This window comes from Olea europaea, chromosome 12 (genome assembly GCF_002742605.1).
Source record: "Olea europaea var. sylvestris chromosome 12, O_europaea_v1, whole genome shotgun sequence".
Classification (NCBI taxonomy): domain Eukaryota; kingdom Viridiplantae; phylum Streptophyta; class Magnoliopsida; order Lamiales; family Oleaceae; genus Olea; species Olea europaea.
This window is the reverse complement of record NC_036248.1, coordinates 4,067,534-4,176,517: the sequence shown is the minus strand read 5'-3', so window position 1 is coordinate 4,176,517 and position 108,984 is coordinate 4,067,534. Positions and strand designations below refer to the sequence as shown.

At 33.8% G+C, this 108,984-nt stretch overlaps 9 protein-coding genes, 1 long non-coding RNA gene and 1 pseudogene across 11 annotated transcripts; 4 read left to right on the top strand and 7 right to left on the bottom strand.

The window, feature by feature from the left end:
- The first annotated feature begins 13,689 nt into the window (after window positions 1-13,689).
- LOC111405266 ((-)-isopiperitenol/(-)-carveol dehydrogenase, mitochondrial-like) lies at window positions 13,690-14,749 on the top strand. The gene has a single exon (XM_023034071.1). The coding sequence runs from the start codon at window positions 13,789-13,791 to the stop codon at window positions 14,620-14,622; it is 834 nt and encodes a 277-aa protein (XP_022889839.1). The 5' UTR covers window positions 13,690-13,788; the 3' UTR covers window positions 14,623-14,749.
- Window positions 14,750-15,966: 1,217 nt separating this feature from the next.
- On the top strand, window positions 15,967-17,052 carry LOC111405265 ((-)-isopiperitenol/(-)-carveol dehydrogenase, mitochondrial-like). The gene has a single exon (XM_023034070.1). The coding sequence runs from the start codon at window positions 16,057-16,059 to the stop codon at window positions 16,876-16,878; it is 822 nt and encodes a 273-aa protein (XP_022889838.1). The 5' UTR covers window positions 15,967-16,056; the 3' UTR covers window positions 16,879-17,052.
- Window positions 17,053-34,277: 17,225 nt separating this feature from the next.
- Window positions 34,278-35,276, top strand: LOC111406929 ((-)-isopiperitenol/(-)-carveol dehydrogenase, mitochondrial-like). The gene has a single exon (XM_023036286.1). The coding sequence runs from the start codon at window positions 34,327-34,329 to the stop codon at window positions 35,128-35,130; it is 804 nt and encodes a 267-aa protein (XP_022892054.1). The 5' UTR covers window positions 34,278-34,326; the 3' UTR covers window positions 35,131-35,276.
- A 2,739-nt stretch (window positions 35,277-38,015) lies between these two features.
- LOC111406928 (inactive protein RESTRICTED TEV MOVEMENT 2-like) lies at window positions 38,016-39,295 on the bottom strand. Its single transcript, XM_023036285.1, has 2 exons — window positions 39,001-39,295; window positions 38,016-38,740 (listed from the first exon to the last, which is right to left on the bottom strand). The coding sequence occupies exons 1-2, from the start codon at window positions 39,134-39,136 to the stop codon at window positions 38,190-38,192; spliced, it is 687 nt and encodes a 228-aa protein (XP_022892053.1). The 5' UTR covers window positions 39,137-39,295; the 3' UTR covers window positions 38,016-38,189.
- Window positions 39,296-40,804: 1,509 nt separating this feature from the next.
- LOC111406927 lies at window positions 40,805-42,157 on the bottom strand. Its single transcript, XM_023036283.1, has 2 exons — window positions 41,995-42,157; window positions 40,805-41,347 (listed from the first exon to the last, which is right to left on the bottom strand). The coding sequence occupies exons 1-2, from the start codon at window positions 42,113-42,115 to the stop codon at window positions 40,869-40,871; spliced, it is 600 nt and encodes a 199-aa protein (XP_022892051.1). The 5' UTR covers window positions 42,116-42,157; the 3' UTR covers window positions 40,805-40,868.
- Window positions 42,158-63,230: 21,073 nt separating this feature from the next.
- LOC111406453 lies at window positions 63,231-65,592 on the top strand (annotated as a pseudogene).
- A 7,214-nt stretch (window positions 65,593-72,806) lies between these two features.
- LOC111405264 (muscle M-line assembly protein unc-89-like) lies at window positions 72,807-75,917 on the bottom strand. 2 transcript variants are annotated; one of them, XM_023034068.1, is made up of 6 exons: window positions 75,805-75,917; window positions 75,583-75,697; window positions 74,511-74,862; window positions 73,419-73,899; window positions 73,206-73,264; window positions 72,807-73,078 (listed from the first exon to the last, which is right to left on the bottom strand). In XM_023034068.1, exons 1-6 carry the CDS (start codon window positions 75,845-75,847, stop codon window positions 73,040-73,042), a joined length of 1,089 nt encoding a protein of 362 aa, XP_022889836.1. In that variant the 5' UTR covers window positions 75,848-75,917; the 3' UTR covers window positions 72,807-73,039. The 2 variants fall into 2 exon arrangements, with proteins under 2 accessions (XP_022889836.1, XP_022889837.1); XM_023034069.1 differs by having other exon boundaries at window positions 73,206-73,258.
- Window positions 75,918-79,631: 3,714 nt separating this feature from the next.
- On the bottom strand, window positions 79,632-82,685 carry LOC111405263 (F-box/kelch-repeat protein At1g74510-like). The gene is made up of 2 exons (XM_023034067.1): window positions 82,497-82,685; window positions 79,632-81,251 (listed from the first exon to the last, which is right to left on the bottom strand). The coding sequence occupies exon 2, from the start codon at window positions 81,169-81,171 to the stop codon at window positions 79,864-79,866; it is 1,308 nt and encodes a 435-aa protein (XP_022889835.1). The 5' UTR covers window positions 81,172-81,251; window positions 82,497-82,685; the 3' UTR covers window positions 79,632-79,863.
- A 4,354-nt stretch (window positions 82,686-87,039) lies between these two features.
- Window positions 87,040-92,653, bottom strand: LOC111405262. Its single transcript, XR_002704759.1, has 3 exons — window positions 92,465-92,653; window positions 88,148-88,235; window positions 87,040-87,633 (listed from the first exon to the last, which is right to left on the bottom strand). It is a non-coding gene; the product is annotated as an uncharacterized LOC111405262 (long non-coding RNA).
- A 4,983-nt stretch (window positions 92,654-97,636) lies between these two features.
- LOC111405261 (transcription factor TCP14-like) lies at window positions 97,637-99,366 on the bottom strand. The gene has a single exon (XM_023034066.1). It carries the CDS (start codon window positions 98,968-98,970, stop codon window positions 97,840-97,842), a length of 1,131 nt encoding a protein of 376 aa, XP_022889834.1. The 5' UTR covers window positions 98,971-99,366; the 3' UTR covers window positions 97,637-97,839.
- Window positions 99,367-100,074: 708 nt separating this feature from the next.
- LOC111405260 (NAP1-related protein 2-like) lies at window positions 100,075-106,340 on the bottom strand. The gene is made up of 10 exons (XM_023034065.1): window positions 106,089-106,340; window positions 102,903-103,025; window positions 102,761-102,811; window positions 102,546-102,617; window positions 102,290-102,401; window positions 102,146-102,206; window positions 101,145-101,205; window positions 101,001-101,057; window positions 100,835-100,879; window positions 100,075-100,427 (listed from the first exon to the last, which is right to left on the bottom strand). The coding sequence occupies exons 1-10, from the start codon at window positions 106,206-106,208 to the stop codon at window positions 100,362-100,364; spliced, it is 768 nt and encodes a 255-aa protein (XP_022889833.1). The 5' UTR covers window positions 106,209-106,340; the 3' UTR covers window positions 100,075-100,361.
- Window positions 106,341-108,984: the final 2,644 nt, after the last annotated feature.

Below are 108,984 nucleotides of genomic sequence, written 5' to 3'. Positions count from 1 at the left end.
CCACAGGATCTCAGTATTGTGATTCTTTTTCAAATCACATCGAGGAATCACAGAAACTCCCTCGCATTCCACAGTCCAGAGTCGAATCAACACCACAGACCACAATGTCGACACAAAATCAAAACTAGGGTTTCGCGATCTCCGGTCGAACTCCTGGAAATTAATTTTCCAGTGTTCAACCTTCAATCGAAGACTCACGACCGAAAGCCTATAGCTCTAATACCACTATTATAAACTGAATCCAAGGAAACATAGATGAAATCATAGAATCGCAAATTACATCATAAAACCCTAAATCACAACATCAAGGCTTAGATCTTTCAATCGAAGGCTCAGACCACACCCATTAACCATCACAGAGGCACCAAGACTCAAAACGAACCCTCACAACCCAAACACACCAAGGTCACTACACTGGACTCAAGAAATCAAACTGCCTACCTTCGATTGATCACTCACACAAAGGAGAATCACACAAGAACACGATTATCACAAAGATAATCAACCAGGAACCTCACAAAGAAGAGAAGGAAGGGTCACACAGACAAAGGAACTCGAAGGTTCCCAACGGCAGAGAGAAAAGGAAAAACAGAAAGTGACGATCCAAGAGCCAAACAGGGAGTAAGGAAGATATTTATAGTAAATATCATCAACCGTTGATCAGCGGGTCAATCCAACGGTCCAAGAGCGACTAATGGTGTGTGGGCTGGATATTGGGCTCGGTTAAGTGGGCCTTCTAGGTATATATTTAATGGACCAAGTAATAAATTCAATTTGGGCCTTTTCATCATTGCCTAACAGTTGGACTGGATCAAATGGCATCACAGCCCAACAGATAATTATAACTGAGTACCACATAAATTCCTACAGCTTCCAGAGTTCTCGGTTAAATGTGTTTTCTGTTTTCTCCACAAAAAAGTAAAATACCTACGCTTTGCAACTTATTATGCACAAACTGGTGCAATTACTAAAATAAAAGCTGTAAAGTAGAAATCCAGGAATTGAAGTCATTGTATAATTAGATTTTATCATAAATTATCTTATAAATAGAGAGTTGTCCTTAAACTTTATCATTATTATCAAAAAGAGAGAAAGACGGGCTAGAGAAAATATGAGTGCGATTTTCTCTTGTAAACTTTTTTTCATAGTGAATTATTGTAGCGGTGCAAGAGGACGACATCTCATATTGAGGCAAATATCTATAAATCTTGCTTATTATTGAGTGTCTATTTTTATTTTTTCGAATTGATTACTCTTAGTGAAATAAAATTGGGGATTATAATTCTCAACATCGATAAACGAATTTAGTTTTTATTTTTTTGGACTTCCAAGTGAAAGAAAACTCTCACGTCACTCTCTCATGCTCTAGTCAGTGATCGCTTTCCTAGAGTCAATGATCACTTTTATAGTCATTGTCCTCTTTAAAGGATCCATGTTTGTGTCCAAAGCCAGTACTAGGTAATATGTAACAAAATTAGACCAATAGAATGTTTAACTTTTCCTTTTGGCAAATTCAGTGATTAATTATAATTAAAAAAAAAAATCTTCAATCGAATGTTTAGGAATCTAATAAATTCAAAAAATTCATAATTTCGTTAATTATTAGTATTATTACTACTCCTTCCTTCCTTCCTCTTTTTATTTTTTTGCATTTCTAATATTGTTCTCAAATTTATTCATGATAAAAAAAAATATCATTCAAGTAGTATCATATAGTATCTACACATTAATTATTAACCCTTTTTTTTTTTATATTAACTCGTAATTGTATAGTAGACATACATCCTCGTCAAGCCCTTGAGATTTTAATTTTGAAAATATATAATGTCAAATCATGACTTATAAGATTAAGAGCTTCCTTCTCCAATAAAAAAAGGAATCAAGCCATCGTATATGCATGTTAGAAGAATAATGCCTAGTGTACATGGCACTACTCACGGGCGTTTTATAGGGCCCCTCACTGTGAAGGGGCCCCACATGTATTATAAAATTTTTTTACGTGGACTCCACGCATGTGTGTAGCCTGGCAAGGACCTGTGAAATAGGTCCTGTAATTCTAGCATTTTTCATGTTAGAAAAACCTCTTGCATGTTTAGAATTTCTTATGTTGCATTGTTAATATATGATAGAACATTGTAACAAAACAATTAGTGAAAAGTTCGATCAATGAAATACTAGATGATAAGTGCGATGATGTAGACCTAAAAGTTTGATTGTCGAAAAGTTTGATCAACGGAAAAAGGTACACACACACATATTATGCTTAGAGAGAAACTATGACCAATTTTATGCACTTTTTATTTCAGACCTACATATGGATACAAGGTACATCTATTTGGTTGTTAATAACAATAAGTCTACTTATTTTTTTAGCTCTACAACTTTTAGTACCATATCTTCCAAAATCGAGTTGTGTACTGTCTGATTTGCAACCTCTATTACATCTGCCTTTATGGTATTTACTTATCTAGTACGTTTCGGATATAGTACCCCCACTTCTTTTTTGACTATATGAAATTCACACTTTGATACCTAAGATTCCGTAATGAGTAGATACTTTTGTAGGAGCATAATCTATCTTCTGGTTAAATTCATTACGAGATGTTTTTCAATACTTAACGCATTTAGTTTCAAATTTCTTTTTTAACTCAAAAAAAATACTTTTCTAAGAAAAATTACATTTTTTACTACTTTATATAAATAAACAATTCATATTTCGACATATTATTGCCCACAATTTAGTCTCTGTTTTGCCTTAATTTTTTTTCTCCAAACTCATTTTCAATTACATGTTTCATGTGAGCAAAAGCTATTATCACATTTTCAATAACACAATTCCTTAAATTTTTATCTAAGTCGAAGGGCTTAATCAAGTATTGACAAGGTAATTAATTATATAAACAAAAGACAAACAATTATCAACTAAAAATAAAAAAAATTCAAAAATAAAATCAATTGTTCAAACTAAAATACATTGTTTGTCCTAACAAGGAAATTAACCAAAAATTATATTTGCGAACCTCAAATAAGAGTATCAATACTTGATTTTTAGGGTAAAAATGGAAGAACTTGAACTTAATTCTTGCATCAAAGTCGAAATATCCTCCTGTTTGGTTTGTAACCAAATTTGATTGGATTTTTCTTTTAGGAAAATATTGTTTCCCTTATTCTACACGCTTATGTTGAAAAAAAATATTATTTTCTTTATTTCATGCGTTATTATTGGAAAAATACTTTTTCCTTTATTTCACGTGATTTTTGATATTGTTTCCATCTTTGTGGTATTTCTAAAGTTTGACATGCAACCCATAAATCCTAAACTCTTTTAACAAGTTTTGCATTACTGAAATATAGGATAATTGTGTAGGTATAGTTATTGTATTTGTTATCTCTATATTAGTCAATTGAAAAAAAAACTCCGTTCTTTTGTCGATACATTCTTTGCCTTTTATCTTGTTGTTTATTTGCGATCGTATACAATCTACTTCATATCGTGCCATATATATTATCTCGATTCGTTTTATTTCCCAACAAGTGGTATCAGAGCTATTAATTGTAATTTGTTCGAGATTTTTGCTATTAATGTTAGTCATGAAGTATGAAATTTCACTTTTGAGTTACAATTAAAAATTCTTGTTGTGTCAAGTGAAGAAGCGAGCTGTACTCGTGCGGATGGATTTGAAAGATGCGTTGTTGGGATTTGAAAAAATGTCCACGATTTGGATGATAGAGAAGAAACAACAGAAGAATCGGAAGGCACTTTTATATATCCACCTTTATTTTAGGATGTTTTGAAAGAGAAAAAAAATATGCGTTATGATTGAAATTGGAGCAATTGTGCATGACTAAAAGCTTGACAAGCAAATAGTACCTAAAGTAAATGTTGTAGTCTCGTCGCATGGCAGAAGGCGGATCTTTGGAAAATCATTTGGTTGCGTTCAAGGAGATCGTCATCGATTTAGAAACTTTAGAGGTAAAGTATAATGAAGAAGATTTATCCTTAATCCTTTTGTGTTCGTTGCTCACTTTGTTTAGAGACACGGTTTTATCTAATCATGATACTCTAACCATTGAAGATGCATTTGATGTCTTGTTTCAAAAGAGAAGATGAAGCATTCTGGTTGGATTTGAGACCAGTAATAAAGAATGCCTTGTTGTTCATGATGATCCAAAAAGGAATAAGTCAGGTAAAACTTCAATAATTGAGTTCGTTATTATCCAAGAAGAAATGACACATTAAAAGGGATTGCGATAAACTGCGAAATAAAAGTAATTTGATTGCAATTCATGGAAAGCAATCAAATACTTAAGACGAGACCAATATAGCTGAGAATTATTTGAGTGATGGAGATGTTTTGACGATTTTTGACATGGAATCCAAACTGAAGAGAATTAGATTTCAGATATATCTTATGCATTCTATTTTTGTCGAAATCGAGATTTGTTTGAAAGATATGAAATGGTAACGCAAGGCGTCATTATCATGGGTAACAACAAACCTTGTTCGGTAGCTCGTATTAGTAGAGTCAGATTGAAGTTATTGGATGGAACATGTGGAACGCTTGATCACTTTTGAAATATTCTAAACTTAAAGAAGAATATCATTAAGTTGACCATTCTTGATTAAAAAAGGTACACGTTCTTCTGAGGACGTGGAGTCTTCAGGGTTCGGAATGGTGTCTCGATTATACATCTTGCAATGTCGGACAAAACTTGTGAAGAAAAGTTAGCATAAATTTAGTACCATGGTGAAAATTCAGTTTGGTACTATACCTTTGAGATTTGGTTTGAGATCCATATTGAAAATACTACCCAGTCGAGTTTGAAGGATATGGGTAATTTCGCTTTGCCATCATTACTTGCTTTTTCACATATTTTGCATTACTAAAATATAGAATAATTTTGTAAGCATAGTTATTATATTTGTTTTTTCCATATTAGTCAATTGAATAAAATACTTCATTCCTCCGTCATTTAATTCTTTACCTTTTATCTTATTATTTGTTTGCGATCATATATTTCATATAGTGTCATAGTGTCATATATATTACATCGATCCATTTTATTTCCCAACACCTTTCTCGTTTGCGCCTTACAACCATAGTGCTGGCATACCACCCAATTGTATGGGGTTGTAAGTGTAATTTCTTACGTGTTTCTTCCACTTCTTATCCTCTTTTGATTTTTTTTCCCTTTTTTCCTTTTAATTCCCTTCTTGTCTTTCCTTGCTTTCATCCTTATCTTTAGCCCTTCTCTTGCCATATTCTTGTTCTTAAATTAACATGACATTTTTCATCCAAGCTAGTGATTGCTCAAAACATGCAATCAAATCAAAAATCAATAGAGACTCAAGCTTCCAAACCAGTAGTTAGACACAAAATAAGTGTAAAAATCTATATTTATCGATCTTTACTTTTGCTATAAAACAAGTCGATTTGCAATAACCCAGCAAATAGAACTTACATCACATGTTATGAATATTAAAAACAAAAAAATGTGAACAAGATGAAAAAAATCATACAAGAACACAAGATTTACATGTAAATCCAAATCTGAGAATACCACAAGTAGAGACGGAGAATTTATTATAATCTATAGTAAGGATTACAAGGGATTTCTCTAGACCAAACTAATAAGTCGGACAATTAGTTAATCTTAATATGTATTGTACATCACATATTTATAATAAAAAAATCCCTAACACACTAGGAAATATAGTACAAAGAAGAGTTTAACACAAGATTAAGTCCTATTACAATAGTTAAAACCAATAACAAATATTCGAGTTGAAATTGGAGAGAAAAACTGCAAAAATTGAAAAATCTTCTCTTTGTTGTCTTTTACTTCTTTAAAACTTTTCCATTACAAACAACCAACTCCAAATATATTTTCAAAATAGAATTCAAACCACAACCCAACTCTAACGATTTCCATATTAGAAAAATCTCGTAATGATGTAGCACAAATTGTTGAATGGATTGAAGAAGAATTTGATCGAAATGGGAAAAAGGTAATAGTGCAGAGAGTGCATCTGAACTTCAATTTGATCCCATAATACCATTCTAGAAAATGAACGACGGGACGAGTAGAACTATAGCACTATGACATATGATGTATTTTCCCCATTTGAGTTCATTTCGAACTCGAAAACTGCTTTTAAAGTTTTAGAACCATTTTTGTCATTTAATTTATTTTGAATTCTTTTTAATTTTATTTTGTTTAAACTAGGTTTTCATTAATTTTAGTTATCTTAAACTAGGTTGCCATGTAAACCCTTATAACTAAGAAGTTATTTAAATGTTTTGTTCATCTTTTCTTTAATAAAATATGTGCGTTTATTTTTTATTTTAATTTAGTGGATTATAAATTTCGTATTATTAAGGTTTCGTTTGAATTCATTGTTTCGTACTGCGTCACGTAAACACGAAATAATCATTTTTCCTTCTATCGGTGGTGTCTTAGCCCGTGCTTGGTTTTGCTAAAATTCAAATTTATATATATTTTGATAAAAGTTGATAAAAATTTTAGATACAATGAAATGTAAAGTTGAAATTATTTATTAATTTTGAATTAAATTTTTGGCTAAACCAAACACAGATTTAAATGACTTTGTGTTAGTTGCAAATCGCATGCTCTAAGAATAATGAATATAGCCCAAAAATTTTCAAAATCCGTAGTAGATTAATTATGGAAAAAGAGTTTTGCTATTTTACCAGGTAGGGGTTCACACCGACCCTCACAGTAGGTGGGTCCCACTTCAATGAAAAATTAGCCAAAAACCCACCCACCCACCATGATGTGAATACTCGATAGGGGTTCCTGTAACTCAAGCTTGGCTCATGGAAAAAGACACCTGAGGTGGTTTAATTGGATGAATCTGTCAATTCAAGGAAATGCACAAGCAACATGGATGCTGCATTGCATATTAATCATTCTAGATTAGGAGCTGAAATGATTATGTCCACTGCCTATTGTGTTGGGCACATTCTGTTGAGTGGGTCCAGCCTACTGCAGCCCATTAAAATCCACTTAAGCCTAATCTACCAGATTATCTTTAATTAGGTTAAAAAAAAAAACGTGGCTGAGAGGAATTGTTGCTAAAGTCAACAACGGTGGCTATATATAAATACATCTCTCTCTCTCTCGGCTAAATTGTGAGACAAATTTAAAGGTCAACAATCGCACCTAGAATTGTAAGAAATTGTGGTTGTTGAGTAGAAATAGAGAGAGAAAGAACCGACTGAAAGAGACGTCAAATTGGTGATGGCTGGGGAATAAATTATTGCTGTCAGAAAGAATTTCTTTATTGAGGTGTGGAATCACACAAATTATTTTTCTTCTCTACACATAACAAATTGGGGATTTCTCTAAGGGTATATTTTGGGTACTTCATAGGATTTGTATTCAAAATCGGTTCTCACAAATTTAATCAAATTGTTGATTTGTGGGGAGATTATTTATTGTCTTAGAGATTAATTATAGTGGTATTTCAATTTGTGGAGAATTCAAATTTTGAGGCATAAACTTGAATATTGTAATCTATATATTTTTATTATAGTGGATTTTTGCTGGAGTTGCCCTGTGATTTTTTCCTCTACACTGAAGGGTTTTTTCCCCGTAAATATTTGGTGTTGCATTTTTCTTATTTTTGCTTGGATTATTTATTTACATAGTTAACTGCTTGGATTGGTAAAAATTTATTCTTGCAATAATTGAAATTGCCTAACAAAGTGGTATCAGAATTCAGGTTGTATGGGTGTAGTTTTATTGCGGACTAAATGGAGAATACTTCGAGCACTATGATTAAATTGTCGGCTTTAAATTATTCTATTTGGAAGCCTATGATGGAGGATATCCTTTATTGTAAGGATTTACAAGAACTTATTGAAGGTAATGGTACTAAGCCAAACAATATGGGTGACAGTGATTGGAAGAAGATGAACAGAAAAACCATTAGATATATTAGATAGTGGGTTGACCTTATTGTATTCCTTCATATATCTCAAGAGAAAAATGCTCATAGCCTTTGGGAAAAATTGGAAAGTCTTTATAAGAAGAAGACTGCTCAAAATAAAGCTTTTACTATTAGAAAACTTGTGAATTTGAAACTAAAGGAGGGAAAATCAGTTGTTGAGCATTTGAGTGAATTCTAAGACTTGATAAATCAGTTGACCACCATGAAAATAGTGCTAGTGATGAGATGCAAGCACTATTACTTTTGAGTTTATTGTCTAATAGTTGGGAGACTTTGATGATATCACTTAGTAACTCTGCTCCGAATGATATGCTTGAACTTACTCTAGTTAAAGACAGTTTATTTAATGAAGAAATACGAAGGAAAGACTTGGGTAGGAATGATGCACAGACTCTTGTTATAGAGAATAGAGGTAGTAGTAAAAGTAGAGGTTCCAAGGGACGTTGTAACTTCAGAAGTCAGACAAAGATAAGAGGAAATGTAATATGTTTTTATTGTGACAAAAAGGATCATATAAATAAACATTGCATGGCTTGGAAAAATAAATTGAAAGAGGACCAAAATCAAAAGAAGACTGACCAGAATACAGCAGATAGCGCTTCAGAAGAAGAAGTAGTGGTAGCAATATTTTTTTTACTGAAGATGAGCAGTGCTGTCATATTGCATATTCATTTGTTGAATGGGTGATTGACTCAGCGGCTTCTTACCATGTTACTCCAAGATGGGAGTTTTCCACTTCATACAGATCAAGTAACTTTGGCATGGTGAAGATGTGTAATAACAATTTTGCCAGTATTGCGGGAGTCGGTGATATCTGTCTTTAGACAAATATTGGATGCAGCTTGAAATTGAAGAATGTGAGATATATTCCTGACATGCACCTGAATTTGCTATCTACACATGTCTTTGATGAAGAAGGGTATGATAGTTATTTTAAAAGTGGAAGATGGAAACTAACAAAATGATCGATGATATTTGTTAGAGGAAATGTTTGTTGCACACTTTACAAGACATAAGTAAAGGTGTGTAGTGGAGCAGTGAATGTAGTTGCAAGTGATTTATCACTAAACTTGTCGTATAAAAGGTTGGCTCACATGAGCGAGAAAAGATTTCAGATTTTGGCAAGGAAATCCCTCATACCTTTTATCAAAAGCACATCATTAAACTCTTGTGATTATTGTTTATTTGGTAAACAACTTATAGTTTCCTTTCAGAAATTCTCTAGTAGAAAATCTAATATTTTAGACTTGATTTATTCTAATATTTGTGGTCTCATTGAAGTGGAGTCTTTAGGTGGTAATAAGTATTTTCTTACTTTTATTGATGATGCTTTACAAAAGTTGTGGGGTGTTCTTTTTGAGATCAAAAGACCAGGTTTTTCAGTACTTCAAGGAGTTTCATGCCATGATGGAACGAGAAAGTAGAAATTTTTTTAAGTTTCTCCAAATTGACAATGGAGGGAAATATACGTCTAAAGTATTTACAGATTACTGCTCAGAACATGACATTAGACATAAAAAGACAATTCTTGGTACCCCACAGCACAACGGTGTTGCAGAGAGAATAAACTGTTCCATTGTAGAAAAGGTCAGAAGTATGTTAAGGATGATTGGATTACCCAAGTCATTCTGGGGTGAAGTAGTTCGAACAGCGTGCTACCTAATCAATCGGTCTCCATCAGCTCCTTTGAATTTTGAGATTCCAGAAAAATTGTGGACGGGAAAAGATGTTCCTTATTTTCACTTGAAGGTTTTTGGGTGCAAAGTATTTGCACATGTGGCTAAGGAACAACGGTTGAGGTTAGATGATAAAGCTAGTCTTTGCATTTTTGTTGGCTACGGAGATGCACAATTTGGATATAGATTATTGGATCCAGAAAAGAAAAAAATATTCAGAAGCAGAGATGTGATTTTTCATGGAAATAAGAAGTTGGCAGATGTTAAGAAATTTGGGAATCAAAGACGTGTTATTGAGGGTGTCACCAACCTTACACCTGTCTCCTTGCTTTCAGACAGTGCCACTCAGGGGGGAGAGACACGCGTCGACAATCATACTGATGAGCCAGCAAAGGTTGATGAAGATGATTTAGAGGATGTTGATTGGGGGAAGCAGCCTATTACATCAGAACCTCGGATAAGAAGATTTACCAAGGAACATCGTCCATCAACCAGGTATCCAATATTAGATTATGTGTTGGTAACTGATGAGGGGAAGCCAGAATGTTTTCAGGAGGTAGAATTTCATAAGGACAAATAAAGTTGGGTAAAGGCTATGCGGGAAGAGATGAATTCTTTGCAGAATAATAACACTTATGAGCTAGCTAGCAAAGCTTTCTAAAGGTAAAAAGACATTGAAAAATAAATGGGTGTTCAAGCTGAAGAAAGATGGTGAAAAGCTAGTGAAGTATAAAACTCGATTGGTGGTAAAAGCCTTCAATCGGAAGAAAGGGATTGACTTTGACGAGATATTCTCTCTTGTTGTCAAAATGACTTCTATTCGAGTAGTTTTGGTTTAGTAGCTAGCTTGAATCTTGAGTTTGAGCAGTTAAATGTCAAGACCGTCTTTCTCCATGGTGATTTGGAGGAAGAAATCTACATGGTTCAACCAGAGGGATTTGAAGTAAGAGGAAAAGAACATATGGTTTACAGATTGAAAAAGAGTTTGTATGGGTTGAAACAAGCTCCAAATCAGTGGTATAAAAAAATTGATTCATTTATGGTGGGTCATAGCTATATCAGGACAGGTGCAGATCATTGTGTTTAGGTTAGAGAATTCCATGATGGTAACTTCATCATCCTTTTGTTATATGTAGATGACATGTTGATAGTGAGACCAGATGTTCAATTGATTCGTAGTTTGAAAGTAGATTTGTTCAAGTCGTTTGACAAGAAGGATCTTGGATCAGCAAGACAATTTTTGGAGATGCATATTTATCGTGATAGGAAAGCCAGAAAGTTATGATTATCATAGAAGAAATATGTAGAGAGAGTTCTAGAAATGTTTAACATGAATAATGCTAAACCTGTTGGGACACCACTTGGTAGTAGGGATGTCAAAAAAGCTCGGTGGCTCGGGCGGCCCGTTGCTCGGCTCGGGAAAAGCCCCAGCCGGCCTGGCTCGTGGCTCGGACCAACCAAGCCAAAGCTCAGGCCGGCCCGTGGATTGACGGGCCGACCCGTTTAATTTAAAACAAAAAATAAAAAAAATAAAAAAATAAGCTGCCGGCAGCTTTATAGCTGCCTGTTGGCAGCAGTTAACCTGCTGCCAGTTCGGCAGCAGTCTAGCTGCCAACAGGCAGCTTTATAATTAAAGCTGCCTGTTGGGCAGCAATTAGGAGGAAAAAAAAAAGATAGATATCAAAACACGAGCCGGCTCGGCTCAGTAATGCCCGAGCCAAAAGCTCGGGTCGAGCTTTATTTTTTTTGAGTCGAGCCGGCTCGGGCCCAAAAAAGCCCGTATTGAAAAAGCTCGAGCCGAGCACGAGCCGGAAGTTTCGGCTCCCCCGCCGGCTCGGCTCGGCTCGTTTACACCCTTACTTGGTAGTCACTTCAAACTGAATAAGGTGACTTGTCATTCTAAGGAGAAAGATAAAGAAAGAATGGCAAATATTCCTTACTCCTTTGCTGTTGGGAGTTTGATCTATGCCATGATTTATACACAGTCAGTTATTGCTCATGCAGTTGGGGTAGTCAGGAGGTTTCTTATTAATCCCAGTGAAGATCATTGGGAGGTAGTGAAATAGATTTTTAGATACTTGAGAGATAATCCTAAGATGTGCTTAACTTTTGGAGGGTCAAAACCAATTTTGAAAGGCTTTACAGATGCAGCTATGGCTGGTGATCTTGATGGTAGAAAATCAACTTTTGGATATTTGATTACTTTTGCAAGGGAAGTTGTCTCATGCAGTCAAAATTACAAAAGTGTATTGCCTTATCAACAACTGAGGCTGAGTATATTGTAGCAACCGAAGCAGCGAAAGAAATGCTTTGGATGAAACAGTTTCTCCAAGATTTGGGTTTGAAGCAAGATGAGTATGTACTTAATTACGCCAGACGAAACACATTGATGTGAGATATCATTGGCTATGACAAGTACTAGCAGAACAATTGACGTTGTTAGAGAATATTCATACAGAGAAAAATCTGACCGATATGATGACAAAGGTTGTGATCAGAGAAAAGCTTGAACTTTGTGCTAGACTAGTCGACATGGATTTTAACTAATTTGTTAGAAAATAATCTTCTTTCCTCAGTGGGCTGAAGGGGGAGATTGTTGGGTGGGTCCAGTCCACTGCAGCCCATTAAAACCCACTTAAGCCCAATCGACTAGATTATCTTTAATTAGGTAAAAAAACTTGGTTGAGAAGAATTGTTGCTAAAGTAAAAAACGGTGGCTATATATAAATACATCTCTCTCTCTCTTGTGAGGCAAATTTAAAGGTCAACAACAACGGCTAGAATTGTGAGAAATTGTGGCTATTAAGTAGAAATAGAGAGAGAAAGAATCGGCTGAAAGAGAAGTAAAATTGGTGGCGGCTGGGGAATTATTGAGGTGCGGAATCACACATGTTATTTTACTTCTCTACACATAACGAATTGGGGATTTCTCTAAGGGTATATTTTTGGTACTTCATAGGATTTGTATTCAAAGTGGATTCTCAGAAGTTTAATCAAATTGTTGATTTATGGGGAGATTATTTATTTTCTTAGAAATTAATTATAGTGGTATTTCAATTTGTGGAGAATTCAAGTTTTGGGGAATAAACTTGAATGTTGTAATCTATATATTTTTATTATAGATTTTGATCGGAGTTGTCCCATGATTTTTTCCTCTACATTGGAGGGTTTTTTCCACGTAAAAATTTGGTGTTTTGTTTTCTTATTTTTGCTTGGATTATATATTTGTATAGTTAATCATTTTAGTTAATTGCTTAGATTAGTAAATTTATTCTTGTAATAATTATAATTGCCCAATATATATATATATATATATATATATATATATATATACATTTTTCATATTTAGTTCATCTTTGCAAGTCTCTACCGATTGGTTAAAACTTAGAATTCCAATCTAATTTGGTAAAATGAAATTAGACAAAGAATAGAATGCTCTCAGAACTGCAGCCAACAAAGATCGACTACTCTTCCTTCGATTTCATAGTCATATATAAAACTCTCTAAATTTCCTAAATTGCACCATCCAAAGTAGTGGCTTAGTTTTTGTGCACGATGCTTGCGAGGTATAGCCCAGTGGTGCAAAATACAGGAGTAAGATTATCTCACGCCTTGCTAGTAGTTGCAGTGTGGAGGTTCGATTCCTGAGACATGGAATTGAATCCCTTGTAGGCGCAGTGTACATGCAACTCTTGTTCCTTGACCTATTTGGGCACATTTCGTGATTTATCACCCTCAGAAAACTCTAGGGATGGGATAATGGGGCTCTCAAAGTTGGGGTTCAACCTTCGTTTTTTTTTTTTTTTTTTAATAAATATTTGTTGTGCACGATTTTGTTTTTGGGTAAACGTCCCAATTTGTAGTACATTAATGAATAGACAGGGGGTCCCAGTAAACATCAGTTTTGGATTATATTGGAAAAAGCTGATCCCGATAGACAACTTTAAGCAAGTTAGGTGGGTTGGGTGGTCAAAATGTTGTGGATATTTTGGGGCCAAAAGATTCCCAGTAGATAGAAGCCTATCACCCCCCGACAAAAAAAATAATTTGGCTTAGAAAATATCTCCATTTAAAGGTTTGCTTTATGACTTGCATATCAGTATATCATCCAACCCAAAAAAATCTGTACCCTACAAAATGGCAAATCCTGAATCCGTTTTGTTGACGAAAAAACTAGAAGGCAAGGTTGCCATTGTCACTGGTGGTGCTAGTGGCATTGGGGAGGCGACTGCGCATCTTTTTGCCGATCATGGTGCACGGGTAGTTGTGATTGCTGATGTCCAAGATGAGAAAGGTCAAACGGTGGCTGAATCCATTGGCGCACATAGGTGCAACTACGTGCGTTGTGATGTTAGCGATGAAGAACAAGCAAAGGCCATGGTCAATTGGACAGTTCAAAAATATGGCCAACTCGATATTATGTTTAGCAATGCAGGAATAGTAAGTAAATCCAAACAAACTATTCTCGATCTCGATTTCTCACAATTTGATCGATTGATCCAGGTCAACTTACGTGGTATGGCAGCTTGTGTAAAGCACGCAGCGCGTGTGATGGTGGAGAAGCATATCCGGGGAACCATTGTGTGTACTGCCAGTGTGGCCGCCACGAGAGGGGCTGTTCACCGGACCGACTATGCCATGTCAAAGCATGGAGTTTTAGGACTAGTCCGATCAGCCAGTCGACAACTAGGAGAGTATGGAATTAGAGTAAACAGTGTGTCACCATCTGCTGTAGTAACTCCATTGACATGTGAAGCCAACCAGATCACTACGAAAGATGTTGAGAAAATATATGAAAATTCTTTTGTGCCATTGACAAGTTTGAAAGGAATTGTATTAACAGTTAGACATATAGCAGAAGCTGTACTGTTTCTCGTCTCAGACGACTCAGCTTTCGTGACTGGACATGACTTGGTGGTGGATGGTGGGCTCAATGGCCTTCCCGATCCAAAACGAGATTCAAGAAATTAGAATATATATTATAATATCTAAATTAGAGAGGATTGATTATTGGGGAGGGGTAAAATGTTTTACTAATTTGTATGGAAATGAATTTATGTTACTTCCAATAAAAAATATCTTCTTGATGGGTTCCTTATCAGCTTTGCACTATTTGTCCATTTCCTTTTGATGGCTTCTATATCGAGTAGGACGCTGGCATTCGTTTTGTTCTATATATATTGAATAAAGAATCTCTATTCTAGAATCATGTTTGAGATATTCAATGAGTACGCGTATCAAATTCAAATAATAGAGATATAGGACCTAGAAAAGATTAATTTTAAAGTAATTACTTGGAGAGTAGAACCTGTTTCTAGAATATTTTATCAATATATATATATATATATATATTATTAGAACCCAGACGACATGAAATGGAGACCTCTTCAACATCAACCAATTTTGCGTGGACAGCATCGTAAATTTGTAGAGGATAAATCTCACATCCAATAAAAATAAAAATATAAATCAATACATAATGTTTTGTGCTATCTCTCTTAATAAAATTGACATTGTACGATGGAATTCTAAATCTTAATGGGTCATGATAAAATAAATAAATAAATAGATGCAAAAACAAGATGAGTTGAACATAATTAACTTTATTTATATCTCTACATAATACCAGTATTTTTTATTATTTCATTATCAGTCTAACCAACCATATATTATAAAAAATTCTTTCAATTTGATTGCTTAATTTCGGTCACCTTTGTACAGCAGTGATTGCCATGGAAATCCATATTTGACCTCCGGAGTGCATTCAGATTAAAATTTAGATTTTAATTATAGTCAAAGTCAACAATTTATTCCAATAATATATTGTATGGATTCCACAATTTTTTCAATCAAATATTTTATCAACTTATATCAAAATTTACTAAAAATCTGATTTTAATTCCCATCGAACAAGGTCATAATAGAAAGATCTGAAAAAAAAATTGTTAAGCTTAAAAGATCATTAATTTTCTTTAGTTTCAACTTTCACACACAAAATAGAGTTGCTAAGCTTAGCCAACGCTCGAATAAATCCTAAAAATATTAATTTCAGTTCTGAAATTAACAAAATGATCCCAAAAATCAATAATTAATTTTCATTCTTCTTTCTTTTCCATACTCATCTAAAACTTTAATATTAATTTTTTCTTAATGTATCAAAATTTACTACAACTTCATTAAGCCATTAGTCAAATCACAGCATATTAGTATATTCAAAACCACGTCCCCAACGTTGGATGTTGAAAACCGCCTCAGCCGCTCTAATGGACTGAAATTAAGTAGAAACTAAAGCCTATATATACATAATAATCAGCAATAGAATTCTTAGCAGCCCATGTTTATCATCTAGACCTCAGGAAAGTGAAAACCATACGCCACTTATTTTTTCGATTTTGTGATTAAGAAATGGCACACTCTGAATCTGCTTTGCCCTTGAGAAAGCTACAAGGAAAAGTTGCCATTGTCACCGGTGGTGCAAGTGGTATTGGGGAGGCCACTGCACGTCTTTTCGCCGATCACGGTGTGCGGGCGGTCGTGATTGCCGATGTGCAAGACAATAAAGGTCAAATTGTGGCTGAATCCATCGGTGGGGAGCGGTGTAGCTACGTGCACTGCGACAGTAGCGATGAAAAACAAGTGAAGGCCATGGTTGACTTTACAGTGGAAAAATATGATCAACTCGATATCATGTTTAGTAACGCTGGAGTACCAAGTAAATCCGAACAAACAATACTCGATTTAAATTTTTCACAATTCGATACCTTGTTCGGTGTCAATGTACACGGTATGGCAGCATGTGTGAAGCATGCCGCTCGTGCTATGGTGGAGAAAGGTGTCAAGGGAACCATTGTGTGCACTGCTAGTGCGGCTGCCACCAATTGCAGGGGAGGAACGAATATGACCGACTATGTCATGTCAAAGCACGCTATTTTGGGTCTGGTCCGAGCAGCTAGCCAGCAGCTTGGTGTACATGGAATTAGAGTTAACTGCGTTTCGCCATCTGCAATCGCAACCCCAATGGCGGCACAAGCGGGGTTGACGAGCGAGGGAGTTCGAACGGCGTTCGGGCCTTTCACACCCTTGAAAGGAACTACACTAACGGTTAACCATATAGCAGATGCCGTATTGTTCCTTGCATCAAACAATTCGGCATTTGTTACTGGGCATGACTTGGTCGTGGATGGTGGATTGATCAGCCTTCCCCATTTAATGACTACAGAAAACTGAGAAAGACGATTTTAATTTTTGTTATCTAGCAAATTTAAGTCTCAGACGCTATCGAATGAAATACCAATAAACTATGTTGTACTTTGTAATATTCTCTCTCTTAATAAATCGGGAGAATTTGCACCAAAGGTCCAAAATTTTTCAAAACATGAAAATAGGTCTTAAATCTTTAAATCATAGTAGAACATCTCAAATATTTCAAAAATATGCGGTAATAGACCTTTAGATGGTAAAAAAACGTTAATGGAGTAAAAGTCAAACATTTGACTATTTTTTTTAGGGCAAAATGATAAATTTACATTTTTCTCATAAAAATATAAAGCGGCATTAGATTCATACAATAATTTTTTATATCTGTACCATATTTTAATTACAAGACAGGTTTTCAATATTTGCTCGCTTTTGTATTCATATCCTCAACTTATTCCTCGTTGCATTTATCATTTTTAACCTTCAATTAATTAATATAGTTTATCTCTAATCACCATTTTCATCAAAATATTATAATAACATGCATTGAAAAGATTGGCAAAAATTTTGTTTAAGTTTTGTACTTAGTTATTTATTTCAATAATTTGAAAATAAGAGAAATAATTTTGTTTTAGCCTTATAACAAGTATTTTGGATGAAAATCATCTCTATAGACAAGATGTGACAGCTAATAGAGAGTTGATGATATATATTTTTTAAATGTTGAGAACATAAGTGTAAAGACAAAAAAGTTTAGAGATGTTCATTATAATTAAAATGTGGTGAAGTTAACAAAGATTGTGCTATAAATATATTTACCCAAATAGAAAAGAAGCCAAAAATAAAAATGAGATTCTTTCAACTTCTTCGGCATAAAATTTCCCCAAACCCCCCTCCATGCGACAATCTCAATTGTGAAGAATCCTAAAGAGATTTACTGGAGGGTAAGCCTACCAAAGGCCCACGCCTCACTTCGTTATGCCACTATAGATTTTTTTTTTTTTTTTTTTTTTTTTTTTTTTGGGTGAGGTATCATAAATCAGGTATTGAGTATGTATCAAATCAATTTTTTGGCATTAAGTTTAAAAATGCAAAAATCAAGTATTTATTAATTAATTAAAAATATTTTATCAAATAAATATATTAAAGTCACAATTTTACAATTCATGGTCACAAACACATACTTACAGGTCACAACTTCATATTATCAAATTAATTAATCATAGCTTATTTCAGATCACAAATCGAAAACATTATAGTTCACAACTTCATATTAACAATTTAATTGGTCATAGATTACTTTGACGATCACAAATTGAAAATATTATGGGTCACAATTTATTTATTAGTCACAAATCACAAATTTTATAAATTACGATTCAAATTTTTAGGTCACATTATTTATTCATCACAAGTCCAATTTATTGGTTACAATCTCAAATAATTTGTCAACTATTATTTATTGGTCACAAATCAACTAATTTATTGATAACAATCAATTAAATGATCACAAATCCCACCCCATGCCATCCCACCCACAATCACCACAACATTGCTATGACTACCACCGCCACCACCTCACTGCCAACACCACCTTAACAATCTGTAACAAATAGAAATAGAAAAAGAACCTAAAGAGTTGACACTGTCACTATCATCACCACCACCTGACAATCTGGAACCCACAAAAAGAAACAAAACACAAAAAGCTATCACCACCTCACAATTACACCGCCGCCACCATACAATTTGAAACTCACAAAAGAAACGAAAACAAAAACCAAAAAGTCGGCACTGCGACATCGCCACCACCACCTCACAATCTAAAACAGAAACAAAAAATAAGAATACCGCTTAAGCATCACACGAACACCACAAAAATAAAAAATCGCATGAGCACCCTCCAAAGCTCCGAGGAAGCAGATCGAAGGAAGAAACCAACCTAAAACCCCAAAACCATCACTGTTGTACACTACCTCCACCAACTGCACCACCACCATTAGCATCATCACTACAAAACCACCGCATACACTACCAAACACATTACTGTAGACCACCACACCAACATTGATTCATACCTTTCTGTTTCAGACACATAGATCTGTGACCACCATGAAGCAGCGGTGCTCGTTGTTGCTTATAACAGACTCTTTGTCATTGTTTTCTTAAAAGATCCGTGGTGGTGATGTTTGCTTCAGAGTGATAATAATATTAATGGTTCATATTGTAGGTTGACCACTATCTTTGGCCTTAGGGGCTTTTCCAGTCATAATCATTCCTCGAGCATTTATTATAACCAACATAAGAACACGTGAATCCTCTCTTAATAAGGGCCTCAATCTCCCGCTATAAGGCCTTATAATTCTCCGTGGTATGTCTGTGATCCTGACGAAAGTCTTAATATTTTCTCTTATCTAGGGTGTCAGGAGGGTTCTTCATCCTTGAAGGACACTTCAATTCCTCTATATCCTTGATTTCTATTAAGACGTCGATCTTGGGAGTGTTCAACCGAGAGAATGATGTTGGCAATACTCCTGTTTCTTGTTGAGGACTCGAATCATGCTGCCTTTATGCGCAACCCTTTCATAAGTCAGGCCGATTTTCCTCGGATTCAATATTTTCTCCATATTAATGTATTTTTCACCTCGTGAGTTCAATCACTTACTTTGGTATAGTTTTTGATAAGGACATTTTGAATGCATGACATCTTATGACATATGTGAGGACAGAGACAGCTACTGTAATATGTAGGTCAGGTATTTGGAGCCTTTCTTTATTGAACCTCATCATAAAATCACGTAAGGTTTCATTTTGCCTTTGGTGAAGCTGCATCATTGAAGCTACTATTTTTCTGATTCTTTTACTACTTAGTGTTCTGAAGTAGTCCCGCCTTAAACCCTTATTGAATGATCCTGGCAAGTTCACTAGACTCTATGATCATCGATCTCGAGGTTGAGGTCACATGGGGTATACTTGAGGTCCCGGCTCCACAACATATGGAATAAAACATGGAGCCCGAGCCTGAGCAACGACCATAAACCCTCCTTGGGATGTTGGTGTAGGTGATGGATGCAAATTCCTCTGACTTAATAGTTGAGTTAGCGTGACAACCTGTTGATGGAGCTCTTCAAAAGCTCTAGCCGTAACAACTGCTCATTGGGGTGCTAGCATTTCTAATGATTCTTCTTGAGGAACATGGGGATCTTCAGGAGGAAGAGGGTTTAGGACGGATGGGCTTGTTGGACAAAGACCTTAACATGTATTAACAATGGATTTTGGTAGTGCTTCCCGCAAATGGCGTCAATAATGCTAACTTGTTGACTTCCAAGCTAGACGATTGAAACAAAAAAAAAAGATCTTTTGGTACCTGAAACAAAGATGTCAAGGTGTGTCCTCGTTGTCCTTTCGATACTTAAGTTAGAGAGAGAATTTATGCATGAGGCAATAAACTAAAAATCATGTAAAAGTGTAATTGAATAATGAATTAAAGCTCTATATTTATAGTGTAGGTAGTGCGTTTCTAGTAGGACTAAATTAGTTGAATATCCTTATCTCAAATAGTCTTACTTGAGAGGGGTTTTGAACTTGTACTATAATTGCAGGGCCAATCTAATTTCAATGATAATATTGTTGATATAGAGTCCTAGTCATAAGAGTCTTGGGTTAAGATGTTTGGATAGGGCTAGGATCCCAAGGACTTAGCAATCCTTTTAGATTAAGTGGAATGGCCTTGAGTTTAGTCGAGGGAAGGCTCTAGGGCATCATTCCTTCGAGTAGTTCATATAACCCAAGGATATATCCCGAGGATGGTTCCCACAAAAATGTTATAATCATGTAAAACAAAAGCTCGAGCATACGTCGAACTTGATGACTATGACAAACCCCGAGCACAGTGACAATGGAATTGGAATCGTAGACAGGTCCTTGTGGATCCTCGAGATTAAAGGTCGGGACCAACGAAATTGACCATATCAACAATCAACAAAAAATAATTTTAGTTTACAATTCTTTAGGGCCCTGTTTGATTGGTGAAATTTTCCATGGAATTAGGGAATTAAATTTCATTATCCACATTTTTGCATATTCGATTAGCCAAATCTTCCCTGGAACTGGTTTTCTTGGTACACCCCATTTTCCACCTTTTTGAGGAAAATGTTTTCCCATGAATTTTGTGGTTTTTGGTTTTCATGGAAAGCAAAGCCAAGTAAACACCAAAAGATCCAAAATTTCAATATTTTCTAGGTGAAAAATTAAATCAATCAAACACATTTAATTGAAAATGCCTAATAAAATAAATTTTAGGCAATTCAATTCACTAAAATTCGTTTTTTTTCCACCCAAATTTCATTCTTGCAATCAAATGAACTCTAAGGCCATGTTTGATTGTGTTATATTTTTCATGGAAAATGGAATATATTTTCCATCTTTTATGTGTTTGATGGCACAAATTTGGCATGAAATTCCTTTTTCATCTTTTATTTTTTCATAATTGACGTCTTTTATTTTGCAATTGAAACAAAATTTAAGAATTATTATAATAAATTTCATCCTTTTAATTAACAATTTTTATGTAAAACAAAGCCAAACGAACACCAAAAGATAGATGATTTTCTTGAATTTTTTTTTTTAATTTTTTTGACAATAGAAATAAATTTCATCCTCAATATCAATAAATTTTATCCTTTTAATTAACAATTTTCTTGCGAAACAAAGTCAAACGAATATTAAAAAATATTTTTATTTCAACATTTTTCACTTGAAAAATTGTACCAATCAAATACAATTGTTTCGTGTGGGTAGTCGCTAACAATTAAAAAGGGATCAGACGATTGTATAAGGAACAAATCTCTTGAGACAAAGTCCCAAAAAGAGGTGTTTTATTGGCGATGACTTTACAATTGGAACTAAACAGAATGCCTCCAAGGGGCGCAAGCACACGAGTATTGAATAGAAATGTTTAAGTCTAAACTAAGAAATTGAAATTACATATTCTCTATTTGAGAGTGTTTGATTCAGGGTCTTTTTCTTTATGTCTTCTCTTCCTTTTATATTCCCTTGATGATTTTTTCGTGATCAACCATTTAGAAACTGCTTGATTAGTTTATAACTACCCATTTCCTTTATGGTGGCTATTATGTCGTGGAACTGCCGTCTCTAACTGCTGTCACCACTCTTTGTCTTTCAACCGTCTTCAACTGAACTCCTTGAATCGTGAAACGTGATAAGGTTACTTGATAACTGCTTCAATAACTGCACTTCTGGATAACCATAACATCTTATGTTTGCTAAGATCTTGGGCGATACGAAGATTTGGGCGAGAACAGGGTCATAGCTCTAGGCGACTATAAGGCACTTATTCGCTCAGATCTTGGGCGTCTTGCAAGCTTAGGCAATGGTGTTACCGTGTTCGTGGGCCTCCACTGCATTCATTAGTAACCCTATTTGGGCCTTTATCCTGAATTTTCCAGTTGTGCTTCATTTTTTGGGTTATTTGATTTGGGGATTCTCTAATTGGGCTTCATTCCTTGAGCTATTCGATTTGGGGATTCTCTAATTGGGCTTCATTCCTTAAGCTATTCGATTTGGGCTGCACTTTTAGTGTGTCAACAATTACCCCTCAATATGGCAGAATTAATACCAATTATTAATCTTTACCATATTTACTTTGTGTTTCCCAACAACATTTGAAATTCCTAAGAATTTCAATCATTATTTCCTTCCATAGCCTGAAAAAGTGCAACGCTACAAACCTTATAAACCCCAAAGACACGCCATTTCGTTGTACCACTAACTCACGTATCATTATTTCGCGCTTCTTTCTAGCCATACCACTGTTCATCTTCTTGCTTCTCTGCTACGTTTCTCAAGCAAACCTTAACAAAACTGTATTTCGTTCCCAATGGCTACTCCACAAACCCAATCTGACGACTCTTTTAGCTTCAATGATTTCCAGAAAATCCTCACTCGGCCATATGTAAATCCGAACTTTCTTGCACCAGCCAATGCCGAACTTAATGAGTTCTATCTGGATCCTTCATTCACCAACGCCGAAGCCGTCGAACAAGTGGCGGTGGACCAACTTTTTCCTTGTACTGAAGGCCCTCCATTCTTGAACTCTTTGCCGCTGAGGCCTATTCGCGAAAAAGGTATTCGCACTTGGCCTAAATCTGATGTTGTTTTCCGTAGATGGCATGCTCGCCTTGTGGGCCATGGTCCTACCAAGGCAATTTTTGATCGTGTTAGGATTTCTGATTTATTAGAAATCTCTCTTCAACCCCCAATTTTTGACCCAGCACTTTTTCTTATTACTTTAAGTTTTTGGTCTTCTGAATATAATACTTTTGTTTTCCCTCTTGGTCCCATGTCAATCACTTTAAGGGATGTTGGGACCCTGATAAATCTTTCACCTTTGGGCGACACCATTTTCCCTGGTATTTTGATTTCTGGTGTTGCCCCAAAATTTGACAAAAAACTCACCGAGTCCTATTCAAGCTTGCAAAGTTGCCATAATCACTCAAGCGTTGAGCCTTTCTACACTCAGCGTGTGTCCTTTCTTCAGATATGGCTTTGTAAATATATTCTATGTGTGCCCAGTTTGAAGCCTTCTATGAGCTATTTACCCATAGCGCACGAATTGACGCGTGGTAGGCCTTTGAATTTGTGTTCCTTCTTTTTGGCCGCCCTCTATAGAGGCATGACTTCTCTTCAATTTCAATTGAAGAATGGTGCATCTCCCACTGGCAGTGGGCCTATTTGGTTCGCTCAACTATGGTTGAGAGCCTATTTTCCATCACTTGGTGCTCTATCCATGTCCCTTCATTCTGCTAGCTGCTATGGGCCAGCCATTGACCCATTGAGCCCTGTAAATATGTCCAAAAGGGACATTTTTTTCATTATTTTATACTTTAAATTCAATTCCTTCTTTCTTTCCTTTTCTTGCTCATTTAACTCCAGATTATGTGCAACCTCCATCCACCCTGGACAGTGCGAGCGCCTCTCTGCTCGTTTAGGTTCAGTTTTTGACTGGGAGAGAGTCGTTCCATGATATTTTAACTGAAACCAATGCCAAAGCTGGGGTTGAAATATATGCTCTCCAATTTTTTGCTCGCTAATTTGGTTTTGGCCAAACTTAGCCTGTTCCCCCCTATTATTCAAAAAATTTGATAGACCGCTTTCACACCATTAATAAGGTAGAGGCACAAGCTATAGATGCTCGTAATATTCTTTTGACGAGTAACTTTTCATTAGCTCCCTTCAATCCTAGTCGTACCGTTCACCCCCTTTTTGAACAACTCTGGCCATCAGTGAAGCGCAGATTATTTGCAATTGATGCCAATCGTGCTTTCCATTCACTAGATCAGTCGAACATTCCTTCCACTTCTCCTATTTTGGTCACCCCTGTGTCCATTAGGAATCCTTCCTCCCCCGCTCGTGCTAAACAATTTGTTCGTCCCTCTACTTCTCCACCTGCCAAACCTACTGCAGCTAAGAGCGCCCCAAGCCGCAAACGGCCAGTTTCAGCATCTCTCATTTTAGAGGATGATGATGATGATACTCCTCTCATCGTCAGGAGAAAGGTAATTGAATTGAATTCTGTTTACTCACAAGCATACCTTTCTATGTGCTAATGATTTTCTTGAATTTCTCAGAAAAATTCGGCCTCTCCTTTGAAGGCTTTGGTGTTGGCAGTTCCTGCTCCATCATCCTCTGCTGGAGCTGCTTCATCCAAACCAGCTGATGAAGGGACTACATTTAAAGAGAGACCTTCAGTCCCGGAACCTTCATCACAATCAATGGACGAGCCATCTTCTTCCTAGGGCGCCGACCCTCCAACCGTCGAACCAGAAGGTAATACATTTTTGATGTTTTACCTTTGCTTGTGCGTTTAGTTTTTGATTTGTTGCTTCTTTAATCATGCAGAGGCTTCCATGGGTCTGCCCGTTGTGGTAGAGTCTTCTCACCCAGACAAGGGGAAGTCTTTCCTGGTGGTGGGGCCACAGGTGGTGGAGCCAACTGGTGATATGCCACCCCCCAAGATTGCTGATGAGGTAACATTTTGCTTCACTTTTATTTTCACTTTCTTTATTGTAGTGAAAACCTTCAATGTTGACATTTTTCTTTGCAGGATGCTGATGAGATTGTGCGTTTCATCCAGGACTTGTTCACTTCCTGGGGGCAAGTCAAGATGTCTCGCCCTGCTTCAACCGGTCGTCCTTCTGCTTTTTCAGAGGAAGACATGATGTTCCTCAAGCAGTCGATATTTGAGTATGTATCTTTTATGGATATGGACATCGATCAGGCTAGTGCTACCAAATATAAGGATAAACTTGAGCATTTGAGTGTGAAGTTGGCGCAAGCACTGACACTTCTGTCGCTCAACATTTCTGCTGATTTTAAAGCAACGTTGAAAGTTGTCCACTCTGACATCCTCTCTTTGCTGGCCAAAAATATTGAACTGAAGGGCAAAAGTACTCAATATCTTCGCGCTGTCTCTGAAAGAGAGTCTTTGCGTCGGGAGATCAACAAAGCTGAGGATGAACTGAAGGAAATCTCTTTCGAAGTTATGATTGAAGACTCTTTGATAGCCAGTTTGACTGCATAGATGAAGGAGCTTCAAGCAAGGATGGATGACTGCAAGGCGAGAATGACTGCTAAAAAGCGTAATGCTTCCCAAGGAATTGAGCGAACCAAGTCTTCGGTTGAGCAGCACAAGAAGCTGGAGGTTGATGATAATTATGTAGCTGAATTGAATGTCACTTCTTCTCAGCAGAGCGAGGATTGGGGGAAACTTAGGGAAAGAATTCGTTCGGTTTGGGGCGAATTGTAATTAAGACATCTAATGTCTTAACTTTTCTTTTTGTAATTTCGTATTAACTTTCCGCTTGTAACCTCATACTGATAGCCATTGCCAATTTTGAATGTAACAGCAGCCATTGTCATTAATGAACAACTAATTTGTCTTCTTGTGTATTTATTGACGTTTGTCTTTAATCGTCAACCCTCCAAGCATTTAACTGCTTTATGATAAGATTCATGTATATTCTCTTTTGGTATTTCTATCTCTTTTCCCAAGACTTTGGGCCCTTTGACTCCAATTACTAGGCACGAATGTGGTTGTTCATATTCTGTCTCTTCACCTTCACGCCCCTATAAATGCATGTATATTTCGCACTTTTCATTTTCATTTCCATTCTTTTCTTCAAAAACAAATTTGCTGCCCTCGTTTGGCATTTCAACGATCGATCCAAAATTTTCGTCTTCCATAGAAATGGATCATTTGATCCACCCATTTTGCCACCTGTTTTGATGTCACCTTTGATATGGGAGATATAGGAAATATTCTTTAGCCAGCAAAGTTCTTCCCATCGTCTCCATGTTCTTTACAAGGAGTTCAATAATGGAAGACAATTTTTGAGGATGCCTGTCAAGCCACCTTGCTTGCTGAGAATGCTTCTCAGTCTCCTTGCCCGTTATTGCAGCGATACATTTAGGTAGGCGAGATAAGGGTGCTTCTCTTCCCTTCTACTTGCTGAGAGTACTTCTCGGTCTCTCTGCTTATCTTTGCAGTAGTGCGATCAGGATGGCGATCAAGGCCAGTTCACCCTCTTACTCGACGATCGACCGGGAGATTAGTTCGCTCTTGCAATTTTGTAATGAACGTTTGATAATAAAGGAATTTATTTGAACGTATTTCGCTCTGGCACTTTTTTATCTACGATCGTTCAACGCGATTTGATTACGCTTTTATTTGTTCACTTTCCCATAAGGAAGGAACATATTTTTTTAAATATTTGCCATTAATGAGTCTCATGTGCTTGGTGCCATCTAAATCTTCCAAATGATATGCTCCATTAGGTAACACATTATTTACTTTATATGGTCCTTCCCAATTGGGCCACCACTTGCCCTACTTTGGATCCTTGCTATCCAAAGGGAGTATTGTTTTTCAAATCAATTCACCCAAGCTGAATGATTTGGCTATAACTTTTTTATTATAAAACTTAGCCATCCTTCCTTTTTGAACTTGCAATCTATCTAGGATGTCTAATTCGTCCAACTCCAATAAGTTTTGAACTAGTGATTCGGTATACTCATCATCACTTAACTTATGTTGTAAATACACCCTGATCGATTGCACGTTGATTTTCATAGGTAAAACGGTCTCCTGTCCATAAGTAAGTTGGAAATGAGTAATTTTTGTACTTGACCGAGGTGATGTCCTATAAGCCCATAAGGCCTTGTTTAGACATTCGTGCCAATTTCTGGCATTTTCATCTATCATTTTCCTTATGATATTTTTTAGAATCTTATTAGAAGATTCTGCTTGTCCGCTGGATTGAGCGTAATATAGTGTAGAGTTTACTAATTTAACTCCAAACTCGCTCAAGAATTTATTCACTTGATCTCCATTTAAAAAAGTTTTGTGATCTACCATCAAAGTTTGTGGGATTCCAAATCTATAAATAATACAATCACGGATAAATTTTATGACATTCTTTTGGGTGATCTCCTTTAAAGGTATTGCTTCTATCCACTTAGTGAAATAATCAGTTACAACTATAACAAAGTTATGTTGTTTGGATGATGGGGGATAAATCTTCCCTATCAGGTCTATTGTCCAACCCTTAAACGGTCAAGGTTTGATAATAGGTGCCATCTCTCGTGCTGACGCCCTTTGTATTGGACCATACTTTTGGCATGCTAGACAACTCTTTGCACACTGAACGCATGACTCTCCCATCTTTGGTCAAAAATATCCATTCCTAATGATTAACCATCTCATCCTTTGGCCAGCTTGATGGGCTCCACATATCCCTTCGTGCACTTCAGCCATGATCGTCCTGGCTTCTTGCAAACTTACACATTTTAGCAATATACCATCGGAGCGTTTCTTAAACAACTCTTCATCTATCAGTGTATAGTTTAGCAAACGCAACTTCATTTTTTTACTATTTCCTTTATTAGGTTCTTTAAGGAACCTTTTAATCTCTGTCCTCCAATCTATTGTATCTCCATCTTGTATGCAACGAATTTCAATCGTTCTCGTCCTTCTTTGGACTACAGGCAATATTGTTCTATACTCATAAGTAGACTTCCAATTTAAAACCTTCGAGTACCCTGAGGCCATCTTTGCCAACTCATTTGTCATGTCATTGTATATCCTATTAACGCATTGAAGCTCTACTTGGTCGAATTCTTCCAACAACTCTTGGGCAATTTCGTATAGACTTATAATGGAATCACTTTGGCACTTAAAATTACCAATCAATTGGTGAATGACCAATTGAGAATCGCCTCTAACGATCACATTCTTTACTTCCATGTCTATTATTAATTCTAGGCCCACGATTAAGGCTTCATATTCGACTTGATTGTTGGTGCACATCATATCCAAAGTGAATGCGAACTTGTAGCAAATCCTTGAAGGGTTTATCAATGCTACTCCTACTCCTGCAACTTTAGAGGTTTTTGACCCATCAAAATACAAAATCCAAGGTCTTAATTCGAATGAATTGATTTCTAATTCAATTTCTTCAGGCATGTCAAGGCATGGATGATCGGCCAGAAAATTAGCCAAAGCTTGATTTTTTATTGCCTTTTGGGGTATGTATTGTATTTCGAATTCTGATAATGCTAACGTCCAAAGGCCTACCCTTTGGTGTAAAATAGGGCGAGAGAACATATACTTAACCAAATTTACTTTGAAAATCAAATAAACGGTTACGGGCCATAAATAAGCCCTTAATTTTGTACATGTGAAATACAATACAAGACATAATTTTTCAATGGCAGAGTAATTACATTCACATTTTATTAACCGTCTACTCAAGTAGTAAATCGCCATTTTTTCACCAAATTGGTCTTCTTGCGTGACCATTCCAGCAATTGATTTTTTTCAGCCGATATATACACTTTCATTGGCCGTCTTTGGATTGGTGACACCAACACTGGTGGACTTGATAAATATGTCTTTAGGCTTTCGAAAGCCTTTCGATGTTCTTCCTTCCAGACGAATTCGTCTTGATTTTTCAATTTTAAAAGTGGCGGAAAAGCTTTAGTTCGCCCTCTTGATCGAGCATTTGGCTGATGAATATTGGGCGATCTTCTCCTTCATTGCCAATATTCACTTTAATCAGAGGGTCTTATGTTTGAGCGTATCCAGGCTTGGCGATCCTCATCACTTCATCGTCCAATTCCCTTGTAGGCACTTCTTCTTCTAAACAATCCACTTTGTTGACTTCTCGGCCAATAATTTGTTCCAACTCGAACACTGCCAATTTGTCTCTCAATGCTTTCAAGGCTGCTTCTTCTTTTGTCTTATCCTTGCATTCTTTATTGAAAGCCATTAATTTGGCTTTGAAGGCCTGAATATCGGTCATTTGCCTTTGTTGCTTATAACGCATTTAAAACTCCTTGATTACTCTTTTGCCAATTACTGGCTCCTCTAGGGCCACTATGTTTGGCCTCATCTGACTGAACATTTCAGTGAGTGCATCCACCGAAAACGGCTCTTCACTCTGCGCGACAATTTGAGTTTCTTCTCCATCTTGGACTACTCTGATAGGTCCATAATTTCCTTCATACATGAACCTTTCTACTGAGTTTGCTTCTGCGACAAAAGGTCTATGATCGGCCTGCACCACTTTTGCTTCGCTTTTGTTATTCCAAAAAACCAAGCATTGATGGAGCGATGAGGATATACAGCGACTTTCGTGTATCCAATCCCTTCCTAATAAAACATTGTAACTAGTAGGACCATCTATTACAAAGAACACTGTGGTCCTAGTAGTTATCCCTATAGTTATGTCCAATGGCATAACCCCTTTAGCTGAAGTTGCTCCTCCATTGAAACTCGTAAGGACGACTTCTGTTGGGATCATATCGCTTTCTGTCTTTGCAAATTTCCTCATCATCTTAGATGGAATGGTGTTTATAGCTGCTCCATTGTCGACAAGCACTTTTACCACATGTATGCCGTTAACTAGAGTTTTAACGTACAATGGCCTCAAGTGTTTAGTTAACTTCATGGCTGGCTGCTTAAAAATAACCTTTTCGGCAGCATCTATTTTCACTTCCTTCTTGTCCTCTGTTGAGCTATCCTTTTGTGATAAGTCAACGTACAACATATCGTACTGAGCTTCCGTTTCCTGCATTTTCTTTTTACTGTTTTCTAATACTTCTTCTTCAGTTACCCAACCTGTAGGAGGAGACATTATTCTTGGAGGTGATCCATACTTTTCAGAGCGAGGAACTCTCCTTTTCCTTTTGGGCGTCCCGTACAGCACATAATAATCGAAAGAACGCCCAGACGGTTCCCCCAACAAGTCCACTTCACGAACCCCCTCTCGATGTAGTTGCTTCAACGGAGTGTTGTACGATACTCCTCTTTTTCTTCTTTCTGCTTCCAAATCAATTTCCTCTTCGATATCCGTCATACCATCATCTCCTTCATCATCGTAGGCCCCTCTAGAAGTTTGGCCTTCTTCATATTCTAGCACGCATGCTTCTTCTTCTTTATCCTCCCTTTCTTCTTCTTCTTTCTCTTTATTCTTGAACTTATTGGTTAGCAAATAATTATTAGCCATGACAGGAGGTAACGTACCGAACTGAATAGTAAGGGACTGATCTGGATCTTTTCCATCTCTTCTGTCTCACTCAAACTTCGACCTCCCAGAAGAAGTCTCTGGCAATTCTTTTATCAATTCACCTGTACCAGTCTCTTCACTGTCTTTGAGAATATTTTGATTGGCCACCTCGAGTAGCTTAGGCGCCTTAGGATGTGGCATTCCCTGTTGTTGCCTCATCATTCGTCCATAGTTCCGTTGAAAATGTCTTTGTTGGGTTCTAGTCATCTCGTTGAAGAGTATCGCCCATCCTGCATTATACTGGAACGAATGCCATACATTTGGTAGGCGAGGCTGCGGCCTGAATGTTCTCCCATTATTCACTGGCCTGAACTACCTTTCAAAAGGCGGTCCCTTATAGAACGATGTCCCTCGCCCTCTACCAGGCTGAGTGTTTGGGAAAAAACTAGAAAGATGGTAATGCTGCCATATCTCTGGTTTCTGTGTATTCCCACTCACTTCTCTTTTACATCTTGTACACAGCACATCTTCACCCTCTTTGGGCTCCTTCCCTTTGATACGTTCAAAGGCACTAGGATGTGGTCTAGGGTCTTCTTCTCCATCATCTATAATCAAGTTGAATTTTGGCAACTTGTTTTTGAAACCAGTCGTCACCATGTTCACCCCAAGTGGCTGCAGAAAAGGGTTTTCATCCACTGCTATCTTCCTCTTATTCTCGAACGTAATTCGTCCAAATTCAATGGTATCCTGTAACACATGGCGAACCAAACAGTTATTACTCAAATGTGACCATGCATTATGTCACTTACAATATTTTTTACCCTTAACTTGTTCAGGGTTTGGTAATTTATATTTATCGCTCAACTTTATCTGCTTATCCTTATATAGTTTATCAAATATAAGATCAGCTTTCGTTACATCGAACGAGAACGTTCTAGCCTTTTTGTTTTCATTTTTTATAGGCTCATCTTTGCCCGACGGTCTAGGCTTAGCCATTATAGGACAAGTATACGTGTCCCCTTTGATTAATTCGGCCAAACACATTTCGGTTTGATCGTAATACTCGTCATTAATGGTATGAACATCAAAATTTGGGTCTCTATAATAAGTCCCCTTGTTAGAATTTTTCATTTGCTCTTCTTCTTTTATTAATCGTTCATACCTAATCACATTCGCGCTCAATTGGAAAAGATAAGAAAATTCCTTGTCTTGAAACTTTTTTTTCAAATCAAAGCTTAGACAACCTTGAGCAATTTTGACAAACTCCTTTTCGGGCAAAAGTACAAAACATTTACTTCTTGCTGTCTTGAACCTTTGAAGGAAACATTCTGCCCATTCGTTTGGCATTTGACGTAGAATCGCCAAATCGGCCAAAGTAATTTCGGACCCAGTCTTATAAAACTGAATGTGGAACAATTGCTCTAATTGTTGCCATGTTTGAACAGAGTTCGCTGGCAAATTGATGAACCATGAGAAAGCTACTCCTGTTAATGAACTAGGGAACAGCCTCATTTTATGGTAATCAGTTACGTCACCACTTTGCAGTGTGAATCGCCTTATGTGTTCTAGAGTAGACACCTCTCCTAAACCGGTAAATAGTGAAAATTCTGGCACTTTATAACATCTAGGCCATGGATATGCTTGGTCTACCCAATCAGGGTATGACTTTGTATAAGTCGGTCTAATGACAGGACGTACCCCAAAAGCCATCTGATCCTGTACTATTTCCATAATTTGATTCCTCAACATGACGTTGGGGTCATTTGGAATTCCTACGGTTGGCTGACCGGTTGATTTTCTTGAAGCCTGATATTTGGTCTTTGGTTGGCAACAAAGTTGCCATGATTTGGGCCATTGTTACCATTAGCCTGAATATTTACCCCATCATTAATACGTGGGGCATTCTGTCTATTATTTAGGATATTATCTCTTACGTTTAAGTTCCCCCCAAGTTAGATGTACCATTGCCACCATTCTGATTTGGCATTACACCATCCCCTGGTTTGAAGTAGAGGGACCAAAATGTGATTTTACATCTTGATTTGGACTTAGGACTGAGGGATTATGTCCCACAATTGTCCTAGTTTGGAAGTGATTTGCAAGAGGCGCGACTGGCTGACAAATTTGGTCTACTAACTTATTCATTATTTCATTTAAAGTATTCAGTTGTTTGGCCATGTTATCATAGTGTGCATTCTCATTCTGAGTAAGTCTTTCCATATTATGAATATTTCGTAGATTTACCTGTTCAACGATATCCTGTGTGAGTTCTCCAAGTAATGCACGCATAGTTCGAGGACTCAAGTCTGTCATTAGTTCGTAACGACTATGACTGCTCTGATTCTGTCCATCTGTTCGTGCAGTGCTATGTTGCTCCTCATATCGCTCGATCACGGACTGGACTCCTCCCTAACTTGCTTCCTTATCAGATTTATGAGGCATATTATTTCACCTTTTGTATCTCCAACACCAAACACCAAGGTCCCACTGGGCGTGCCAAATTGTTTCGCGCGAGTAGTCGCTAATAATTAAAAAAGAATCAGACGATTGTGTAAGGAACAAACCTCTTGAGACAAAATCCCAAAAAGGGGTATTTTATTGGTGATGATTTTACAATTGGAACTAAACAGAATTCCTCCAAGGGGCAAGTACACGAGTACTGAAAAGAAATGTTTAAGTCTAAACTAAGAAATTGAAATTACATATCTTTGTTTGAGAGTGTTTGATTCGGGGTCTTTTTCTCTATGTCTTCTCTTCCTTTTATATTCCCTTGATGATTTCTTCGTGATCAATCGCTTAGAAACTGCTTGATTATTTTATAACTACCCACTTCTTTTATGGTGGTTATCGTGTCGTGGAATTGCCGTCTCTAACTGTTGCCACTACTCTTTGTCGTTCAACCGTCTTCAACTGAACTCCTTGAATCATGGAACGTGATAATGTTACTTGATAACTGCTTCAATAACTGCACTTCTGGATAATCATAACATCTTATGTTTGCTAAGATCATGGGCGATTCGAAGGTTTGGGCGAGAACAGGGTCATAGCTCTGGGCGACTGTAAGACACTTCATTCGCTCAGATCTTGGGCGTCTTGCAAATTTGGGCGATAGTGTTACCGTGTTCGTGGGCCTCCACTGCATTCATTAGTAACTCTATTTGGGCCTTTATCCTGAATTTCCCAGTTGAGCTTCATTCTTTGGGTTATTAGATTTGGGGATTCCCTAATTGGGCTTCATTCCTTGGGGATTCCCTAATTGAGCTTCATTCCTTGGACTGTTTGATTTGGGCTGCACTTTTAGTGTGTCAACAACAATAATTTACAATTCCTAGAAAACTAATTTTTAGACAATTCAATTCTCTGGAATTTGTTTTCTTTCCACCCAAATTCTATCTTTGCAATCAAACGGATCCGAAGAGATTTTCAATGTTCTTGTCAACCCCTTTTGATTCAACAAAAAACAATTTTAGCTACAATGTTCAAGCCGCGATTCAAATTGAATATGCATAATAATTACCAATTAAAATATATGAATATAGTAGGGCGGATGTATTAATTAGAATTAAGACCAACGTTCTCATATCATTCGCATTGACTATGAGTTTATGATAATATCGGACGACCGATATTGTAGATAACTATTTCTTGAAATTGTTTGAGTTGAATCAAGGCCTATGACTTATTAAACCTTGGACTTTTAGCCTGTGACTTTTTTCGAATTCTACGTTTACATTGTTAAGTTTGATGATAGAATCCGTCGCTCGCCAAAATTGAAATCCAGCCGTAACACACTATATAAATAGTAAGTAATGAATTCTGAACATATCATAGAACCACCGAAAAAGTGAATCCCTAGATTATCAACTTAATTTTCGATTTCTGTTACTACAACATGGCACATTCTGAATCTGCTTCGCCAATGAAAAAGTTGCATGGCAAAGTAGCCATCGTCACGGGTGGTGCAAGTGGCATTGGAGAGGCCACTGCGCGTCTTTTTGCCGAACATGGTGCACGGGCAGTTGTGATTGCTGATATACACGATGAGAAAGGACGAACTGTGGCTGAATCCATTGGTTCACAACGGTGCAGTTATGTGCACTGTGATGTTAGTGATGAAGAACAAGTGAAGTCCATGGTTGATTGGACGGTGCAAAAATATGGCCAACTCGATATCATGTTTAGCAATGCAGGAGCAATTGGAAAATCTGATTATGCAATACTTGACCTTGACTTGTCACAATTGGATCACTTGATTCAGGTTAATGCACGTGGCAATGCCGCATGCGTGAAGCATGCAGCACGTGCGATGGTGGAACAAAAGGTCCGAGGTAGCATCGTGTGCACCGCTAGTGTGGTGGTCAGTAATTGGAAAGGAGGGGATATGACCGACTATACCATGTCGAAGTATGCTGTGATTGGTCTGGTCCGATCAGCTAGCCAGCAACTTGGTGTCCACGGCATAAGGGTGAACAGTGTGTCACCTTCTGCTATAGCAACCCGACTATCGAGCTCGACGGGCTTGACTAGCGATTTACTTGAAAAATTATTTGTTCCATTTACTAGCTTGAAGGGGATTATGCTGACAGTTGAGCATATAGCAGATGCTGTGCTATTCCTCGCCTCCGAGGACTCAGCATTTATCACCGGACATGACTTGGTGGTGGATGGTGGTTTGATCAGTCTTCCCCACCTATAAGCAACGCTTATAAGTAAGAATAACAATTAAAATGTTTCCTTTATCAGTTGATAATAAGATTGCCAGTTGGCATCATTAGCTTATAGAAATACCAATAATACCGTGTACTGTTTTGTTTTAAATTAAATACAAAGATATTGTTTGCATTTCCTATGTGGAACAAAATTGTACCTTAGGTGTACATCTTTACCGTGCTATAAAGAAAGATACAACATCCATTGTTTTGGTAGATTCTGAATTCGAACTCTGCAGTCCAGCTAAAAAATGCATGGAAGGGTGTATTTAGAGTTTAGGAAAACAACATAATAATTTTTATAAATTTCCAATACCCAAAATAATAATCATTTTAAGTAAAATTAATGAAAATTAAATAATAAAAAAATAATAAAATATTGCAGACGTGATTTTTATTTCAATTAAGGATATTTTACTTGTTCAACTATTTATTTTTAACAAAGGGTGACTTTTGTAATTATTATTTAAAATGAAAATTTATAAATCCAGTTTTGTTCAATTTAATTACTCTAACATATATGGTGTATATTGTAAATTTCTCTTTAAAATTTTTATAGAAAGTGTGTGTTTGGTTCTCCGTTCGAAGTGTTAAACCCACTCGTTCATTTGTATTTTTATTTTTATATATAGAGTTTGTTAAGACTCTATAAAATAATGACGAATTCTCTAAATATAGAAAATAAGATCTTTATTAAAGATCGCTCCGACCAACCAAATTCTATAATCGATTTTACGTCGACAACATCATTATTTTGTAGTTGAACTATCTAACCAACCATATTATAAAGAATGAGTTGACTTTGATTGCTTAATTTCGCTCGTCTTCGTACAGCAGTAAAATGCCATGGGAAAACGCTCGAGATGGGCTTATTTGTTATATATCTTTGACTGAATCAAAAATTATTATTAGGAATATGTTAGTCAAAGCTTAACGACGAGTGATAAAGTGCCGAATAAATTAAAATTTTATTATACTTAATGACAATTAGGATAACTTTTAAAGTTCATTGTTAACTAAACTTTTACAATTGAATAACAATTTAGAAATATTTTTGGAAAAAAATAAATTAGTGAAAAATGCCATATTTACCCAGTTATATGAGTTGTAGGATCACTAGTCATACCAATCTCAGAATGAGACCAGACTAACTTGTCAAAAATAAAACGTTGTATTTGTTCGACATCAGCTCTAATAAAGTTTTCCTTTTTTGACAAATTTTTCTTTATACACTAATGACATATTTCATAAAACAAATTCAATATAGAAATCAACAAAATTATGAAAAGAAAAGAAATTAAAATTGTATTTAACATATAGTACAGTGTTGGACTACGATGCTTAAACCTTGCTTGAGGTACAGGGGTTTTGTGAATAGGTACTTACAACATGGGTGAGGGAGTGGCATTTTTTTATACAAGCGGGTCAGGGGTTTTGTGCATAGGTACTTTCAACATGGGTGAGGTGGTGACATTTTTTTATACAAGCAGGTCCCACATGGGACCCACCAACTGTGAGTGCCAGTAGGAACAGACCCCTGTACACTCGGTAAAATCCATAATGCTTTGTTGATTTTTATCTTAGTATTACTACCTACATTGTGATATTTTCCACAACCACCTTGATAGGCTTACAGGGACCTGTTTCACGAGTCCTTGCTAGGCCTCAAACATATGTGGCGTTCAAGTAATGTTTTTTAATACATGTGGGCCCTTACACAATAAGTAACCCTATAAAAGCCTTATGAATAATGCCCTGTACATTGGGTATTACTTTTCCGCAATACTTCTCTTGAATTTGTCAATAAATGCAACTGTACGTCATGTTGCTGTATAACGGGTATAAATTTTCTTAAAATTTGTTCCAAGTGGCTACCAGACATAGGCATTATTTATTGAATAGATCAATTTTTACTATTTCTAAGTTGTCGAAAAATCAACTTTCTTGTCTTATTTGGATCAATTTGTAAATTCTTATATCAATTTGGCATTCGACGGCAAAATTGACGGCCTACCTTTTCCTGAAATTACGTTTCAAGGATGTCTCAATCAATTTATTTTTAAATTTTTAACATTTTTCAAACAAACAAGCTAGCTAATCAAATTATAATTTAATAACGAGTTGAGTTACTTGATTCAGAAAATAGCAATATTTTGTGGTCATGTCAAATGTTACCCAGCATTATATCACCGTTACATATAATTTTCCAATTAGTAACAAACTTTAAGCTAACGTAAAATTTGTGTAATTAGTTTGACCTAAAAAAGGTATCGAATAATCTGCTTATAATTTCGCCAAAAAATTCTTTAACAGAAACTACCCTTTAATCCTATCATTTATTATATAATTCAAGTCCAAAAAGAATTATATTCTCAATAATTTGAAGTTGAAACATTGGATAAACCGATATAAGCAATAACGCGGAGGGCCCTATGTGCAGGGATGAACGAATTTAATTACATGTCCATCGCAACACCACTTGCATCAAGCATAGGCATGTCTAGTGATGGCAATGGGTCGAGCCGACTCTTTAACCCACGAGCTCAGCTTGTTGCTCAGGGACGAGCTCGGCTCGGCCCACGAGCTTAGCTTAAAAGGAATTTTATAGCCGTTGAACAAACACACACTCACATATATATAATTAAGAAAAAGGATTTACTGCACACACAAATTTACTTCAATTATTATCGACGTCGTACTAATAATATAAGATTATTTTGGATAAAAATATATAGAGAGAGGATAAGCAGAGTTCTATTCTTCGAATAAACAGGCGAAGTGCACTTGATTTGGCAGCTAGGCTTCTCGCGATGGACTTCTTCAGGCTTCTATTCAGGGATCATTTGTCTTAAATTCCAGATTGCTTTTCAGATATTCTAATCGAAGCAAGCTTTATTTGTACTTCCGTTTATTACCTGTTTGCTAAATCTATTCTTGTCGCATAATGTACATAAATATTATTTCTTCCATACATGTGACAGAATTTAATATAGGCTGTGAAGTACAATTTAGATATTATAGCAATAATAAGCGATGTAAACGCTAATTATTCAAAGCTCATTCTTTGTCCATTTGACTGCAATTTCTGAGAGAATAAGATACCCAGACTAAATGCTAAAACAGCTGTTAATATAGTCTTTTTGTTCTTCATTAGCCTCTTTTTTACTTCTTCCAATAGTTTGCCTTCGTATTTCTGTGTTTCCATTTTTGTGTCATGAAATTCTTCTTCTTCGAGTACTCGTTTATTCTCAGAGTTGTAGCTACTGCCCTCGTCATTGTCTTTAGACTGATCGTTGTGTTCATGTAAATCTTCAGTATCCCAACTTGACTCGAAGTTCTGACTATCATCTTCGTCATCATTGGATGAACTCGAGATACCGTGGCCTTCCTTTGATTCTCTTGTTTTCAGTGGAATTATTACATATAGGATTTCGTCTTCGAACTTTGCACTGGTTTCTTCAATAATTGAATTCTCTGGCACCTTATAAGATTGCTCGAAACGAATGTATTTATTTTCTCTCTCTTTCCTTTCTCCACTAATTTTCACGTGGTATGATTTATGATCAGCTTGAACCCTCACCTGTTCCTTGTTGAACCCTTAATAATACAGGAAAGGAACATCGACCATTAGCCTTGTTTTTGATGAAATTCACATACAGAATGTAGTCTATCAATTAATATTCACAATGCATTTTTCCCATGCCTTTCTTCGTTTATGGATCTATAATTATTGTCTATATAAGGTAGACGAACCACGCCAATCCATCCCAAACTTAGAGGTTAAATTCCATATTAACTAGCATACATCAATTCATGTCAACACTAAACTAAGTATAAACTAAAAATTCAAAGAAAACCTGGAAGATCAACGAGCAAACAGTGGCAATCTGCGTCTTCTGCCCAATCAGATAAGGGTTTAAGCTCTTCATATATAATATTAGAAGAGCTTTTCTTCTCTGCATTTCCTCCATCTTCCTTCACAATATTTGCCATCGATGAAACAAAATACTGTTTTCTGATGAATGATGATGAATTGAGTTTGTATATTTTGTAAATGATCAGCTTGATTAGCTTTTCTTGCAAGATTTAGCCTGTGATTGTTCCTTACTTTTCTTATTGAACTCTGCCCAGAATGGTTAGAAGGGAAGAGATTATTCTCTACTTTGCTTGTGTCCAATAATATAGCTTTCCATCCTATTAGACTACCTTACCCTTCATTTTAAACAATAGGTATTCAAAAAATAAAAAATAAAAAAAATTAGTATTTTAATCATAATACTACATAAAGTTAAGTTAGTCGAGTGGAAAGGGAAACACGAATAAAGCTTCATCCTTTTGTTTTATATGTTGCCCATTTAACGGTCAAAATATACGAAAAGTATTAACTGAGCATCTATATCTATAGGTTACAGGACTGTGCTGCCAAAAATTTTTGATTGGGGATGACATTATAAATTTTTGTATAAGTTGGGGATGAATGGTGCAATTTTCCTTTACGATCTTAGACATACATGATACATGGCAATAGACTTGGCAACTTGTTTTCTTTTACTGATGACAAGGATGCTCTGGAAATGCTTTCTATGAGGTGTTTGAGCCACATTATTTTGGTAATAATACATTTTTGAATAGTGTATTGATGAGAATGTGTGGTTAAAAAATAAGAAAAAGTTTTTTATCTGTGTGTAATATTATTTTATTGAAAAATGTGTGGTTGAAATGATATCAAATCACTATTTAAGAATGTATTTTTTTGGAATAATGTGGCTCAAACAGGTCCTATATGTTCATATCTTTGAGTTATATCACGTTTATTTATCTTATTAGTTTTAATTACCTTTTTTTTTTCATTTGAATTGACTTGACATGTAAACCCTAGACATGTCGATATCATCAAGTTAAGAAAAATCAAGAGATAAATTGAAGAACACGAGTTCAACTCCAAATGTATGGATTAAGCTCACTCCACAGAGCTCTACCCTTACATCTAGATTAAGAAAAATTCAAAGTCTCGTCAATATAAAAGTAAGATTGAGATATTGGTCATGTACTCTTATTTATAACCATACAAAAAATGGAAAGAATGTGCTTTTGATTTCTATTCCAAGTGAGATTTTTATATTAAAAGTGATATGAACAAAAGACAATTCTTATTATAAGTGAAAGTTAAATAAATATTCATGTTAGAAAATTGAAGCCAGCATCTGTTTGGAAAGAATTTATAAATGGTTTAATTTATCTTAGATAAATGGATATATACTACTTGTATGTTCATTGAAATGGGTAGTGAAAAAAGTTTGAACGTATATAAATTGATTCATAAAGTTCGTCAAACCGAGACTTAATTCGTTAAAGTGTCGTAAATTTCGAAACACCAATAGTTCATTCCACGTCAAATCCAAGAACCTAACCGGGTATTGGTTTTTCCTAGTAGGTGACTTCTATTCAAATCTCAATTTTCAGAATCTATTACCAGAATTAGTTCGACTTATGAATTTGTATAATGCATAATTCAACATATGGTTAAAATTTTATTCGAAACAAAACCTTTCAGTGTACAGAATTTATATATACAGATAGCATACATAGATATAGATATAAATTATCATTTATAAAGGTATCAATTTAAATATGCAAACTATTTATTTCCATAACGAGTATATATGTAATATGTTACATTATTAATATTATTATCATTATTTTCTTATGCTGAACTTTAACTTCATCACTTGTGTAACTTTATTGATATGGGAACAACAATAACAATAAGTAAAATTACAATTAACCCTACGAAACTCCACATTTTCATCTTTGACTTCGCATCACTATCTATAGGCTTTTGTACTTCTGGATCAATGAATTCATCAGGTATTTTCGGGCTCTGGTTATTACGAATATTGGAGTCATTTGATTCAGGTGTTCTCATTGATTGTCCAATATCCCTGTTGGTTGAGTAGGGTTTCTCGTATTGATCTCGTACTGGTCTCATTCGTCTTTGTTCTAATTCTGATAGCTTTGGAAGAGTGATGCAAAAAATTTCACCATCTTCAAATATTCCACTGGTCTCTTCAATATTTATATTTTGAGGCAGTTTAAAAGTTTCATAAAAGGAAACAAACTTGTGTCCACTCAATTGTCTCTCCCCACGTACCACGAGATGGCCATACTTGTCGATTTGAAGCATCACATCCGGTTGTTTGAAACCTGAAATAAGGAAATGGGTTACAATTTTGATAATAAATTTTACTCCGCAAATTCATATTATAATTTTTTTCCATAAATGCCAAAGAAATCGAAAATAATGGCATTACGACTATGTTAAGTATAAATCTTGATACTGTCAGAAGAAGAATTATTAATAACTTGAGCGCTCAACAAAGGTTTATACATTTATTTAATTCTTATTGTTGATTGAAGAAAACTTTGTGCAAAAACATTAAAATTAGTACTTTAAACTAAAGAACCATTTTAAATGGTGAAAATATATTTATGTATCCATTTCAAGTTGCTTTCTTCTTTATTTTTCAACCTTAAACTCTTTAGAAAATAAATTACATAACATATTGTCCGTGTTTGATTCAAATTAAAATTTTGATTAAATTTTAAGTCAAAGTCAACAATTAATTTTAATCACACATTTCATGGGATCTACGACTTTTCTACCTACATTCCATCAATTTTTATTAAAATCTACTAAAAATCTTATTTTTATTAAAATCAAACTACATGAAACAGGATATGCAAAAATAAAGTTAAAATCTTATATATATTTAAATAATAAAAAATTGATTAGAGAAATTGAATTAAAAATCTGAAAATTTGAAAAGTAAATAATATATAATTTCTGATACCAGGAAGAGTTATCTTCAAATAATGATTATTCTGATCCTCAGACCAGCCATGAGGAGGCACAATCTCTCTAAACAACAGACTTGATTCTCTCTTATCAAGACCTCTGACTCTGCCGTCCATCGCTGATATAGTATTTAGAAAATAATTGATTTGTAATTTAAATGAGTTGTCTATGATAGTGCTGTTAAAAATGCCCGCCTTCTATTTATTCTAAGCAAATTGGTAGCTTGGTATTAGGGTTGTTAAAATTCTATTCCAATTTGAAGTAGCTTTTCTTGAATGATCTTGGACGATTCTATTCCAAACTTTTTTCTTTGGAATCACCAAAAGTTGTGTTGCGTTACTTGTGTACTTAAGATTTCGTAAGTTATGACTTACTTTTAGAAGAGGTTATTTAGCCCTTGTTTGAGCCACATAAATATGTATTGTTGAACAGTTTATTGATGGAAAATATTTGGTTAAAAAATAAGGAAAAGTTTTGAATTTGCCGTAATGTTATTTTATTAAAGAGTGTGTAGTTGAAATGATATCAAATAATCGTTTGAGAATATATATATATATATATATATATATATATATATATATATATAGCACCATTTTATTCAAAATATCTTTTTCTTTTTGTTCTTTTCAACCATACGTTTTCTAATAAAATAATATTACATTAAATTTTTTTTTTAACCACACAATATTCTTCAAAAAAAATACTTTTTTCCCAAAATTTGATTTAATGGAGCCTAAACAAGGGCTTAACATGATATTAGAGTAGACGAAATTTCTATATATTCTATAAAAAGAAATTATTATATGTTACAGTAAGTCACTTGCATATATTTAAGGCTTCTTTTGAAATTTTAACCAATCTCATTTTGATTTTGCTTACTGGCTAACGAATTTAAATTTTTCTCTTTCATCAAATAGCAATTCGTCTAAATTAATACTATATTTCTTTCTAATTATCGCAACTCTTTTGAAGGCCGTCTCACATGGAAGAATGACCACGGTCAAGGATATGAACAGAACCTTCGAGTTTGCCATTCTACATACTAATTTAAAAAATTTTCTCCCTATAAAATTTCATTAAAATTTATTTCTTTGATATTTCTTGTCGATAGTTCTTGCTTAATGAATTTCGGATCAAGTAAGAAAATTATTTTGGTCGTTTTCCACTTCAATCACGGTTCCGAAGGAAGAACCATCAGTTTCCATCTTTTACTTTAGTTTCACATTTCGCATGCCTTTTTTTTTTTAAAGTAGAATGCAGCATCATATCACTATCACCTAAAACAAAGAATGCCATTTGTACAGAAATTTATTTACAGAATTTGGCCATATTACTCTCATGTGTGGGACCACCGTGGATAAAAAATTGCCAAAAAAACCTCCACACACCCACTATGTGTGTGTCCTGGTAGGCTTCTGTATAAAGTCTGTCTGTACACACAGTAGGATCCAAACAAAAAACTAAAACCCTGATCACTGCAGTGTCTTGTGCACTCTAATATTATATACTAGAAATTCACTAAATGCACTATCTCATAAAATAGAAAAATAATATGTTTGAAGAAAAGAAACAAGTGACCAGTAATGTAAATTAAAGAGGATCCACATATTTCAATCTCAACTTCTCATCCTTCCTTATTCCCTTTCTTTCTAGTTAGATTTTCTACTTGACGGATCCAGGAAAATATTCGGGAATGGCTGACATGTCCAAAAAAAGAATTTTTTTTTTTTTTTTTACTTAAATCATTCTTTTTAATTAGCATTTGGGCTGGAGGGAGAGGCAATAGCCCAGCCCTAGATCCGTCCCCAGTCTTGTGGTAATTGAACAACTCCCTTGTCCCAACTCAAATTGCCCTGTTTTTTCATATATTACTCTACTGAGTCTACATTTTGTATAAGGTAGAAAATATTAAAAAATAAAAAATAAAATGAGAGAGAGAGAGAGAAACAAATAAAAATTTAACCAGAAGTACATGTGCAGTAATGGAGGACAGTAAGCATAGATCAGTAGTTTTCATTTTTCTTTTTCCCCATCGTGATGTTTACATCAGAATTAATTAATTAATACGGGTTTTGATAGGGTTTGGCAGAAGCGAGCAGATAAAGCCAAGAAGGCCGCTCGCCTGGCTTTTCAACCTAATTCTAGAGAAGTCATAGATAATCTCAACAAGCACGTTCGCAAGTAACTTCCATATGAGGCATTGAATTGAACAAAGTGATGAGAAAAGTTTATTACGGATTTTTGGGTACGAATATTTAGATTGATCATATTTCCATATCAAATTGTCAAGATGGACTTATTGATGCCATTCAGGCTTCTACGACCATTAACATGTCCAATCGCCAATTCACCCACCATAATGACGTAATTTCAAATGTTCTCTATCTAGTTATGGCACTTTTGTTAGAAATGAATGAAAAGTATTGAATAGAAGTTAAGTGATGAAAAATATGGAATAGAAATCTCTTCATATGTTGTAACTTATATAACTCAAGTCCCTTCATGTTAATGAATGATTTAACTACTTGATTAATGAGCTAGTTTTTCCTCCATTGGTATAAATAGGAGTCTCTCTAGGTTGGAAAATCACAAGTGAAATGCAAGCTTCTTCCTCTAAATAACAATCTTCTTTTTCTCACTTTCAAGCTCTTCATTGTGCTTATAATTTCTTTGTGAGATAAAGTATATCAAAACTAGTTCGCAGGCGATTAACGTATTGCAGCGTGAACCGACAACCGATTGTATCCTATGAATCGAACACCGATCAAAACCTCTTGCACTCCGGTGAGGCGGCGAATTCGATTTAAGAAAACTGTGAATACACAGGTCTTCGATTTGATTTGATTCTCTAATATTTACCTACAACCTTAAATCGAATTTGACTTTAGTAAATCAAATTTTGTTCATTTGTTTTTGTCAATTTTTCCAGTTCATGATTTTTGCATGATTTCTAATTCATTTTAAATTATTGTTAAGTTGTTAATAATTTGACAAAATAATCTGTTCTTCAACTCTGCAGTTTTTTTTCTGAACAGATAACTTGATCTCGAATTTATATACAACTTTACAAAATTATAATTATTCCAAATTGTTTGTTGCTTGTTCCTGTTCAATGGCGTCACATGAAAATAACGATGTGAACAACGGAAGCAACACTGTTGGTACCGGTGTACCAAATCTTACAATGACCGTTGTCAACCCTATCGAGACCATGACTGACATTTCTCCCATTGATAAGATAATCGAAGGCAGGATTCCTCGTATTGGAATGAACCCAACTTTGCTTTCGGCTGCGGCCTCGACAATCCAGTTTGGCACAATACCTTTGCCAGTGCCTAGGGCTGCGGCTTCGGCACATTTGCCATCGTTTCCGGCTCCATTTTCGATGAATCATGCAATTCGACCGAATAAATTTGCTGGTACTGATTTTAAGACATGGTAGAATAAGATGATTTTCTATCTCACTACGTTGGGCCTTGCATGTTTCCTCAATGAGGATGCCCCTATCGTGGCTGAAAACGACATTGATGTGTATAGGCATGCAGCTTGGGACGCTTGGAAAAGTGCTGATTTTTTGTGCTGCAACTATGTCTTGGATGATCGCCTATAGAATTCTCTGTATCACGTATATGCAGTAAAGAAGTCTGCTAAGAAGCTCTGGGAGTCCTTAAAAAAGAAATACAAGACCGAGGATGTCGGATCTAAGAAATTCTTAGCCAGTCGGTGTATGGACTTCGAAATGGTTGATTCACGTTTAGTGGTGAGCCAAGTGCATGAGTATCAAGTGCTTTTACAAGAAATACATGCTGAGGGTCTGACCATGTCAGAATCTCTATAGATGGCTACTGTTATTCACAAGCTACCTTCTCAGTGGAAGGCTTTCAAAAGCTATTTGCAGTATAAGAGGAAAGAGATGTCTTTCGAGGATTTAATTATCAAGCTGCGCATTGAGGAGGATAACAAACGGCCTGAACGTAAGTCAGAGAATTCTTACTCTAAGAAGGCTAATGTATTGGAGTACGGCCAAAGTTCTGGTACTAAGAAAGTTCACTCCTTTAAAACCAAACAGGGTAACGAAAATTAAAAAGATAAAAAAAGGCTACGAAAGGGTCTCAGTTGAAGCCTGCAGGTGGGGTAGGAAAGAAATCTAAGTTCCAGTTCAATGGAAAGTGCTTCAATTGTGACAAAGTTGGGCATCGATCAGCAGACTGTCGTCAGCCTCAGAGGGATAATAAGTAGCATCCTCAGGCTAATATGGTTGGAAATGAGAGAGATCATTTCTCTAATGAAATGTCTGAGCTAAACCTCACGACGGTGATTAGTGAGGTTAACCTGGTAGGGTCTAACCCAAAGGAGTGGTGGCTGGACACTGGGGCCACTTGTCATGTCTGCTCCAACAGGAGCATGTTCACTACTTTTGCACCAGTTACAAATGGTGAAAAGTTGTTCATGGGAAACTCTGCAACTTCTGAAGTGCTTGGTAAAGGCAAGGTGATCCTGAAGATGACATCTGGCAAAGAGCTTACTCTGACTAATGTGTTGTATGTGCCAGAGATTCGCAAGAATCTGATCCCTGGGTCTCTTCTGAGCAAGAATGGGTTTCGCATGGTCTTTGAGGCGGATAAGCTGGTGATTACCAAAATAGGAGTTTATGTTGGGAAAGACTATATGACTGATGGCCTATTTAAATTGAATGTAATTGCTGTAACCTCAATTGTTATGAGTAATGAGAAAACTCATTCTGTTTACTTGCCTGAATCTCCTAATCTGTGGCATGGTAGATTAGGTCACGTAAATTACAATGCTTTACGTAGACTAAGCAAACTAAATTACTTGCCTAGTTTCAAATCGATTCAAATCATAAATGTGAGACATGCGTTGAATCTAAGCTTACTAGGTATTCGTTTCATAGTATTGAAAGAAGTATTGAGCCATTGGGACTAGTCCACAGTGATGTATGTGACTTGAAATCTATTCAAACACGAGACAGTAATAAGTATTTTATTACTTTTGTTGACGATAACACGAGATATTGTTATGTGTACTTGCTTAAAAGCAAAGACGAAGCTATCGATAAATTCATTCTTTATAAGAATGAAGTTGAAAATCAACTTAGTAAGAAAATAAAGGTGCTATGGAGTGATCGTGGTGGTGAATATGAATCACTGTTTCGTGAATTTTGTGCTAAACTTGGAATAATTCACCAAACTACTGCACCTTATTCACCTCAGCAGAACGAAATTGCTGAGCGTAAGAATAGAATTTTAAAGGAAATGATGAATGCTATGTTGATTAGTTCTAGATTAACATAGAACATGTGGGGAGAAGTTATTTTTTCCGCAAATTACATCTTGAATAAAGTGTTAAGAAAGAATATGGATAAAACTCCGTATGAACTTTGGACAAATCGGACACCTTCATATAAATACTTACGAATGTGGGGATATCTTGCTAAAGTTGTGGTGCCTCCTCCTAAGAAGGTCAAGATTAGACCTAAGACAGTTGATTGTGTGTTCATTAGTTATGCACAAAATAGTAGTGCATATAGGTTCCTTGTGCATTATTCGAATGTATCTGATATTCATCCGAACACGATTATGGAATCTAGGAATGCACAATTCTTTGAGAATATATTTCCTTGTAAGTCTCCTAAACAGTTAACTCCTATTAAACGGACAATGGAATCTTCTGCTTCTGGTAACAGTAAAGATCCAGTTGAAGAAGGTGAGGATGAGCCTAGACAGAGCAAAAGGACCAAAACTTCTAAGACGTTTGGCCCTGATTTTCTCACATATTTGATAGAGAATGATCCTCAAAGCTCTAAAGAAGCTATATCTTCCCCAGATGGTCATTTGTGGAAAGAAGCCATCAAAAGTGAAATCGATTCCATTCTACAGAATCATACCTGGGAGTTAGTAGATCTTCCACCGGGTTGTAAGCCTTTGGGCTACAAGTGGATCTTCAAGAAGAAGATGAAAGCGGACGGCTCCATTGATAAATATAAAGTTCGGCTAGTAATCAAAGGTTATAAGCAAAAGGAAGGCTTAGATTATTTTGATACTTATTCTTCTGTGTTGAGAATAACTTCTATCCGGATAATAATTGCTATTGCGGTCTTGCGAAATCTGAAAATACGTCAGATGGATGTAAAAACAGCTTTCCTAAATGGAGATTTGAATGAAGAAATCTACATGAAGCAACTAGAGGAGTTTACAGCTCTAGATCAAGAAAGAAAAGTTTGTAGAATGGTTAAATCGCTGTATGATTTGAAGCAAGCACCGAAGTAATGGCATGAGAAGTTTGATAATGCTATGCTTTCTAGTGGTTTTAGAATCAACGAGTGCGACAAGTGTGTATATGTCAAGGACACTAATGATGGATATGTCATACTATGTCTATACGTCGACGACATGCTCATTGTCGGTAGCTCTGACAAGATTATCAAAGCCACTAAGAATATGTTAAACTCGAAGTTTGACATGAAAGATATGGGTTTCGCGGATGTCATTTTGGGAGTAAAAATTACTCGAACATCAAATGGACTTGTGTTATCTCAATCTTATTACATTGATAAGATACTAGATAAGTTCAACAAGTTAGATACTACTGTGGTCAGGACTCCAGTGGATTTGAGTCTCCACTTATCCAAGAACACTAGTGATGGTGTATCACAGTTAAAATATTCTCAGATAATTTGGAGTTTAATGTATTTAATGACTTGTACGAGACCGGATATAGCATACTCAGTTAGCAGATTGAGTCGCTACATGAGTAACCCAGGTGCTGTCCACTGGAGAGCCATTTTTAGGGTGCTACATTATTTAAGGCACACTCGTGATTTTGGACTGCACTATTCTAGATACCCTGCAGGAATCGAAGGGTATGCTGAAACAAATTGGATATTAGATATGTCAGATACCAAGTCTACTAGTGGATATGTCTTCACTCTTGGTGGTGCAGCTGTCTCTTGGAAATCGTCCAAACAAACTTGCATCGCAAGATCTACAATGGAATTAGAGTTCATCGCTTTGGACAAAGCAACTGAAGAAGTAGAGTGGCTTCGCCAATTTGCTGAGGCTATTCCAAGATGGCCAAAGCCCGTGCCTGCAATTTGTGTTTATTGTGATAATCAATCAACAATTGGCAGGGCACAGAGCAATATGTATAATGGTAAGTCTCGCCATATTCGAAGACGACACAATACCATCCGACAACTACTCTCACAAGGTATTATCACTCTGGACTACATGAAGTCAAAAGATAATATTGCAGATCCGCTAACCAAAGGGCTAACTCGAGAGCTAGTTGTAAAAGCATCGAGGGGAATGAGCTTGCAACCTATGACGTTGAAAGGTATCATGGTGGAAATCCAGCCTAGCTAAATGGAGATCACAGGATCTAGGTTCAAAGGGACAACTAAAACATGTATATCTGTGTAAATCATTGAGAATGTTCTTATTCTGCTCATTTCTATTGTGCTCACAGTGATTGGAAGATGTAGGTTAAACTATGTTTTTAATGACCATTAAACATTGTTGTGAAAAAATAAGTTAAGAGGTCACCTATGTGAGTGTGAAGTGGGGCCGCTTTTATAAGGATTGGTAAGGCTACATCCTTGAAAAAACATTTGCACAACCAGGCGACGTGTTCATGGCCAAAACGAATACAACAGTAAGAACTATGCTGTGACTAAAATGGTCCTGTGTGAGATCTATTGTCTTCGTATACACAAATGGCAAAACAGTTCAAGGCATCAGATCCACTGGTTTGCTAGTAATTCCCGATAGATTTCACAAGGGAAGGTTCAAAGCTAAATGCTACCTATCCTATGCAGGATTGATTCGTTTTACTCTCTCTTTCCCCTTAAGTCTTAGTTTCCATTTTTCATTCATGTAGGGGATTGTTAGAATTGAATGGAAAATATTAATTAGAAGTTAAGTAATGAAAAATATTGAATAGAAGTCTCTTCATATGTTGTAACTCATGTAACTCAAGTCCTTTCATGTTAATGAATAGTTTAACTCCTTGATTAATGAGCTAACTTTTCCTCCATTGATATAAATAGGAGTCTCTCTAGGTTGGAAAATCACAAGTGAAATGCAAGCTTCTTCCTCTAAGCAACAATCTTTTTTTCTCACTTTCAAGCTCTTCCTTATGCTTATAATTTCTTTGTGAGATAGAGTATATCACAGCTAGTTCGCAGGCGGTTAACGTAGTGCAGCGTGAACTGACAACCGATTGTATCCTGGGAATCAAACACCGATCAAAACCTCTTGCACTCCGGTGAGGTGGCGAATTCGATTTAAGGAAACTATGAATACACAGGCCTTCGATTTGATTTGATTCTCTAATATTTACCTACAACTTTTTCCTTGTCTTTGCCTCTATTTCTTAATCTGTGCAAAATGTTTGCATTTCCAAGATGACCAAATTTTTTGTGCATGTTGGATAAAAGAGCCCATATATCTCTACTATATAAAAAGGGGATTGTGAAGACACTATTGAAGTGAATAGTGTTTTAATTCATTTTATCTCACTGTAGCATTTTTATTTTATTTTTTTCAAGTGGGGAAGAAAAAATGACGTCGTTTGTTTTAGTATATATTTTATTATATAGTGTACTTTCAAATTTATTACAACACGCAACTTTCCTACTTCCTACCAAGTCTCATCTCCTCACTCCGTGCTTAATTAAAAAAAAAAAAGATTAGCTCAGTATATTTCTAAAATGTAAAGAGTTAGTTATAAGTAAAAAATTTGCTTTAAGTTTTTTAAGTGTAATTAAAAAATAAAAAATTATCATTGTAGTTAATTATTATATGTAAAAATGTATAAGCTTAAAAAAATATCTCTATCTCTCCATGCACGAAGACTCGTAGTCTCCATGCACGGAGACAAAGTCTCCGTGTATGTTTTTTTAACTTTATAAATAATTATTTTTTTATCCATATAAATTTATTTTTAATTCTTTTTTTTTTCAAATAAAACTTAATTTTTCATTTTTAACGAAAATGTTACTTGTAAGTTACAAAAATTGAAGAGAAAAGAATTAAAAAGAATTTTAAATTGAAAATAAATTAAATATAATGTAAACTAAACAGTGCAAATAAAAAAAAATTAAGTTTCTCCGTGCACGGAGACATTTGTCCGTGCATGGACATGGAGACTAATGTTCACCATGTATGGAGACATTTGGAGACAAAAATTTGTTTCTAAATTTTTTTTTAACATTATAAATAATTGGTTTTTTATCAATTTAAATTTCTTTTTAATTATTTTCTCTTCCAAATAAAACTTAGTTTTTAAGTTTTAACAAAATAATATTTATATATTCTTTATTTAATTTTTGTAACTTTCTTTTATTTTGTTTTTATTGTCTTTTTTTTTGAAATTGTTTTAAATTTCTTTTTTTCTTACTATATAAAAATAGGAATGTGCAGACACTATTAAAGTGAATAGTATTTTAGCCCATTTTATCTCATTGTAGCATTTTTTTTTCAAGTAAGGGAGTAAAAACGATACCGTTTGTCTTAATATATATTTTATTATATAGTGTACCTCCAAATTTACTGCAACACGCAACTTTCCATACTTTCCGCCAAGTCTTATCTCTTCACTCCGTGCTCAATAAAAAAATATTAGCTCAATATATTTCTAAAATGTTAAGAGTTAGTTATAGGTAAAAAATTTGCTTCAAGTTTTTTTGTGTAATAAAAAAATTATTTTATCATTGTAGTTAGTTATTATATGTAAAAAACATATTAGTTTGAAAAAAATATCTCTCTAACTCTCCGTGTACGGAGACTTTTTAACTTTATAAATAATTATATTTTTTATCAATTTAATTTTTTTTATTCTTTTCTCTTCTAAATAAAACTTAATTTTTCAGTTTTAACAAAAAAGTTACTCGTAAGTTAAAAAAAATTGAAGAGAAAAGAATTAAAAAGAATTATAAATTGAAAAAAAAATTATATATAATGTAAACTAAACAATGCAAATGTATAATAATAATAAAAAATAAATAAATAAAATAAAAAAGAAGTTTCTCCATGCACGAAAGCAAAATAGAGGCTTTTGCCTCGAAGACATTAGTCTCCTTGCACAGACTATCTCCGTGCATGGAGACAAAAATTTGTTTTTTTTTTTTTTTACTTTATAAATCATTATTTTTTTATCAATTTAAATTTCTTTTTAATTCTTTTTTCTTTCAAATAAAACTTAGTTTCTCAGTTTTAACGAAATAATATTTATATATTCTTTATTTAATTTTTGTAACTTTCTTTTATTTTCTTTTTATTGTATTTTTTTTTTTGGAAATTGTTTTAAATTTCTTTTTTCGATTTAAAATTCCTTTTAATTCTTTTAAATCGACAGTGTTTTGTTCCATTTTGTCTCACTGTAGCAGTTTTTAAGTACGAAAATCACACCTTATTTCTTCTTCTCTTATATCTTCTCTCTGTGTAGTTCCTATCAAGAATTCATGCAAAAAAGTCTAAACAACATTAGAATATAAATTACATTTTCCAATTCTTAAATTTCTTGACAAGAATTGACGCAGCCAAAGAGAATTAATCGATCAAAAATTAACTGATAGTTAAAAGCATGATAACCGTCTAGAATTTACAGAATCCAATAAGATTCTCATTTCCAAATAATAATGGAAGAGCAGATTATGCTATAATTAAGAGCCTAAGAATATAATTTTTTTCAATATATATATTTTTTCTTGTATTATCATTTTGTTACTGATTTTTGTTCATTGACACATTTTCAATAAATTTGGCTAAAATTTCGTGAAAAACGAACAACCTTAAAATTTCTCTAAAAATAGAAAAATTGGAGTTGTTATTAGCTTAAAGAAAAGAGAGAAAAAAATGAGAGAAAAATAAAAAAATTCGAACAAAGTGCACAGACTGTACTCTCTGTGCATGGAGAGTGCACACATGAACCATTGAATTTAACACCATAGAGATCAATTATCAAAAGATAGTACCCATGCAACATTGAATTTCTGATCAATTATATTAAGAAAAGATATCACTCATGCATTGTTTTTATTTTCCTGATCGTATTGGCTTTATTTTTGGCCTTATTAGCCTAAACATTGACATTGTTTGGTCGGATTTTCAATTCAATAGGTTTTTTTGAAATTCTCCAATCGATGGAGAATTTTACGATTTTGATATGCTGTGGATGGTTAACTTAGCATTTAGATGGATTGTACTTTTCATTGGTTCTTTGGTTGAAGAATCTTTTCAAGGAGTTTTCGTATTTTTGCAAAGTTTTATGGTTTTTCTTTTCTATAAGGTCAAGATGAGGATCAAAAAAGACAAATAACGAGGGAGCAAAACTCCTACGTTTTATCTTTTTATGTATTTCGCTGAATTTCGTATATAATTATGAAATTCCTACTATGGCCTCTTTAGTTAATCACTTAAATGTAGAAATCGACTCCTTTACTTCATTTTATACATATATTTTATTTCAACTTTCCTAATTTTTCTCCTTTATAGAAATACTTTTTAATTATTAATGTCAAACTCTCGTCAGCCAAATTGTTTACATTATAAATAAATATTTCGATTTAAAATTATTTTTAATTCCTTTCTTGTCATGATAAAACTTAATTTTTCAATTTTAACAAAATAATATTTATATATTCTTTATTTAGTTTTCATAACTTTCTTTTATTTTGTTTTTATTATATTTTTTTGAAAATTGTTTTAAAATTTCTTTTTTTTCTTTATATTATAAATATTTTTTTGATTTAAAATTCTTTTTAATTCATTTCATTTTATGATAAAAGGTCAGTTTTTTTGAATATTTGATATTTATTTTTATTTTTAATTATTTCAATTTAATTAAAAAACTTTACAATACCTTCTTTTCTTTTCTTTTTTTTTTGCCTACAAATTTTTTTCTTAATTTTTTAAATCATCTAATTTTTTTTATTTGTGTTGATGTAACATGATAGTTACAAACTAAATAACTTAAGAAATTAGACAACAACAAAAAAAGTATTATAAACAAAAATAGAAAAAAGTTACAGGCAAAAATAAAAAAGAAATAAAAAAGTTATTATAAAGTTTTTAAATTAAATTGAAATAATTAAAATTAATAATAAATATTATTTAATGAAAATTTAAAAAATTACGTTTTATCGTGAAACGAAAGGAATTAAAAAGAATTTTAAATTAAAAGAATTTATTTATAATATGAAGAAAATAGAAATTTAAAAAAAATTCAAAAAATTATAATAAAAATAAAATAAAAGAAGGTTACTAAAATTAAATAAAGAATATATAAAAATTATTTTGTTAAAATTGAAAAATTATGTTTTATCGTAGAGAAAGGTATTAAAACAATTTTTAAGTTAAAAAAAAAGTTATAATGTAAAGAAAATGAAAAGAAAAAAAGGAAAAAATAAATAAATAAAAATTCCCTCCATGCACGAAGAAAAACCCCTTCGTGCACGTAAAGAAATTCCTTAGTTTATGGAGAAATTTCTCTCCATCCATAATGTGTCCACCTCCACACATAGTGAGTGGGATGGAGAATTCTCTCCATTCCAATATTTTTTTTTCAATTTTTTTTTTTGTAAATAATATTTTTGGATTTAAATTTTTTTTTATAATAAAACTTAATTTTTTAAATTTTAACAAAACAATATTTATATTTTTTATTTAATTTTTATAACTTTAATTATTTTGTGTTTTATTATATATATTTTTTTAAAATTTTTTAAAATTTCTTTTTTCTTCATATTATAAATACTTTTTTTTCGATTTAAAAATTTTTAATTCTTTTTATTTTACACTTTTAGTTAAATAATATTTATTTTTACTTTGTATTATTTCAATTTAATTTAAAAAGTGTATAATAACTTTTTTTTGTTTCTTTTTATTTTTGCATGTAATTTTTTTTTTGTTTAATTTGTTAAGCCATTCAATTTCTTTTCTTTATTAGTTGGATTTGATTAAGTGAAGTAATGTGTGAAAATGAAGAAATACTGTAGTGGAGGTGATTATGCACGGAGTCTCTTTTACAAATATGAATATATCAAATTCCTCACTAACCCCATCGGCCTTCATCTCTTTTCGCTACTAATTTTAACAAATAGTTATATAAAATAAAATCAAATATCATACAATATAATGTAAAATATCAAGAAAAACTACTCAAAGTCAGTAGATATCTCAAATGATTTATAGCCACAAGGCCCATGCCAAAAAAATTCAATAACATATATTGCAATTTCAATCTTACGAATATAACATAACATAGATTGTAATCAAATAGTACAAAGATTACTACTCTCAAAAACTAGATGAAACGCAATTTTATTTTTTTTAGTTTTTTCAATTTCAAGTGTTAATTTCTGATCTTAGCCAAAATAACGTTCATTGAATATTTTGAATTTTGATTTGATCGGGTCTTTCTCTCGTATTGACATTTAAAAAAAATAAAAAAATTATTAGTAGCTTTAAATTACCATGTTTGACCTTTTTTTACTTCATTATCCATGTAGTTTAGAAGTACTTGTAAAAACAAGTGATGTTGGATTTCACGATTTCCTCAAATTCATTTAAGGTCATATGAAACTTTAGGAATAAGAATTAAGAATCCAAACCAAGCGCAATAGGGGCAAAGAATTAAGGATCCAGACTACGCGCAACAGGGAAAAACCTATGATTATCCTTTTATAACCATGAATTAACTTCTCCAAATAGTTTTCGTTGAAGAATTTTATTGCATATTTTATTTAAGATGAGTAGAAAATTATGCCACAACTAGAGGTGTCAATGGGCCGACAAAGCACGAGTCGAGACGAGCTCGACTCGTCCAAAAATGGGCGAGCTCGGCTCAGCCCACAAGCTTGTGGCTCGTGGGCTGAGTCAAGCCCGGCTCGTGAGCAAATGTCGTTTTTTTTTTTAAACAAATAGGTAAATTGGAAAATAAAAAGGTAATTTTAATTTTAAAATCGTGAATTTTTTATATAAATAAATTTTATATATAAAAAACTAGGTAAAAAATGTAAACCCTCCTCCTTTATCCGGGTTTGGGACCGACTACTTAAATTTAAAGTAGACGGAGTTAAAAATTATATTGTTTATTTGTTTGTTCGTGTACAATTTTTTAAAGAAAATTTAAAACAATATTAAAAATTATTTTTTCAAGCAACGCTGAACATTCCCTTGCATATAATCTTCGAAGTGAATCCCTTCTAAAAATTGAAAGAGGAATCGGATGCCCTTTCAATTGCCAGAAGTTTTCACTTCGAAAATTATATAGAAGTCTTTCATTTTGAAGATTATATATAATTTTCGAAGTGAAAGACTTCTAACAATTAAAAGGGCAATCATTCGATTGCCTTTTCAATTTTCAGAAGGAATTTATTTCGAAAATTATATGCAAAAGTACGCACAATGTTGTTCGAGAAAAGAAATTAAAATGTAGACATATAGTAGTAATAGTATTAAGTACTAACAAAAATTTAACTAAATTGATGGAAATAAATTTTTTGTTTTAACTAAAAGAGATAGAAAAAAATAAAAATGAAATCTTTAATTTTTTATTTTTCTTTTTAAAATAGATAAAATATAAACCCTCATCCTTTATCCAGGCTTGGGATTGGCTACTTAAATTTTCAGTAGACAGAGTTAAAAATTGTACACGAACAATTTATTGTAGCGTGTTCAATTTTTTAAATAAAATTAAAAGTAACGATAAGAAAAGAAAAGTTTCATCAATATAATTAAATCAAATATCACTTACTTGACGACATGCAATTTCGACATATTTATCTTGTAGTTGAAAATGAGCGTCCTGTCAATCCTTAACGCACATTAACGCTTCTAAAATATCTTCTTTCAATCGGCTCCTGACCTCACTTAAAATTCTTTTACCTGCACTAAAAGCAAACTCCGAAGCAACAGTGCTAACCGGAGATGTCAGCAGATCTTTTGCAATCACAGATATAACTGGCAAACGTCGTTTATACTTTCGCCAGAATTTAATTACTTCGTCTGAACTTTTTTTAATTATTTTATCTGTTGGCATATTCTGGTTGAAATAATCAATAAATTCAGCAAGCAATGCATTATGACTTAAACCCATAGATATTTGATGAGAATGAGATACAGATGGTGACGACATGACAGTAGCAGTAGATGAATACATTACAAATGAATCATATCAATACGAATTAATGCCTTAAAATAAATTAAATATTTTCGCATCTTCTTCTTCAATTTCAGCGGAAGGAGTAGGTGCAAATGGTACCCGACTAATATTGGTACCCATTCGGTTCGCATATAATTCATACATTTTACATAATGTTTGCTCTAAATTTCTATATGTGCTAGGTGTATCAAATGTTAAGGCGTTTGAAATTTGATCAATTACATATTTAGTTCCCGATAAATTATATTGGGGGTACATCATGCATGCTAAAGGAAATAATATAGGCAAGTCTTCCCAATATTTTCTAAATTTTAATTCAATAGCAATTATAATTTCACTAAAATCATGGTCATTTTTGTATTTATGAAATGTTCTTACAATTAAATAAAGACGTTCAAGCACCATACAGTTGGTGTGATAGTAAACGCTCGATAAAATCTTAGTGGTTTCTTAAAAAGAAGTCAAAAATCTTTTAATTTTTAAAGCTATTTGCCAATCACGTTCAATCAACATACCCTCGTCATCACTTCTAATATGTCTATTGTTATAAAAATCAGTTATTAAATATTCAAAACCTTCACATGACATTAATAACAAGTAAGTAGAGTTCCACGTATGACATACGTCGCTAACAAATGTTTTAGCATTTTGCACTCCTAATTCTACACAATAATCTTCAAATGCTTGTTTTCTACTTGGGGAGATTGTGATATATATTAGTGCGTTCCTAATATTTTGAACTTCATCCTTTATGTGTTTTAAACTATCTTGGACAATTAAATTCAAAATATGAAATACACAACGAATATGAAATAAATACCCACCAAAATCAGGTTGCAATACCCTATACAATTTATTGGCAACTACTTTATTAACACTAGCATTATCAAAAGTAAATGAACAAATTTTATTTTCGCAATGATATTCTCTAACAATACTAATAATAGCATTAAATATATTATTAGCGTTGTGAAGAAACTCAATAATTCTAAAAACAACTTTTTATCCATGCACCAAAGTGGGTCTATATAACGTGCAGTTGCAACTATATATGCCCTTTTATTAATCAATTCTCATATATCAGAAGTTAAAGATATGACACCCCCATATTTTTTCAAATCCATAATTAATTGTTGTTTTGTTTCAGTAAAATATTGTATTGTATCATAACGAAAAGTGTTTCGACTTACCCCAACGTACTTTGACTGTAGATATTCTTTCACATACGAGACGTAGTGTTGGTTGTCAATTAATGTCAAAGGCAACTCAGCACCAGCAACAAACTTCACCATTCTGGTTTGAGCTCTCTCCTCCGAATACACCGATGTGGATAGGGGTGCAGTAGAACCACCGGCGTCTAGACTGTCAAATTGCAATTGTGTTTGACAGCCTGGAATAAGTCCGTGTTTGGCTGCACACACTTTGTAATGGCAATTGAGATGGGTAGTACCAATTCCTCTTTGTCATGCCAATCTTTGTTGGCAGTATTTACATACTGCTTTGGATTTTGGGACTCTATTGACGATTTTTCGTTAAAATCAATTTAAAGTAATCCCAACATTTTGCTTATTTTTTCCCCTTTCCCTTTATCCTCGCATCAGGAATGTTTAATTCAGCCCCTTTTTCTTGATCGTGTTTCACTTCGGGAACGTCAACATCATCCAAATTAATTGGATAATTTGAATTGCTGCTTACATGATGATGATGATGATGATCCAAATCTGGAATATCTTCAGGTAGAGGTAAGTCATTTAGACCTTCAAATTGATTTCTAAATTGACTTTGCGGTGTCATAGGCAATTCGTTTCCTCCCACGCCGAACAAGTTTTCGACAAATGTGCGTGAATCCATTTGTTTAATTGTAATAAGTAATAATTAGTAAAAGAATAATTGTATAAATGTAGTGAGAAATGAAAATTGGATGAAACTTCAATAAATATAGTGAGAATTGAGAAATGAGAATTTGATATTGTATAAATTGTATATAAATATTGCACAAATATCAACACAACACAACAAAGTTGAGAGAAAGAGAATTGAGAGTTAAGAGTGAATTGTAGAAAATTTTATGGCTAAATGCCACTATCTATAGAAGAAGAAGAAGGAAAAAATAAATAAATAAATAAATAAAATTAAAGGACCGAAACGGTCACTGAAAAAATTCAGTGACCGTTGACGATCATAAATTTAAAAAAAAAAATTCAAGGACCAAAACGGTCACTTTATAAACGAGCCTATGAGTTGGGCTCGTGGGCTCATTGAAAACGAGCCACGAGAAAAACGAGCCGCTCACTGGCTCGTCGCAAGCGGCACCCGCTTGGCTTGCGCTCGGGCTTGTGTTTTTACGAGCCCGAGCTACCTACGAGCTTCGTTTTCGTGAGTTGACAAGCCGCTCGGTCCATTTGCCACCCCTAGCCATGACATTGATACTATTGGTAAGGTGGTAAACCTTTAGAAGTTTGTGATGAATAATGTTATTATATAGATGTACCGTGAAAACATTTATAAATTAATATGAACATTCTTAGAGGTGCTGATGCTAAAATCAAATTATTGTTCTTACTTTCGAGTTTCAACATCATGCACTCCGATGATTATTATCCCATGGGTAAAGAGTTGTATCAGTATTGACAATTTTTGGATATTATAAATTCTACACATTCCACACTAATAATAACATAGAAAATACAATAATTGTGTAACGCACGAAACAAAGACTAGTTATAATTAAAGAAGAAAACGAAGTTACATTCATGCTCATACTATTGATGCCAAGCATTATCTAAACAAAGGTGGACTTAACTCGTAATTAACAGATTCTCAAAGTAAGGCTCAAACAAATAGATGGATTCCTGAGCCTTGTCTTGGGTAGTGAAGGTCATTGTTGCACATCTCCTACTTGCTATAGAATTTGGTAGAACTAGTTGTTGTCACCTCGCATCAACTACATAAGTGCGCTTTATGTTCCTAAATGAAAGAAGACTGATTGATTCTATCATGTTGCATCTGTGCCAATTTTGAGTCTGCAAATGATCGATTTTGTCGAAGCCAGACTGAGTGTGACACGAAAAATGAAAACTGGTCCAATTAAAAAACTATGAAAAATGTTTAAACAAGTCAACAACTAGCCACGTCAAGAATTAACCAATTTACATTAAAACCAGGCAATTCACCATAGCCAACTCACTTCAACTCTTTACCTGTTTTGATGTTTTTCGAAAAATTTTGCATGTACATAATTTTTTCATACAAAATAAAATAAAAAATCTCACATGGAGTGGGGCTTATGTGAGTTTTATATTCAAAAAACTAAACCACCCACCCCAAGTGCTATGAGTAGTTTGTAAGGTTTCTGGCAAATTATTTTACGTACACGTAGTGTCTCTCATATATTTTACCAACCGTTCAACTTCCATCGTATATTAATTTGACCACTTGAAAGTTGACCTTCACATTTGTCGAATGACGCCAGCCGGAATTTTAAATCATTGATGTTAATTCAGAGTCGGATGTGACTCCTAGAGAAAGCAGTATTTGAGGAAAATTGACTGGTTACAAGTTACGACCACTTACAAGACGTAGCAATTCCAAGTTGATACATAGGGTCATCGGAATCCACAAAATAATTGACCATCTGATTTTTGCAATCTACTGAGGATAAAGTTACGTATACAGAGCTTTTTTTTTTTAACAGAGATCTTACTGATCCCTCACATGGGGTCGATCCCATGTGGGCCACAATGCATTAAAAAATGAAGAAAAACATTTCAATCTCACCCCTTTGTGAGAATCATATAAGGATTTTGTAATGTGTTGGACTGTATGCCCAGCACTGCCCATCTACTAAACTTCAATGATGACTGAATCTGTACTCTCTCTCTCTCTCTCTCTCTCTCGCACTTAATGGTTGAAGTTGAAATACTCAATTATATATTTGTATGTATATCTGTAAATGAGTATGACTAAATATATTGCCTATTGTTATATATTGAGGCATTTTCAAGAATGTCCAATTTTAAGGGTATGAGTTGAAAAGTGTCCACTCATTTAAATTTAGTGTCAATTTATCTATTATGTCCTTAATGAAAAGCTATATTTTGAAATGATATTCTCGACATTTGATTTTTTTATCAATTTGTCACGAATTTTGAGAAGTGGCTTCCATGAGAAGTTACATTAAAATAAATTCGGATGACAAAAAAAAAAAGAAAATATAATACTTTAAAAAAATAACGTGAAAACAAAAAATATGATACTTTAAAAAAAAAAAACAAAAAAATCACGTCTCCGTGACACGGAGGCAAGTGCCTCTGTGTCACGGAGACATTCTCGACATTTGCCTCCGTGTCACGTAGACATTCTTGACATTACATATATCATTCTTGACATTTGAACACTGTTTCATTAAAAAAAAACGAAAAAATCACGTTTCCGTGTCAGGAAGACATTCTCGACATTTGTTTCCATGTCACGAAGACATTCTCGACATTACATATGTCATTCTCGACATTTGAATACCGTTTCATTAAAAAATAATAATAATAAAATAAAAAAAATCTCGTCTCCGTGACACGGAGACATTCTCGACATTACATATGTCATTCTCGACATTTGAACATCATTTCATTTGTCTAGAATGAGATTTTATTTTGAACATGACATTTCTCTACATTTGAAAATGTCGTTCTCGACATTTCTGAGTTAACGAAAAATATAACATTTATTTTGATTTGACATGTATACTTTTGAAATAAATATGGCAGGTTATGTGTCAAAATTTTATTCGCCAATAACAATTTTGCAAAAATGTCCATTTTTTGTCTTAGTGTGGAATTAAAAATTATTAATAAGGGTATTTTGGTCTAAATTTTTTCAAATTGGACATTTTTACAATGGTTTGCATTAATGGACATTTTTATAAATGACTAGATAAAAATGGACATTTGATAAAATTTCCTCTTATTATATTTTCTGTATGACTTGGGCGCAGTTGGGATATTGACATTTTGTATCGAATGAAGCCACGGTGTTTGAATTAGGGCCTGTTTGGGAGCAATTTTTTCACCAAAAAAATTAATTTTTTGATCGTTATTTCACTATTCCAATCGTCATATTTGACTTCTTCTCTCACAGGTGAACTCCACTTTTTTTCTAACGGTCAAAAAATCAATTCTCAAAATCACTACCAAACAGGCTATTAGTAAATTAACAAGTCAAATACTTTTGGCTCCCATTGTAAGAATATCACTGTAGTGCCATTTAAATGTTTACTTTTCAATAATGTATAAAATGTCAATACCTCTTATTTTTTTATATTTTCAATCCTATTTTTATATTTCATTGAAAAAAATATCATTTTTCTTTCATTTTCCTAATAAAAAATGTAAAATGATAAATATCCCCCTCTATTTAAATTTAAAAAATTATATATTGAATAAATTGCAATTATACTCCAAATTTTTGGTAAAAATTGCAAATGAATCCAAATAAGCTCTACCTTTCAATATTTTGGCGTACAAAGTCCACACTGAGGGAAGATAATAAAGCAGCTGAATCTGATGGTGATGAAGGAGGTTCTGCACCAGAGATTGTTCTTCAGTTAAACTTTCTTGAAATTAATGCAACAAGTGTATTATAATTGGCATGAACTACCTCGTCTAAAAATTTAAGCTATTATAAATATAGGATTATCGACTCGAAAGGACGAAAGCAGAAATGGGAAAAGTTATTGAAGAAAATCAAAGGCTGAAAATGCATTTGGAACGAATTCTGAAGGATTACAGGGCTCAACAGATGCAATACCAAGATTTTGTTAAACAAGAACCTAAAAAATCCTCAAGTGCATCTGCAGTTAATATTCAGCTAAACACAGAAAGATCTGAACTTATCTCTCTGAGCTTAGGAAGATAAAGTTCAAATGTCGACAGAAAAAATGATGAAACGTAATCAATAAGCAAAAGAAAAGTGGATGAAGAAGATAAAGCAAATTTGGCTCTTGGATTGGTCTGCAAGTTTAAAGTGCCCAAAACAACACCCGCCAAGTCTTCTATGAATCATCCGAGCCCTGAGAATGACATAGAAGAAGTAAAAAAGGAAGCCATAAAGATCTGGCCACCAAATAAATTCCCAAACACATTGAGAAATAGAGACGACGAGGTCTCCCTACAGAACCTGACGAAAAGAGCTAGGTTTTCTGTAAGAGTCAGATGTGACACACCGACGGTAAGTTATGTGTCCTTGTTCACTTGAGATTGATTTATGGACATTTTTAAGAATGTCCAATTTTAAAAGTACGAGTGAAAAAATGTTTATTCATTTGAATTTAATGTCAATTTGTCTATTATATCCTTAGTGAAAAGTTATATTTTGAAATGGTATTCTTGACATTTGATTTTTTTTATTAATTTGTCACGAATTTTGAGAAATAGCTTCCATCAAAAGCTACATTAAAATAATGTTTTTCGACATCTTATATGTAATTCTCGACATTTGAACATCGTTTCATTTGTCTAGAATGACATTTCATTTTGACCATGATATTCCTCTACATTTAAAAATATCGTTCTCAACATTTCTGAATCAATGAAAAATATAGCATTTATTGTGATTTGATATGTATACTTTTTCAAATAAATATGACAGATTATGTGTCAAAATTTTATTGGTCAATAACAATATTACCAAAAATGTCCTTTTTTGTCTTAGTATGGAATTATAAATTGTTAATACAGGTATTTTGGTCTAAATTCTTCCAAATTAGATATTTTTACAATGATGGACATTTTTGCAAATGACTAGATAAAAATGGACATTTTGTGAAATTTCTTCTTGATTTCTACCTCATATATTTTTTTAGTAGGAATGAAGGGACAAAAGAAACATGTCTCGAAGTAATGGAAATGAGTAAAATTTGAAACCTTATACATAGCCTAACATATGACAAGCGTAAATTTGAATCTTGGACGGCTACTTTTGCTGTAATATATGAAGCAAGTACAAGATTTACATGACTCGATAAAGTGTATTAGTATATTCGAAATTATAGCATTTGAGCTATGATGACCCTAGAATTTCTGTTATTATTTAGATGGATGATGGATGCCGATAGAGAAAATATAAACAAAAGATTTCGAAAGGGAACCCATTCCCAAGAGCATACTATTCGTTGCACAGTTGCACCATCCCGCCTAGTGAGAAAACAAGTAAAATATGCCTCCCGGGTATAGTCTAGTGGTGCAATGGACATGAGTGAAATTATCTTACGTCTTGCTGGCAGTCGTAGTGTGAGAGTTCGATTTTTCAGACATGAAATTATATTCCTTGTAGACACAGTGTACAAACAGCTCTTGTTCCCTGACCTGTTGGGGCTCATCCCACGATTTACCTATCTCACAAAGCTCTAGGAGAGAGACGATGAGAACCCTCAAGATTGGGGTTCAACCTTGAGAAAACTGGTAAAATATGTGATGGTATTTATTTGTTATCTTTTTTACCGCTATAGAAAGGCTACTTAGGTGTAGGGATGGACTCCACTAGCTAGGCCGCATAATATCTTGATAGGATTAAACTGGTTTACCAAGGACAGAACCATTACCCACTACTCACACCAGATAAAAAATTATCCAAAAAATACCCCCCACCCCCTTGTTGTTCTGTGAACCCCTGCCTTATCGCCCCAGCAAAACTCATCTGGATATCACTTGATCACAACATATGAAGGGATACACAACCATCCACTTCCTGTGTCAGCCACAGCACTGGCTTCCACCACTTCAGCTGCTGCCTCCATGCTAATTTCAGGTTCAAAAACCTCCATTCCAGCCTTTCCAGGGACAAATTTCAATGGACTTAACTTTGACTGCCCAAATTCACCAATCTCATCTTCGCCTTTGTGCCCATCAATCACCCTCGATCTCTCTTCGACCTCATTTTCATCCTCTTCATTGCCTCATCTAAGTTGACTACATAATTTTACTCAAAAGCATTCAACTACAATCTCAACTTTACTTCTTTGGATACAAATGCTTTCCCTATTTCTTGGACTAACGGGATCCATAACTACGGAACTCAATATTGTTCCAACAAGAACCAAATTTGTTCTTTTAACTTTGGAGCACAGCCTCAAGAAACTCTTCATCGGAAATCTTTATCATCACAAGATACCATTGCTGCTGCAGCTAAAGCTATTACGTTGAACCCGAGATTCCAATCTGCATTAGCAGCTGCTCTAAAATCAGTCATTGGCTCTGGCAGTGCCCAGCAGGGAAATCAAAGCTTGGCCGACAATAAATCTAGCCAAAATATTAAGTAAGGCGAGCCATTTCCTATTCTGTCTAGTTTTCTATCAGCCTCAAATGCAAACAAATATGCGCCGAACTTGCTGAACAAATCACATGACAGAATCATTTAATCTAATTGCATTTACATATATATGACTACGTTGAGTTTTGATTCATCAATGTACTCCAATAGTCGACCACATGAGGTTAAAATCTCGCGTGTTAGATTGTGACTTCTGTCATTAGATTGTGGCTTCTATTTATGCAAATTGTGCATGGAATGATGTAAGACGAAGAAAATTGAGCACATAGATGTTGAATTTGTAGGGAATTTACTTAAACATGCACAACAGAATTTAACAAATTTCAATTTCTATTCAGAATTCAGCTTTGTATTTAAATAAAAAATGTAATAAGAAATATACATTTACTTAATTTGCAAACTCCTTCGCGTTATTTCTTTCCAGCAGCTTGAATCTACCTCCCACAACTGTCCAATTGTCCAGCCTCCAATGTAATCCACACAGAAATAGACTGCAACTGCTAGGGTTTCTCACTTGTGCCAGCAAGAATAATGAATACCTTATGGACCTCATACCCTAACTGCGTATATATATAAACCCAAACAGGCTCGATCCGGTCCGATCCAATATTTAATTAATCCAATTAATTAAATCTGGTTCGTGAATTAATTAATCCAATTAATTAATTCGGGATTATAAATAACAAATTCAATTAATTAATTTATTCAACGATTGTTAAATTAACCGATTGACAATTTGCAATCTTCCAATTTTCTTTTGTGTGCGACCCATTAGGTTCCCGACCACTGCCTAACGTCCTGAAATATTTTTTTGATCTAATCAAAAATTGATAAATTAATACACCCTTTTAATTTATCGTCAATTTACACTCGCCGTCCCTGATTGACATCTAGCAATGTGTCAGGGCAATACATGTGACGGGAAATGTCACGTGGTATGACAAAACCAAATTCGTTCGTTTACCGTGAAACTATTATCCCTTCGTCAATATGATCCGATCAATTACGAGATATGGAATTGTGTCAATTTCGATCATTGATCATATCTTTCACTCCACTATTAAGTCAATATAAATCGAAAACTCCTTTTCGACTTATGAGTACACCTTGGCCAAGGATTTCATCATCGACTTAATTGAATGAAACGCAGATCATAATCTCCTACTATCTAAGAGTGACGAATCCTTTATTGATCAATCACAACCTTCATACGATTCTTGACGTACCCGAACGATGTCGTATTAGCGGCCCCTTTCAGAGCAACATCCAACACCGTCAAAGTATGACCGTCCTCATATAAGGTATCATGACGACCTCAAGTCAAAGGACCGATTCCACTACCGAACGTTAGAGATTAGCCACGGACACTCAGATAGTTATCCATGTGGAATCTCTTAGCGGGTCTCCAATGTTTTGTTCTATAACAAAACATCCACGTATTCATTTAAGTGTCACCACACTTTAGCTCGTGAGATCAGCTACTTACTTTACAAGTAAGAAATGCTACACGTGATGGTCTAACTGTATTAACGATATCCGTATCTCGTTACTACTTACGACCATGGTTTATTCAAGATCCAATTATATGTAATTTGTATCTCATAATCACAACTCCTTGTGATTAACAGATTACCTAAAAATTGGATCTTCGGATTCTATTATTTAATATTATTTATTACAAAATTAATTTAAATAAATAATAGATCTCGCCAGAATCAAATGCATTAAATATATTAAAAGTGTTTACAACCTAAATCGATTGGATTTGAGGCATAACACTTACAGACTTAAAGTGAAGAAAAATTGAATAATTGCCTGTTTATTTTTTCATTTATTATTATTATTATTATTATTATTATTATTATTTTGTATTGTCCTTTGTTTACTCTGTAATGAGGTCTATGATAAAGCCCCTAATATCAGAAGTAGAAAAACAACAATTATATAGATAGTCACGTCATTTTGAGGAGTAATTAAACCTATGTAATTGATAAATTTGTTTATTTTACTAGTTAAATAATATATGATTGAAGGAAAAATTATAGTAATACACAAAAGAATTAACCATCCAATTAGAAATATCTAAAGGATACGACTATGATCACCATTCAAATAATTTTTCACGGAAATAAAAGGTTATGAAACTCATCACTTAAAAATAATCCAACAAGAAATAAAAGGCCAAGAAACTCATCAGTACTTTTCACTAATCTAAGAAACGGTACGGGACAAGAGGAAGGAAATCGAGCACCTAGGAGAATTTAGTACCTAGAGAGCTAACACTAATGATATGAGACTAAGAGAATTTCTAATGGTGTTGTAAAACTAGTTGATTGATATTTTTAAAATCACTTTTGCATTCTCATTTACATACTAGTAGATTTAAATCCAAATTCTACTCTAAAGAAAAGATCCAAAAAATAAAAAAAAAAATTGGATGCATGTGGATTCGTAGCTTTTTGCCTGTTGTGGATCTAATAAAAAAGTAAATTTACATATTTTTTTTAAAATTTTTCGTCGAAAAACACAATTTGAATTTCCTTTGTATCTCTACATTGAAGAGGTTTTCGGTCACTTTAATTGGATATCAAAATCACAATTTAAATCTAATTGAAAGAATCATTGGAGATATTCTACGGGTTTGTTTGAGGCCCATTTTTTTGGAGAATAGATGTTGTAATGGTTATTTTTTGGAGAATGTGTGGCTAAAAAGTATGTAAAAATTTGAAGTTGCGTGTAAAATTATTTTATTGGGAGAATATCCAATTGAAAATGAGTGTGTGCAAAAATAAGTTTTAAAAAATTGAGCTCAAACAGGAGCTAAGGGTCCATTTGGCATATTTGTTGGGATTTGTAAGTAGAACTTTTAGATGTTGCATGCATGGCAGCGTAACTATAAAAGTATTTTTATATAAACTACGTATTTTGTTAACTAAACATTAATATAAATCTCATAATTGATCTTTCAAAAGAAATATTTATTTCAATATAATATAAAATCAATTAAATTAATGTATTAATGTGTAATTTCAGTTATATATTCTAATACAGCAACATATAACGTAGATTTGTAACATCATATATAAATAAAAGCTAATTACAACTTAAAATCATAAAAAAGAAGAAGAAGAAGATTTGCAATAATCCAAATTATTTGGAAATTTTGGAGATATTTAAGCCCTTGTTTGTCTCCCATTTTAGGAGAGAATATAGAGTTTTGAATAGTAATTTTTGGAGAATGTGTGGTTAAAATTTAAATTTTTTTATTGGTTTGTGTGTAGAATATTTTATTATGTGAATATGTGGTGGTGAATGTTACTGTAACAAACAATTTATTTTGATAAAGGATGACAAACAAGCTCTAAAGAGTAAAAGTTTCATTAAATTTGAACTCAAGATTTTGGAGAAGCTCCAAATTTGAGTGTTTTTGTGGTCAACAAACCCTTATTAACTTTAACAAAAAAATTCATATCTATAATATATTTAATATCATATCTAATGAGAATCATTTTCGAGATGATTGTAGCCCAACTACAATTCAATTATTTCAATAACACCTAACTTTTCATTTGTCAATATGTATTTAATTTACAAACTGTATCACAACGAAATTCTTGTTCATGCATATTTAACTAGTATTAGAGTAATATTATTTATACTAGCTCACTGTTATAGTCGTCCTACGTAGCATACACGTGACCGTTAGTGACTTGATACATTAATATGGTAGTTTTTTATTGCCTTATACATTAAGTTACTAATTGCCACATGTGTGTCATGCAGGGCGACTGCGGTAATGAGTGACTGCAAATAGGAATATTTGTCATTCATCTTCATTTATGCATTTAGTTGTAATTTATGTTAATTCATGTATCGTATTTGCCATTCATCTTCATTTATGCATTTAGTTATAGTTATAATACTCACATTTAACTGCATTTTACTATTTACTTGCATGTATATAATTAGCATTTTATTTTCAGGTGCTTACATTTCTTTCATATTTAAATCAAAATGGTGAATAAGGAGTCAAATACTTTCACCGTAGTCATAAAGAATTACAGAATAACATGCAACGCACGTTCAACATTAAAATAGTTTTACCAAAAAACACTTTTAAACTTTGGAAAAGCACACCAAAGCACATACATGCCTAAACATAATCAAATTGATACAATTCTTCTTTTCGAATAACTGAAACTCTCGTATATATAAATAGATTATTACTCTAACTTTTAGTGTCCCAAATGAACCAAATGGTATATAGCATTTATTACAGCGTTGTCACTATTTATATTTATGAATATACGTATACATGGTCGATCCATTTCCCATTCTGTCTAGCAATATTTGTGAACAAATCACACAAAAAAGATCATTTCATTTGGTCACACTAATTACATATATGAATATATTGATTTTTATGTATGAGATTGGAATCGCATATGTTAGATTGTGACTTATCATTATGCAAATTGTGCATGGAATGATATGATACGAACAAAATTGAGCACACAGATGTTAATTGATGGTGAAGAAAAGTTGAAAAAATAACAGTTTATATATTTTGAACTAAAGTTTATGATAGAGATACCCCTGCTTTTTAAAGTAGAAAAATAACAAATATATCGATACATAAAGTTTATTATGAGTGTCGAATTAATCTGGAAATTGATAAATATGATGATTTTGGTCAATTTCATAGCCATGCCAATGATGCAAGACTATGACAACTCAATAGAAATAAGAAGTCTTTTAAAAGAAAATAACGAAAACTTTCAAAAAAAAAAGGACTATTGCTCAAACCGCAGTGTCCCCCAAAGTGATACATTCCATCCCTATTAAGTAGATTCGGTATGTGGAGTATGCCAATGATCTGTTTAATTAGTAATCATTTACAAATAATATTAAAATGGCATGTGATCTAATCGACTTAGATTAAGCATCAAATATATGTCGAAAGGCCTATTCTACATTCGAAGAAACACCAAATATTTGTGGAAAAATGCTATTTGTGGCGTTTGCAGTTGGGTGGAGCAGATTTCTTTGGTGGAATTTTTTTTTTACTTATTTTTTTTACTTAATTTAAAATAAATTTATAATTATCCTTTTAAATAAAAAAAAAAAAGGTTAAATGGTTTCGAAAACTAGAGACTTAAAATAACATAAATATAAATGGTTGAGAACGATCAAAAGTCTACATTTAGTTTAGACTTCAGAAAATTTATATGTCATTTTCCGTACGCTACATATATTATTCAACCTATGCAAAATTAGAAACAAAAATGTTTATAGTTATCTACAATTATGTCAAAAACATCCTAACTCTCCTCGACACTAAGCTCCTATTTGATGGAGATTAAAATTAGCTTTTTTAATAAATTTTAATGAAAGATGTGTAGTTGAAAATTTGTGGATTCATAAAATGTGATTAAAATTTTAATTTCTAACAAATAAGATTAAATGAGACTTTTAGCTAGTCCAAAATCAACTCAACTGACGCTGGATGAATTTTAAGAAAAAAATCCGCTTGAAACGATTCGAACATGGCAGCCAAGCCCAAGTTTTTGCCAATAAGCACGTGGGGACAGCTGATGGGTGCAAGAAAGTAACAAATATAACAATAATACATCCATTAATAGGATTGAATTCATCAATGACCCCCCAAATTTAAATTTAGTGTCACTATAATCATCCAATTTGATTTTGTTTTTATCATCGTCACTCAACTCTATACTTAGTATCACTATGTCCACCCAATTTGATTTTATTTTACCATGATTACCCAATTTTATATAACATTTCATCATGAACGCCCAATTTCGTTTCATTATTTTTACTAATTTTAAAAGGGATAAAATGATAACTTTGCATTATATATATATAAGTTTTTATATTTTAAAAATGTTTTTTCTAATAAGTTTTTATTTTACTTACCGTTTTACCCCTTCTAAAAGTAGTGAAATTGGTCAAGAAAAAAAATTAGATGATCATGGTGGAACGTTATATAAAATTGGATCACCATGGTGAAGTAAAATTAAATTCAATGATCATGATGACACTAATCATAGAGTTGAGTAACCATGGTGGAATCAAAATCAAATTGTGTGGCCATGTTGATACTAAGGATAAAGTTTGATGGCTATTGGTGTCTTTAACCTCCATTAATATACTCACGCGTCTATATACAAAAGGACAATACTATATGTAAATAATTTTTTTATTCAATTTTTACCTATTACTCACAATAGGGGGTGGAGACCACACTTGAAAATTTTTATATTCACGTGGAACATGCATACATTTTGAGAGGGGGGACAAGTTTCGATACAAATGAAATTGTCCATATACAAAATTCTCAGTAAGGAATATTTTTTTATTTTTTATTTATTTTCATTCTCTCTCTTTCTCGGCTACACAAGCCTCATACTTCACATCCTCAACCAAGGGATTTGAATCGATTCATCTCCCAGGTAAACAGATATCCTTTACAAAGTTCATGTAGATATTTTGTTTTTTATTATTTAATTAATTGAAAGTAGATCAAGAAAGATTGACTTCGAATCTTGAATTCTTGATTATGATGAACAAATAAGAGTTGGGCTGTGTCTTGTGTATAAGCATAAGAAATCTGGGTTTTTGATAATTAAGATATGTGGTTTCATAATAATATTATACAAAGCAGTATAAGCTTATGAAGTTGAACTATACGGTTTACTTTCTCCACTCCACACTGATCCTATGCTTTGATGCTTTTATCTCAATTGTTAGCTTATTTCTCATCAATTAAGAGCTTGTTTGGTACAACTTTTACGTCAATTAAAATCAATTTTTTTACCATTATTTCACTATTTCAATCGTCATTTTTGAATTCTTTTCTCTCACTCTGATCATTATATGAACAAGTTTTGTGATTGATGCAGTCATTATTATGTAATCCAAACCCTAATTCTCCTGCGAATTTTGAAGCTGCTAGGATTTTCTGTGAGAATAAGCGGGAGTATAATCGTAGAGTCCGGCAGATTGTGGAGACTGCAGATTGATTCCCAAGTGCATGGATACAGTCAATGAAATAATTCCGAGTTCGAAAACTTAATTCCTTAAAATTTGTCCCTTAGATAATGCACTCAGTATTGGCACAGATGCAACATGTATAAATATAACTGTTGACTTTTGGATTTGTAAAACTCTGTATCATGTAATGGGTGAATTAGATAGAATTGTTACATTGATTTGCATTAATGAAAATATTTTCAAGGAAAAATGGGTAGCCAAACATGTGAAACTACCTCATTAGCTCACTTTTCATCGAACACCAAAATATTAACGCATTGTATAAAGGTAGACAAATACACAAAGATCCTTAACATACTTCATAAACACACGAAAATTACAAAATTCACAAATCACACCCAACAAATATGCCCACCTTAGACCATTCAGTATTCTATAAAAACCAGAAAGAAAAAAAGTTCTACTGAAATTGACAAGCCAAATAAAGCTACTATTTTTTTCAGCAAGCTTAAGTTGTTTCCCTACTCTTCTGTTGCACTGATCTCGATCTGGGGAACAGCCTGAAAGACGCAAAATTAAAGTTATAGTGACCATATAGAAAGAGAAAAGATGAAATGCTGGAAATTTTTTACGTCCAGATCATAAAGTAATGAATATAAGTAAATAAAATTATTAATAGAATCTTACAAGGTTTTCTTTGTTCTCTTGAAGTGTTTTCTCCGGTGAAGAGGGAATTGGACCTGTAACTATAAATAAAACAGTTCATACAACAGTCTATAACAATTAACAAGTGTATCTATTTGTAGTTGTCACTGTTTTGAAACATTGAAAAAGGTATTATTCAAATTGAAGCAGAGAGTAACGAAAGTAATGTGAGATAAAAGGAATTGATACCATTACCTTCTCCAGCAGAATATTTCTTTCCCTGCTTCTTCAACTTATCCTGATCTTTAGCTAACTCTTGCTTCGTTGGTTTCTTGGGATTCTTTTGGGTACTATTACGGCCCCTAACTTCTGATGAAGATTTTAAGTTTGTCACATCCTTTTTCACTGATCTTTTGATCCTATTAACAGATTCATCCTTCTTACTAGTTTCCTTGTTTGATTCTTGTTCTCCATGAATTTCATCAGCATCTGTGTCCGATGGATTCGGCTTCAGCTTCTCAGCATCAGTTATCGAAAAAGTAGAGCTGTGAACATCATCATCAGGTAATTGATTTCCTTCTTCAGGCACAAGAGGACCAATGTTAGAGGCTTGCAACTGCTGAAAGTTCTCTGATATCTTATAGATCTCAAACAGCTCGTTCACAGATTCTCCAAGTTCAGAAAGGTCATAGCGAGACACATAGGATTTAAGCTCATCCCTTATTTTCTGCAGGGGCTTAAGACATTGTTTTAAAACATGAAAGGAGAAGGTCAGCACTCGAGCTATAATTTAGGTGCGAAGTATATGAAATCGAACTCGAGCAAACAAATTTAAGATCAGAAATTAAGTGCAAAGAAATAAATAATTTCCTGGCTGTCCTTGGTACTTCACATGATGTTCTTGTCTTCAAATTGTGCAAGGCATGCATAAATTCATATACAGCCTATTTTGTATTAGATTCCTAGACATGTTCCTCTTGTTCTTTGTTTACTTATAGATTTTCCGAGAACTGGAAAATGGCATTAAGTAACTATATTGTTAATTAGTGCCTAATTTCAAAGGAAGTTCATCATAAAGGATTCCATTTCTAATCTCGTGAAGCTTTTAACCTTCAGAGTAATTATATCTAAAGGTTCTTTTTGGGGTCAAAACTTAATTATTGTGGTTGTTAATATTGAAAAACTATATATACAAAATGAATCCTAACCAAGATTATGATTAAAGTTCAAACAAATCTCAAACTTTCATCATTTGTGATAGTTAAGACTAGCATTCAAACTTTTAAAAGGTTAAAGGGACAATAACAAAAGTTTAGCTAAACAGAGGTGGAAAATAATTTACCATACCTCACATCCAGCCTCTAAAGCAAGTTCAAAGAAGCCAAGGGATATTTTGTGTTTTGAAGCTGATTCAGAGAGCTTAATCTGAGATAGCCAATAAGAAGATGATGATAGAATGCAGAATTTCCTTCGACTCGATGATAAAGAAACATCAGAAACTGGTGACTTTCCTTGGTTGGCTGCAGACCTCTTCACTCTAGCCTCAGAAATTGGGGTAATATTGCCAACTGATCTTGGAGCCGTGCTGGCAGAAGACTTGGAAGGAACAGACAGTCTTCTTGGCGGCTTTGCAGATTTCTCCTTGCCAGAGAAATCAAGAACAGCCACGCTCTTACTCACATTTGATGTAGGTCTTCCCCTGGACATATAAATCAGAACTTAATAGTAGCAAAAACTTCTGCTAGACAACCCAATAACTAAATTTTTTTTTTAAAAAAAAAAGGGGAAACTAGTGCTTCTTTAATAATATTTGCTTACTTTTAAAAGAAGGTTTTCCTAAATTTATTTTTTATGCATTTTCTGGACTGGAGTAGAGGTTATGAACCAAGAGAAAGGGGAAAAAAATACTTTTATGATGCTTCTTCAATATAAATCCTAAACAAAATGCAGAGCCAACCATCACTGATATTTTTAAAATAGAAATTAAAGAATTTTTGCACTAAATGTCTAAAAATTCACTGGAATTTTTAATGTAGGATTGGAATTCATTTAGTCCAAGAAAAATGTACACAAAAAATTGAAACTAATTCTCACTGTTGTGGGGGTAAACCAAAAAAAAAACGTTATTTTCCGAAGTTTTTGGGATGATAAATCCGTTTATTTGATTCTGAAGACATAATTAATCACAATATATAAAGAAAAAATCACCAAAAAAAAATTATAATTCTTTACTCACTTCAATCATTCTATAGTTGAATCCCACACTAACAGTCAAATGAAAACCCCAAATTACTTTAAAATAGATATTCGAGTTAAAGTAAAGAAAGTAAATTCTGACCACTAAATTCCAAACTCGTACGAGAATCGTAATATCAAGCAGTCAAAACACATGCTCAAATTAAAGAAGAAAGAGACAGACCTCTTGGAGACAGAGGAGTTTGTAGAATCAGTAGACGGATGGTTCTCTTCCTTAGATTTCATAGATGATCGAAGCGGATAGCGAAGGAGTTTTGAAGATGATTTGCCAGCATCCACTGTAAAATTGACACGCGCGCCCAAAAAAAAAAAAAAAAAAAACTCATAGAGATAAATAAAAGTCATATAAAACCCTAGTCAGAATACAAAAGTAATCGAAATATACCTGAGGCAGGGGATTGAACTTTCGTAGTGACCGAGTCCTCCATAGAGATTTCTGAAATTTCAGAGAACCAAAATTAACTGAAAGAAAAGAGAAGTTTTTAGAGAGAGAGTGTGTGTGAGAAGTGCGTGTATATATGCGTGTATGTGTATGGGCGGGAAATCAAAAATCAAAAAATGAATGATTTACAAAGCGGATTAAGGGAGGGAGTGAATGTGGGGCCGGTCTGGTGGATATGGGGCCCAATAAGACTTATCCGTTTCAAAAGAGCCCTCATAATTTTGAATTTCAAATTTTAAAATTTCGATTTATAATGACTAATATCTTAAAGCAAATCACTTTTTTTTTAATAATTAAAGAATATATAAGTTATTGATTTACTTAGCTCCTATTTGTTAAAAATTAAAATTATCAGCCTGTTTGGGAGTGATTTTTTGGCCTAAAAAATTAATTTTTGAATCGTTATTTCGCTATTCCAGTCGTCATATTTGACTTTTTCTCTCACAGGTAGACCCCGCTTTTCTTATAACGGTCAAAAAATTAATTATTAAAATCACTCCCAAACAGGCTCTATACTTTGAGCACCTAGTTGTATCTTTTTAGGATAATTAGCATAAAACGTCCTTATCTTTTAATGTGCAAAACGTCCATACCTTTCATTTTTTGATGTTTTCATCGTTATTTTCACTTTTCATTGCGAAATATCCTTTTTTTTTTTTTATCTAATTTCTCAATAAAAAATGTAAAATAACAAATATATCCTTCTATTTAAATAACCACATAAAAAGAGAAAAAGGACAAATTGTAATTATACTCTCAAACTTTTTAAAAATTGGAAATGAGTTCAAATAAATTACTAAAAAGGTAATTAGCATAAAACGTTTCTACTTTTCAATAATATTATGCAAAATTTCATCACCTTTTTTTTTGGCATTTTCACAATTATTTCACATTTCATTGCAACAATAATCATTTTCATCCATTTTTTCAATTAAAAGCTATAAAATGACTAATATGCCTTGCTATTTAAATAAAACAAATAAAGAAAAAAAATAAAGAACAAATCGCAACTATATTCCCGATTTTGTCAAATTTATTTGTATTTTTTTGAAATTTTTGGGTGTATAATAGCAATTTGTTCTTATTTATTTATTTTTATTTAAACAAGATAATATATTCATCATTTTATCACTTTTAATTGAGAAAAATGAATGAAAAAAATGATGATATTCGAAGTGTAATTTAAAAACAAGGGTGAAAAATGTCAAAAGAAATGAAAGATATTGAAGTTTTGCAAATTAATATTAAAAAGTATGGATGTTTTGTGTTAATTATCCTTCTAATAATTTATTTAGACTCATTTACAATTTTTTAAAAGTTTGAAAGTATAATTGTAATTTGTTCTTTGTTCTTTTTGTGTTTATTTAATTAGGAGGTTATATTTGTCATTTTACATTTTTTAATTGAGAAATTGGATGAAAATGACATTTTTTTCAATAAAATGTTAAAAATAGGGATGAAAATGCCAAAAACTGAACTGTACGAATATTTTGCATAATAACATTGAAAATGTAAGCATGTTTTTGTGCTAATTATCCCTCTTTTTAAAATAAAATTCTTTAGAAATATTTTGCATCTAAATTAAAAAAATAAATAAAAATTCATACTTTTTAACCACATATTCACCAAATAATCACCATTCAAAACTCAATTTTTATAAAATAATGATTATCAAACAAGGGCTTAGTAAATTTGGATGAAATTTGATAAAATATGTGTTTTTAAATTTGTAATATCATGAAATATGTGGTTTAAAATTAATTATTGACTTTAACTTATATTAAAATTTCAAAACAGGGTTTAGTTCCTATTTTATGGTGATTAAAATCAAAATTTTAATTTGAATTAAAGTTAACAAATAGTTTTAATAACATATCTCGTAATATTCACAAATCTTAAACCGTATGTCTCATCATTTTTTTTTTATATATAAAAATCTACTGAAAATTTAATTTTAATTTATACCAAACAAGAGTTTAAAATCAAATCATATTTTGACCTTTATTTTTATGTCTTGACTTTGATTATTGTAGATATTTGTCCAATATGAAAAATAATATAAAAGAAAAGGTCTAAATGATTAAATGAATTTTTGATTTTGTACCCCTATTGTACACATGAGCATGAGCACGTAATTAAACCATCACATGCCCTTATGACCTTTTCAAAATTACATACCAAATATATCCCTTGATTTTGCTAAAAATTAAAATTTTGATGAAAATGGCCCGATCATTGCTTGAAAAAGAACAAAAATTACGAGTCTCACGAAATATGTGATTAAAAATAAATTTTAATAAAATGGGTAAAATAAAGGTGTAATAATTAAAAATTATACTCTTGTAACACTAAACACAATTGTACATGTTATAATTTTTGCTCATGCAAAAATTTGCATGGACACCTGTCCGTGTCAATCTCCTGTTCACCACTTCTCTAGATGAGTTTAAAAGTTGAACAATGTTATTCATTAGTTGTGATTGAATTCGGGTTTTTGGGATGGGGTCGAGGTCGTTTGAGATCATCACACTCAATCCAAAGCTCGAGAGGTCCACGTGGATCTCGTTCAGCATTGAGTTTGGAGTTGAGAAAAGATATTATATGCACAGGCAGGGATGAGTGCGGAGTATCAGACCAGGTTATTGATGATCATATGGGTTGGATAAGGGAAAGAAAGAGGACACACAAGAATTACCTTCTCTTTATTGCTATTTTGTCCCTATATAATATATACTAGTATTATGCTTTTTAATGGTAGGATTAGACTATAGAACATGACGAACAAGAACTCAAAATTCAGGAATCCTATTCGATAGTGTAAATCTCTATGTGTTTGATCTACGAAATTGCAAATTCATGCCAAGGTTTTGATGAGTGGATTGTTTTTCGCCAATTATGTTGACTTGGGTTTGAGAAGAAGAAAAGAAAACAAACAGCGTGACAAAGGTATTTAATCTCGTTTGTGAGCAGCAAAAAAAAGCTTCTCGATCAGTGATCAAACACCCACTATCTATACAATAAGATTTATTTATATTGCAAATAAAACATAATTATTATGTAAAACTCTATGATTATGCCATCACCTTAAAAGTGACTTGTCTTAAATATTTAATTTAAACTTATAATTATGATTCAAACACTACTTTAAAGCACAAATTTTAAAAGAAATTAATGATATGACATCTATTTTCTATTTTTGCCTTTCTTGAGGTCTATTCTAACAAGTTATAGTATCAGTTCCATGTTATTTCTACAGAATTCAAGTCCTGCAAAATGAAATGTCGGAAAAAGAGTTGCATAAGACCAATCGAGCTTGGTCGGGGGAGGTGGGGAGGAAACGAAAGGATGTCGTTCACATATAAAATTAGTCTCCAAGCTCATTTTTCAGACTAAATATAAATAGACAAAATTTTAACTTTTTTTTTTTTTTTTTCCCTCTAATACCCCCTCGTACCATCTAATCCACATTGCCCTCATATACAAGTATAATACTATAGAGCTTGAATCCACATTCCTAACTTTCAACTCCATTTGAGTTCCAACCAGCATAACTGAGTCTTTCCCCAAGATCGGTAGCTCACCTCTATCCTGGTGCAATATCCTCAAATTCCTTCATAGCCACTGCTCTACATGTTGGGTGCACACTAGACACTATAATAAACAAGATTTTATAGTCTACCCTGATAAAGAAGTCACTAACGCAAAGGAAAGTTGTATAAGGCAGTACAAGCTAAACAAATAAGCAACTGTATTTTTAACGACGAAAGTCAGAAAAATAAAGGACAAGAGAATTAACAGTTTGCAACACAAATTTCATTTATGTTCTTGTATAAGTATAGCAATTTCCTTACCAAATTGCAAACTATACCCAACCCTTCCCAATTATTGAAGCTGTATTTTTTTGCTTAACTAAAAAAGTTGGTGCAGACACAAATTGAAACAAACTAAGAGAATAAAACAAAGTTTGGAATTTCTGTAAATCCATATTTGGAACCAGATACTTCAGCAACTCATAACAGCACAGTTATAGACAAAACTTCCAGATTGTTTGTGGCCCAGCAAGTTCCAACGGGGAGGACCATCATCAGGATCCCAAGAATTGATCTCAATGAACCCTCGATGATAGGATCTTGGCCCACCAATTACAATAAGCTGGTCTCCACAAGACCGAAATGCTAGTCCCCAGCCGTTCATTGAGCTTGCCTGCTCAGGCAATTTGCCAATAGTATCCCACAAGTTCCTCTTTTTGTCATACTTCAATACTTCCATTCTGGCATAATAAGCTGCATATAACTCATTCTTAACGACAGCAAGCAAAGGTGGAGCCTTGGATGTTGCAGGCGTATTATTGTCCTCCGACCCTCCGTTGAGTGCTGGGAACATATCAGGAATCTCGTGCCAAGTCCTTGTTTTCAGATCATAAACCTCCCCACTAGTGAGCATGCCCGAACTACCAACTCCAACCCCTCCAACAACATAAAATTTCCCTTCCATAAATACCCCTGAACATAATTTCCTTGCTTTATTCATGCTCGGGAGGATTACCCAAGTTCCTGTCTCAGAATTATATAGCTCGGCTGAGCTCAGTATATTTCCCTGTGAATCACAACCACCAGCCACAATTGCAATTTCCCCAAGACTAGCAGAACCAAAGAGGCATCGAGGTGTGTTTGTCTTCACGCCAGGTGACCATGAGTTGGTCAATATGCTGTATTTATAGGTAACATATGACAATATTTCCTTTCCAAATACAAGAAGTTCCGTACCTACAGCCAATGATTCCTTATCAGAGCACATGAAGCAGTCATTTGACATCATCCTAGGCAAATGCATCCATCTGCGGTGGATCGGATCAAAGGCCTCCCACTCAAGAAGGCTGCACGAGAAGTAAACCCAATGTTCAGTGATACCCATATGCCTCCTCAACCTGTAAAGCTCCCCACTACGAATTAGAGATCTAAAGTCCCGATTCAACGAGGCAATGGATCCATAATCAGCCCTCGAGCAACGAATCAGACAACTGATCGAAAGGTCTTTGCCGACTTGGCCGATGAGTGAACCCGAACCCGAACCCGTATGATCCCCTTCAGTGCCCTGATTATCTGATGGCTGACTCAAAATGGAATCTTCCTTCTCTACAGGATCTAGAGGCTTGGATGACTTTGTTGACCCAATCTCTTCTGCATCCTCTAAACGGCGCTTTCCCTTCGACAGTTCGATGACATTATAAGTATTATAAATCCACTTGCTCTCTTGCTCATAGGCACTAGGCAAATCCCGTGCAACGAGAAATGATGGACCCTCCAACATGGCGACAAGTACGTCAATATATTAAAGAATAATATATCCAGGGAGAGATACCGACTAGCCAAATAAAAGCTGTGTCCCTTCTGCAATCAATTAAAGTTCCCAACAAAAAGATACTCATAAATACCAAAAGCATAACAAGTCACAGCTAAAAAGATAATCTTTGTATGACATTTATGATCCAAAATGCAAAGAACGAACAAAAATACCGACAAATGCTTAGGTAACAAACTAATCTGTAAAGGACGGCACTGCTCGACAAGAAACTAAATCATAATTATTTGTTAAGCCCAACCTATTTTGTTATGCACAGATCATAAGTAGATAAAGCTTTATAGGAATACACTCTCAAACCAACACACTTGGCAATTTTCCAAAGACAGCTACAGCAAACCACTCAATACGAGCATCATGTCTTTAAAAATATCTACAATATAATGATCCTACCAAATATACACCACGTCTCCTTCTCAAGCATACTAAATGAAAACACCATATAAATTATAAATCGGTCAATTTGGAAAATACCCAAATTTGCAATTAGTCTCATAAACCACCTTAATTAACTAAAGAAAGCATTTTTAAACACCCAGGCAGGGAAATCTTTATCAACAATAAAGACTGGCTATATACTGATAATTTTGCATGACCAAGACATAATTAAGTATCGCAGAGCAATAATACACAAAGAAGAAGTGTTCTTAAGCCATTAATTCTCCATTAATCAAAGGCCACAAACTATAATTCAGCGAACTAAGAAACAATCAAAATAATAAATAAAAAGAAACATTACAACCACTTGTATCAGAGATGATGACAATTGTAAAATAAGGGTCTATCTATATTGAATATAACAGTTGAAATATTAAATTTACACTGGATAAGAACAGCATGCAAGTAAATTATATGCCAAAGAAATGAAAAATCTCTAAAAAAAATCTGGGAAATTTTCAAACTAAACAAATAAAAGGAAATCATTATAGCAGAAATGATCTCAAATCCAACATTCTACATTAATTAACAATCTAATAACAGAAACAAAAGGAGCATGTGTAAAATAAAAAACAATTTCGAACATTCAAAGAAAATTCTCATATACCCAATAAAGATTCAATCTTTAATTGCACTCTTCACAATTTTTCAAGATAAAATCACCAAAAAGCACATTAATATACACGTAAAAATAAAAGCATTCTCAATTAACATGAAGTCCACAGATATACCTCTTCGTATTAGTTAGAAATCAAACAAAAAAAGAACAACAACAAGAACAAGAACAAGAACACGGATAAATCAAATTCACGATAAAAACCAGAAAAAATACTCACAGATTGTAAAAGGGATATCACTTGACTGATGATGCTACATAAAATATATATATATAAACACTTGTATTTGCGGGTATTTAATATATATGCATGTATTCTTCAGTGGCTAGTTCTTTTCCATCTGGATTTCTTATTGCTCTCTCTAAGAATTTTTTGGTTCTGGCATTGTGGGTTATACTGAAATGGACTGATTATTATTTATTGTCAAAATAATATAAACAAATGATTTAACGGAAAAGGTAATGGAGGTGTCAACGGGGCCCACAATAGCTTCGAAGGAAATCTGACCGGGGTGTAAAAACGAGAAACGACAAAGTTAACGGCCGTTATGCACGTGTACACGGACTTTTGCCGAATGAAACGGCTTTTGCTTTTCTTTTTTATTTTTCTAAAAAAAGGTTTCCATTCTCCGTACGACTCTCCGTTCTGGTCCTCGTGCACTCCGCAACACTGGATTTTCTTTTTTCTTTTTTGGCAGTTTTTAGAATTTTCGATGTCCCCTTTTCATCTCTCTCATGAAATTTGCTAAAAACTAAAAAATCCTCCAACTCATTTTATTTTATTATTATTATTATTATTATTTTTTTTTTTGTGGAAACAAAAAAAGAGCTAGTCCTTATGAAATTTAAGGTTGAATTCTTATTCAGCTTAAAAACAACTTTTTCATTATATGGAGTTTTAAAAAGAGTTCCTATTGTCATATTTTTTGTGGGATTTGAAAGATAATTGTAGTGTTTGGGAGCTTGATCATGATGGTGGTGGAAAGGGATCAATTGGCGGCATTTGGATCGTTTATGCTGAGTTATAGTGATGGTAACACGACCTCATCATGATGGTGGTGGAAGGTATCGATTGACGACATTTGGATTGTTTATGCCAAGTTATAGTGATGGTAACATAGGGATGTCAACGAGCCAAAATTCTAGGCTCGGGTTCGATTCAGGTAAAATATCCGAGCTTTTTTCCGAGTCCGAGCCGAAAAAAATTAGGCTTGACCCGAGCTTTTGGCTTGGATTTTGTTTGGTTTTGGGATTTTTTTAATTTATTTTTTAAATAGAATGGCAGCAGGTTGTTGTCAAACAAGGCAGCAACCTGCTGCCCTAATTCTAGCAACAACACGCTGCCTTTTATTTTATTTAATTTTTTTTTTAAATATATGCTCCGAACTGGCAAGCCACACGGGTCAACTCGAGCTTTGCTCGGGACCTAAAAATGGGCCTCGGTCCGAGCTTTGGTTCGATTCTACCGAACCTCGAGCCGAGTGGGCTCGAGCTTTTTCCGAGCCAAGCCAAAGGCAGTTCGAGCCGACGAGCCTGATTGCCATCCCTATGGTAACATGACCTTACAAGTAACAAATCTTTGTTAATTTAACTGATACTTATTAGATTGCGGTGTTGACGAAATGTATGGTGGCGGTATTGTGGAAGATGGTGTTGAGGTGGTGATGATTAAAGATGGTGTTGGAATATAAGAAGAGAGTAATCATGTAAAACTCGCGTTACTTAACAAGTAATTCTTACTCTACAAATATCGATTTTTTGTTATTTTAACTAAAAATGGGTATGTTGTAGCATCAATTGAGGTTGAGCTATTGAAAAACTTGAATCTAGGATGGTGGTGCTTTGTAGATTGTTGGTAATAAATACTTACATAAGTAAAACGTGAATTTTCATAAATAAAAAAAAATGTTGTTACGTAATTGCTACGCGTCCGAAACAGTTAATATTAATAAAAAGTAACATACGATAACATAACAGTTACCATATAAAAACATTGATTTTTAAAAAAAAGTAAGATATATGAAATGCAAAAATATTATTTTTGGATAAGACAAATAAATACTTTAATATTACCTTAAAAATAACAAAGTGATATAGATATATGTTACTCTAACATGTAATTCATAAAAATGGTTGTTTTTAATGAAAGTTTGAAACAATAATTTCTTTTGTTGATTTTTAATTAAAAAGAGGTATTTTAAAAAAAATTGTAGCACACGGTATTTTTAAATTTTTTTGGACAAAAGTAGGATGGTTGTGGACTTATCTTTACATATAAAAGAAATGAAGTAAAAAGTTCAAGTTTCACATTATTTAGACGTATCAATATGACTCGATACAATTAATACTCCTACACGTGATATTCTCCTTGATTGGGATCTATTCCACATGTTAACTGACAATACCTATATGAGAAAGGGCATCTCAAAATGGAAATTGGGACTATTGGTAACAAGTCGAATAAATCTTTCCTATAATTTTTTCTTTCTTCAAATTTTTGAGTACTCAAATGCATCTTCATTCTTCATTGACAGCTAAGAATGAACGGTCAGTATTTACCATGAAGCCCGAGTTTTGGGTTTAAACCACAATAAAATCAAAATTCAAGCTCTTACGAATCTAAGAGGATCTAAACGAAGTTTAGGCGTAAAATAACATGAAGTGTGACTAGACAACCGTTTCAACGTTTGAGCGTAGATGCACTTTTAAAATTTCTAATTTTAACTTAGGAAGCAAGAAAACAGAAGTAAGGAACTAGTGATATGACAAGATACAATAAGTTGATATTTAAAAAAAAAAAAAAAAAAAAAAAAAGTATAAGTCGAATACCATATTAAAATAAATTAAAATTATAAGACTAAAATAAAATAAAACTACTGCTTGAATGCCCTTCGATGAAACTTTGTTGACACGTTTGACAAATTTTAAAATATAATCTAAGCAGGTTAAATATACAACTCACAACTCACTTCCCACTTGTCATCTATAAATTCGGTAAGACTCATAACTTATAAAATACTTAAGAGTTAAAAAGTACTATCAAACAAGGTTATGGTATGTACTACTTGGAATTGGAGTTACACTTAGAAGGTAAAGTTTCTTCAGAGAACTTCTTAAACTCTTTATATATTGATTATTTATTTAGGTACAATGTAGTGGCTTGTTTAGGAGAACAATGATCTTAAAATTTGAGTAGTCACTCGAGCTTTAAATAAATTAAACTGCTCATTTGAATTTTATTTTTAATTCTGATGCCGTATTTAATATTGGGGTAGTATATTAAAAGGTTAACTATGTAAAAAGAATAGCCCAAATCGACACGTATATATATATATATATATATATTAAAGAAAGAAGCCCCCAGGGCACATCTCCAAGTGGTAAAAGGGGAGGGTGGAGAAATCCAGTTTTGCTTGAGGCTGCTGCGTCAAGGGTTCGAATCCTGAAATATGGATTTGGCTCTTGGGTAAGTCCAAGTGTACAAGCAGCCTTCCACCCTATACCCTTGGAGGCATAACCTGCGATTTACCTCCCTCACGATGCTCCAGGGTAGGAGCGGTGAGGGACCCTTAAGGTTGGGGTTCAACCTTTTTTTTTTTATATTAAAGAAAGAAGATACGTCATAAATTATCTTCTATTTATGTTCTATACACCAAACATATTTTAATAATATTCGACAATACGAAAAATGCATACACGTTTTAAGATGATCAATTGCACTCTTTATCATCTCTTTTAAAGGCCATTGGCAATGACACATTGTAGTACAAAAGCATATGGTACTTCAACGACATAACATGACATTCTAGCATTAATTCTTTGGCATCTCGAAATATATGCACCACTACCACTCATTAGTCCCCCATGCAGCCCATTTTGGGCATATGCCTAGCAACTACAAGACAAAAACCCCTATAGGGAATGGAATTTTTGTGTCAACTTTATATTTGGCTCATGAGGAACATTTTCGATGAAAAGAAAGATAACTGCACGTTTGATGTACTGTATTAAATAGAATAGATGTGATATCAAACTTCGTTACATTTAGAAAATAAGCCATTATTAAGAGAGATAATTCGAATGCTTACATTTACTGTTTCGCATATATTTTTTGTACCGCGTAATAGGTCGATGAATTTAAGGCAGTTCTTCGAGCACCACGCAGCTTGCTTAATCAATTCTCGTTAAGTCACAAGTACTCAACCTAGCACAAGTCAAAAGACCAACTGCTATTTGTGAAACCATGCTAGACTGAATGACTTCCAAATATAACTGGAAACACAGGAAATCATGTTTTATTTAGAGGACATGAATATGTACTATCATTAACATGAGAACATTAGTAGTTTGACTAAACTTTGGCGTTACTTAAATTTGACTTATATAAAAACATTGTAGAGCTATACTATTTCAGTTCAATTTTCACCTAATTATAATCTTTTACATACCATAGTTCTAGTTCATCACCAACTTTTGAAAGGGAGCAAGTTGATCATCAACCTAAAGTTGTACACTGAGTAATTAACAATAAAAATTGTCTAAACCTCCATTGAATCATCGTGTATCATAACGCTCAAATGTTCAACTTTACAAAACAAGATAGCTTCCCAACTTAAACAAACTGCCTAGAACTTTGAAGTCGACGCGTTTTCGTGGGGATCACACGATGATTTAAAATATTTCAATACTTACTATAGTGGGAATGGTGTGTGCAACTATATTATAAAAGAGGTTGACAACCAACTTGCTATAGGAACAATATCTTGAGGACAAATGATATTATTTCCCCAAAGATTTAGAACCATTCTTCCTTAAAATTAAGGTAAAATCCATCATCTCTAACTATACATTAGGAAAAAGGTCGAATGTATGTACAGATAGGTGATGAAAGATGTGTTTGTTAGGAGACTAGACTTGAGTATAACTGTAGTTTATATAGTTTCCATTGTCAAAAAGCCCTCCTCCTGCTGTCCTGTACATCCACTTTTATCCAAATTCCACGCCTAACTCCAGTTGATTTTCAAGAAATCGGATGGCCATATGTCTGCTGCAGTAGGATATCTAGGATGTGGTTAGGCTTACCTGCAAGTTCTGCCATAGCAGGCTCTTGATAAGCTCGAGTATTTGAGCAGACAGGGACGAGATATAAAGGATCAACAACTGGTTCCACACAAGGCAATCTATGATGATGATCATCACCAATACGCGATTCCAGTTCTTGAAGTTCACATTCAGGTGGGGCTACATTCAGGTCGAGTTGCAGACCAGACCCTCACCTTGAGTTCACATTGCAGTTTCCCAATTTGAGCATCCAGAGCCGAATTCTCATCTTGTAGTTACTTTTTCTCCATGCTCACCTGTCAATAAAGAAATTTAGCGTGTGCTAAATTTAGAGTTCCAGTGATCAGCTAAAAGAACCTGGCTATTGTAGTAGATCTAAAATAATGCTGCAAAATTTTTCTTTTCATTTATAATTTTTGTGCTTTTCCACTTAACAGCGTGCTGTTTCTGAAGAAAATTAGTAAATTACACCAAACAACACATTGGGAATCAAAATTTATTTACAAGATTAGAATTAGTTTAGTGATTGGAAAATCATAGGAATTTGAAATTTTAAAAATCTCAAAGATTTGATCAACTATGCTCAAATCCTCTTTCTCAAATTCCTTCTTTTTTTTTTTTTCCCCAAACATACACCCTTTTTCCAGGGCATATACCGAGACTGGATTATAGAACTCTCAATTGCCACATTATGAATTGACATAAAAGTTATTATCAGAAAACATTAATTAACTTAGGTTCAGTTGTTATACTGCATGTCATAAAAAGTTATCGACACAGAATGTGAAAACTTGATGTCAGTGGACTTACATATTGAGATTCAGACAGCATGCAGCATTTTCTTTTCAGACAGTTGATCTCATCTAGTGTGTTCTTCACCATACAAATAGGGCCGGTCCTGTGATTGTCGGAGCCCGAGGCGAAATCCAAAAATTAGGCCTCCAAAATCAACGTAAATGTAAAATTCAACGATATATTATACAACATATTGTTAACTTAAAACTTAAGATTAAAACAACAAACAAATATCTCAATCATCTCACAATTAATGAAAAAACTATTTTCATTTTCCTTTTCCTTTTCCTTCTTTAATAATAATAATAATAAACTTTGGGCCAAAATAGGCCCTTTGTGGTTTTGGGCCTGAGGCACAGGCCTCATTTGCCTGTGCCCAGGACTGCCCTGCATACAAATCGCTCTGTCCAATACAGAGGCCTCACCATTGATCAGAATAGATAATTATGTAAAAATGATGTCATTTAAGGTCGTTCAGTTAATGGAGCCATAACTTGATGGAAATTTTGTTACAAGGCAAAAATGTTATATATGAAGTAGAATCATTTGAGCATCTGGAAAATACCTAAATCATTAGATAAAGAAAGAAAGATTTCATTCAGATGTTCGCACTTTGATTTCTTTCTCTCAGCCTTGGAAATTCTCTTTGGAACTTTTCTGTGATACTTCTTGCCAGAATAAACCATGTGTCGAGATGTTTTGGTATCAGATAGGATCATAATGTTTCTCTACATCATTAACACAGAAGTGGAATATTTTTCGTTCTAGATTCAAAAAAATTAACATAGAAGGCCAAATGGAGCCAACATTTTATACATCATGATGATAGTCAATTTAAACCTACAAAGCAAAAAATAAAAATAAAAATAAAAATCAATTTGAATAACTATGTGTGCATGAAACAAATTAGTACAGATGATATAAGAGCCAGAAAAGCATAATTTTTATCTTTCAATTTCTGAAAGAAAAGGTACTGTACATTTTCAGAACCATTGAAGTTATTTTTCTCCTCAGACTCTGGGAAACCATGCTAAAATTGTATCTAACGTAGTTTTATTTCACAGGCAGAAATACGTGGATAAACCATAATATAATGTCAAAACAATCTAAAAGCCAATAAAATATTCAGTTAGCTGCATGAACTTCAGTCTTCATCCCAGTAGGAGTGGTCTTTTTATTCTTTCATTTCATTTTTCTTTGGGGATGGTGGAGTGTGATTGCAAGTCATATTATTCAACTGTTTGAATATTTGTTACTTATAGTTATAACTCATTTCTTCTCATAAGGTCTTCCTTCAGAATTATATTTTAGAGATTAACCAGAAGGTGACTCCCTGGTTGAAACGACTTTTGGGAAATTTATTGTGGAAGAAAATTAGATAGGGGGAAAAAAGATGGGAGGAACCATCATTATGTTTTATTTTCTAATTTTAGTTATAGCAGAATGGATCAACTTTTGGAGCACGAATAATGATTCAAGAAAGCATGTATAACTAAAAGCAACATAATTTTACGGGAACGGAGAAATTTATGGGATCTTGCATCAACAACGGTGACTAAAGGAATTCCACATTACCACTGTCATTTTCTTATACTCGAAAAGTTTTCGACATTGTCGTTAAAATTTTTTGTATTCTATTGTAAGGAGATTCTAGCAGAGAATGGAGGCATGATGCAGGGTTATGTAATTGTTTTTATCTTTTTGCTTTTCTACTTAAAAAATTAGTGGATCTTATTTCTTACATTTATTGAAATAATGACCAGAAAAGAAAATTGGGTTATTATAATCATGAATTAACTCGTAGAAAGTTGACTTATTCAGCTACGCTTTTGAAATTTATTCTAGCATACCAAATTTCTGAGGTCCTCTTATCCACAAGAATATCATCTACTATTGAACAGATGCAAGGCATAGCAAATTTCATGGTTTCAAATTCTCAAGACTGACCCCAGCCCATCTTTTCTTCTTTTGGAATGTTAAGAGAACTTACAAGTGATTCTAAAATTTCCTTTTCCTAATCTTCAACCTTGAATCTTCTATAATTTATCATGTCTAACGTTATGAAAATTTTATATATATCTGCAAACATTTTCCCGAGTAAGAGTGGTCCATTGGGCATTATAACTCCTCAAAGAGAACCTTATTTCCAGAGTTGGCAAAATCTTAGACAGACACTTTATTCGCCAACTCATTCAGTTACTGAAAAATTTATACCCAGCGACTACAACAGGACATGTTAGTTTTGATCCACCCCTTCTTCTTTTGATGTTGAAAACTTTAAGACATCAAGACTGAAAAATCTCTAAAACTTTGATACAAGATTAATGTCATTTTTCTTCATTTATACATCTTTCCGTTGTGACAAGATATTTATTAGAAGAAAACAGATGCTCAGAGAACTAATGTTCCTTTCATACAATCTGCTCCAGATTTTTAAAGAACACTGCTTCTACACATGTTATATGTCATTCCTCACTAGCATTAGGATGGATATAATGAATTCAACTAGAATTTTGACATTCCATTGATACTATACTGATAGTGACTTGGTCGACCACTTGGCATAATCCCTCCAAAGCTTCAGTTGTAGAATTTTTAAAAGGAATGTAATTTCTTTTATTAGACTTAGATAACTCCCAGTTTTCAAGAATACTAATCACATACAGACTTTGGAAGAGTTTTGGCATGTTTTAACAGAAGTACAGTTCTTGCATTTACCAGAGTACATAATAGGAAACTCAAGCTAATTTCAAAGACAATTCCTATGTAAAATACATGAACTTTTGTCAATTCCACAGCCATGCTACATTTTTCAACTAATGGAGAAATCGCTGAATTCATTTGCTGTTTCACTACCAGCCCTGAGGCTATGATATACAACTTACAAGATGTTAATGCCAAAAAAACCCCCACTGCAATCAAAACAACTCATAAATGTAGAAACAACACATTTACCTTTTTTTCCCTAGAAACTCAGTGGTTTTTCTCTTCGTGTTTCAATTTTTAGTTTTGAGTTTTAAATTCAAATTGGATTTTGTGTTTTGAGATTGTTGAAAATGATTTCTTTTTGCCATTTTGAAAAATTGTTTTCAAAAATAAAAAATTGAAAAACGCGTTTACATTAGTATTGAAAAACTGAAAAAGCAATTATTCAATATATATATAGCTTATTTACTTATACAACAAAGCAAAAGCGATTGCCATAGTGGTAAAGACATTAAAACTCCATGCTGGTGACCTAGGTTTGAATCTCAGCCACCTACTAATTTATTTGAAAGATTTTTTTTTTTTTTTTTTTTTATAGGTAATTAGAGAATTTTATTCCTTAAAAGAGAGTACACGGGAGGTATACAATCACTTTAAGCATGAAAGGAACAACAAGAAATTAGACAACCCTACAACAGGATTTTTAGCCACTGCATTAAACCAAGTATAAAAGATTTTTGTACCATGCATATTAAAAAAATAATAATAATAAAAATCCTTCGTATTGAAAATAGGTTGGTGGAATCAAACTCGTGACCATCTCAAAATCCGTAACTCTACCAACTGAGCTATCCCGCTATTGGCTAAAAAAACGCGGAATTTAATTGAAATTTCTTGTACTGTGCATATAGAAAGAAAATCCCTTTGTATTAAATTGCGGTGAAACGGAATTGAACTTGTGACCTTAAGAAAATCCATGACTCAACCAACTGAGTTATCCTGCTATTGGCAAAAACACCGCATTTTCGGTATTTTGAAGTTTTGGCTTGATTTCTACTAAAAATAGCCAAAATGACTAAAAGGCCGTTTTGCATTTTCTTCGTAATTTTTTTCCATGTTTTCGAAAATTCATTTCTGAAAATAGGTAAATAAACATGTTTTTGGTGTATTCGAAAATTAAAAACTGAAAATGATTTGAAAACAACAAAGAGAATAGGCCCTAAGATTTTAAGATCAACCAATCAAATTAAGCACTCAGCTAAGCATTCTAATCAAATCTTGATCATGCTTCTGGGATTTTATAAACGCATAACAGGATTTAATTCATAAACTGAGGTTAAATAATTATTATCAACATATCCAAAATAAGTTTCAAGGACAAAAACTAAGACGACAATGAAAACCTAGGTAGGCTATAGCAGAAGTGCAAACAGGTTGATAAAAAAATAAATAAAAATACCACGAATGAACTACAGGTCTGGAACTTCTCATACCCCCAACAATCTCCAAAAAATAACAAAAATATAAGTAAATATGAACAAAAAAGGAAAGAAAAAGAACCCACCAAACGAAACACAATTGACAAGATACTTGTTATTGGAGAACAAATAAGAAAGAAATGCATACCGTTAAGAATTGAATATACGAATCCCGGTATTCAAGTTCCTGATTTTGACATTAATGAATGAATCCCAGTTTTATTAGTACTTTGCTGAGAGTGACTGAGTTAGGACTCCATTAACTCTTCGCCAAAGTGAGAGCTCTTTGTTTTTTCCGGGAATAAAAAATTTTGGGTGATCAAATTGGAACAACGCCAAAAGTTTGGTGACTATTTGAGTTTTTAATATTGATGATTATTTTTTCATAATTTTATTTTTAATTATCTAAAAAATATATCAATAATTACGTAATCAAAATGAAATGATCTAGAATTGTATCACTCAAGTGTGAGTACTATAATTGATGTAGGATTGGTTTAATCTAATATTCAAATTTTACTATTGTTGATTAGTAGGAGATTTATTTTGAGTTTTATTAAAATGTAATTATTTAGAGTTAGTATCTTTTAAAAGTCTAGTTATGATAATTATTTAAAGAGTAATGTTATTCGTAGTCGCTCACTGCGGTAGTCGCCCTACGTGATATACACATGGTAAGTGATTATTTGATACATTAATATAGTAGTTTTTGTATTCATTAATGTATCAAATAATCACCTGTCATGTGTATGTCATGTAGGGCGACTGTCGCAGTGAGCGACTACAAATAGCATTATTCTTATTTAAATCAGAAAATTATTATTTTACTACAAGCATGTTGTTTATAAATATTTTTTAATTTGCATCCAACCGTTAATTCGTGTCTGAAATCACGTTTGAAATTTCGTGTTCATTCCGTTTTCTTTTTACATCAATAGTTTATTATTACATGAGCATAAACAGGCATTATGGGCTTGTCTGGGAGGAATTAAAAGCCAAAAAGTGACAATTGGCAGCAATTTTCCTGTCATTGCAGCTCACAATTTTTGACTGCCTGTGTGTGAGGTAAGACCCGCAAATTGGACCAACGGCTCTATTTTGACTGAAAATCTGGTGAAAAAGCACTGTCAGGCAGGATATTTACAATTTAGTTGAAGCTAATCTCAAAAGTTAATCGTAGAAGTATATATTATTTGTAATAAAATAATTGGTTTAAATTATCCCTTATAATAAGACTAATAGACCTAAATAAGAAATGCTACAAAAAGGGGTCAGCAATAGAAAACAAATTATATATTGCAAAGCTCGGAGTGGGATCTATTTTCATACAACATTTGGGCCATCTTTTCTCTCTCTTTCTGCCAAAGGGTTCCCAGTTTGGGCTTCTTTTAATTGGGTTGAAAAATGCTGAAGGGCCCTTATTTGGGCCTTTACTTTTGCACTTGTGGCGTTTAGGTCCTTTAACACCTTATTTATTTTTTCAAATATTGATAAATTTAAAAATAAGAAGAGCCGTACTTGGGACATTTGAATTATATAACTGACAGAATACGGCAGGGTTCGGACCTGCGTACTCTATAATTTGCAGGCAATAAATTGCACTATCTGCTCGTAGGTCATCTTCATGTCCTGATTGAGATTCAAATAAATAAAATCAAGTAGTTTATTAGATAAATATGCGTGCAAATCTCAACAACAGAGAACAAGAGGAATCAATTTTTCTGCTTAGTGCCAGAATTTCACCAGATGTTGACGTGTGTATCACATTTGGTCAATATGTTTTTTTTTTTTTGTCATTATTTAACTGAATGTTGTCATGTGTATTTTGTGAAAATTTGGTAGATAATTTCTGTACACGCACACACACATATATAATTGAATAAGCTTTTTATTTATTTATTTACATATTATTGTTGTCATCAAAACTGCATCTCATTCCATATGTACATGACATACACATTAGAATACTATGTTAGAATGCATTGTTGTCGTCCCAAGAAGCCAGCTCAAAAGTCTAATTTGCACTCGATGTAATTTTTGTGTCAAGAATTTCCCTTTGAAGACACTCCCACGATACAATCGTACAGATGATCGTTGCATCAATTTATTTTATTTTATTTTATTTTTTTAATGACGGGAGAACCCGCAGTCGCTACCCTTCGGGTGCGTACTGGGTGAACTTTTGGGCTAACGCAATAGCCTGCAAACCACGACAATCAGGTAAACCGCACTAGGCAAATCTTGTACGACATGCTCGATTAAGAAAGTGTTAGTAGGAGGAATCGAACTCGTGACCAAAGGCCTCCGCGCTCACCTACTCCAACAACTCGGTTATCCCATGAGAGGTGATCGTTGCATCATTTGAAAAGATTATTGATAGAGATGCCCCAATATCATAGTGAGTTTCAGAGTATCTTTTATGCATAGTCTTGAATAAGTATTTCGAGTTGGAGACAGAGTGTGAGGTGTCCAAGACTTTATCGAGGCATTGAATTATTCATCCTACATGGACATGTGATCCTATGTGGCATTCACTTTGACTCCACTGGTGGAGCATAACAAATTGTCAAAATTATGCATCCTAATATTTAGTTTGAAGAATGCTATTTATCATTATTGCTTACCCATAAGAAATGATGTCATATTTTCATGACTTTGATTAGTTATCTTAATTATGATCTTAAATGTAGGATCTAAAATGATAAATCAATTGATGTCATATTATAGATAATCGGTAATCATCGCTTACGAGTGGCAATACTTCTTGAATTTTGATACATAAAAAATTTAGCAACATCATTAGAAGCCAGATGTGTGAGTATTCACAAAGCCAAATTTCGTACAAATTAAGTACTTAAAAGTCTCATTTTGGTCTCAAATGCGATGCCAACTTGTTGGTTAATTACCTTCCAAAAAGAAGACATTATTATTTGATATTTTTAAGATAGTCTTTTAAATACACGATTTATCAATGGGACCATTTGTTTGTACCACATAGTTTCAGCCCATGTGCCATAGTCGTACCACCATATGACAACTTCAATGTCATGAAAATTCATAATAATGAGGTTTTATTAGATTATTTCTGTTGATAACGCTGTTGGAAGTTGCACCACATATTGGGTTTTGACTCTCTGTACAATAAATACCTGTCAATTTCTTTTTCCATGAATTTCTTTATAGTCGCCATCAAAGACAATGAAGGTTGGGAGTTTTTAGTCGATACCCTACTTGAAATTGACAGTGATAATTGTTGGAATAGTTGAAAGAAGGGGGAAAAAGAAAGTGACTCGAGAAGAGGATTCCCTTTCTAGTTTCTTCCCTAGTTATAATATCCCGAAACTACAATATCATTCAGAATGTCCTTGGTATTCAGGGTTTACCGAGCAACTATAAAATTATATTGGATAAGTGGAATGTTCTAAAGTAATGAGAGCGAGATAATGACAAAGACACTAAAGTACCAACACAAGCAGTTATAGAATAAAGTGCTTAACAATATTTTTCAAACTTGCCCGTTTTTTATCTTCCTTTAACTTTTGCTCTCAATTTTCCTCAGTGGCCAAGGAAGGATAGGAAAAGCAAAGAGTTCACCTTGTAAATCAATATTCTTGATTGCTTTCAAGACGAGCAAGCAAGCATCAATAGATTTTTGGTTACAACATATATATTGAATCTATGTATATTTAGTCTAAACCAATTGTACGAAGAATGCTTATCATTAGTAACGTTAATTTCAAATCACATTATATTCAATCTCACAGTTAATCCGTGAAATTTAGAATAGATCAATATTTATGGGCCAACTTAATCGAACATACCTTTCTCTGGCAAGTTGATTGATGTGATAATATGTTACTATCTTTGGGGTACCATCTTTTGTCAAATCTTAGCTCAAGTTTGGATATTATTATGAGGAGACATAAAAGAACACAAATGGTCATACATTATCTTGTGTTATTTTAACAACTAAAATTTCTTCTTATGTGAGACATGATAACATGTGGCTAAAAAAGTCTCTAGATTCTACACATTTTTTTTTGTAAAGGAAAAACTAGACATTCAGTGAACTTTGAACCCTTGACAGATGGGCCCACAGAACTTCAACGGTCCTGATCAACAGTTGGTGGGCCAATCCACCACTGATCTTGACGGTGCCAGCAATGCCTTCTCTATTATATAAAAGAGAGAAGGAATGGTCCAACTGTTGAGGCAATTTTCCAGCATCTGGGCCCTCACCACCTGAGCCAACTCCTGGAGTTGATAAGGTATGGGCCCTCACACCAGCCCAACTTATTACAAGACAATTGCTCTATTGCCCTCAACACTGTTGTTCAAGTGGCATATTGGTACTGAATTTTCAAGTCGAATCAGTCTCTCTTGAAAGCTCCTAAAGTCTTTGTTAAATCATAATGTAACCTCATATAAACATGTCTTAAATCAATTTTTAAATGTTGTACAACTTGAAACTCAAATGAAGATTATACCACAATTTAGTAAAGATTTGAATGTACTTCGTTGTTTGGGACTTTCATTAATAATGGTTTTTTTGTAGTCCCTCAGATTCATAGATGTTATGAACCATTGGCTACTAGAATGTTAAATGTCCCCACGCCATTGTATTAGTTAATGTTAATGTTGTTTGGAGGAGGACGAGAAATGAAAATTTTACTTATTGTTAAAACCCATAAATTGAGATGGAATCGCTAAAATGAACGAAAAATGAATGGGCTAGCTACCACCCGACCAACACAAGTTGGCAATAAGACTCATGGATTGAAGTGAAGAAACATCTCCACGAACACATTTGAGGACCGTCTTCAGGATAGAGACCTCACTATGGGGTTACACCTCTATGCTTGAGCTATGAAAGACCACATTAACGAAGTCCTGACACTATGGTTTCCTTAATGTATTACCAACAAGTTCGCTAACTATTCGATAATTGACATCAATATAGATTGGATCATCCTAATGAAACCCTAGTCACCCAAGAATTAGGGTAATTTCAAATTAAAATCAATTTGTCGATCTCATCTTGTCATAGAATTTCTCTCGCTCATAAACAAACCAAGTGATTGAGCCCAACCAAAAGGTGCACGCAAAATAAAAATAATTTCAAATACATTTCTTGAATTCTATATTAATTTATGCACCATAAAGTTACTGAGGATAGTGTCTTATTAAGTTATAATGGAAGACCAATTGTAATTGAAAATAAAAGAGAAAGAACACTTTTGACTTTCAGAAGTTACTAATAGAATTACATATAACTATAAAATGTCAAAATAGTACCTTCCCAAACCCTAATCTCTAGATCAATCTCACAAAAAATTATATGATATTAAGGAAAACAAAGCAAAACTCAAACTTGTCTCAGCAAGGGTATTGTTACACATCAAACTACACAAATGGGATGAAACGATGACCATTTCCAGTAGAGCTTTTTTAAAAATCACATCATGTAAAAATTTAAATTTTAGCGAATGATTAAGTGTATTCGATTAAATCTTGTGATTAATATTATTGAGACTCACTCATTTGAGATTCAGATTCACCACGAGTATCACCAGACCGATACTGATCTAGCCTGGTGATCATGCCAAGTTGCCCTTCCTCCGAATCACTGCCACCACCACTAACACCATTGCCACCGCCACCGCCAATAGTCGATCCTAATTGTTGACTAGGCCATAGTGTAACTGGGGTTGGAAAATTCATAAAATGTAGTCCACTAGACATAGTTCCTCTATACAAAGAAGAAGCGGCAGCAGCACTGTTATTACCTGAAGGAAACGTCCAAATGGGATCACCACCCATGACTAGGTTATTAGAACCGGCCACCGACGGCCAAAAATTTGCTGGAATTGAAGCGTGGCTTGCCGGAATTGAACCAGTACTCGACTGTAGAAAATAATTTCCTATTTGATGCTGAGGTAGTTGTAATTCTTGCTCCAGCCTACGCTTTCTCCTTATGCACTCCTCAGTTTCCATTAAGTCTAGCGTATTCTCTCGCAACTCCGGCTTAGCCTGCAACAAATTAGGGTTAAGGCTTGGCGACTGAAAATTCAACAACGTCGTAGAGGAATTTTCCGATTGTAATCTGGTGCTCGGTAAAAGTCCCCGGCGTTGAGGCATCAAAAAATTTGAATCGAAGTACGTAGATCTTAATTGAGATGGCACTGACATGCTGGAACCTGAGCTTCGTAAACTTATATTAAGTGAAGTGAAGTTTGCCGGGATTGTACCGGTTCCCGTGGCGGCAATGACAGCTGGCTCGGCTTGCTGAAGCAGCCATTCGACGGTTTCGCCATCAGACTTATGTCCGAGTTCTCGTGTGAGTTGAAAAACCCTAGCAGCACAGAGTGCAGGCATGCGAATTCGTCGGCCGCGTCCATCGACCTTGGTGTGACGATCTTTTGTTGTCGTACGCTTGGGCGGCGGCTTCTTGGATGTCTCAGCGGCGACATGGTGGCTTGAGGAGGCTGTTGGTGGTGGAGTGGTGGCGCTAGGATTTAATATATCATCCGCGGTGGAGATGGCTAGAGATGGATAGGTAGAAGTGGAGGAGCTGGGCTCATCTTCTTTCTTTTCCAGCAATTGGAATGGAAAGTTGTGGAGGCGGCGGTGGAGATGATCATCGTCTCCTTCCATGAACGGATAAGCTAAATCCCAAAAAAAGCTCTATTTCTCTCCCTTTCTTAGAAAAGAAAAAAAAAGAGAGATTTTCTTTAGCTTAATTCTATGCGGTTTTTTGTCTTGTATCTCTATAGAATGATCTCTCTTCTCCTTTAGATTGATGCCATGGTAGTCCTTTTAGCGAGAGAGAGGATAATTTAGGAGGACAGGCTTTAAGCCAGAAAGATAATGAGTATGAATTATACAGGTGTGCTCTTAGAAAAGCAGAGATTTTCAGAATTGAAAAAAATAAATAAGTGCCTTTCTTGGGCATATTATAAATTTTTATCTGAATTTCGATCAACATAATAAAACCTTGCTTCACTTAAATATAAACATAAGATTGACATTTTAAGTCAAAATTTCAAGACTTGTTATTGTATCAGAGTTTAACTAGCACATTCAAGCAATTCAACTGCTTATAAAGTTATGAGCGGTCGAATTTCAAGAAGGGTTTAATTTAATTTTAATTTTGTTTTTGGTTGAAGTGTTTCCTTTGAGTGTAGTTGGACATAGCCTTTGGTTCAGAGTCCACGTGAGGTGCTCTTTTTATGATTGTATCCATAAAGACAAAGGGATGGCCAGGTTGGGTCCCAATCCCAAGTCATAAAAATAAAAAAACTGAGTTAAGAAAGTAAAGATGTTACCTTTGTTCTGTAACCTTTGCTAGTACATTATTTATGGACTGCTTTGGGATTCCGGCAACTTAACTTTTGGCCTTTGCCTTTTTCGCCTTTCTCTAGGGATAATTCTTGTTTAATAGCTTTAATAGGCGTGGATACATTTGTTAAATGCTCGTTACGTTTAACAAAATTAGGTAATTTCTTCTCATCTAAGCATCCCCCTCAGACCTCACATCTAGCCTCCTATTGATGTCAAGATAGGCTCGTGTGGTCGAGGCCTAAGGCGACCAATCCTATTCAAGAATCAGATCGGAACTAGCTCAACTTTGTCTGAGTCGATTTGGTACAATAGGTGAACATTATTGAGAGATTTTCGGTTCATCGAATCATAAAAAGTAAGTTTGATCAACTAAATTTATTGGGAAAAAAATAGTCAATGGAAGACTACAAGAGCAGCTGAGATTAAAATAAAAATGTCAATTAAAATGAGCAGCTAGTTGAGATACACCCGAAAAAATAGTGATAGATGAATTTCACAAACAATTTAACGGTATAACTTACAATCAAGTCAATGAAGATATTAAGGCTTTTTCCCCCCTCTTTAAGGAGAGAACAGGGGAAAAACAGTCAACAGTAATATGCTCTTTTACTCGCTCTCTTCACCATCCTAGAACCTCCTTTACAGATGCCACGACGTGGTCTACGAAAAAGCACACATACGCAAAGTATAGTAAAATTCAGTAGTTACTTGTCGCCATCTTCACCTTCATCGTCCCTGTCGTTCTCTTCTGAGCTATCACTACCGTTTTCCTGCAGTGACTTTTTGGATCAACAATTACTGTAGATATAACAAACAACAAATAACGATAGAGAAACCAAAGAAAATGTATCAAGTGAATTTCTCGATGTAGAAATGATTCACTTACTGTAGATATATATAGTTAATCTTGGTGTCAATGTCTATAATATCACAATTAAACCACCTCGCCATTGAGAATCAATCACCACAAAAGCTAAAGAGAGAAATTTTTAAACTATAAAAATATGATCACATTATTTTTAAGCTCCTTTCAGCATAAAATTCAGGTATCATAGAGAGTCCTAGCAGGCACATGAGCGTGTTATATTATTGGTTTAGAATTAAATCCATAAATAACTTCTCCATCATCCACACTAAACTGTAAGAGCGTCATAGAGAAATAGTTTTCTACACTTACCTCATCATCGCCATCATCCACGTCAAAATCTTCTTCATCAGCCTCCTACAGCAAGAATTCAAAGATCACACTAGAAGTATTAAATAGCCACGCAGGTTAAGCTCAACATAAACCTCTATTAATATATCAAGGAAAGTATTAAGAGGGGGCATTAGCAGTTCTTTACATTGTTAAAATAAGAGAGAGGATTTGGCCAGAGATCGTCCTTGATTATCTCGGCAACCTGTTAAAACAAAGGATAGGGATTTATGTAAAATGCCCATACACCATAGCAAACCTAAAGTAATTCACTGCTAAGACAAGATTTTACCTCATCATGAATCTCCACTATATCATCCTTATGCTGGGTGTCACTAAACCAGGTAAAGAAGCTGCAAACAGTGTGGCACGAGAATAAGCATGAAGAGTACACGAATACACAAATATTTGCCAAATGACAACGTATTCAAGACAATCAATGCAAAGATTAAAGCAAGTACACAGAATATCTTATTATTATATTTGAAGACCACGAGCTCACATAGAATAAGATAAAATATTGGGGAAAATTGCAAATTAGGATCGTCATTGCATATGCTATAAGACAACAAGTCAACCCCCAATGTGATATATTTTGGGCACATAAACAACCAAAAACATAAAAAAGAGTGGTAGTGGTTCCTAAACTTGCTCCCTCGTGAGGATAAAGCAGCAACAATTAATTACAGCACGTTTAAGAGTACAAGGAAAACTAAATGTAAAGATACATGTCTTGACTGAGAATAAAAGGAAATAACACGTAACGATGTAGATCAGAGCACAAGGATGCATTCTAAGGAAAACAAAGAAGAAGGCATATTGTAAGAATGCATTCAAGAGGACTATAAAGTCCATCAGGAAAAATGGCACAATTCACAAGCAAAAAATCTTAATGAAAACATTCAAGCTGTTTGCAGAAAACTTGGCAACTATACCTGACAATTTCCAGCAAAGAATTGGCTGATGATACTGTTTAAGCACCCATACTGGAATACAGATACAGTCGAAACAAGTCCACATCTTATTTAAAAAGAAGGAAAATTTCCACTTTGAAGATGATTGCATTATAACTAATGTCATCATATTCTTTGAAATAAACAGTGGTAGGCTTGAATGCAACCATGACTAAGATAGACTAAGAGTCAAGTATCAATCTTCTTAATGTCCCTAAATGACCAAAATGACTGTCCATTAGGATGCAGTTGCAACCTAGTCAGCAGCCTATGTTTACAAATTCACACGTCAGCTCCATAGCAATATTTAAAACAAAGTTTAAATGTACAATGTAACAACCTTTCCTCAGAATGAGACCGCTTGTTCCCTTTCATCTCATCAACAAAATTGGAATGGCCTTCATAAAAAACATGCAAATAAGCTTAAAAAATGGAACTTAGAGAAGTTGCATGAATCAAGGTACGACGATGTCAAAGCTTACCATGCCTTCTTTCCACTTAATTGATGTAGAGCTTATTTTTGTTGTTCCGTCCTCAAGGAAGGTAAAAGTCTTTGTGAGTTTGGTATCTTCAAAATACGGATTGGGTTTGAAGTTCTGAGGGGAAAAACAATACAGAAAATTAGTAAATTTCATATAGACTACATAACTACAAGGAATGATAAAAAGAAGCATATTCTCACGAGTAAAATTCTACAAAAGCAAGAAACAAAAGAAGCAAAGAAAAGAAAAAAGACTCACAAATGTAATTGAATAACCCGATTTCAAGTCTTTAGATTCTTCCACTACGAGGGTAGTTAAATATTTGAAAATCTGGCACCGAATGAAATAAATCATCCAACTTGCGTCAGATTCAAGACGACGCTTTCAAATTTAGCAAGCACAACAACTAATTCCATAATAAAACCACTAAGATTTTTCTTAATTTAGAGAAAGCAGACTGGCAAAAGATAAACCTTTTGGTCTTCTTCAGTTAAAAGTTCACTAAGGGCAGGATGACTCAGAAACTGCAAGGAAAAGAACATGTGCCATTGAGGAGGGAAAAAAGGACTGTAAGAGGTGGTGAAGAATTGAAATAGCGAGTATTGGATCACTTACAGCAGTCATCCAGAAGTCTGGAATTGACTTTATGATGTCATTACGCTTATCATAGACAGGCTTCCTTTTCTCACTGTACTTCTGTTCTATTTCCAAGACCTTTTCACTAGCTTCTTCATTGATCTGAAAGCAATAAAATAGTAATTAACATTTTAACCTCATCCATTTATCGCTAAAGACTTTCTGGTATAACTAATTAACTATACCAACAGCAGAAAATCATATCAATGTCTCAAAACAAACAAAATACATGCAATTCCTAGGGCTTGCTTGGGAGTTTTTATTTTCACCAGGTTTGGTGGCACTGTTTACGAGAGATTAGGAAAGTCAGATCCAAAATCGGTGGAGGATAATTTTTCCGTTTCTTTCAACCCACTAAATCGATGAGTTTTGGCCATTACTCATAATCTATTCTAATTTTAATCTCTATACAAATTCCAACAAACATATATTGCTCAAAACTAACTTGTAAATGATAATACATTAATTAAAAAAATTATTTATAAGCAAAAAAAATTACTTTATAATTTAAAAATTTATATACAAGTAAAAATGTATTTATAACAAAACAAATTATTTTGTGCAAATATTTGTTTATAAAGTAAAAATAATACTAATAAGACAAAAATTCACTTTTAAAATATAAAAAGTCACTTATAAGTAAAAAAAAATTCACTTATGCATAAAAATTACTTAAAATTACAAAATTATCTTATAATTACAAAATTTACTTATAAGTAAAAAATCAAAATTAAAATTTTAAGCAAATATTTTTAAAAAGTTAAATATTAACTTATATGTAAAATAAAAAATAAAAATTATAAGTAAAATATCACTTATAAGTAAAAAAAAAATTTATACAAGTAATTATAAATTGAACATTTTAATAAGGGGCAGAAATATAATCTCATTCTTTTAAAATCCTCTCAACGGCATGGGTTGAAATGTTTTAAAAATCGCTACTAAAATCACTCAAAATCGGTCCATTCATAAACACTCGAAATCAATACTTTAAAAAATCCCATAAGGTACCCAAAAATCCCAAGCAGGCCCTTAGGTATCATTACCCTGAATTTCAATGGTCATCAAGATTACATTTGTTATGTGTTGGCTTATGGATACTAAACAACAACCATCAACTTGAATGTGATTCTTCAATGCCCAATGTATAGTATAGTATTTATTAATTTATTCACAATATAAAGACATCATAGGTAACAGATGCATGAGATAAGGAAGCATGAGTTTCAAATTCATGCTTATACAATCATGGACAAATTTACAATGCCAGTTATCTCATTTTCTTTTTTCAAGAGTTAAGGAAAAAAAGGGGCAAGAATAAATTGAAAAGCAACATTGTTTTGATTAATTTTAATATCCAAACCTAAAAAAAAAAAAAAAAAGGTACCACAAACACGATAATGGAAAATGCTTGTTGTACATGACCCTTTACAGATTCTTTTACAGGATTGATGATGTGGCAAAAACAAAGTGGGGGGATTTTATTATTTTAGTTGTGAAATTTTGATTCAATAATATCTCGCTACATCATTGGTAAATAAGCCCATGTTTGAGCCACATTCTAGGAGAAGAAATGCATTATTCATGTCAAATCAGTGGAAAATGTATGGTTGAGAAATAAGGAAAAATTTTAAATTTGCGTGTAATATTATTTTATTGAAGAATATGTGGTTGAAATAATGTCAAATGTTGAAGAATGTATTTTTTTGAAAATAATGCGGCTCAAACAAGCCATAAATCTATAAGTTGTGATGTACACGCACAATAATTTCAAAAATGTTCTAAATTTAATAGCAAATTAGAAATTGAGCCACTTTCATTATCTATCATGGGAAAAAGAACATTAACAACTAGGCTCCACTGAATTTCTTCCAATTCTAGGTTCAAATGACTTCTGTATCTTACAGAACCGAAATAAAGAAAACTAAAAGTAGCAATCTTTTCTTAAAAATCTCTAACTTCTGATATATATATATATATATATATATATAGAAGTAACTGAATGAGATAGGAAATCAAATTTCGCAACAAGATCAATTTACTTTTTCTGGTTCCACTCTTAAAAAACTCAAATAACTCGGAAAAATTAAAAGTAGCAATTTTTTTCCCTAAAATATTTACGTGGCAAAAACAAAGTGGGGGGATTTTATTATTTTAGTTGTGAAATTTTGATTCAATAATATCTCGCTACATCATTGGTAAATAAGCCCATGTTTGAGCCACATTCTAGGAGAAAAAATGCATTATTCATGTCAAATCAGTGGAAAATGTGTGGTTGAAAAATAAGGAAAAATTTTAAATTTGCGTGTAATATTATTTTATTGAAGAATATGTGGTTGAAATAATGTCAAATGTTGAAGAATGTATTTTTTTGAAAATAATGCCGCTCAAACAAGCCATAAATCTATAAGTTGTGATGTACACGCACAATAATTTCAAAAATGTTCTAAATTTAATAGCAAATTAGAAATTGAGCCACTTTCATTATCTATCATGGGAAAAAGAACATTAACAACTGGGCTCCACTTAATTTAAATCAAATTTCGCAACAAGATCGATTTACTTTTTCTGGTTCCACTCTTAAAAAACTCAAATAACTCGGAAAAATTAAAAGTAGCAATTTTTTTCCCTAAAATATTTACTTCTCTATCATAGAGAGAAGGAAATTGAAGTAGAAATAGGATTATAGGAAGTCAAGATTCATAAAAAAATTAATTTACCTTTTTGAGTCTTCACCTTTTTTGGGTCCTAATTGAACAACCCAAATAACTCTGAAATATTAAAGGTCGACATTTTTTTTTCAAAGGTAACAAAATTAATTTACTTTTTCTGGGCCCTGCCCGAGAGAGAGAGAGAACTGGAAAAACAAAAAAATAAATAAATAAATAAAAATAAAATTCAAAACAAGCAATTATTTTCTTCTAAAATCTCTATTATTTAACATGGAGAGAAAGAAAGTGAAAGAGAAATAGGAGATCAAAATTTTTAACAAAATCAATGCATTTTTTCTTTTGGTCGTCATTAGAAAACCCAATTAACTCAGGAAAATTAAAAGAGCAAGTTCTTTTGTTTTTTTTCCCCCTTCAAAAATGTCTACTTTTCTAACAAAAAGAGAATAAAACAGAGTAGAAATTGGAAATCAAAATTGAGAAAAAATTACTCTACCTTTTCAAGCTCGTCTTGGGCTTCCTGGAGCTTCTCAATGGATAGGAGTAGGTCTGTATCAATGTGCTCTGTTGCGTTGTTTTCTTCTAATTTCTGCTTTTTCCCTTTGTCAACTCCCATCTTTCTTCAAACCCTAGAATTTTAGAGGGCGGAAATTGTTCCACTGCTGTTTTTGGTGATTTGTTTAAACCCTAGATAAACCCTTATTGTTTTGTTTTTTTATATATGTATCGCACAGTTGCAGCAAGAAAAAGCTCAGTCTCAGTGTGCATATAGCTGGGGACCGGGTTTTGGGAATTTTATTAAAACGGCGTCGGAGCAGCGTTTATTTGGCTTCTTGAATTGTTTGTGAAAGGAGGTATTTTTATTTATTTATTTATATTTTTTTTTATTGATAACTTCACAAATACTTTACTTTAATTCATAAACCTTAAAAATATCATATTTTACATTTTTAGGTCATTTTAAAATCATTATTTTACATTTAACTCGTTTTATAAATTTTCTAATACATCATTTTTATTTGCAATCAAAATTTCATTTTTCAATAAAATTTAACATTTTTTTTAACAATTACATGTTAGATTAACATATTTGTTATTGTGTTACTTGTAGAGAAATAATAAAATTTATTTTAACTTTTTATTAAACAATGTTTTAGAAATGTAAACAAAAGAGCTTTTGACCTCTAGTGCTTTTAAGCTATAGAGAAGTCTTTTCAAACACATTCTTAATTAAAAAATGTACTCGAAGCATATCCAATTATAAAGGTTGAACCCCAATTTTGAGTGCTCTCACCGTCCCGCTCTTAGTATATCCAATTATATACGAAAAAATTTATCGTTTAATTGATAGTAAACTCGACCAACTAATTGGTTAGCGCTTTATTTAGGACACAAAAAATACCAATTGAAAGAATTAGTTCCCTTGAAGTAAAATTTAGTTGTTAGGGAATGATTCAACCTTCACATATTGTGCTAAGTTGTTATGAATATTTTTGACACCATTAAATTATATTATTTGATTATTAATCCATTTTTTTTAGCTAAAAAATACAAGATGCAGTGATTTTTGGAAGCTAAAATTAAGGAATTAAAATTTTTGTATCTTGTTCGATTTTTTTAAAGCTAAACAAAATTTAAGAATTCATTTTTTTTCCTGTTTTTCTTTTAAAATTTTTGTCTAGCCTAACATCCAAGTTGGTGGAACAATCACTATTGCGAGCTTGCAACCTCAGCGTGGAGAGTTCGATTCCTGATCAACGCAGTGAGGAGGATTCTCTTGGGGCCAGGAGTATAAACCAAGTGGGAATTTGGGAGCCAACAAGGGCATAACCTGTGATTTACCTCCTCGAGTTACTGAGGGGCCAGTGGCTAGAGGTCTAAGATTTAGTCTGAAGAAGTTGGGATACTTGGGTATAAAACAAAAAATGGATTGACTGAGTATTAAACCAATATGCAATCAAAATATATGGATATTGCTATGTATTGGAAGAAAATTATTACTATTTTTTCATATTGACCAAACAAAAAAAATTGTGTATTAAATCAAATCGAAGAACAAACGGTACGTTATAGACAATTGTATATGACATTTAAAACATTAGCAGATTGGAATGCACCAATAAAATGTGTTGTTGATCGCCAAAGTCGATACTGCACAATACCAACATTGTCGGTCGAACCAATGAATGATCGTATTCGAATGGAATAACTACGAAAATATAAGAGAATTTTTTTTTTGAGCAGAATATGGAGAGAGAAGTATTTAGAAATCAATTGAATTTGTAATTAATTTGGTGTGTAGAAAAACGAATCTGGAGGTCTCTATTTATAGAGATTGAAGTGTCTCATGGAACAGGTGTGTGGCATTTCAGGAACTGGTGCGTGACATTTTTCAGGAATTGGTGCACCACTTGGTCTGATTCGTCTTAGCCATTAGATCGCACTATTTTCATGATCTGACGACTCAGATTGAACCATGAAGTGAAGTGTCCATTCATCATGCCTATTCACCAATTTCTGAACAATCATAGCCATGCATACATCTAACCGCCATGCAGGACGAAGGGACGCGACCTACCACACGTGCGCCACCTAGAATGCCAACTCACCGAGCCTTGCGCTGCCACGTCATCGAACCACAAGTCCATTTCCGAAAACTATAAGGCTCCACAGCTCCTTGCGACGATGCGTACGTGCGAAGTGCCAAGTGTGCCTCTGAAGGGCCCAATGTATACTTTGCGACGTGCGCGTGTCGAGACCGGGTCCGGGGAGCGACACGAATGGTGCGAAGCACCACTCTAGTGGTGACTAGCCTTTGGCTAGCTAAAGTTAGCCAAGTGGTAGGTAACTTATTAAATTATATATTATTCACACAACCCACTATATAAACAAGATTATTTTCTTGTAAACTTTCGATGTGAGATTCCTTTCCATATATAAAACACTTAAAATGGGCTTATCAACATATGGGCCTATATTGGAGACTTTTCCAATTCACCCAAACTAATTGCAATGGCCCACATCATTAAATATTACATTTAATATTTTAACCCAATTACATTCAATCCAACAATCCCCCACATGAATGGAAGAAGTTGACTCAAATTAAGGAAGACGGAAGAAAAGTACTATCTGAAAGATAACGCATCAAGATAGATAGCTTTCGCTTTGAACCTTCTTTAGTAAGAATCTATCGAACTCACTTGGCTAATCAGTGAACGCAACGTTTTGAACTGTCAGCCGTTATTGCAAGCTCAAACAATAGACCAAACACATTATCTCTCATATCAAACTTGGTTCGCTATTACGTTCATTATTTCGGCCCTGAACTACTTGGGTTCTGCGAGTGCTTTAGAGAATTCGCCTAAGTAAATTCTCATAGAACCGGCCAA

Excerpts from the sequence above, each read along its gene's own strand:
- LOC111405266 (XM_023034071.1), top strand. The coding sequence starts at position 13,789 with ATGGCAAATCCTGAATCCGTTTTGTTGACGAAAAAACTAGAAGGCAAG.
- LOC111405265 (XM_023034070.1), top strand. The coding sequence starts at position 16,057 with ATGGCACACTCTGAATCTGCTTTGCCCTTGAGAAAGCTACAAGGAAAA.
- LOC111406929 (XM_023036286.1), top strand. The coding sequence starts at position 34,327 with ATGGCACATTCTGAATCTGCTTCGCCAATGAAAAAGTTGCATGGCAAA.
- LOC111406928 (XM_023036285.1), bottom strand. The coding sequence starts at position 39,136 with ATGGCAAATATTGTGAAGGAAGATGGAGGAAATGCAGAGAAGAAAAGC. Across the intron at positions 38,741-39,000 it reads TTTGCTCGTTGATCTTCCAG|GGTTCAACAAGGAACAGGTG; the intron begins GTTTTCTTTGAA and ends TGTATTATTAAG.
- LOC111406927 (XM_023036283.1), bottom strand. The coding sequence starts at position 42,115 with ATGGACGGCAGAGTCAGAGGTCTTGATAAGAGAGAATCAAGTCTGTTG. Across the intron at positions 41,348-41,994 it reads TTTGAAGATAACTCTTCCTG|GTTTCAAACAACCGGATGTG; the intron begins GTATCAGAAATT and ends TCCTTATTTCAG.
- LOC111405264 (XM_023034068.1), bottom strand. The coding sequence starts at position 75,847 with ATGGAGGACTCGGTCACTACGAAAGTTCAATCCCCTGCCTCAG. Across the intron at positions 73,900-74,510 it reads CTTTAGAGGCTGGATGTGAG|CCCCTGCAGAAAATAAGGGA; the intron begins GTATGGTAAATT and ends CAATGTCTTAAG. Across the intron at positions 73,265-73,418 it reads GAAATATTCTGCTGGAGAAG|TTACAGGTCCAATTCCCTCT; the intron begins GTAATGGTATCA and ends TTTTATTTATAG.
- LOC111405263 (XM_023034067.1), bottom strand. The coding sequence starts at position 81,171 with ATGTTGGAGGGTCCATCATTTCTCGTTGCACGGGATTTGCCTAGTGCC.
- LOC111405261 (XM_023034066.1), bottom strand. The coding sequence starts at position 98,970 with ATGGAAGGAGACGATGATCATCTCCACCGCCGCCTCCACAACTTTCCA.
- LOC111405260 (XM_023034065.1), bottom strand. The coding sequence starts at position 106,208 with ATGGGAGTTGACAAAGGGAAAAAGCAGAAATTAGAAGAAAACAACGCA. Across the intron at positions 102,402-102,545 it reads CGGGTTATTCAATTACATTT|AACTTCAAACCCAATCCGTA; the intron begins GTGAGTCTTTTT and ends TTTTCCCCTCAG. Across the intron at positions 102,207-102,289 it reads AATTAAGTGGAAAGAAGGCA|AAGGCCATTCCAATTTTGTT; the intron begins TGGTAAGCTTTG and ends ATGTTTTTTATG.